Raw genomic sequence first — 144,179 nt, 5'->3', positions numbered from 1 at the left:
TTTCCCTCCAAGGACTTTTATTTTTATTTCCTAGGCTAAACAACCCGGGGTTTTTGTTTTTTTTCTCCTAGGGGGTTTTTTACCCCGGGGAGGTAGCCTGCTTGGGCTTAACTTAGCTTCTTCTTCTAGACGTTACATTAGTAATATGCTCGCTCATAATGTCGCGTCATAGCCGCAGCAAATTTGACTGCTTATGCTATTGTGTATTATGTTGTGCTATCTGTCGTTTTTCTGTGCTTTTACTGCTTCTATTAATGTAAAGCTGCTTTGAAACAATTGAGTATTGTGAAAAGCGCTATATAAATAAAATTGAATTGAATTGAATCTTTATCACGCGCAACCTCTGAAGGGCATAACAGCAAACAATAGGCGCTCTTATTGCAGCCTGAGACTTTCTGTTTTCATCCTCCATATACACAGAGCTGCACTGAACTTACTTCATGAAGTGCTGAAATGTCAATCACTTATCCATAAAATGATTCATGTTTATTCTCCTAAATATTACATTTTTTCTCCTCATAATCGGGTCCCTTTGGTGAAAGCACATTTATTTTAAATTACCGAGACCACAAACATTAGACTGGACCTGGCTAAGCTTTTATTGTAAAAGCATTAGAGAAATTAGGTAGATAATTTGCTCAAGATCAGATTTTTTGTGATACACCAAAAGTAATGTCGCTTTCATCATTCGTGATATCACAACGGACACCATTTTAGCACCATTTGAATAGAAAACCTTTTTACGCATATTCACTTGGTCGATAACAAAACCTGGATGGAAACATGTCTATAAATGGACAGATAGTTGTATTGAATGTAATGATGTAACAAACCTCTGAAGGAATCAGTGTTTCCACTTTATCATTATGAAGGAATGGCTGCTTTACTTTATTCCATCCCTTCTTTAATGATTTCAATAATTTATTCTCACATTTTTCTACACCAAAAAAGAAAAACAAAAACAAATGATAAACTATTAGAACATTCATTATGACAAAAGAGAATGACAAAGAACCGGGGTCAGTAATGATACTTAATAAACACATTTAACAAACTGTCCACCCAGATACTCTTTGATTAAATATGTATATGTAATTGAGTATCTAATTCTTTATAACAAATTCCTAAAAATACAGCAATGATTATTGCATTAATAATGCTGTTAAAATAAGAGTTTAAAACACACTAGAAAAATGGTCTAAACTTAATATCTTATTGTAAGATGCTTTATTTTACTGACTTTAATGTAGTAAGATATCAGTATCTGCAAGGGCCAACAAAACTATTGAGGAACAAACATGGTACAGATTTAAAGATTGTCAGGAACACAAAATTTCCATCTGACCTGTGGGGCTGTTCGCCTCCTCAAATGCAGGAGTAAACTCCTTTACTCCTCCTCGTGGATGTGAACTCCCGGCGCGTCTGTCTAACAAATGTCCGTTGTTCGGGACAATGTCAGGGACCGCACTTGGTAGGACAAAATCCATTCCACCATCATCACATCTCCATCCCAACACTGCAATTCAATAAATAATGTTATGAAATGAATGCTTTAACTGAAGTGATCAATATGTGTTTAAAACTTGTCACTTATTTTAATGTATTATTTATTCAACTGTACAAAATAATTCAATAAAGTAATGCCTTCATTTGAAATTATAATTTTTCTTTTTGTCTAAATTGTATTGAAGCCAAGAGAGAACGTGCATTAATATTATTTTTGCTTTTCTCGTGATCATGACTTTATTTTCTGGGGATCTCGAGATAACAAAAAGTTGTTATCCTGACAATCCAAATGTCATAATGTAATTTCCTGTCCATAATATTTAGTGTATTTTAAAGTGAACTGCTGATGCATACGTGTAGCTAATAATTACATAAAGACTTATAAGATATATAAATAAGAGCTGTCCAAACTGAAAGGAACTTGCACTGACATATCTTAAAATACATCAGTGCCCTTTGTTTTGCCTCAAAATGCACACAAGTAATGTTTTTAGTAAGGCATGTTTGTTAAAACTAGTTATATTTCCTAAATAAATTAAGGCCTAGTCCTGGTTTAAGATATCTCTTCCCGGGAAACCACCCCATAATGTGTGTGAATTTAGGGACCATCTTCAAAGTAATAATGTACACGATTCTATCTTTAATAGTAATTAACAATTATATTAATAACTATATAAGTAAAAGTGTACATTATAGCCGACAACCATATGAACACAGTTGGGTTTGTGACTGTTTGTTGACTAAAAGTTATTCCATTTAAATGCTGTATAAAGTAGAAACGTGTATATTAAGGAGTAACTTTAGAGACGGTCCCTAAATTCACCACTATCAAATTGTCAACCATAGACATTATATACGTAGACACCTCATGGCGTGCTGGAAGGCATCAAGCGCCGGCGCCATATTGGATGGGTCTCCTCACTGTACGCTAGCACCAGAGTCAATGGGAGTACACGGAAAGAAAGCCATACTATGGCTGTATTTTGTGCAGTTTACGGTTGCAACAACCGGCGCAGTATTGATTCCAGATCACATGAGATTACATTTCACAAGTAAGATTGAACAATCATTTTGGTTATTTTACGTTATAATTTATAATATTATGTCAATGTTCAGCAGGAACTGGTACTCTCTCTCATGATCTCTCGCTGTTTTTTCTTCACATTTGAAGGTTTCCCAGTGATACAGGCATGAGGAGGCAATGGAAGTTGCTATAAAACGGGAGGGTTTTGTTGTGACAGAGTCGTCAAAGCTCTGTAGCACGACCGCCATTTAGGAATGAAAATTCTCACAGCCAATTCATTCTAAATTCATTCATATTAAAATTAATTTAATACCTAATTACATAAAATACCCAAATACGTAAAAATTACATAAAAATGTTGTACTAAAGTACTTTTACTTAAGTAAAAGTAAAAAAGTAGATGTTTAATGTACTTAAATATTAAATATAAACCAAAAACTTGAAATTATGAAATGTATGGAGTAAAAATTATGATAATATGCGTTGGAATATAAGTTTTCCAAAATAAACACTGATAAAATACAGATACTTGAAAATTTACTTTTGTGTAGAAAGTAAAACACCTAAGTAGTGTCTGCCTCTGTCAATATGACATACTTAAAGAGCATAATACAAAGTATTTTAGGATGAAAGCAGTATTTTTCAATGTGTGGCAGCGTCCTGTATCATAACTAAATCTCTGCCGCTTATAACAAACACAAACCGTGTGCAAATCCGGCAAAAATTAGGGGAGTTATAATTCCTCATTAGAAATGAATGCAAGGGAGCGCACTGGAGACCCATCCAAGATGGCGGCCGCCCGATACGTCAGCTCCAATAGGCAGCTCAGTCAACGAGGTGTCTACGTATATAATGTCTATGTTGTCAACTACTTACTGACGAATCGATTTCCTCTTAAACGAATCCCTGATCTAAGTAAAACCTATTTTGTTCATCCCCTAATTTACCAAAATATACCTCTGCTGTCTTCAAACAATACAACCCGTTCATGTACATACATATTAAGAACCCAAGAGCTTTCATCACATCACAAAAAATACAACTTTTGTTAACTTGAGATAACGAGAAATTAAGTTGTGATCATGAGAAAACAAGCAAGCAAAAATAAAAATAGTACACAACATTGGCTTCAGTAAATGAACAAAACAGTCTGGATAACAACAGTATGCACTGCTAACTATTTATTATGTTATACATCCATTATGAAAGTGAAACATTTACATCCAACAAATGGTTAACGGTACTTTATTAAAACCATTGTTACCACAAAATAACCATGGCTTTGCTAATAGTACTCAATACACCAATAAACATGGTTACTACACTTTTACCTCATAAAAACCATAGTTAATTTTCGTGAGGGATAATAAAAAACAAGACCTCATACGGCGTAATTCTTATCTTAAATTGTGAGGATGTTTTATTAATTTTGGTCGCTTTTTTTGCGTATTCTGCCGGTCAAGAAAAACGGCGGGTAAAATATCAAGTACACGAGCACCACCTGGTGTGTCTACATGTACATGTGCATTAACAACACAATAACTTTATGTACACAACGTAAACTTATCAGCATGAAAGTCAGACTTTTTGCTTTAACTCGCATCTTACCTTTTTGGCGTTTCGCCTCATGTGTTGGATAAACATCCACCATCTCCTCCTCCTCCTCTCCTCCTTCAAATGGATTTAAGGAACCGGCAGCGCGCCCGACTTGTGACGATAGTCCGAAATCAGGGACATAGTCAAAGTTCGGCACAGCATTCGGCAGAATAAAATCCATATTTTCAACATCAGCTCCTTCCATGTCCTTGTCGGACAATGGTGTTACAGGACGAAACATGATGTGAAAAGATAACTGCAGACTTAACTGTGCTTAGACTCGGTTCACAGACGGTTGAAATCTAAGTAAACTGTCCTCCGTACACAGTGCGTCAAGCAGTTTAAAGTTGCGAACTATTTGAAAGTCTGCAAATTCACTTGAAAATCTGTACAGTAGCGTTCGGAGTCAACCAAAGGCAAGCGTTCAGATCAGTCAAATGATACCAGTTTCATCTGGCTGAGCGTTTTATAGGCACCGATTGTGATGTCATAATGTCTCTATGACAACGATAAGTTCTACAGTATGGTTGTCATGGAGTTTAATGACTTTGTTCTGTTTACGGTTCAACTGTGATGAGTTATATATATATTTATGTCCCCTGTGTTGTTTAATTAAAACTATTTACAACGTTTGGACTTTTTATTGTAGATATATATATATATGAATAAAATCTCTTTAATATGTCTTAATGCTTATTACTACTTTTTAAAATGTATTTTACAGTATGTATAGATGCTATTTTGTATTAATATATTTAGACCTATTGTGTTATTCATTTACAACCATTAGATGGCGCTATGTTAATTACCAGTAATGTTAAAAGAAAAGACTATTAGTCGAGAGTAAAACACAGACATGCTCAGATTGTATGGAGATTTTATTTAAATCATCAAAAAGCATCAAAGGTCATATATTTTAATGCATGATACATACGAAAGGTTTTTCATTGCTCAAAATCCTTCACACATATCAAATAGTTAAATACTGGCAAAAACAGACATTAAGTTAGCTAATAATCCCTCATCCCTTACAGCAGTTAAAGCATCAACAGAGTTACATATTGCTGGGTTTACTGCAGGGTTAAATTCACTAAACACTACTTAATATTGATTCCCAAACACATTAAAGGACATTTGACATGTTGACTGATGAAGAACCACCACAGAGACTAAAGGGTCATGGTGATGGACAAAATATGAGATGAGAGGAAAAGATCTAAAAAATGTTTCCACTACCAAAATTATTTTTTCTGCCCAAACCAATTTTATGCAACAATCTCCTATCATTGGTCAGATAACATGAAGCCTAAATTAACCTCCTGAACCCGAGCTTTGGTTTGACTTTTTTTTTTCAGATTTTTACCAGCTATTTTGGGGAACCGATAAATATAATAACCAAATATTTTTCTTAGAACATGAAGCAGTGTATTTGTCCATGTTTGTGTATAACAGGTTCCAGTTACACAGAATTAAGTATTATGGTGCAAACAACAAAAACATTGATGTCCACATATGTGACATCCAGGTCTTAGGAGGTTAAATGTGGCATAATACAACTGTAAATAGAGATAGACCTTATTTAAAAATGTTACCTTATTAAAGATATCAAGATTATATTTTTAACATTATAGATTTTATGTAGAAATCTCTCAAACTTGCTTCACTGATACTCTGAACTTTATTGAACAACATCTAAACACAGTTTAAAAATTATCTTCATTCACTGTTAAATTTACCTTTAAGCTAAAGTAGACTGTACCATATACCATTAATCTATATAAAGCACTGTACCATACCACCAAAAACATGTTGAAGTCATACTTTCTGTTAATGCTATTCATTTTTATCACCACTAGGTGGCGACTGTAGATCAAACATGCAGTCACTGTTTCATTTCTCTGAAAAGGTTTGAGTGGAGACGAGCACGTGGACCTGTGTGATAATAATAAGAGATTATTCAAAGACATATCACAATGAGGATAACTTTAGTATAGGGATAAACATTGCCTACTGAAAAACAGCTAAAACCAACCTAACCTAGTTGATCTGGTCTCCCAGTTTGGTTTTAGCTGGTGTAGCAGGCTGGTTTTAGAGAGGTTTTTAGAGTCCACTTTTAGCTGTTCAGATTGAAAAACCAGCTTTACCAGGCTGAAAGCTTAGACGAGTGGTCTTAGCTGGTTTACGCTGGTGCTGCACGCCTGGCAAAGCTGCATACATCTGGTTTTAGTTTCTGTGAGCTTTTTTCCAAACAAAAAATGTGCACCTAGAGAATCCAAATAGACACATGATAACAAAATAAGAAAGAGCACTACATATTACATGACTATCAATTCAAAACTTATCTGCACACAACAGCACAAAACTATTTCAGAAACAAAATTGTACATTATAACAAATTACTTGTTATGTTGAATGTGGTCACTCGGGAGTCGGGAATGGACTCCAGTGATTATCTGTTTCAGTTGAAGGCCTATTTTACATCGCAAGGAGAAAACACACACACACACACACACACACACACACACACACACACACACACACACACACACACACACACACACACACACACACACACACACACACACACACACACACACACACACACACACACACACACACACACACACGCGGGTGCAAACGCTTTATAATTACAAATGCCTTATGTTTGCCAAATAACTTAATGCTCAACATTGCTGGTAATACTCATATTTTCCCCCACATATCTTATTTTCTTGTTTTTATATATTTTATGCATCAGATTCATAAAAGGGGTGTTGCAGGTTAAACACCACTATCGAGTACATGAATCACTCAAGATATATATCATTTTTTTAATGTCTCAAAAATGGTCTTAAAGACCACTATTTTTTTACGTTTTTACGTTTTGGGGAGAAGTGGAGAAAGCCTCAGCCAGAGCCATAGAGATAGATGAGACATTTATTGCCGTTTAATACTTGCATATATCATTTGGAAATCATATATACATCGTAGTGTAGGGCAGATGGACAAGAGTGTGTTTTTGGAGCTGGACAATAAAACAATAAAACCACATTCTATGTTCCCGAGAGAGGGTGTTGTCTCTCTCCACAGGGGTCACTGATACCCAGGAACTGACCTGTATTTCTTCCCCTCTCAAAGATCTTGTTGCTGGAAATATACTAAACACATGTAATATTGAGTATATCATATGTTGTGATGATGGAAATACTGTTACAAGATGTTTGATATCTTTTTAAAGGTCATGGTGTGATGGGTAAAAAGAGGTCTAATTTCTTTAAGTCTAAGATAAGAGTATATTGGAGATTTAAACATATTGTTTGTCCTCTAAGAGGCGTGTCTTATAATCTTAAGTACAGACGGAGGGCGATCCCATTTGGTGACCTTTAGGGCCACGAGAAACTAAATGAAAAAACCATATTGACCATAACTCTCATTTCACTGGTGTATATAAGGAACATTGGCAAAGGACTCGGGGGAAGCATCTGTATGTGTGTCTTTGATTGCAAGGTATGAATTTTACTTTGTGACTTTTCTTTATATGCTGATCTTTTTAATGAATGTTTGACTAGATGAATTTGAACAACTAAATGATTGATTTAAGTGTAACCTGCCTGGCATAATAAATTGTTAACTTTTATTCATTTTAAAACTTGTCGAGTCTTTTCTTGTATTTTAAGTATTTAAGAGAATATACAGAAGGGGGCCTAGATTAGGAAAATTACCTCTATTGAAAATATGATGTGTATAATTGCCTCACTTTATAGGTTGGATGGAGAAATGCCTCAACCTAAACTATAGATGGATCCTCTTATTTTCAATGTGTTTTGGAGAAACCTCTGATTTTAATTTAAGTTAGAAGGAGAATGCCTCTACGCCCAGCTGTACCTTAGCACCTTCAGGATTATAACTTATTCTCTATGTATATTTAAATAATTAAGAGAATGAAAACATAATAATAATGATACATATAAATTACGATCAGCATCAGAATAATATTGATAATTTATAAATTGGAGTCAGATTATAATTTAAGTACCGAGGTAAAATAAATAAATTGAAACCTAATAAATGGAATTATTATTGTAGAAGCGATGAGGAAGGAACGAACACGAGCACCCACTCTACTTGCATCCGTCGTTGGGCTGGTGGGTGGTACTTTACAGTAGGAAATATATAATGGGGTATACTGCAAAGTTACCATGCTAATTATTGTTTATGATATATGTGGAGATAAATAAAACTTCGCAAATCTGCTGATTTGATCCATTCATGTCCTGACCACTAGAGGCTAGAGATTAGAGGTCGACTGATATGGCTTTTTCTCTGGCCGATGCCGATATTTAGAAATCAGGGCAGCTGATGGCCCATATGTTTGGCCGATTTTCTATATGTACATAATAATCAAAATGTTCGCATCATTAAGCAGATATTCTAAATGTAAAAATGTCACTATTTAAGTCAAAGTATTTAAAAAAATGATGACTGGTCTTTCTGAAGAGTTTTACAACCTCTTCTGCAGCATGCATTTATCAGACACAGATATTACCTGACACTCTGCTGTCATCATCTTTCATCATTTTTTATCATGGCTTTTATTGCTTTGTAGGATAAAATCCTTATTTGGTAGACCTGATAAATGATTTATTCATCATAAAGTTAACACAGTAAATGTCTATGTTTTTTAGTTGAGACTGTTATTTAGGGCAAATCTTTCTAAACAGATTTACATTCTCCTTTCTGAGGCGCTATAAGTGACTGACAGTGACGCCTTGTGAGTTTAGTGTTGGGACAGATCTGTTGTTCCAACCGTTCATTCAAACGAATCAGTTCGCGAATCGGACGCGTGGTGTTTGTAATCCAGGCTGAGCAGCGCAAAACTGTAAACAAAGTGTTACTGTAACAACACGAAAAACATTTCCTCGGTGGATATGATTTGGTCTTCCGACCTTTCGCCATCGACTCAGTTGTTTTGTTTTTTTCACTTGGGGCTGTTGCCATTTAAAGGGACACTTCAACCATTTGCATTAAGCTTTGTAAAGTTAGAACCCCAGTCATGTTTTTGAATGGTCGTGCATCATTTCCTCAGTTGCCGCTGAGACAGGAGAAATACAGATTTCAGTGTTGCACTTCCTTCTTTATTTTGCATCATTGAAAGAAGGAAGTGCTAAATCTTTGTTGAGGGAGTGAGACTACAAACACCCCTTCTCTTGGTCAAATAGGCACCAAATTTGAAATGTATGTTACATTTCGACTACAAATATGACGCACTTTCAATAAAGATTAATGTTTCTATGGGTGAAATGCTCCTTTAATGTTACACACACAATCTGGTAGAGAGTAACAACAGCTTCCCGAAATCTGTGACCTCTCTCTGTTTCATTCAGAATTGCAATAATGTTACTCAAATTCACTCTGGTGATGTCTAATCTCATCTGTAATATATCATCAAATGCATTTTGACCTGATGTTAACACTTAGGCCTAGTCCACACGGACACTGGTATTTTTATAACCGTGAGTTTTTTCACGCGGTTCAGCCGTTCGTCCACACGAAACCGCAGTATCAGGGCACTGAAACCGAGCATATTTGAAAACCCCGGCCAGGGTGAGCTTTTTAAGAAACCCCGGTTACAGTGGTGTCGTGTAGAGAGTAAAACCGGGGGTTTTGCCTTGCGACGTCCCAACTCTCCCGATTGCCACTCCGCTACTGGCTGGAAGTGAGTGCGTTTTGGTCACCGGTCGAGAAGCTTTCCCCGCAAACAGATGTGACGTGCCTCACTCAGCTTCCAGGATTTGAGCAGTGGCGAAGCCAGAAATGTTTAAGTGGGTGGGCCTTTATAAAACAGGGTGGGCAAAGCATAGAATGTACATAAACTGGGGGCGTGCACAACAAAGTACTCTACACGTCGACACTCTGTGTATCTAGTGAAAAAAGCCCTACATGTGGCCAAATCATTCCAATTTAAAAAAAAAGTTGGAGTCCCACTATGCAGTCCAGGCCGAAGACTCTGCATTTGCAAGAAACATTAAGGAGAAAATCTGGACTGACCTTTCTGCACGTTACCAGGTTTCTTTACAGATACTCATTAATTTCCAGTCTTCATGTGAATGAATGACTCATCATTGTTCTTTCTTACTTTTTTTATTAAGATGAAAATGTCCGGAACTTCCTGGAAGAAGCAACGGTGATGGACCCAAGGTTCAAGTTGAAAATAGACAGTGATGCCATTTGGGACAGGCTGAGGTCTGCAGTAATTGTAGCAGCCACACCCAGAGAGACAGAAAAGGTTTTTGATTTACAGTTTGTTGCTTATTTCTGTTGTGATGCTCAACTCTGGTTCCATTCATAGGGCTGACATGTTCTATTTTTCTTTTAAGCAGTCAGAGCAGGAAGACAACGTACCGAGTCTAGGACAATCTCAGGAGGTGGAAGAGAAGCAACAGGAGGAGGTAGAAAACTATATAAGTCCTTTTACTCATAGTAAATGTGGCATGACGATACAATAAACTAATCAAATCATTGAACAACTAAACATTTTGGTGGTAACGTAACAGTTCCCTTACCAGTAGCACTAGCTTTAATAATAGAATTAGTACATAAGTATATTTGTTTTTTGGACATCAGATTTACTTGGTAAACCTTTCAGACACCACATATAAAACACCCCAGGAAGACAGCCTTGGAGAAGCTTTTTGCGGAGGAGGAGCATGATTTACAAACAGCCCCACAACAGACTCTGACATTTTGTGAACGACTGGACCGAGAAATACTGATGTACAGAGCCATACCTTCCATCTCTGTATCAGCGGATGCTACTCTTTGGTGGTGGCAGAAGAGGGACACGATGCCTCTTTTGGCTGATCTTGCCCAAACATATCTGTGTGTTCAGGCATCTTCTACCCCTTCTGAGAGGGTGTTCTCCACTGCTGGAGACACTATTAATCGAGAGAGAGCTAGGATTCTCCCAGAAAAAGCAGATATGCTTATTTTTCTTCATAAGAATTGTTAAATGAATCAAATTTGGTTCAGACATATTTCATTGCAAGCCAGTTTTTCACTGTTAGGCTTCCATCCCTGTTTTTATAGAGAACTGTTCATTCTATATTAGGAGGAAGAGTTTATGACTTGTAAGATTGTTATGTTTACAGAATATTTTATTTTGTAAATCTTATTTATTTTTCAGTTTTCTTACTCAAGTGTAAAATTTAAAACAAATAAAACCACTTGTTTTGCACAAAAAGCAATTGACTACTTTTTTCCAAAACCTATTAGGAATTGTTAAGAGAATCGTTAAAGAATGGTATCGGTAAGAAGAATCGTCAGTGGCATTGACATTGATAAAATCTTATCAATTCCCATCGACCATGTCCCCAATATACCCTCCTTGACCAGTGGCGTTTCTAGACAAATTTCACTAGGGGGGCCAAGGAGGGGCCAGTGTTTTACCAGAGGGGCACATAAAAAAATGGCAAGAAATTATATTTAAATATTATAGGGGTGGTTACAGGAACTAGTTTAAGACAGGGCTAGGCCTTAGTTTAATTAGGAAATATAACTAGTTTTATCAAACATGCCTTACTAAATACATTACTTGTGTGCATTTTGAAGCAAAACATAGGGCACTGATATATTTTAAGATGGCATTGCAAGTTGTTTTCAGTTTGGACAGCTCTTACATTTATATTAGTCTAGGACTAGTCTAACGGGAAACCACCCCTTAAACTTTATTTTACTTTACAATCATAAAAATATTTATTTAATACAAGAGTGCAGGTGCAAAAGAGGAGCTGGGCTCTTTTCTAAAGCCCTCCAACCGAAAAATATGCGAGTCTACTCAATAAACTTTATGAAATGCAACCTTTTATAAAGACAAACGTTTGTTTTAGTTTACATATAAACACACATTGCTAGACAGTTAGGAACCACAATCTAATCAATATTTAAAATAATATTTATTTTAAATTGTAAACATTTTTATATGTAACATTTAATATTCCTCCAATTTTATGCACGTATATGTAAGAGCATAATTAATTAATTATTGTTTAAAAAAGTCAGCGAGATGTTGGTTTTGCCGGTTGTTGATGAGTAATAGCTGTGAGTGATCACAACGCGCTTAAGCAGCCACGTCACAGAAGAACAAGTGAACAGTGTCCCAATGTGAAATGAGCCTTGTTTGACTCTGTGGACCCTGTACCGGGTCCAGAATTATCTTATTTTGACTTAATATAAAATATTCCTTTAATTTTTAATGGTCTGTCATGGACCCAGTACCACATATGAGATACTGTTTGAAAGCTTAGACTCTCTACTTTCTGCAGATATGCATCACTTTGAGATATGTTTCACTGTAAGAAAGTTAGTTACACTTAATTTACACTATCACCCCCCCCCCCCCCATAATTTTTAATATCATTTAATATTCACATATTTCATATTTTTCAAGTATGACAAACATGGGCAAGTCTTATATCATATGAAAGCTCTCACTCTCAGGAATAAGGCTGCAGTGTTATTTTTGTCCTATTTTCATCACATATCCAACAATCGTCGAATGAATAATGATGTAAAAAATCGTCTTTTGTAAACATATGGGATAATTGAGTGTGGACTGCCTCAGATAGCACAGATAGCCACAAATGATACACCATCTTTTCTCTTAGGTCCTACACTCTTAAAAAAAATGGTTCTATATCGAACCAGAAATGGTTCTATCACCCGCTTCATATATGGAACCCCCAAATGGTTCAATATAGAACCACTTAAATGGGTTCATTAAAAAGAACCCCAAATGGTTCTTTGAATCAAAGTTAGATGGTTCTATTTAGAACCATTAAAGGTTCTTTATTATTATGAGTAATTTATTATTGATAAGAAATTATAACCAATCTAGAAAATTATAAAAGTTTACTATTTATTAATTGTATTATACAGAAATATAAATCTATAAAAATTACTTAAAATCACATCTCTTTATTCTGTATTAGACAGCAAAACTTTAGTTTACATTTAAAATGTCTCATTACATTCAACCATTTAGTTATTTAATTATTTCCATTAAGCATTTTCACTTTTTAATAAACATACATATACATATATATATATATATATATATATATATATATATATATATTGCATCTCTGTATTAAACAGCTAAACTATTAATTACACTATACATAAAAATTTTTGTTCAAGTTATTTCCCCTACGCATAGATACTGTACAGTATATGCAGTACTAATTTTAGTAACTTTTACATGTGTCTGAAATGATGAAAAGAAATCACGGTAACACCCCACAACAAGGTTCATTAGTTAACACTAGTTAGCTACACTAGTCAACATGAACTAATAATGAACTGCACTTATACAGCCTTTATTAATCTTTGTTAATGTTAATTTCAACAATTACTTATACTTTATTAAAATCTTGTTAACATTAGTTAATGCACTCTGAACTAACATGAACAAGCAATTAAAGCTTGAATTTTTATTAACTAACATTAACAAAGATGAATAAATACTGTAACAAATGTATTGCTCGTGGTTTGTTCAAGTTAGTTAATACATTAACTAATGTTAACTAATGAACCTTATTGTAAAGTGTTACCGAAATCACAATGCATTTAAAGACAATTCATGAACAATCTATTAAATAAAATGGCAATTTACACAAGTTGATTGTACATTTGTTTTGTACAGGTATTAAAACTTAAGCATAAATTTTATAAATTAATGTCACTGTGTGCTTAATGGCAAAAGGGTATTGAACATTGAGGAGAAAAAAAAAACGCAAACAGTTGTCACGGAGTGACTATGCGGGGCGGAACCAAAAGGAGAGTGAAGAGGTTCCGCCCGGACCGGTTTGTACAGACACCGGCACTTCCGGGTTCCCCGGGAATCCCCGGACTTACTGAAACAAGGCACAGCTGTGTGAGTGACATGGCGAGCGATGGTTGGGCGAGCCACGCCATGGAGGAGGATATAAAGAGAGAAGGTAGAAGTTACTGTAAGGGTCGCAGAGTCCGAAGAGTCCGCAGGCTCTGCTGATCCGGCGACCGCTAGGTAGCGGGCGGAAAGAGTGCGGGGCTGGTCCGGGCGAAAGGACGGCGTGGTTGTGTATAGCAAGTTACTTGTCAGAGTGAAGTTTGATCGCGTTGGATATATGCTGCAGATGCCGGCTGGGTTGTTAGTCGTTCGGGTGCTGAAATACGTAGTTCTGCTACGGCTGGGAGCTGTGGAGGGAGAAGAAACACTGTTCAACAGTCAAGTAAGAACCTCTTGAAACGGAAATACACAAAGCTTTCTTGAAGTGTTGTTCTGTGTCCTTGTCGTCCGTACTCACCTTAGGAGGGTCTTGGACCTTTGTGGATGCCATCAGGGGCCGCCGCGACGGTGTGTGCCCAACCCACCCAGATACGCTCTCTAGCGGTGTTCCAGCTGGAGTCACGTGGAAACCCCTCCAACGTCCCTGGCCCCGTAATACTCCCCCTGAGGGCGAGAAGCGAGATTTTTAGATTCCCATTCCCCACTTTAGTTTTAAATAATTTAAATAAAGTTTCTATTTTTATATTTTACTTATCTCTGGTTTGTCTGGTCATTGGGGTGCTTTGGGACCTCCTCGAGGTGGAACTAGGAGGAGCGTGATCCGCGACAGGGGCGGTCCGCTTCTCCGACCTGTGACACAGTCATTCCACAGCCTGTGATGTCAATGTCTTCCACATATTAAGTTCACATTGTCCATTATAAAGTTGATACTTTCAGATTTGAGAAGATCAGGAGAGCCGTTGAACACTATGGTTGGTGTGGGACCTTTGGGTTCCTGTAAAACAAACATTTCACCTTTTAAGTGCTTCTTACCAATTAACAGAAGCCATCAAATAGACTTAAAATTATCCCATAATAACACAAATAAAGTATGACAACTAGGCAAGCGACACTCACGAAAAAACAAGACTCATAATAAATGATGTGGAGCTGTATGCTATTTAAGGGTAAACAGAGTAATATTTTTATATTTGCATTGAATGTTACTTTAAATAAAGTGCCTCAAATGCTAACTAAATTACAGAAGACTATACCTACACCATTTACACAGTCAATGAAGCTGGGATTTTCTTGAAATAATGCTGGCAATAACATAAGTGCAGCATTCCTCACCAGACCTACAAAGATACAAATTATTGTACAGTACAGAAATCAATTACAGGGACATTTTACTCAAAAAAGAAAACTCATTCACTCACTCGTTATTTCAAATGTTCACAGCTTTCTTTCTTCAGCAGAACACTAACACAAAAAAGATTTTGAAGAATGTCTGTAACCGAACAACTCTGCTAGCAATTTAATGGACACAAAACCAATGCAGGTCAATGGGCACCATTGTTGTTCGATTACCATACTTTTTCAAAATATCTTCTGTTGTGTTCTGCTGAAGAAAGTGACGACAATTTTAATTTGTGGGTAAACTTTAACTCTTTCTCAGCCAGCGTCTCTTAATTAACAAGTTTACTCTTCAATGGCAAGGAAAAAGTTTATACTAACATTATTTTCATATTTTCACTTATACAATTTATAGGTGCTAGAACCTTTACATTGACAATGCAAATAAAGCTACTTTACACTGGACAAAGAACAAGCACCTTCTGTGGTTTCCTCTCCAATGAGATTGGCGTAGAGATGGTTTTTACTTCCTTCTTTTGCACTCCTGATGATGTTTGGGGCCATTTTATTAAGAGATGTTTCCATGTTCTTCACCAAGTCTGTTCCAAACCTCATTGTCATTCCATGCAGCATCTTAAAACACAAAATCTTTATATATCCACTTTCAGACAAACAAGTTCCTTAAAGTCTACATTAACTTGAGGTTGCAATTGACTAGTGATGTATTTTTCAAAACACAATGTTCAATAAAAAAATAGTGTGAAATATACAGAATTTAAATTAAGTCCTCAAACACTTTACAGTCTTTAATGCTAAATTCTAAATGAAATACAAACAGTAAGAATTATCATTAAAGCTACAAAACACAGATTTCTTTAATTTTGCTCTTTGATGAACATTAGTGACAGTCAGGTTTACGAGGTCTTTTAAGCACCTTACCTTTTTGGATCAATGGGGTTTATATTTTAAAGCCAGTGACGTGTCTGATCATTTATTAACCATGGTTATCTGTGGGGGAGAGGAAAAAAGCATAAATTACACTTCACAAACCAAATACACATAAAAACCTGAACACGTTTGGTTTTTAAAACATTTGAATGTTAAATGTAAGTGTCTTAACAGCTACCATCACATTAATTATTTGTGTGCATCACAGAAAACATGCATATCTAACGTACTTGTTGCGGATACGAACGCTGCACTGCAATCGTGCATTTATAATACAGACCGGCGGAATGTTCTCAACTTTGGCCAGCAGTTTCCACTTTCCTTCCGAGTTTAGCTCCAACCCTGATAAAACACTCGTGAACAAGCGAACAATACTCACGGAATATGTGTAAAACTGCGACAAACATTTAACTACATATAATTTCCCTTCTACCGTCTTCCACCCGGTTCCTTTCACCACGCGCTTCACTGAAATGACTGTCTCGAATTTCGTCTCCTTACAACACAGCTGTCTTATTGTGCTTGGCAATTTAATTTAAAATGACAAAGAAATAAAGCAGGACTGTAACGTAATTCATTAAAACCCAGAACAAAATGTATTAACAGAGCTTTTATAACTGACGGTTGACGAAGCCCGTCAAGTGCTTCAACGTTACCAGCAGTATTTTTTACCTGAGGTAAATATTATAAATGTAGCTTCTAGTATCACTATTTAGCACAACACATACTCTAACAAAATAAATATTAATTAATTATACTAAATGTTTCAGTAATATCGTTTCAAAAATGTAAAGTTTACTTACCTCAGGGTACAAACAAATGCCGGTCTGGAGTCCGAACTCCTCACCTCAGTTTGAAAAAAAACTGTCACGTCACGAGGCTCATCTTCGCTTATGGTGCAACGCATATATACGCCACCAGAGGGCACTTTTGCGATTATTTGTTTTTAATGCCCCTTCAGGTTAAATTAAACAAACATTGACAATTTAGAATGTACAAAATAAAGAAAACACCTGGTAATTCACCAAAAACGCAAACTGCACTGTAAGTTTCATGCTAATGTACAAACTTGCATAGAAAAGCTCACAGGAAATAAATCATACACTAAATATTAATAGCCTATTTGTTGACTCTCTCTTTATTTGACCACAGCCTATTGACACAAAAAGGTTTGTGAATGAGTTGTGTAGGTTTGTAAATTAGTTGTGTAGGTCTGCAATTATTGTGTAATCTTTAGTTTACATTTCAGTCACAAAACGTGAATTATAGAACCATTTTAATAAAAATGGTTCTTTGCCTTCCAAGGGTTCTATATGGAACCCTTTTTTTGGTAAAAGGTTCTATTGGCCAAGTATAGAACCCCATGGTTCTATATAGAACCTCAAGGAACCTTTTTTTTTTAGAGTGTACTCTAAAAAATGAGTCCATTCACAGCATTTTCTTTGGTTGTGTGCATGAATAATCCCTTGCTTTTTATTATATGTGCAAAACAAAAAATTTATATTTATATGAAAAATGTATTTTCGCACACTTCAGTAAAATGAGAATAACTTTTGAATGCGACATGCTAAAAGGTTCATTCTTTTTTTGGGTGTTTACTGTCTGCTGCTGGTAACAACCAGAACTGTCTGCAGTCTGCTAGAGCACCCAGAACCAGAGTTATACACTATAAAAGACAGTATTTACAACATAAAAAAAGAAAATTTGGTGTTTTATCATATGAAAAAACACATAAATAACAATATTTGTCACAAACAGCAGCTTTTTATGTAACTTCAAAGGGTTTTCTGCAAAATGATATAAAGCAATTGCATTTATTCCACTGTATGTGGTTATGGGAGCACTTCAAATGTTTTTTGGCAGAAATTGTACTCCATAAGCGTATTATTCCTCCCATCAGTTGGAGTAAAATAACTTTTGCAATTATTATGATAGAGAAAAAAGTCCTTTTTCCTCTGTAAGCTGGCAATTGCTGGAATCAAATAAAACTGTCTGCAGGTTTCGTTCCCGCTCAGGGCCAGAGTTATACACTTTTAAATACAGACTTTAGAAAAAAAAACATCAAAAAGCGCCTATTTATTTTTGTGTTTATTAGAGGACTGACAACACATACAACCATGTTGAGCACTTTTAACAGTGTTTTATGTAATTTCAGAGGGTTTCCTGTAAAATGATACCAAACTTTTGTATGTGCACCTCTGCTTGTGGGTATGCAACCCTATCTCACGGCGAATTCGTAATAATTCAAACGATTTAACCAAGTGGCTAAATCGTATGAAATCATATGAGCTGGCTCGTACGAAATCGTACGATTAGTTCATCGCATTTAACACAGCCCTGTGTTGCAGGGATTTCGTGCTAATTAATACGAATAGATTAAATCGTACTATACCATACGATTTTGTTCATCGCATTCAAGAAGCGTGACCCGTAGCCAGAAAAAAAACTCTGGGTGTGCATCTGAAAATCTGCGTGTCACTGGCCTGCAAGATAAACGCTGGGGAATTCAGGTGCTGTAAATCCGGTGGACAGGACTCATCTCGTTATAGATCAAGGTAATTTATAAAGATCTTTAAACGAAGGATTGCAATATCAGATAGTTGACATGGTAAGCAAGTTAGTTAATATTTTTAATTAAAAAAAAAAGGAAAACCGAAATAAAACTAATAGACTTGTTCGACTTCATGCGGCGCCGCAAGAATCGACAGCCGGATGACGTCACAGTATCGCGAGAGCAAGACGAAATATGATTTCTTGACTCATTCTCGCGGTACTTTGACGTCATCCGGCTGTCAGTTCTTGCGGCGCCGCATGAAGTCGAACAAGCCTAATAGCATACATTATTAGGTGTGTTCGACATCGGCTGTGGCTGGATGTAACCGATCGGCGAGATTAGCCGCGTGCAGGCGGGGAGGAGCTGAAAACGGAGACGTGAAGTCGGACGCGCTGTGGTTCCCGTAGCTTACTGCATTTACGTCAGGCATGGCTGATCACGTGCCGTTTGCTTGCTTAATCGCATTAAACATGATTTGTAAGATGTAAACTACATAAAAAGTGAATTATACTGTTTTATACAACAGTTCTTTCTGGTTCTCGAATCTGATTGGCTAAGAGCCATACGATATTGTGCTGATAACAGCACTGTAGCCGCTTCACCTTTAGTATTATTCCGCCACCTAGTGAATGGAGGTCCTAAGCAGGCTCATCTCTGAATGGAAAAACACAGACGCGCTGTTTGAATCACTCTCCGTGTATCTCATTAGTTTACTAGCTCATAAATCAGTCTGAATCCCCAATCTGAAGTTATTAGTCAAAGATCAGCGCTCTTGGATGTTACGTTACAGTTAATGGGAGAAATGTCTTGTCACATCGTGTGGATTATTAACACTTGGAAAGAGGAATATAAACACTCGGTTTTTTTCTGGAGCTATATTTCTTTTCAGAACGCGAAAACACCGTGGAACTGCAGGTAAGCACCGCAGCTTTTAAATGTGGACATTGATCATTTACTTTATCGTGACCTGACTATTAAAACATGTTATGAGATATCGCCACTGGTATATTTATAAGCAGCATGCAAAAACATATCTCTGACACTTATAAAAAACAGTTTTATATAGTACTGACAAGAACAAAGTTTAATAATAATAATCGAGTGCTTGTATCACGTTAAGAATAAATGAGAAAGCAATAGTAACGTTATACAAATAGTTTTATTAACTTTTACCTCGCGCCAAAACAATAACAACACAAAAGACACTAAATATGAATTAAAAAACAAGTAATAGTTTGATCATGACACCAAATACTGCTGATTTGATCTCATTTTGACGATCATAAACAAACAAGGCCAACATGAGAGCCGGGGTATCTCTGTCAGAAATGTAGCCCAGAGAGGGCGGTGGTCAGCGGGCGAGTGAACACTGATGTCCGCTCATGCTTTGGTTCTCATTCGTACCGAATCTCACTAAGCAAACGTTCAAACAGGCGCTATCTTTACTAATCGACTGCAGATTTAAATATAATACATATACATTCTCGACTGAACTAATCTTAAAACTACACTTTGTGACCAAGAAACGGTAATATAAAGTAGCGGCTTTTCCGTCCATTGAGTTGTTATGAGCTTCAAAGCAGCCGAAAGTTTTACCTGTCATTCTGGCCGCCCTCAAATCCGTGGCGGAAGAAGTAGTTCTCAAACAAAGAGGCTTTTAAAATAACTCCGTTGTTGTTTTCTAGTTTTCGTTTTTCAAACGTGTGCCGTCGAACTGTTGTATAAAAGCGGTATCGCTCCCGGAGTCGTGTGATATAGCTCTATATCATCACGGCTGTGATTGCCTCCGGCACTCGGCCTGCGGCCTCGTGCCTCTGGCCTAATCGCAGCCGTGATGATATAGAGCTATATCGCACTCCTACTCGAGCGATATTGCTTAATTGAATGTCCGTGTATGAGCATGAGTGGAACTGAAGAGGCTTACAGCATCTGTTTTTACAAGAATAAAGTGTTCAACATAAGCATATATTATTTAAATACCAATGTAGTGGGGTCTACGTTTTTTATCCATTTTATTTTGATGAAGATGACACAATATAACATCGCGACTACATGAAAAGAGCTTTAACTGTTATAAAAATACAGATTTGTGAGCATTTGTGGAACTGAGGGCGTGAAAATACACACGAAACACACGTGATTGTTGTCATGTGGTGAATCCGACCAATACTAGGTGTGTTCGACTTCATGCGGCGCTGCGCAGACCGATCGGCGGCTGACTTGAAGCAGTGCATTCCGGTTAGTATTTTTGTCCGACTTCAGCTGGCGCTGCAGGCACGTGACTGTGTCATATGGCTTTTAAGTACCGCGAGAGCGGTTCGAGATCAGCCGCCTGAGTAAGCCAGCGCAGTTCGCGAAGAGGAGCTGCACGGGCTGTAATGACGACACAGCTGTTTCACGATTGGTCGGATTCACCACATGACAACAATCACGTGTGTTTCGTGCTTATTTTCACGCCCTCAGTTCCACAAATGCTCACAAATCTGTATTTTTATAACAGTTAAAGCTCTTTTCGTGTAGTCGCGATGTTATATTGTGTCATGTTCATCAAAATAAAATGGATAAAAAACGTAGACCCCACAACATTGGTATTTAAATCATATCTGCTTATCTTGAACTTTATTCTTGTAAAAACAGATGCTGTAGCCTCTACAGTTCCACTCATGCTCATACACGGACATTCAAAACAGTATAATTCACTTTTTATGAAGTTTACATCTTACAAATCATGTTTAATGCGATTAAGCAAGCAAACGGCACGTGATCAGCCATGCCTGACGTAAATGCTGCAAACTACGGGAAGCACAGCGCGTCCGACTTCACGTCTCCGTTTTCAGCTCCTCCCCGCCTGCACGCGGCTAATCTCGCCGATCGGTTACATCCAGCCACAGCCGATGTCGAACACACCTCTTGAAACAGCTGTGTCGTCATTACAGCCCGTGCAGCTCCTCTTCGCGAACTGCGCTGGCTTACTCAGGCGGCTGATCTCGAACCGCTCTCGCGGTACTTAAAAACCATATGACACAATCACGTGCCTGCAGCGCCAGCTGAAGTCGGACAAAAATACTAACCGGAATGCACTGCTTCAAGTCAGCCACCGATCGGTCTGCGCAGCGCCGCATGAAGTCGAACACACCTATGCTGCGTCCGAAACCGCCTACTACATACTATATAGTACGCGAAAAGCAGTAGGCGAGGCGAGTAGTATGTCCGAATACGTAGTATTCGAAAAACAGTATGCGAAAAGTACCCGGATGACCTACTACTTCCGGTTAGATTTTGCAGTGTGCATACGATGCACGCTTCACTATCCCATGATGCCCCGGACAAGGAGTTATCCAACGAAGAAGAAGAGGCACGCCGCTGTTTTCGCGCTGAAATGACACGACGTGATGACGACGTATGTCACGTGATGTAACAACATGGCGGATGTAGTACGTCCGAATCTCATTCATACTACCAGGATTCATACTATACAGTACCTACTGTTTTAACGCCAAGTAAGTAGGTACTTCATCTAATTCAGTACCTACTATACAGTATGCGGTTTCGGACACAGCCCTATTGTTGTTGCGGTGTGTCACGTGACAATCATGACCCGTCGCCATGGACACAAGGGGTCAGATAAAATATTTTTAATTTACGCGTGAAAGGCTTGATTTTAAAAATATATATATATTCTAAGTAAACAACAACAGCCCTAGTTTAGTAAAAAAAAAATATTGAAACTATAAATAAATATTCTGCATCCATTTTAGGTGTGCTACTGTGGTTGGCTCCCGCACACCCGTGGCTACGCCCCTGCAGTGACCCAAATCTCGTTCGTACATCATCGCGATATTTATCATCTGTTTACAAACGTCGCCACATCTCGGTGAGTATACCATAAAGTGTCTGTTTGTTCGATATTAAATTCATTATATGTTCTTTTTTAATCCAGATCGGCTTCTAAATGTTCTCTGAGATGTATTGGTCATCGGCCCGTGTACAATCAGGGTATCTTCCGTCCATTCCATATCCGTTTTAAAATCAAAAACGGAAAACGAAATAAACAAATCGTATTTACATTTATCGTTTCCTTTAATAAAATGAAAAATATTGAAAGCTGCTTTAAAAAGAATGAATTGATACATTTTTCTATATTTAGTTTTTCAGTCTTACTTCTTAAAACTAAATTGTAAAAAAATGAAATAAAGAAAATATTAAAATGCTTCATTTTCCAATTTTCAACCAAGGAGCTACCTTTTCTCCCCAGCATTTACAAACGTTACCGCTGGGGGGAGCAAATACACGAAAGTTGCACCTTTAGCAGGGCACGCAGATGTAATCATTAAAAATTTTAATGATCATATGAATTATAATTGTTTGCACACCTTTTAATGGGCGTACAAAAATGCTCTGCAATGAATGTTTGTAGGTTTTGCAGAGAACACAGCATGAAAAGTCACTGCCACATAAATTATGACATCCAATGTGCCAGTGGCTTGGAATTCATGATCACTATAAAAGAACCCACCTCATCACCCCCCAAGATCCAGCCATGGACACAATCATCATCAGTAATAACAATTTGCTTTTGCCGGTTGAATGAGTTTCTATGTACTGCATTCATAATAAATCTCACCAAACATAACATGAACAAACAATAATGAGCTTAAAAAATAGTCCACAAACTTATCTAATTTATAGATATCTATGATTGGAGTGGCAGCAACGTTTCACGTTTCAACTTTTCACAAAATCTCCAAGACATTGCAGAGCATTTTTGTACGCCCATGTGGGAAAGGTGTGCAGAAAAAATATAATTCCCAGTTGGTCCCAAATTGCTCATGTTAAAGCATTGCTTGGTGGAGCATTGCAAATGTCATGAGTCATGAACCCAGGGAACACAAATATTGATAAAATGCCTTATAATGCACTTTGAGGCGTCTACCAAATGCATAATTGTAAAAGTTTATTAGTCATAGGATTATTAATCATGTTAATGATTGAATCTGCGTGCCATGCTAATAGTCATTGGAAGTCTTCGCTTCCCTCGTCTCAATAAAGGGCCATTCACATTATAACTATAAAAATATTGTTTAAAAAATATTTTATATTAAAGAGAATAGCAGAGTTCACACCACAACGACAAAGTTACAATGAACGATATCGTTGGGATCACTTTCTGAGCGATTTTCCTCCAACTGATTAAACGATAAACCATTGACAGCTGTTGGACTTTAAGGCGTCCATCTGCATGTTCATAATTGGAGGAAAGACACAAATATCTAAATTGAATATTTATTGATCAGATATGAAAAAGTTTACAGCGCCGGGTTGTCTCAAGTCTTTACAGCAAGATTCGACCAACAACCACCAGCTCAGGACAAAAACATGGGTATTTATCGTCGTTCTTTCTTCAACATTCTCCTCCCCCAAATGGCTGTTTTCCTTATCAGATTCCATCACCACATACCTGTGGGGGGTTGCATAGCAAACAGACAGAAAGACATACACAGACCATTCTGTTCCCTGGGGCATTATGTCCTTATTTGGACATCTTTGTAACTTTGTAAAACATAATTATTCAACAACACAACAATACTCCATTGTTCATAAATTGGTTAAATGCATTCATTAGTTAAACACACTAATTTTCACTTTCTCTAAATGTAACACAATTATAAACAGTGTTGGGGCTAGTTACCCAAAAAAGTAATATATTACTTATTACATATTACTCTCAAAAATAGTAATGCCTTACTTTACTTTATTACTCCCTGGAGCAAGTAACTAGTTATATTACTAGTTATATTACTAGTTACATTTTTTTCTGGACAAGAATGTTTATTTGGGCAAGCCACGGCCAAGAAAACATCCAACACAAAACTCCCAAATCAATAAAAAGTTACAATTTTATTAGATTAAATTTGACAACAATTGACTCATTCAAAATACAGGGATGACAACAGGTTGCAATTCATTTAAGATGGACACCTTTAAATGGACAGCTGATGAAATAATGACGGTTCACAATAAATTATTTCCTGATTAAGACTTCCAAGAGTTCTGTATTCTTAGCAGAGGGATACCATGATGTTAGTGCACATTATTTACCCACCCACTATACACAGCAATGCACAGCAAATTCATCCAACACCCAAACATATAAATATATCAATTTAACACCGCAAAGTAATAAATACACAATCAATTCAATAAATATCATTAATATCATTCAAGCTAAAGACACAGCCTTCGTCAATTACGGTAAAATTGATATACAAAATTGATGGGATAAACAACCTGCACGCAACCCCTGTTTACATACAAACAAACAATGAAATGAGCGTCGGGGGACCGTGGCATAACCTTACATTCATCAAGGTCTCCACGGCGAGAAAACCCCACATAAATACACCACCTTTTAATACAACATAAAAATTACTGCTGGCTTCCTTACCCGCTACCGGACGTGGGGCACAGTGTTCGGAAAAACATTAAAGAGTGTGCCCTTCACCGTCAAGTTATTTTCCTTCCGTTGAACATATACAAAATAATGACTGAATCTCCACCCGTCGAAACTAGCTTTCTGTTGCTGGGAACCTTCCTCTGAAAAAGAGCTTGCCGTTGTTGACGCTTCCATTTTCCCGATCTGTCTTTGAGTGTGCCGCTCTGTGCTGCTGGCTGCCGGGTGTCGACCAATCGGTGATGGTAAATGATACCTCGTGCCAAACTTAGACCAATCACTGTTCCATTCACGCCCTCCTCCACTTCCCTTTTGTTCTCTGTGTTGTGTGCCTTGTGTGATGAAGGTGCTACTGGCGAATGTAACGCAAGTAACTAGCTCGGGAACACTGTAATAATATTACCATTTTCAGACGGGTAATGCGTTACACTACTAGTTACTGAAAAAGTAATATTATTACAGTAACGCGTTACTTTGTAACGCGTTACACCCAACACTGGTTATAAAGCAAGCAACTTGTTTATTGAAACCATCTGTTCTGGGTGTTTTCCCTCCAGGGCTTTTTACAGCCCCCCGGCTCCCACACACACACACACACACACACACACACACACACACACACACACACACACACACATCAGCCACTTTGTGCCCTCGAGCATTTCATCCCTACATGTCAATGTCTTATTACAGGGCAATCTTCTACATTAGTCATGGGCACAAAGGCATAATCATTTATATATTTTAACACATTAATATTCATAGCAACATGTAATTTTATAAATCCAAACACCTCTACATGTAACAATCTGGAAATGAATGATTGCCAGTGAACTAATATCAAAAGCATGCACTTCTTTGTCTGTGTGTTTTCTCCTTAAAGCTTTGCTCTTATCTCGGCCATCACCAGCTGGAAATTCCTTCACTCAAGCTACCTCCCCCCAATAACCCTCCACACACAGACAGCTCTCTTGTACTCAGCACAGAAATCATTGTTTTAAAAATACACATGAATTAAGATTATAAACAGCACGATTAATAAAACAAAATCAAATCCCACAATTCCCTCTCTTGACCTCTGAAAGAGGTCACACATTTTCTTCTCCCTCCTCAGCCAGGTTCTGTAAGCCTAATAGGGGCATGCTACATGGGGGTGGATTGTTCTCTTTTTTCTCTATTGCAGATATTATTAATCTGTTGCACAGGGATCTAAGACAGGGAATGCAACAACATCCACAGGTCATCAGGATGGCCACAAATAGACCAATGGACACTACTATAGAGGTTACTATTGCCCTCCACAGTCTATCATACTGCATAACTCAAAGGTGTATGACGTACTTGAATTTTTGTGTAATTCAATTCAATTCCCCCGTATCCCTGTACACACTAATCTTGTGATGTAGTTTTGGACCTTTTGTCAATTTTCAGATAACCTCCATTGTTTATGCTAAATATTATGGTGATTATAATTGCAGTTATAACCCCTAGGGCCCACAGAACCTTTCAATTGCCATATAGCTTCATCTCTGTGGAAAAAATACACTTATGCCTATTGGCTTAATTCAAAAAACACTCTTAAATTGAAACTTAATAACAGGTAAGAGTATAGTAAAAGAAGTAAAACGATGGGGAAAAAAAATAAACTTATATGACGTTTACAATGAATAAACTGTAATTGTGATGTTCAGGTCCCTGAACACTTCTGTCAGGATCTCCACCACCTTAAGGAAATCCAATTTATCTAACCCACCCCCATCCGGGGAGTGGATACACTGGTTATGTTTTCTTTCTCACACCAATCTCTCATACATCTGAGGCTGTGGGTAAAATTCTCATATGTTGGTAAATCAGTACAATTTTGTTTTGTTATTAAATGAAAAATCAGTCTGCCGTTGTCCTCATGAGTAACTGCACATTCACCTGTGTGTTTGTTCTGTCTTACAACCTTTTGTGTACCGTACTTCACTTTGAATTGTACGGCTATACCTGCTCCGTAGGCACAATCTGTGCAGTGTGCTAAAAGTTCTGTTGCTGGGCTGGAAAAAATGTCAGCTTTATTATGCACAATTTTACAGAGTGTTTGTTGACTTTATTGTTGGTGTTGTGTGAGTGTTACCCCTGATGTTTCACTTCCTGTTTGTTCTCTCTGTATTCCAGCTGATTCACTTTCACTTTCACTTTCAACACTCTCCCTCTCTTGGACCTGAGTCCTCAGGTCCACACCGATTTCTGTGAGAGACCTGCTGGGAGAATCACATGGAACACAAGAAGAGATGGAACCAGGTGTCGCCTTTAACCTGTAGCTGGACACAATGTTAGGTTTTTGCTTTTACTCTGGGTAGCCTGGACCGTCTCGGTTCGGCCCAGCACCGTCTGAACACCTTCACTTTTATTCAATCATCATTTGTAACAGCTTGGTCTTTGTCCCGGTGTCGTGTAGCCTGGCAGGAAAAATGTTTAATCATAGCAGTTAGTTTGTAGAAATAAACATCATTAGTTAGTGTCAGGATTGGATCCTACACCACGGCGTTCCGTGGGCCTGGAGACTGTCGACCTGTAAGCAATTCAAAGGGTGTGAAACCAGAAATCCTGTTAACAGAAGAGCGAATAGACATTAATGCAATTGGCAATGCGTCAAGCCATGTTATTTTTGTCTGTGCACAGATTTTGTCAAGTCAAGTTTTAATGTCAAAGTCAGGTTCATTATTTCAGCTTTGCTCTGGCATTGGGGTGATAAGCAGCCCCAAAACTATATGTCAATTCCAGTGCATGTTTGTCAATTTTGTCAGATCTAACTTTGTCTTGGGAAACCATGGTTGGGGATATAAGTGGTTTATTAGGCAGTTGACAACAGCCACTTCATTAGGTACCTTCACAGCCTGTATTATGTGTCAGGCTTCGCTAGCATTTATTATAGGCCGGCCTTTCCTGGTTTCTAACCCACCTATCTGCCATATGGCAGTTCCATATATACTGCACCAATCACATATTCATAGTCACTATAAATAATCACCCTCTCTTCACCAGTGTAGTGCAAGGCTTTGATAACAGCTATCATTTCAGCTGTCTGTGCTGACTGCTTACCCTCCAATTTACCACTCACTCTAGTCACAAAATCACCCTCAACCTGGTCAACCACAGCAAACCCTGCCTTTAGCGTACCATCTGATGCTCTGAAACAACAACCATCTGTAAACAGTGTGACTACTGGTGGGGGAGTTGTCAGTGGTACCGCGAACAAACCATCTCTCAATTTGTTTGCTTTTTCAGTCAATGGTATGCCATCATGTGGCTCACCCTCAGTGATTAGATCAGTCATGTTTACACCCTCATGGACATAATTTCAGGTTTGGCTGGCCAGGATTTTTTGATAAACTTAATCTAAGACACCGTTTTATATATTGGTACGTACCTTATTATCTATTGGTTGTTGTTCATAAGGCCCAAAAAAATAAAAAAAAATAAAAAATAACATAAGTCTCTGGTCCTGGGTCAGACATAAGGCTCTATCTCTCCATAGTTTAATTAGCCATTCATTTGTGCCCCATCCGTCCGGGGGCACATTACAACATTGACAGGTCATTGTAATTTCTAGGTCCCTTTCTATTATTAACAAGTGTGTTGGAGGAATACAGAAATGTGTGCAAACTAGACTGGTTTGCTACCTTGTAGGGTAGTGATTTGTTGATAGTCACTTTTAAATTTTACCAGAAACCCATTATACCCACCGTTTTTTAAAATTTTTTTTTTTTTTTTTTTACGGTGGACTATTTAGGCCCATTATCCACTAGGGCTCTTAATGGTCCATGAGAGGTCCAGCCATTCCTTTCATGGTGGGTTCCTGTGTGCCCCCTTATTCATCCGCATTACTCCCTTTGGCCCTATGTTGGGTGCATAGGCGCCATTAAATCTGGTTGTGATGGGTTGTGCGATCTCGGTGGCCCCCTGCCATAGCCACCTGCTCCACGCCCGGCACCACCTCCTCGGGGACCCCATCCCCCCGCAGGTGGTCCGTTAAGTGGGCTTGCACCTGAATTTTGGGGCTGTGACCAATACATGGGACACTCTCGTCCCCAATGACCCTCCTGTCCACACACATAACATGTATTCCTGCCAAAACCTCCAAAACCTCCCTGTTTTGGTCTACTACTCCTTCTTGGCCCTCCCCTTCTCTGTTGGTTATATCCCTCCCACGGGTTTCCTGTATAGGGTGGGCCTGTATATGAATCTATGGGCTGATTGAGATATTGTACGTTGTCCGGGACACTAGTTGTCATAGCTACTGGTGTTGGTTGGGCCTGCTGGGGCATTTGTTTCTTTTTTGTGTTTGCCTGTTTAGTCTGTTCTAGCTGCAGTTTCAAAAGCTTATTCTTAATCTTATCTACCTCTACAAGTTCTGTTTGTGTGATTTGTTTATGGCCCTGTCTGTGTAATACACAAGATCTCTTTCCCATGTTGTTATCATTTGTATTTCTATGTAATCTTAATAGAGTTGTGATTATCTCTCCCTGTGTCATAATTGTTTGTTGTAATCTTTCCATTTTTATTTTCAGGGCCTTTATTTCATCAAATTCAGCATCTAGTTCACCGCTGTTTACTGTTAACACCAGCTGTTGCTTTGAGATCGAAACAGACTTTTCCTCATAAGGAGGAGGTGTGTGCAGTGAGGGGTATAGTGACTTCACTTGAGGAGGAGCCATGGGTGGGGCTGAGGGTACTGGCTCAGTGTTTCCTTGTTTCTACTTCCTTTTGCTTGCTCACAGCACAACTGTCAACTTCCCCTTTTTCTTTGATATAATAGCCTGCATGGCAGCAGCAACCAGAGCTAATCTCGTCCAAATTCTCAAATCTGTTTCTAAGTCTTTTACAGTTGGTCCCTTTCCAAACTACTTGCCCTTTTTCCATTGCACATACACTGTTAGGCAACCATACTCATCACATTTTTTTTTTTTATTTAGCCATTTTCACACAATTTACAAGCATTCAAAATTTCAAAAAAGCACAAAACGTCACTCTTATCTAACAAAAGGATATATACACCAGTAGTTTTCAGGAGTTTCACCCACGTGACTACTGACCCGAGTATTAGCAAAACTTAAAACAATTTAAAAAAAAATATCCGGACACACCAATTCACTATTTACGGAACTTTCATCCGAGGGACTTTAACCCAAAAAAATAATAAATTTACGAGACTCTAACTCGATGGCCTTTAACCAAACTTATTACTTTATAATGTCTAATACATTAAGGGCCTTTAACCCAAACTAATACATTTATAATGTCTAATACATTAAGGGCCTCTAACCCAAACTAATAAATTTATAATGTCTAGTACATTAATGGACTCCAACCACAATTTTACCTTTATGGGATTTTCACCCAAGGGACCATTCAACCCTATTCTCTCTTTCTATTAACCTTATTATTATTATTTTTTTTTTTTTAAAGTTTTTCAATCTGATCTTTTATTCAATTATTTATTACTTTCAGTTTGGATCTCCTTATCAACACAATTAATTTGGTATATGTCCAATAGCAGAATTTGATAAAACAGGCTTCTGCTTACCTTTGTTTTAGAAGACCGGTCTTTTGTGTTGAAATGGAGCCCTCCCTTACTCAATCTTAAGCAATTCGAAACTTCTCTTAATCTTCTTTTCCCTCCAACAACGTCGGGGATCACCAATTGTTGGACTTTAAGGCGTCCATCTGCATGTTCATAATTGGAGGAAAGACACAAATATCTAAATTGAATATTTATTGATCAGATATGAAAAAGTTTACAGCGCCGGGTTGTCTCAAGTCTTAACAGCAAGATTCGACCAACAACAACCAGCTCAGGACAAAAACATGGGTATTTATCGTCGTTCTTTCTTCAACATTCTCCTCCCCCAGATGGCTGTTTTCCTTATCAGATTCCATCACCACATACCTGTGGGGGGTTGCATAGCAAACAGACAGAAAGACATACACAGACCATTCTGTTCCCTGGGGCATTATGTCCTTATTTGGACATCTTTGTAACTTTGTAAAACATAATTATTCAACAACACAACAATACTCCATTGTTCATAAATTGGTTAAATGCATTCATTAGTTAAACACACTAATTTTCACTTTCTCTAAATGTAACACAGTTATAAAGCAAGCAACTTGTTTATTGAAACCATCTGTTCTGGGTGTTTTCCCTCCAGGGCTTTTTACAGCCCCCCGGCTCCCACACACACACACACACACACACACACACACACACACACACACACACACACACACACACACACACACACACACACACACACACACACACACACACACACACACACACACACACACACACACACACACACACACACACACACATCAGCCACTTTGTGCCCTCGAGCATTTCATCCCTACATGTCAATGTCTTATTACAGGGCAATCTTCTATATTTGTCATGGGCACAAAGGCATAATCATTTATATATTTTAACACATTAATATTCATAGCAACATGTAATTTTATAAATCCAAACACCTCTACATGTAACAATCTGGAAATGAATGATTGCCAGTGAACTAATATCAAAAGCATGCACTTCTTTGTCTGTGTGTTTTCTCCTTAAAGCTTTGCTCTTATCTCGGCCATCACCAGCTGGAAATTCCTTCACTCAAGCTACCTCCCCCCAATAACCCTCCACACACAGACAGCTCTCTTGTACTCAGCACAGAAATCATTGTTTTAAAAATACACATGAATTAAGATTATAAACAGCACGATTAATAAAACAAAATCAAATCCCACACAGCCAATTATATCTATTTAAACTTCAAGTGCACGCGCATTTGAATGACAGATGCCACTATGAAGAAGCTAAGGTCCATTACATAAAATTATATCAGGTATCCAGCACTGATGCAGTTACTGTGAAATTGACTACCTAATGCTTTTTACTTTACTACATTGACTACGCCAAAATGTAAGATATTAGATTAAACAAACTACTACTGTTACGTAAAACGCAGCGTGTGGAGGGCATCTGCTGGTTACTCGATGTGTAAACGCAACAAGAACAGTAGCTATACACATTCAATAACATGTAAACAATTGCAAAAGTTTTTATTACACTAAATATGCAATATGCCTTTGAAGGTTAGTGATTTGCATTAATTTGTCGTTATCGTCCGGTGGTGGACGCTAATATATTTATTGTTAAAATTAACGTCTGTTACAATGTTAATATAATTAACGTTATAGTCAACACAGTCTCAAGGCAAGTCGTGTTATAGTAACGACATTTTTTATTAATTTATTCGTGAGAACGGCCCTCAAGAATTTTCTTAGTAAAACTGAGAAGCCAACTAGAAAACTGTATCAATTCCTATTTTTCTTTTTTCATTTTATAAATGGAAACGATAAATGAAAATTCAATTTGTTTTTTTCGTTTTTCGTTTTTGATTGTAAAACGGATATGGAATGGACGGAAGATACCCTGATTGATGGCCTACTGCATTAGGACATTTCTGATGTTTGTTTGATCTGAGCTGCTAAGAAGCTGATGCAGTGTTAGAATCAGGTTAAAACAGAAGGGCATGCAGGTTTAACTCTGGGCTGGGGGTGAATGACGATAATGATAACTAGTTGCAAATAAAATCGAAAATGAAATCAAAATGAACAACAATAAATACATCTGTATCAGTAATTTACCAAAGACACAATACAGTCAGTCGTTTAAATACTGCCACCTGCTGGTAGAAAGGGGGAACAGTTTGGTGGAAACCACATTAAATATTAATTTAATTATATAATATAGCGCTAACAGTAACAACTCTGCGCTAACAGTAACCACTAAGCCTATTTATTTATTGATTTTTTTCTTCCAACGTTACTCTGGTGTTACGCCAGTGCTGCATATTATTATGACCGGCTTTTATTTTGATAGGCCGCACCCACTATAACCTCCGCGCCACGTGGCCAACCCGTCCCTCCTCCAATGCAGATCCTCAAACGGAGAAATGAAAAAAGGAGTTTCCAAAAACCAAAATTGGACCGTTATTTGAATTTGGTTTAGTCGTTTTTCGTTTTTAGATTCAGAAACCAAAAACGGAAGAACTGCTCTTATTTTAGCGGTTTTTGTTTTTTTGTTTGAAACGACAAACGAAAAACGTGTGGTTTCTCGTTATTTTGTTGTTTGGTTTAAACGAAAAAACAAACTATCAAAACGTACACGGACCGTCATCTATATTACATTCTTTCTAAAAGCTAGTCACGTTATGTTAGTCACAATTATCATAACGTGACAGATCCTCGATCGTTTTATTATATTCATATTTTTGGAATTAACAGTTAACTACCAATGTACTTCTATTGTGGTATTTTATGTGTATTTAGTACACAAATCATACCTTGTTTCTACCGCAGAGTTAGTTTACTTCTACTGTGGTATTTTGTAGTACAGTAACAGCAAACCTTATGCACAGTAGTTCAGCCCTTTCATACATAGTAAAAAACAGTAACAACAACACCATGCTTTTAATACTTTTGATGTACAATTCAGAAATGTTTAGACATTCAGATCTTTCTTTTTTTGGTCAGTTTTATTATATTGCCATTTTATTTATTTATTTATCTTATTATATAGTCTTATGATAGTGGGCGGATCTTGAGGTTTGTTGTAAATAGTTATACACATACAATCTTTAGTAAATAAAGAATTTAAAAATATCTCCCACTCACGCACTCACTCTCTAACTCACTCACTTACACACTGACACACACAAGGCACCTTGATCCAAAACACGCCAGTGTAGTGCTTGCTACAAAGAAATTGGCGGTGCCTTCAAAACCTGCAAATACTGTGAAGTAAAGATTATACAAAAGAAAAACTTGAAAGCCCCAAAAGTCAAATTTGATGATCAGTGGGCAGCCAAATAAAAAAAACATGCCAATTCTAACAAAATTATGAACTGTGTGGACTTGCTTGTAAGTTTCATTTATAAAATATATATTTTTTTATTTATTATAATTATTACAACTACAATTCAGTTCAGTAAAAAAAAACCAAATATTTATTTGAGTAGATAGTGGATAAGAGCATAGGTTTTCATTTGACTGTGTACTCTTGTTTAAAACATTTTGTTCTCTCTTCTCAGCTTCGTAAGATGGAATTACTGGGCTTCTCTCCAATGCTCTTTATTACAACGCAGAGAGGCCAGCATCGCTCCACAAAAAACGTCAACGTTCAGAGGCATCATTCAGTACCAGTCATGCAGAGACTTTATGAGGCTGTTGTAAGAGGCATTTATGTGTACACATGCATTTACCAATTGAAAAACTTTTTGTATTATAATGGTCTTTTTTCACAGATTGTGATGATGCATTTCCACAGTTATTAACATGGTAAATCTAACAAAGTTTATGTTTATATATATATGGGCTGGGCATAGATCAATTTAGATTTGAGTATTTAGGTATTGAATGTGATGCTGGAGATTGTATAATTATTTTTCACTTGTATAAAGTGTTTTATCATTCACATTTTTGTGTTGAAATAGATTAGCCTATCCCCTGTATGTCACTGATGCACTACTTCAAAGATTTGAGGACAAGAACATACACCTGCGAGTAGTCTTAGACATTGCCTGTGTTATTGCCTCACATTTGCAGGTAAGTACCCTTTTTTTCTGTGTAAAACTGAATTATTGTTTTGAGAAAAGACCTCATTGTCTATGCACTGCAAAGCTGAAATTAGCCAGAAATGCCTAAAAATAATCTTTAATCTAACATTTTTCCAACCTGACGTTTGTCTAAACTTGTTTCAGAGATGCAATGTGTAAGACAATCCAGTGGAAACCGTTTATCTCAAATCTGTCTGGGTCATACTAAACACTAGAAGCAGAGGATTGTTATAACCAAATTGGTTTCCTTTGTTTCTTTTTATGCAGATTACCTAATTTGTTTAATAATTACATAAATATAAAGTAATAAAAAGAACAGCTTTGCTATTTTTACAAATTAAAAGATAAAATACCATAAGATCACTATAAGCAGTAGGGTCATGCTTTGTGTACAGTATGTGATATTTTACCACTTTGCTTTAATCATAGATCAAGTACAGAACCAGATGGCTTGATGGGTTTGGGCTCACAGACGGGGAAGGAATGGAAAGGCTGTGGTCTTTCCTCCAAAGATTTGCCAGAGTCACAAAGGAGATGACTCCATCTCATCGCCTTGACCTACTGACTGATGCCCTTTTGCATTATGGACGGAGGAAATCAACTGACCTAGGTGTGTCTATATACTGCTGTATAACCTTTCAAAATTCTGTGCTGGTGGTTCACTGTTTATACATTTTATATTTTCTGGAGTGAAGCCGATCACACACAAAATGGTAAGCATACTATAAGTAGATTAAACTGTCTTTTCAGAGGTGCAGCTCCTGCAAAGCAGAGAAAATATTGATTCTTGCTCAAGAAGATATCTCATGTCATCAGAGAGGCATCAGGTAAACAATGCACATAAGAAGCAGGTAACAATTAGTTGTAGATGAGAGAATATTACATTCCATTTATAAGTGCATTTTGCACAAGAGTATTTAGGATTGATGTGTGTCTTGTTTTGTGTTATTGTTGTTGTATAGTGTTGATTTCTGAAGGAGACATGGAGAGATGGAAAAAGCTAGCCCAACAGAAACCAATAAGTAAGGAACTGAAGTTAAAGTCTTAAATACTGTAAGAATGTCATGAATACTATTAACAAAGAATATTGCAAATGTAATTCTTACCTTTCCGTGTACAGTAATAAAATATAATCATGTTAAGAAGTAACATGAAATTACTGACTTTATTAGAGTGGTAGTAATGTCGTCTTTTCTTCAGACACTGTCTGTAGATGGAAAAGTGACTACATCATCAGACTGATTCAGTTCTACAAGTTCAAGTAAGAGTTTAATGTTTTTATGTAAGACTTTGGTAATTACAGACGTAAAACACCACCGTTTTTCAATATTTTACTATGTTCTTAGCTCAACTTAGATGAATTAATACATACCTGTCTTTATTCAATGCATGCACTTTTAGTCTTTGTTAAGCACTTCGTGAATGTGTTGGCATTTAGCCTAGCCCCATTCATTTCTATGGCTCCAAACAAAAGTTTTATTTTGTGCCACTATACTTACTCGTGTAAATACCTGGAAGTGTTTGGTGGCTTCTAAATTCATCCCTGTTTGGAGCCATATGAATGGGGCTAGGCTAAACGCTAATACATTCACAAAGCGCTGTACAAAGATTAAAAGTGCACGCATTGAAAAAGATAGGTATGTATCAATTCGTTTAAGTTGAGGTAAGAACATAGTAAAACAGGGCTATTCAAATCTTACCCTGGAGGGCTGGAGCACTACAGAGTTTATGTACCATTAAACACCTGTGATTTTCTAGTGATCATGAAGACCTTGATTAGCTTGCTCAGGTGTGTTTGATCACGGTTGGAGCTTAACTATGCAGTGCTCTGGCCCTCCAGGGTAAGATCTGAATAGCCCTGTAGTAAAATATTGAAAAACTGGTGTTTTCCTTTAAGTGCCTTGCTGATGTGCTTCAACGTGTGATTATAGAAATGGCATAGTTTTGAAGGAAACTGTCACCAGTGGTTATAAATTAAAATATTGCAGCATTATTGCAAATCTTCATGTGGTGTAATTAGTAATCTATTACCACCAAGACCTTACTTGTAACATATGTTTGGTCAGGTGTACCACGGAAATGCTTTCTGCTTGCTAGCTACTGAACTTTTGTGCTGTACTTTTTGTAATGTGTAGATATTAGAATTGAGGACTCTGCTGAACATTGAGAAAAACTACCGTATTGGGAGAAGATGGCAAGAGTCTGATTCAAACTTCCAGTCTACCCTTAAAGATGTGGACCGTGAGCTCAGAGTCCAACTGCAAGGCTAGAACTGAATCAAGGGAGAGAGCAGTCGTCCTCCACCTGAGAAGAATATATCCAGGTATAGTGCTATAAGTGGATAAGTAGATACAATATGACATTATAGGTTTGAACTTAAAAAGGACTATAATACAAACTAATACATTCATTTTTCTGCATGCTTGTATCCTAGCTTTGCTTCAGATGGGCAGGGCATTGCCATTAGACTCTCCAAGCAGGTAGCCAGCTCCAACAATAGACTGAGACAGCATTCAATAGTCACCGCAGATGAGCTTCTTACCTGCGACAATTGATTTTCAGGAATCATGTGATCCCTCTTGGCATGTTTACTTCTGCTTTAATGACACTGTAAGTATAGTTAACCACACAGCAGTCACTCTAGTAACCATCTGACAAACTTACTACCTGCAAATCATATTAGAAACCACCTGGTTACATAACATAGCATTTTGTTTTCTTTTGTCTTCTAGGTTGAAGAAGATGATGTTTCGAGGAGTCTAAAAAAGCGAGGGATTGATGCCTTACATATGAAGACTCATGCAAAAGCTGCGCTCATTCAACGCTTCCAACAGCTGGAAAGAAAACTACATCAAGCCATTGTGATGTTTCACCCACATCTATCGGACATTGTTCCTGCAGACAACCCCCACTTGTGTCAGGCCCTCCCCATGCCAAGCATACAGACACTGGTATACAATGATAAGAGTGATAATGATGACAATGTGGATAAATATGATAACTAGCACTACAGATTTTTTTTTTATTTCTAGTCTGATATTGTATTCTGTAAAAAGAAAGATGTAAAATGGTTAGTATATGTTGCAGCATATCATAGAAACCTTTATGGTGGTGTAATATAATGTTCGCCTTACTTGTGCAAACATGATGTTTTACTAGGTCTGATTTATTTTAAAGCGTAGGTACTGTTTTTAAGCACACATATTCACACTAGTCTGTGTGAGGACAAAATTATGTGTTTACCATGTTACTTATTTACTGTAATGTACAAATGTGGTCAATGTGTGTAATGTGTTTTGTTTTTGTGAGCTAAGTTGAAATGACAAAGTATTGAATCTTGAATCCTTTGAAACAAATACTGTAAAAGTTTGTAAAAAATAAAATGTTTTCCACAATGAGTTATAGTCATGATTTCAGCTATTGTCACAGCACACTTTAGAGATGAATGAATAGTGATGAACTTAATAAATGACTTGATTTATTTTACAGTCATAATCCACAAGACAGACTGCCACATACAGTATGTTCTTACATAACCATTATTGGCTTAAAATTCTCCCGAACTAAGTTGATGTGGATTAATACTTTTTTCTTCCCATTATATTTAGTATAATATAGTTAGTTCGTTGCTATGGTGGTTGCTATGAGGGTGCCATCACTGAAACCACGAAGCTTGCATGTGTTTTCTTTTTAAATGACATTCAACATTTTCCTACAAAAACAAAAACTTGATAAATCAACAATATAATCATTTTGAACAATTTCTAATTCGATTTTGAGAAATTAGTTTTTTGGTAGCAGAAGTTTACAGAAGTGCATTGTGTTGAAGGCGGGGTTTGCGTGTTCTGCTGTTTCCGGCGTTGTGGCTAGAAGGGATACAGCAACAGCAAAATCTCGCGTATGAGCGCTGTTATTATCCTAATCGATCCAAACGCAAACAAACAGAAGTCATTTTTTATTTGTTTTTTCCAAAACCTGAAATTCTGAAACAACAAACTAAACACGTATAATTGCAAATTAAGACAATTATACTTTTGTGAACAATTGAAAATGATACATTTTGATACATTTTGATGGTGCAAATTGAAAAAAAAGAACTGCAAAGCGTTAAACGGGCCCGTCATGCACAATAGTTTGCACTAGTCATAATGACGTTTGAGATATCTTTAACTTTCATTCTGCCTAGGCAAAACTGAATTACAGATATCTGCAATTGTCATTTAAGATGTGTGACAAGTTGAATGTCGTTTTCAATGACGTCATTGCAGATATCTGTAATTCAGTTTTGCCTAGGCAGAACTGCATTACAGATATCTATATCTCTCGTTTCGACTAGTCACAATTACGTTACAGATATCTTGAATGACAATTCCAACTATCCAAAATGTAATTACAACTAGTCAGAAAGACGTTGTTGATATCTACAATGTTAATTCCCAGAGGTGGAAAGTAACGAATTACATTTACTCACGTTACTGTAATTGAGTAGTTTTTTTGTGTATTTTTACTTTTTTGAGTAGTTTTTAAAATCTGTACTTTTACTTTTACTTAAGTATGTTTTATTTAAAGTATTGTACTTCGCTACATTTTAAATCATATTCGTTACTGAGTAAAAAAATATTTTAAAAAGCAAGGTGATAAAGACGCGCAACGGATGTAAATGGGCGGGGCTCGGGGGAACGCGCAAAAAGAACCATGGAGACGGACGAGACAGGCGCGCGCTAATGCAGACCCGCCTCAGTTCAAATCTTATGAAAGAAACCCCTGGTCATATAAGCGACCACTTTCCACTGACGCGAAGCGAGTGTTTTATTTCTATGAAATTTTTAATACCATGCGCATTATCTTCTGAGGTCTAGCAGCTTCGCGTCAAGTCAAACACAACTTCAAAACGTCCTCGAGAATGCGCAGGTCATGAGAGAGAGAGAGAGAGAGAGAGAGAGAGAGAGAGAGAGAGAGAGAGAGAGAGAGAAGAATAAAGGTCATCAGGTACCCAGGTCAGGGAAGTAATAAGATAATAAACGTGTCAAATGTATATAGACATGGCACTCATCTCATTATATGCTCATTTAAACTAGATATATAGTTTAATAAAATAATGTATGTTACCAGCATTACATAAATTACAACCTTACTATAGTGATTGTATTTACAAGCTGCTGACCACCTTCAAAAGTGCATAACTCACATGTAAAAATCATTAAACAATTCCATAAATGTTTCTTACTTTAAAAAAGCTTTTTATTTTATTAACTTTTTGTTATTGCACTTTCATTGTAAAGATGTTCCTACAATTAAACTAGTTTGAGATGTATATTCCCTTGTCGTTTGTGAACTATAGAATCCTCCACCTCTTCCCGCTGTAAAAAAAGTAACTTTTACTCTGAGTAAAGTTAAAATGACTTACTTTTTACTTTTACTTGAGTAGATTTTTAGACAAGTAACTTTACTTTTACTTAAGTAAAATATTATTAAAGTAACTTTACTTTTACTTGAGTACAATATTTTATTACTTTTTCCACCTCTGTTAATTCCAGATAGTCAAACTTAACTTTTAAATGTTAAAATGGCTTGCGATAGACCATGCACCTAACGGCGCATTCACACGGGGCGTCAGCGTTAACGCTTAACGGAAGGCTTGTCTGAAGCGTGGCCAACAGCCAATCACAGTGGCCGCTACACATGCTCCGTTCTTCCATAAACGTAATTGGCTGGCTCTGTCTAGGTAATTTGCATAAGGCGATCTGATTGGCTGACGCACGCGTTGCCGCTTGAAATGTTGAGAAATGTTCAACTTCTGCCGCGAGCAACGGCACTGACGCAGCGCCGACGGATCCACAATTCAGTTCGGCAACGCATGACGTCACCCATTAAAAGTGAATGGGAAGCGTTAACGCTGACGCCCCGTGTGAATGCGCCGTAACATTTGACGAGTAGGGAGTGAGACTGTTGCGTGCAGAGACCATCCACAATTGGTGCCCATATAAGGGCATAGCCGCCCACCTTGCAGCTCAAAACCTATGGCTAAAATCAGTTTTGCTGGTTAATAAATAAAATAAAATAAATTAATTTATTAATAACTTGTCAAATGTATACTTACATAGTTAAGAGATTAGTAATCATTTAAAGTGATGATGTTATTTCCCATCAGATGTTTGGTTAACAACATAAAGAAAACTACACTAAGCCAGAAATATTATTATAATTTATAATAAATTAAACAAAGTGCTTTGTAAGTCTTTTTTAATGTTGTGCTTTGTATATTTATAAATTAAACCAGTGTGAGTTACATTCACAGCACATTCACTTTAACAAGCATAACATTATAAACTTATATTAGTACAGTGTGATGCATTTTAAAGTGGCTAAAGGCAGCGTAAAACATGTTAACAAGCCACATACCAGCAGATGACCATACAAATCTTCCTATATTGGTGGATTTCATTTGTCAAAAAACATTGTTTTTATAACTACATAACAATACTACCTTCACATTTTGATGTGATATATAAATACTGTAAAAACATGCGTTTCTTGACTATAAATTAAAGGGATAGTTCACTTTAAAATGAAAATTCTGTCATCATTTACTCATCCTCATGTTGTTCTAAACCTGTATGAATTTCTTTTTTCTGATGAACACAAAAGAATATATTTTGATAAATGATGGTAAACACACAGCAATAAGTGACCATAGACTTCCATAGTAGGAAAAAAATATTTTGGAAGTATTGTGATAAATGACTAAGAAGATATTTTGATAAATGATGTTAAGCACACAGTTGACGGTACCCATTAAATTTCATCATTTTTTTTATTCCTACTATGGAAGTCTTCGGCCGCTCCCCTTACATCAGGGGTCTCCAACCTTTTTATGAGCAAGGGCTACCACAATGGTTAAAACAATCTGGAGGGCTACTTTTTGATATAGTCTACTTAAAACTTTTTTTGTTTTACTTGTTTATTTTATTTAATTTGACTTGTTTATATGTTTTAGTATTGTTTAAAATTGTAACATACGTAAACCAAGCCAAGCTAATATAAAAAAATATGTAATGAATAAATATTACAGTTGAGACTATTAATAGAATGTGCTTTGGCGGGCACCTCACAGACTCTGTGCGGGCTACCTGCGGGCACCACGTTGGTGACCCCTGCCTTACATGATTAGACCCCCACCCTGGCGTCTGCCTTGTAATTTAACGCACTTCGGCCAGTGCTAGCATGAACAGACCCCCTTCTGGGCCAGTCGTGCAGACAGCTCCTTTAATAAGACCTTCACCTGCGTCATGGCCGTCTATCACACTGGTATGGATGTAACATTAAGGTTATTTCCTTGGGCTGGCCTAGCATAACATATGCTCACCTGAAGGCGGTGAGCCGATGTGGATGTAAACTTTTATGATTTATGTCTCCAACTATACCAACAGAGGATTACTATCGTGCCTTACACATCCGTGCAGTGTTCAGGCAGTATCTCACTACAAACACAGATATCTGACTCCCTGCGTGCACGTGGCGAGCTGTTACTAAGCTGTTCATTCTTAAGGAAATGTCTCTCTTTCTCTCTCAGGTTCTACATCCGACCCTGCACAAAGCAGCGAACCGCTGCAGACCCAGGCTTGGTTTTTATATGGCTCTGTGTGCGGCTAGTGAGCCGGTGCCCTTCAGCGGATCACTCCGCTAGATGATTCACACATGTCTGCGTTGTGCACTGTGTGGTACAGTTCAGGAGTTTGCAACATCACTGTACAGCCGTTGACAACCTCCATTAAATGGCAACCTTGCTTCAAAGCACACAGTATGTAACTGGCACCCGACACGCATAGACAAGCGGTTACTACCTGTTCCAGCGTATAAGGAGTGTATCTCCTCGCTCTGTGCTATTGCAGAACCAAGCTCTGTTCTTCCATGGCTCTGTGTAACACACCATTGCTTTATGCCACACAATATGTAACTGGAATCCTGTGCGCTGCCATCCATTACAGTAATATCCCAGGTGCGTGGAGTCGAATCTGCACTCGTATCCAGCCATCCAAGCGGTGAGCTGTGACAGGTTTGACTGGTCGGCCATCAGTGCGTGTCTGAACACACAACCCGTGTGGCCCTACAGCAGCCTCTCAGGCACATATGTCTCGCTTGGCCCTATTATGATTTGTCTTGGGTTTGTAACATCTCCATATGATCGGTGGTGCACACACCTATGTTTAGCAGCAGGCTTGTTCCACAGCTGACAACATATACTGTATAGGCACCCACATGTGTGATCGGAGCCATTGCAAACATGTCAATATTCTCGGCAATGTTTAGCTCATTACCTTACCCTGTGCAGCACTCATTCCTCCCTTGGCTAACGCCGCTGTGATACAGAAGGGAGAGAGTTATGAACACCCGCTTTATAGGTTATTTGTATATACTATTACTCAGAGCGGCTGCCAATTTGATTCGACCCAGACCACCCCAGCTGTGCAGTCCTGTCACATAATCGGCGCAGCGCGCCGGTACTGAGTCTGGAGTTTTACGAACGGGTAATATAGTTTGTGCCTGACAAGAGAGGTAGAACAGCTTGTGCAGCTGCTATCCTCTCCTCCTAGAGGATGACCCCTGTTGCGATAGGAGACTACTAGGCGCGCCGGTGGTGCTTATAGCGGGGTTTGTGTAGACCCGCACACACTCACAGGGTGTAACGCTGTTCCCTCTTAGCTGAGCAAATGCGCATCCTGCTATCTTATTGCCCGTTTGGGAATGTACCAACCAGCCACAGACACACTCCTTTGATTAGAGTGATTTCTGCATGCGTGCGTGTGAGCATATAGCACGGTCTGCATGCCAGCATTACGTTTATGTGCTTGGTTGGGCATACGGACACAGGCTTCATGCGAGCCCGTCCCTCTCAGGAGCATTCTGGATATGAGTCTGCTCTGAGATATTCCACCCGAGACACTACAGTGTTGGTGACGAACGCCTCTCTGGTAGACCGACTGGCATACAAGTTCACAGCGCATCACTTAATGTACCACACAGCAATTTGCGCCTGCTCTTCATTAAGCAGCTCATGTCTCGGCTGCCGCAAATGGGACACAGACTTAAGGGCTGTTAAGGACTTTAGACTGTTTGAGATTGGTTTGGACGTAATGAATCGGTACATGATGGTGGAAAGTGTAAGCTTTGTCCTTATCCCAGTTGCACTTTGTATGTAACACGTTGTGCTCGGCCAAGTGCCAGCGGTTACTTGTTGCCCCAATTGGGTTTTGCTGCTTATACATGCAAAATCAGTAAGGAGAGCGAGCCTTCCTACTAGACGCCCCTCTTTACGCAGCGCCTGTAATGGTGTTAAGCAATTACTATGACCCAGTGCACTGTCACGTGTTGAACATTCTGTCAATGAGCAGATGAAGGAGAAGCGGGCTGTCTACCCCAAGGGTTTTTCATGCAGTTATCGCTGCGTTTTCATGCTGGTGCCTTGGGCGCACAGTGGCCAGGCACAATTAATTCTCTTAAGTGAGAGAACCGGCCAATCACTTGCCTATTTTAGTACCGTCATGGACTATATATGCCCTAAAGGGACTATGGGCCTTAAACCACCCTCAGCGCAGTTAGAGCATAGACGGTTCATAGACTGTAAAAAAGATGGATGACACCTGTTCGCTCTCTTCCATTGGTGAAAAGTGAAGCCGCCAGTGTCCCGATATGGCGCTGACATCTTGGGTCTTGAGTCTGCGCAATAGCGATTTCGGGACCAGTCATGCGCAGTAGTGAGCAGGAAGGGAAGGGGCGAAGCAAAACCCCGCCCTCGCTCTCGTAGAATGCGCATATCACACGATATCACAGCTATCAATCCTGACGTGACACCACCGTTTTTATATCATTAAATAACTAACTAAACACAAACCTATTTTAAAAACAAACATTTGAATTTACATCAGTGTGATAAAAACTACAGTAAATGACACAAACCAGCTTCAGAAAAAAGGCTTTATGACCTATACTGGGACCAGTCACTTGGGGGCGATAGAGAAGTTTTGGCTTCACTTTTCAGGGCTTGTGCGGCACGCTTGAGACGGTTGCATTCTACCTTCCCATCTAGCTAATGTGAGCTGTGCCCAGTATGAGTGTTATACATTTATCTAAGCACTCCGCTTTGACATTGCTGTTAAAGCAACTCTTTATGCTTCAGAGATGGGCTGTGGCATTCGTATACGATTGCTGTGACCTGCCCTGCTCATTCTCAGAAATTTCCCTGCTTCACCTAAGCAGTCAGCTGCTGGGATCCAGCTGGGTTCACTGGATCATTAGGTGCTAATTGAGGGCAGCACATTACTGCCACACTGGCATAGCGGTGTTATTCTAATTTGGCAGTCGCACTATCCGACCCCTATTCACAGTTTGCACTGGATTGCCAACTGTATTACTGCTGATTTATTAGTATGGAGCTGCGTTTTCGCTTCATCCTTGTATTTTCACACTAGCTATCTTGGCCATCGTGCATCATAGGTTAATACCAGCAAAAACTCTGCACAGATATGCTTGCTCTGCCCACGTTGGGCTTAGCCTAGCCTTTGCTGTTGTACTGTTACAGGTTGCTTATCTGCTGTAGGGCTACAATAAGACCTACATGCAGCCTGTGACTGTATGCATTCTGTTCTGAATGAGCTTCTGGTTTAGTCTCTGGAGATTCAGGCATCCAATCTACTTTGCGTTGGTTTACACAGACTGGGTGGGGATTGTGCACCGACTCAGCTAAGCATTGTGGCGCATGGACTTGAGTAAGCTTCACTGGAGCTGCTCTCCGCTGTTCTCACGGCGTGTTTGAATACATCTCCCATAGCGTCAATGGACGCAATGTCGAGTGACCGCTCTCGAAAGGGAACGTCTCGGTTACTATCGTAACCTCGGTTCCCTGAGAGAAGGGAACGAGACATTGCGTAAGCCGCCGTGTCACTGCTCAGATCAGCTCTACTGTTCGTTCAGTCGAAAGAATCTGAGTATTTTACCGCCTAAACAGGCTATATAGCAGCGGAAGTCCCGCCCCTATATGCTGTCATGGACGGCATTGGCCAGAACACTGGCGTTGTTCAATAAAAGCTTCAGAGAAACCGGAAGAGGGAGGAGTTTCCCATAGCATCAGCGGACGCAATGTCTCGTTCCCGTCTCTCAGGGAACCGAGGTTACGATAGTAACCGAGACGTTTTGTTGGATAAAACAAGAAGACAATAAAAGCGATTGGGATTATATATGGTGCATCTGTGTGTTTGATTTTGCAATCCGAAGCCACGTCAGCTCACATATGGTTATTTAAAACACTCGACTTCTGTCAGTTTGTAGCAAAACAAAATTGTTTTAATCCCACCAGTTCTCCTGTTTTGATGGTGTGCTAAGCTAATACCTGCTAAGCTAACGTGCACCTGCTACCATTTAGATATGTAAAATAGGGTTTAGGAATGATTTCAAATGGTAAAGCTCATTGAAATGTATCTTTTTGTAAGAAAAGGCATTGGGCACAAAGTCAGAGAGGTGAAGACATTTAATCAAAGAAAAGTGGGATAAAAACACTGTTAATAGACAGTTGTCAGTAATTATTATAATAACAAAGAATGATAATTAGACGCCAAATCCAGTCTGAAGACTTCATTTTTGTGATAACTGTTTTGAAAATCCACTAGGGGGAGTTGATCACAAATGAGCAGTGTCTAATATGGTTTAGGTCAGTGGTTCCCAAATGTTTTAAGCATGTGGCCCCCCTTGTGTACGGTGCATTCCTTCGCGGCCCACCAAAGAAAATTTGTGACAAAAAACTGTTCTAAAACTCAAAATTTTAATAAAAAGACATTAAATTATACAAAAAAGTAGTGCTTTTGGTTAGTAGCCTTATTTTTGTAGTTTTAATTACACAGAATTCTTGATAAATCAATTTAAATCAATTGTATAAAAGCAATATCGCTCTCGGAGTCGTGTGATATAGCTCTATATCATCACGGCTGTGATTGCCTCTGGCCTAATCACAGCTGTGATGATATAGAGCTATATCACACTCCTACTCGAGCGATATTGCTTAAGTATTTCATAAAATGTCATAAAAATGTCAATATTATGCGAGATGGTTATAAAATGTCATAAAACCATCTCGCGGCCCCCCAGTTTGAAAACTACTGTTTTAGGTGAACTTGGGTCGGTTTTATTGTGCAAGTACACAAAACACCATTTTGCCTAGTTTTTATTTATAGACAGATTTAATGACAAACATGTGCATAATTAAAAGAGGGTAAAAGTCATAATAATGATCTGTTTGCCATAAAAAAAAACAGAATACACTTTGACTTAATGGCTTTAAGTTAAATCATTTATTTTTCCTAAAAACTTTTTTTTTAAATCTTACAATTATTGTGTAAAAAGTGCAAAATGTTTGGAGTGAGATCTTGTTGCTTTTATGTTTTCCCCAGCAGGTGTTTCAAGCACTTCAATCATTTCTGTGGCTTTAGCTTAAGTTCATTCTAGATTAATTTAAGGCTAATTGCAATTATATTATCATAAATATATATTACATGTATTTCGTAAAGTAATGTACTTTTAATCAGCTCTTAACTTTACAACAAATATAGTAGCCAACAATGATAACAGAAATCGTAGCACTTTAATTTATGCATGATTGGTGAAATGTTCAAATCCACAGATTTAAATAAAATAAGTTAATCAAAATATCTTGATGATTGAGAGAAATCATGCAAATTAAACTAGAACACAGAGTAATGAAGGGTATATTTTAAGGTTTAGGTCAAGTGTACTTATTTATTTGGGTTAAAACAGCATCAGGTTTAACATTGTGTCTGATTGGATTTACTACGTTAACTCCCAGTATTTTATACCAAGGTCAAGGGTTTGATATTGCATATGAAAAACATGTACATAAGTAACCAAGTTAATCAGTTTGATCAAATAAAAAAGCAAATGAAAACATCTGCTAAAGAAAAGTCTTCCATATTCAATTAAATTTTATACTGTAGCACTTTTCACAATTGTTTAATTATTTCAAAGCAGCTTTACATTAATAAACCTGACTCCCTAAACTCCTAGGAGAAAAAAAACCCGAGAGAGAGCCAGACATCGCTGATTCTATAGAGAACTTACTATATATTAGATACTTTATTTTACAACTTTAAAATATAAAAACATTAAGAATTAAAACATTTTTTTAATGTGTTCAAGGATGAGACAGGATCTGCATCAGAAGTCAGCCAGCGGTCTGTGTTCATGAAGTCTGAAACACAACCTGAAGATGAGAAAGAAAGAAAATGTCAACATTTAATTTTTAGTCATCATATTTATAGTATATCTAGAACCTCAAAGCCACAATATCAGTGGCGGCTCGTGACTGCTCATCCGAGGGACGCTAATTCAAAATAAGTGTTCGGATTGTCATGTGTGCTGCTTACGTTTTTAAAATATTTGTTTGTTGCGTCATGTGATCCATGTGCATCACGTGTTTTGTCAAAATAAGTGCCTGCTGCACACGCGTCAAAACCATTTAAGATAAAAGAGACGCTCACGTTCACAAAATACACGCAAGACACTCCCTTAACAGTAAACTTTGATTATGCGATTATAGTTAAAAAGCATTCATTCATACCTCCTTCAAACTCCAAACTCCATTCCCCTCTCCTTCAGTCATTCAGCTTCATACTTTTTATAATTGTGTGGATAGTGCCCTGTAGTGATGAAAATTTACATTTAAAACAATCTTACTATACAACTAACTACACAAAATAAAAAGCATGTAATCTGCAAAATGTAGTTTCCTACTTGGTTTGTTACCTCATTTTGTATACGAGTAGCTCTTCTTCGTCAGACTTAGTTTAAACCAGTCATGATGTAAGATCTGCTTGAGCGTCGGACGATCACTTGGATTCAGGGCCAGGCACCATCTTAACAGATCACAGATTTCTGTACAAGATTTAGGAGAGAGCTGGTTAGTCATCATGACACACAAATGGCAATAATGATCACGGCATAAAGATACGCTTTTGTTGTCATTTTTGTTGTCTGTCTATCATCTAAAGGGACCCTGGTCACAGACAGACAGTACCTCAGGTTAAGATGATGGCACAGTGATGTAATACATCGGCGAGCCACTAAATGACTGTTTAGCTAAACACAATAAAGTCTTACATCTTACCAGACAGACCGTATCCTCTGATAATATTTATTGTGGATTTGATCAGAGACTTTGTGTGTGCATGTTGATCAGTCATTTTCACTCACCCTTTGATAAATCCTTCTCATTTGTCTCCAGATTCCCGGAATTAAAGTCGTTTAAAAGACAGGGCAAAGATCCAAGCACCATGAAGTACAGCACAGTACCTAAGTCCCAGACGTTTGCTGGCACGCCGTGGAATTTCTTAGCCGTTTCGATCTCAGGCGGGGTCCAACATGAAGCTCCTGTACACAAAACATCGTGTTGAGTCATTTTGTAAAAGAAACAACAGATTTCAATACTCCGCTATATTAAAAAAATGCAGCTCACCCATAAAGTCATAGGAATCATAGGCATCATCATGCGTCAGATAATGTCCAAGCCCAAAGTCAATTAACTTCAGGCTCATTGTTGATTTTTGTACCAAGAAGTTTCCGGGTTGGATGTCGGTGTGGAAAACTCCATTATCCAGACAGTGTTGCACTGCCAGTACCGCCTGACGCATGAGATGTCTTGCTGTATTTTCACTTAGTTTTTCTTCATGCTGAACAAATTTCAACAAGGACTCGCTGTGCAGTGGGTACTCCAACACGAGCGTGTAAAAGTGTTTAGTCTCGTACCAGTCATACATCTGTATGACATTGGGGCATGAGGGCGCTTCTCCTAACTTAAGCATCAGCGCCACTTCTGTAATAAGTGGTTTGGGGTATCCAGGCTGGACAAAAAATGGTCAACAAATTACAATTAGATAAAACAAATATCTTGTATTGGTGCGTAATCGCTATACTGTCTATTTTCTGTTTAGTTCGCTTCATCAAATTTTATGACAACTTACAATCTGAAGAGTCCTTTCATTCTTTTGTTTGATTATTTGCTTGATGGCAACCTGTAAAGAGAAAAACAACAAAAGTTAATTTCTCTTGAGCTGACTAAAGCGGCTCACCTGACACTGCACACATAACTTTAAGGTTTGAGAATCTACAAACTTTAAAACATGGTTTAGGTCAAGTGGACATACAAATTTCAGCAAACATTGTGTTTAATATAAATACGAGTGCATTACCGGAGTGCCATCAGATATACGGATCCCTTTGTACACTCTGCCACCGCAACCTTCCCCAAGCACTTCATCCTCCAAGAGTTGATATTTAGAATCAAAAGGCTCTGAAAAACACACAGAAAAATGATGAGGTGACAGTACATGTTAACACTCATATACTCACAGATGAAAGGTACAGCATACATTTCCAGGTACAGAAGAATATGATGAAGAAACCATTTCACTTATTGGTGCAACCCACCGTAGGAGTAATGAAGTCAATACACTCACCTTTAGGCACTGACGGATCAGCTGGTTTCTTCTCGCTTGGCGGTTCAGAAGCTTGTTGAACAACATTTATAACTTTTGGCTTGACAACTTTATCATCTTCTGGCAAGGGATTTCTGGGATTTTCAAGAGCTTTTGACCCAGTATTTCCATCTTCTTTTGACTCAGGATTTTTTGCTTTATTTGGGTCAGGATTTCCACCACCTTTTAACCCAATATTCTCTGGAATGGCACCTAACGTCTGTAGCCTGGCATTGGCTGCAGCGATGCCACCAAAACTGGCCAGATCCGCACCATCCATGCCATCAGGAATAGCTGGATCGGCATCTTTTTTCACTTTACTCTTCCCTTTTTTTCTAAAAGGGTTGTGAAATGAGCGGCTCTTTGAAGCCTTTTCTTTTTGTTTCTTTAAGCCAACACTCTTTGATTGAGAATCTGCCAGATCAACAACTTCCCTGGCATCAGGGATAGCTGGATCGGCCTCAATCTGTGAAGTCGGCATCGACTCCACTTTGCCCCTCTGGAAGCATCCAAAGAAGCGTTGCGTCAATGTCATGCGTTTATCCGGACGAATCTTTGGTTTTGATTGGGGGCCGGCCAGAGCAGGAACATCCATGCCAACAGGAATATCTGAAATAGCCTTGGGCTGTTGAGTTGGCACAACAGTCACTTTTTCTCCCTGGAGGTTAGATTTGCGGCTCTTTGAAGCCTTTTCTTTCTGCTTCTTCGGACCAACGTAGGTCTTTGACTGTGATGCAAGATCAACAACTTCCCTAACATCAGGGATAGCTGGATCTGCTTTAAGCAGGGGAGTCGGCACTGACTCCACCTTGCCCCTCCAGAGACAGTCAAAGAATGCCATTCGTTGTTTTTCCGGTTTGATCTTATTGTTTAATTCAGAGCTCGCCAGACCAGCATCATAATTTAGATTAGGATAAGCTGAATCCGCATTAAGCTGTGGAGAAGACCAGAGGTGGGTCAGACAGACAGACAGACAGACAGATAAATTTTTCCATCCAAGGCTTTTTAGCAAAAAAAAATGCTTTAGCGCTTAAACGCAATGTCAATACCTCAAAAAAACATTTTTTTAAATAGCTTTAACGCAAATAAATGTGATGTCACATGATAGATCTTCATCACGCGCAACCTCTGAAGGACATAACAGCAAACAATAGCCGCTCTTATTGCAGCCTGAGACTTTCTGTTTTGATTTGCAGAGTCGATCCTCCATATACACAGAGGGTACACAAGCTGCACTGAACTTACTTCATGAAGTGCTGAAATGTCAATCACTTATCCATAAAATTATTCATGTTTATTCTCCTAAATATTACATTTTTTGTCCTCATAATCGGGTCATTTTGGTGAAAGCACATTTATTTTAAATTACCGAGACCACAAACATCAGACTGGACCTGGCTAAGCTTTTATTGTAAAAGCATTAGAGAAATTAGGTAGATAATTTGCTCAAGATCAGATTTTTTGTGATACACCAAAAGTAATGTCGCTTTCATCATTCGTGATATCACAACGGACACCATTTTAGCACCATTTGAATAGAAAACCTTTAATACGCATATTCACTTGGTCGATAACAAAACCTAGATGGAAACATGTCTATAAATGGACAGATAGTTGTATTAAATGTAATGATGTAACAAACCTCTGAAGGAATCAGTGTTTCCACTTTATCATTATGAAGGAATGGCTGCTTTACTTTATTCCATCCCTTCTTTAATGATTTCAAGACTTTATTCTCGCATTTTTCTACACCAAAAAAGAAAAACAAAAACAAATGATAAACTATTAGAAAATTCATTATGACAAAAGAGAATGACAAAGAACCGTGGTCAGTAATAATACTTAATAAACACATTTAACAAACTGTCCACCCAGATACTATTTGATTAAATATGTATATGTAATTGAGTATCTAATTCTTTATAACAAATTCCTAAAAATACAGCAATGATTATTGCATTAATAATGCTGTTAAAATAAGAGTTTAAAAGACACTAGAAAAATGGTCTAAACTTAAATTCTTATTGTAAGATGCTTTATTTTACAGACTTTAATGTAGTAAGATATCAGTATCTGCAAGGGCCAACAAAACTATTGAGGAACAAACATGGTACAGTTTTAAAGATTGTCAAGAACACAAAATTTCCATCTGACCTGTGGGGCTGTTCGCCTCCTCAAATGCAGGAGTAAACTCCTTTACTCCTCCTCGTGGATGTGAACTCCCGGCGCGTCTGTCTAACAAATGTCCGTTGTTCGGGACAATGTCAGGGACCGCACTTGGTAGGACAAAATCCATTCCACCATCATCACATCTCCATCCCAACACTGCAATTCAATAAATAATGTTATGAAATGAATGCTTTAACTGAAGTGATCAATATGTGTCTAAAACTTGTCACTTATTTTAATCTATTATTTATTCAGCTGTATAAAATAAATATCACATTTGCAATAATAAGAATAACAAGACCCCATACAGTGGCAATTCTTGTTTTTAATTTGGGGACAATTTATCATGTTAATGTCTTGTTATGAAGTTGTTGTCAGAGCATTTTAGATACATGTATTTAAAATCTGTATTTTAGTTTAGTACTTTTGCATTTTCAAAATATAGAAAATCTCTTAGACAGCAGAAATGATAAACATCAGACAGTAACATAAAGGCATGCAAACAATGACATGATGTTGTGTATTGTGTTATTGTAAATCTGATGAGACAATAACATTAATAAAGCTGTTTTAGCATACTAAACATAAGATAAAGATTGAATTTGTTTTTATTTTGGGGCTTTGTCAAAATGTGGCTTTCTGTATTGCTTAAGTGAGAAGTTATGCATTGTGCCAAAGGAAAAGTAAAATGAGGTAAAAAGTACATGAGCACCACCTAGTGTCTATCTGTGCACGTGCATTAAGAATAATGTATGTAAACTTATCAGCATTAAAGCCACATTTTGCTTTCATTTTCTTCTTACTTGTTGGGATTTTCTCCTCTCCTCCTCCATTAGGATTCATACCCCCGGCAGCGCGCCCGATCTGTGACGAAAGTCCGATGTCAGGGACAAAGTCACAGGTCAACACAGCATTCGGTAGGAATGAATCCATCTCTCCTCCAAACACTGCAATTACAATTCATTAAATTAATGCCTTCATTTAAAATTATCATTTTTCTTTTTGTCTAAATTGTATTGAAGCTGAGAGGGACCATGCATTATTATTATTTTTGCTTGCTTGTTTTCTCGTGATCATGACTTTATTTTCTGGTGATCTCGAGATAACAAAAAGTTGTTTTGTATGTAATTTCCTGTCCATAATCAGGGCCGGATTAACCATACGGGCAACTAGGCAATTGCCCAGGGGCCCAAGACCTCCAAAGGGCCCAGGGCAGCAAGGGCTACTTGATGGTCTTGTAAATAATAATAATTAAAGTGACACCATGTAATTTTTCAACCTTCATAATAAATTTTCAAGACCCTTGTGATAGTACATTGACTTTAAATAGGTTGAATGACATGTCTACCATAGCCTGACGGGGTCTGTATCACTTTTACTCGTATTTTAAAACTTAGGGTTTCTGGTAGTAACCAGAGCACAAAAAAAACTACAAAATTCGACTGCTTTACGGCATACGTCACTTCCTCCACACAATTTGTTTTTAACGTGAATTTTGCTGGAGGCTTACTTAAGGAATGTAGAGAGCAGCTTCTATTATGTGACTCTGTGGCACAGTCTTTAGCGTCACGGACCTATGACACGGGGGACCAGGGTTCGATTCCCCTTTAAGGCAATTTTTTATATAAACTCTTGATTCATACATAAATGCGATGTTCTTTATAAATGACGGCGATTATCTTGCATATAGTTCCCTGTATTCACATGCGGTGTTCGCATATTTACCTTTCTTTTACTGTGTCTATGATATTTACATTACAATCCAGGATGCAATAGCAGTCAAACTTGCTCAAACTCACACAGTGTAAAACCAAACCCTATTCATTCACCAATCAGATCCGAGCGTTTCTCTCTTCTCTCTTCCTCATTTGCTGCGTTCCGCTGTCACTCGCATGACGTATTACAAAGCGGCAGACTTTAGGTCTGCTTGGACCACATCGGTTTACTTGGATTTGGAGCGACAATTTTCACACAAAAGAGAGCAAAAACGACCGCCATTGCGGAAAATCCTGGTGGCGAGGGAGAGAGAGAGACGATGCAACAATATTTGTTTGGGAAAGGGCAAGGAAATACGTCTGGTCGTTTCTGAATTGGAAGGCTGCAGCCTCCGGAGGTCAAATATGCAGGCTGCATACGTCATCAAGCCTGGGTTATTAAGGTAAACTGAGCATTACATTCGCAAGTCATAAGCATACTGCAACAATTTAAGATTAACTAAGTATAATAGTCAACTTTGTAATTGTTAATATTGTGAAATAAGACAGTCTTGATGACGTATACAGCTTAGAAATACGACATCTGGAGGCTGCAACCTTCAGATTGAGAAATGGCTTCTGCCACGACGAGTTCCTCATCAAAGGTTGTAACATGACTGCGTTTCTCCCTGTTGTCTCAAAATGTTGATCGTTTAGCGTTTTAAATGTTTAGTTTTTAGTTTAGTTTTAAGGTTGGCCAGTTCCTTTCCTTTGCGACAGTGCTGCGGCGCTTGTGGGCTCTAGGGGCGCTAGAAGTGAAAAATACATGTCTAGCACCCCCTAGTGGCCAAAAAGTTTCATGGTGTGCCTTTAAGTAAAAGGCTATTTTCATTTTTAGACAATGCTTGTATTATATGCAAATAAGCTTTTTATATAACTATGCAAATTAGAGTTAATTAATGGTCATCTTAAATGTGTATTAAATAAAAACATTTACACCATTAAATTACAGATGGTAATGTTATCAATAGTTGTCAGATAATAGCTATTGAAAGAGTGGATTTTTTTCTCCTTCAATGCATGTGTTAGCCACAGTTTGAAGATTGTAAACAGTTTATTTAATTTTAATTAACAGTTGAGTAGCTTTTGGCCCTGAGTTAGATGTTAATTAACACTAAACTAGTCTAAAAGTCAGTCCAGTTTCCCCAGCTGTAAATGCCATTGGCTGTTAAAGTCTTTTTTTCTCTTATAATAAACTGATATGTTGATAATACATTCAGTTTATGTGTTTATTAGTACACTTTCAGAATGCTCTCAGTTACATGAATATCTATACTGTATGCATCTGTAAGTGTGGTGGTGCATATGGGGTGTCACGCTGGGACGAGTGAGCATAAGGGTGAGAGGGAAAACAAAAATCTAGACTACACCACTGCAGCTAAGTCACTGCATTGACATGGCAGAAGGACAGTATGCCCTTTTGTTCTGGGCACTCTTCCTTCACTCTTTCAAGTAGCCATCCGAGTCTTGGCAGTGCCTGCTTCTAGTTCTCCAGTGGAGCGAGTTTTCAGCCATGGTGGCATCATTCTGCGTCCCTATCGTGCACAACTGACTGACAGACTTTTGGCCAACTTGATCTTTTGCAAATGCAATGCAGTATAGGGGCCTCCCTCCACCTGTCCACAGCACACATTTTCTTTCTGTGGTAAGAGGACTTGAAATGACTTGAAACTAAAATGGTAGGACTTTGGACTCGACTTGAGACTTGTTGGCTTTGACTTGTGACTCGACTCGGGACTTGCCTCATCATTGACTCGACTTGACTCGGGACTCGAAAGCAAAGACTTGAGACTTACTTGTGACTTGCATAACAATGACTTTGTCCCACCTCTGCAAAATAATGTATCTGGTAATCTCCCGCTGGCCGCTTTATATTAAACAAACCTTCAACACAGGCTATTGCGCTACAAAGAGAGACGCTGTGTTGCCTATGACTTTGAACGTGAGTTGAGAGCGGTTGAGAATCAGTCTCATGCGGACTGACCAATGAAGAGAAGGCCTCAATTAAGACCCTCTCCTCATTGGTCAGTCTGCATGAGGTGGGTCAAAGGTTCGCAGAGTGTTACGTGACGCAAGGCGTTGCTACAACAGAAAAAACGAGACATGGAGAAGCTAAGTAGGAGCGCCAAGCGGAAATTAAAAAAGGAAAATGACATCAGAAACGCAGAAAATGTAAAGTATAAACAGTGGTGTAGTCTACGTGATACGCAGGCATCTATGCGATCCGATCGGCGTTTGAAATCAAATTACTATAGGGGGCGAAAGTGACTGGGGAGCAGACTGGTGTGGCCCCACAAGAACCCACAGGCGAGTGACAGCAAAGTACCGCGAGAGCGATTGCAGTAATCACATGGAGAAATCTGCTTTGAATCGCTCTCGCGGTACTTTGACATCACCAAGAGGTCTGCTTAGCACCAAATGAAGTCGAACGTGCAGTGTAGCTGCTCACGCGACCCTGAAAATTAACCGACCATGTGGAAAAGTGAACGAGTGGAGCAGTGCACAACATAAAGTCCGGAGAGTTCACAAGACACATGTGAGTAAACAACATTTAAATCATCAATCCAGTTTATTACTTTATCTGGAGGTAAGGCTCCAATAAAATAAAATAAGCCAGTGTTTATGATGGTTTTTAGCTGCCTTTCAGCATGTTTGCTTGTGCACAGTGTTAAACTTCCTGTCATTTGTATATCTACGTTCAAGTAGCCTATATGATCTTAAACTTCTGTGAGGAAATTCATGTCTGCGTTGATGTTCAGTTCAGTTCAGACATGCAAATTAAAGATCATTTTCTTCACTTTGGTTTGGGTGTCTAATATTAAGCTATATGATGGTCTTGTAATAATAATTAAGTAAAAGCCTATTTTCATTTTTAGACAATGGTAGTGCATTTGTATGAGCATTTAAATATTTGTAAATCAAAATACACCTGATGACAGTTAGAATTTGAAGTATTAAGTATATTTACTGTATATCACAGTAATATATTCTGTATATGACCATATTATGGTGATCCTGGGGTCGTGATGATGGGGCCCTTGAATATTGTTGCCCAGGGTATAACAAAATGTTAATCTGGCCCTGTCCATAATAATTAGTGTATTTTAAAGTGAACTGCTGATGCATACGTGTAGCAAATAATTTCATATAGACTACTAAATAAATAACGAATGGGGCGGTTTCCCAGACAGGGATTAGACTAGTCTGAGATTTAAATGAATTTAAGAGCTGTCCAAACTGAAAACAACTTGCACTGACATATCTTAAAATACATCAGGCCCTTTGTTTTGCCTCAAAATGCACACAAGTAATGTTTTTAGTAAGGCATGTTTGTTAAAACTAGTTATATTTCCTAAATAAATTAAGGCCTAGTCCTGGTTTAAGTTAATCTCTTCCTGGGAAACCACCCCATAATGTGTGTGAATTTAGGGACCATCTTTAAAGTAATAATGTACTAATGAAATAATGAAATAATGAAATGTAATAATGAAAATTAAACATATACATCCAACAAAACATGGTTACCGGTACTTTATTAAAACCATTGTTACCACAAAATAACCATGGTTTTGCTAATAGTAATCAATACACCAATAAACATGGTTACTACACTTTTACCACATAAAAAAACATAGTTAATTTTCGTGAGGGATATTTAAAAACAAGGCCTCATAAGAGGTCATTCTTATCTTAAATTGCGGGGATGTTTTATTCATTTGGTCGCTTTTTGTTAAATAAATGGACCAGAATTTGACTGCGTATTATGCCAGTCAAGAAAAACGGCGGGTGAAATATCAAGTACACGAGCACCACCTGGTGTGTCTACATGTACACGTGCATTAACAACACAATAACTTTATGTAAACTTATCAGCATGAAAGTCAGACTTTTTGCTTTAACTCGCATCTTACCTTTTTGGCGTTTCGCCTCATGTGTTGGATAAACATCCTCCATCTCCTCCTCCTCCTCTCCTCCTTCAAATGGATTTAAAGAACCGGCAGCGCGCCCGACTTGTGACGAAAGTCCGAAATCAGGGACATAGTCAAAGTTCGGCACAGCATTCGGCAGATTAAAATCCATATTTTCAACATCTGCTCCTTCCATGTCCTTGTCGGACAATGGTGTTACAGGACGAAACATGATGTGAAAAGAAACTGCAGACTTAACTGTGCTTAGACTCGGTTCACAGACGGTTGAAATCTAAGTAAACTGTCTGTCCGTACACAGTGCGTCAAGCAGTTTAAAGTTGCGAACTATTTGAAAGTCTGCAAATTCACTTGATAATCTGTACAGTAGCGTTCGGAGTCAACCAAAGGCAAGCGTTCAGATCAGTCAAATGATACCGGTCTCATCTGGCTGAGCGTTTTATAGGCACCGATTGTGATGTCATAATGTCTCTATGACAACGATAAGTTCTACAGTATGGTTGTCATGGAGTTTAATGACTTTGTTCTGTTTACGGTTCAACTGTGATGAGATTTATAAATATATATATATTTATGTCCCCTGTGTTGTTTAATTAAAACTATTTACAACTTTTGGACTTTTATTGTAGATATATATATATATATATATATATATATGAATAAAATCTCTTTAATATGTCTTAATGCTTATTACTACTTTTTAAAATGTATTTTACAGTATGTATAGATGCTATTTTGTATTAATATATTTAGACCTATTGTGTTATTCATTTACAACCACTAGATGGCGCTATGTTAATTACCAGTAATGTTAAAAGAAAAGAGTATTAGTCGAGAGTAAAACACAGACATGCTCAGATTGTATTGAGATTTTATTTAAATCATCAAAAAGCATCAAAGGTCATATATTTTAATGCATGATACATACAAAAGTTTTTTTTCATTGCTCAAAATCCTTCACACATATCAAATAGTTAAACACTGGCAAAAACAGACATTAAGTTAGCTAATAATTCCTCATCCCTTACAGCAGTTGAAGCATCAGCAGAGTTATATATTGCTGGGTTTATTGCAGGGTTAAATTCACTAAACACTTAATATTAATTCCCCAACACATTAAAGGGGTCATATGATGAGAATGTTAGCCTTGCCACTTTGTAGGTTTGAGTAAAAATGTGTCGTTTTGGGTGTGTTTTTTAAAATGCAAATGAGCGGATAAAGTGCAAACACTGATCACAATGATGGTGGTTTGTTGTAATTCAAACTCTATTGTGCTGTCAAGTTCTTCTTTTCTCTCTCTTTCTATCTGCACTAAACGGCAGTGCAGTGGTTGGAGAGTTCAGATTAAGGAGGCGGTATTATTCTAATAAGATATCCTTATGACATCATAATGAAAGCCAAATTTCAATGACCTATTTTTGCTCACACCTACAAAGTGGCAATGCTAACATTTACATGATATGACCCCTTTAAAGAACATTTGACATGTTGACTGATGAAGAACCACCACAGAGACTAAAAGGTCTTGGTGGTGGACAAAATACTGTATGAGATGAGAGGAAAAGATCTTAAAAAAGGTTTCCACTACCAAAATTATTTTGTCTGCCCCAAACCAATTTTATGCAACAATCTCCTATCATTGGTCAGATAACATGAAGCCTAAATTAACCTCCTGAACCCGAGCTTTGGTTTGACTTTTTTTTTTCAGATTTTTACCAGCTATTTTGGGGAACCAATAAATATGATAACCAAATATTTTTCTATGAACATGAAGCAGTGTATTTGTCCATGTTTGTGTATAACAAGTTCCTGTTACAAAGAATTAAGTATTATGGTGCAAACAACAAAAACATTGATGTCCACATATGTGACATCCAGGTCTTAGGAGGTTAAATGTGGCATAAAACAACTGTAAATAGAGATAGGCCTTATTTAAAAATTTACCTTGTTAAAGATATCAAGATTATATTGTTTAAATTATAGATTTTATGTAGAAATCTCTCAAACTTGCTTCACTGATACTCTGAACTTTATTGAACTACATCTAAACACAGTTTAAAAATTATCTTCATTCACTGTTATATTTACCTTTAAGCTAAAGAAGACTGTACCATATAACATTAATCTATATAAAGCACTGTACCATACCACCAAAAAGATGTTGAAATCATACTTTCTGTTAATGCTATTCATTTTTATCACCACTAGGTGGCGACTGTAGATCAAACATGCAGTCACTGTTTCATTTCTCTGCAAAGGTTTGAGTGGAGACGAGCACGTGGACCTGTGTGATAATAATAAGAGATTATTCAAAGACATATAACAATGATGATAACTTTAGTATAGGGATAAACATTCCCTACTAAAAAACAGCTAAAACCAACCTAACCTAGTTGACCTGGGGCTAGGGTGACCACCTGCTAATAAGCCCAAGGGGGGACAAGGGGTGTGTTTCTGAGGGACAATGTGGGACACTCCCTGGCCCGGCGGTGCACCCGACCCACGGGCCGACTTATAGTGGTTTACCCATTTCTAGCACATACCACCTTACACTGCAAAAAACGTATTTTCTAGAAAAAAATCTTGAATTTTTGTCTTGTTTTCAGTGGAAATATCTAAAGATTCTTGGATGGAGGTGCTTTTTCTTGATGAGCAGAACGACCCAAGAAAATAAGTCTGGTTTTTGGACAGAAAGATATCAAATTTAAGTGATTTTGTGCACAAAACAAAAAAATCTGCCAATTGGGGTAAGCAAAAAAATCTTAAAAAATTTTTCTAAAACACTAAATTCAAGATTTTTTCCTTGTTTTATGCACAAAATCACTTAAATTTGATGTTTTTGGTCTAGAAACTGGACTTTTCTTGTGTCGTTTTGCTCCTTAGGATGGGGCATCTTAGTTTGGGAATTTTTGGATATTTTTACTGAAAACCAGACAAAAATACCTAGACATTTTTTTCTTGAAAATAATTTTTTGCAGTGTACATGGCATATTAATAATGCCCTATTCCCCTAAACATGATGTATGCTCATGAATAGGCCAACCAATGTGTATTTTTTTAAAATAAAGATTCATAATATTTTGAACATTCAATGATTGACAGATGCACTTTCATTTACGATTTACTTTAGCTATTTAATTTATTTTTCATTATAATTTATTCACTTTAAATAAATTATAATATAAAATTATAGAATTAACAGGAATTGAAGTTGCTCAACAACACAGATACAGTTAAAAAAAAGTCTTAACTCACAACTCCAGGTGTTCACGGAACGAGAAGGGGGAGGAAGGATGGTGAACTTGCATGTTAGTAAAGGCAGGTGCAGGAAAAAAAAACTGTTCAGTGCTTTGGAGACACCTTTAGGACTTTCAGCCACAAATATTTATTTTCCCAGTCTTTCTTGTACCCACACCTTCTCTTTTTAATTGCTGATGGCGGTGCAAAGTCAGTCCATTTTTCGAATTGGAAAGCGCGCATCTAAAAGGGATGCACGTGCGTGGCTGCGTGCGGACTGCGCTGTCATGACAACAACGAAAAGTTGACAACAACCTAGTCAGCAGTTCAAGCTGAGGGGCAACAGTAGCGTGCGAGTGGCGAGCGAACCTGAACTGTCTAGTAATGTTCGTTTGGCTGCCTGGGGCTCAAGGATATAGAGCGACCAACTTTTTTTAAGCAAGCATTGATTATGCGTGACACGGTCTCAATTTGCGGGACGCATGAATTGGGCTTCAAACGCTGTGCGTTCACGCGCTACGCGGGACGGGTGGTCACCCTACCTGGGGCCCGTACCATGAAAATGGTTAAACAAACTCAGGGTTACAGGATTAGATTCAGGTTGACAAAACCAAGCCAATGTGCAGGCCTTGTTGGTAAAAGTTATTTTCATGGTACCCAAAACCCAGGATTTGCACAAACTAATCCTAAACAAAGCTGGCTAACCAACTAAACCAGCTTCATGGTATAGGCCCCTGGTCTCCCAGTTTGGTTTTAGCTGGTGTAGCAGGCTGGTTTTTAGAGAGGTTTTTAGAGTCCACTTTTAGCTAACCAGCTTTACCAGACTGAAAGCTTAGAAGAGTGGTCTTAGCTGGTTTACGCTGGTGCTGCACGCCTGGCAAAGCTGCATACATCTGGTTTTAGTTTCTGTGAGCTTTTTTTCCAAACAAAAAATGTGCACCTAGAGAATCCAAATAGACACATGATAACAAAATAAGAAAGAGCACTACATACTACATGACTATTCAAAACTTATCTGCACACAACAGCACAAAACTATTTCAGAAAAAAAAACATTTGTACATTATAACAATATACTTGTTATGTTGAATGTGGTCGCTCGGGAGTCGGGAATGAACTCCAGTGATTATCTGTTTCAGTTGAAGGCCTATTTTACATCGCAAGGAGAAAACACACACACACACGCGCGCACACACACGCACGCACGCGCAAATGCTTTATAATTACAAATGCCTTACGTTTGCCAAATAACTTATGCTTATAATGCTCAACATTGCTGGTAATACTCACATTTCCCCCACATATCTTATTTTCTGGTGTTTATATATTTTATGCATCAGATTCATAAATATGCATTTACATAACATGTCATAAAAAAATGAACCCACATGAAACTTGTGCCTTAGTCATCTCCACTGTTATTTTTATAATCAAAAACAGCTAATATGAAACAAAAAAACTGTAAATACATGATCAACATAACAAGACAAACTTTTACAACTTACTGTATCTGAGCAGCAGCTTTACTGATCGATGCATCTCTCGTACTCTTAACAACAACAAAAAAATCTGCAGTCGACGATCCACAATTTAGATGTTTATATCTTACGTCTGGAGAAAATCTGATTGTATCTTTAAGCTATGTGAACTAACAAAAGGTTTAACAAAAACAAATAAATGGAAAACATTTTACCTGCCTTATTAAATAAATACATCTAAAGATCCTAAGATGTATTTAAACAAATTATTGGTTTGCTTTTTTTAACCAATATAAAACTATAACAATATAAAACATTGACAAACTCGCAAAAGTAAGGGGGAAAAATGCAACTTGAATCCTATGTATTCTATAAATTCCTATTTGTGGAGCAATCCCTTACGAAACAAAAATATATTGCAGTATATTGGAAAATATCATGTAATATATTAGGCAACATATTCCCATATATGGGATTTAATATTTATATTTTCCAATATATTAAAATATATGCATAAACCATACATGTATTTATGATACATAATATATTGCAATCAAGACCAAGAAGGGCATGATATTTTTTCATGTAATAGTTTGTCTCTATATGCTTTAATATATTGCAATATATGCATAGACCATATATACAGTATTGTTCAAAATAATAGCAGTACAATGTGACTAACCAGAATAATCAAGGTTTTTAGTATATTTTTTATAGCTACGTGGCAAACAAGTTACCAGTAGGTTCAGTAGATTCTCAGAAAACAAACAAGACCCAGCATTCATGATATGCACGCTCTTAAGGCTGTGCAATTGGGCAATTAGTTGAAAGGGGTGTGTTCAAAAAAATAGCAGTGTCTACCTTTGACTGTACAAACTCAAAACTATTTTGTACAGACATTTTTTTTCTGGGATTTAGCAATCCTGTGAATCACTAAACTAATATTTAGTTGTATGTGTCACGACAGGGTTGGAGAGACAGGACGCAAACGCAAGGTTAAAAATAAATAACATTTAATAATAAAAACACGAGGGCAGACATGGTGAAGGCAGGAACACAGGAACATTAACACAGGAACAGACAGGGTATCAATGACAATGATCCAGCAGTGAGCAAACAGAAGACAGAGGTATATATACACACACAGACTAAATGACAAACAGGTGTGATGAGGCAGGTAATTAATCAATGAATGTCCAGGTGATAACAATCGGAACAGAGACAAGACATGACACGGATTAACCGTGACATTACCCTCCCCTCTACGAGTGGCTACCAGACACTCACATAAAACAACAAAAACAAAGTCTGGTAGCGAGAGTCCAAGGGAGGGGTGGAGGGCTTGGGGACCCTGGCGAAGCCGGCAGCCGCCGGGATGAGACCAACAGGACGGTTGGCCGGACTGCGCCAGGAGAACCGGAGCGATCGCTCCGAGAAACGAGGCAGACGAATTACCCCCCTCCTGGGAATCGTCGACGATCAGATGCCCCCAGAAATCATCTCCCATCCCCTCGCGGAAACGGAGACCCTCGGTAGCGACCCCGGGGAAATGATCGGGCGTGGTCCGTTCCGGATCCCCCTGCGAGCAGGATGGTGGTCCTCCGAGGGACCGTCGACGACGACTCAACCGTTGGGGGACCGCCCGGGCCGATCCTCCTCCCACAGGAGCGAGCGATCGCTCACGGTGGTCCCCAAGAGACATCGGGGCTGATGGGGAATGAACCCCGATGTCACTACTCCCCCTCGACGAAACTCCTGGGGGAGCTGCCCTCCGTGAACCTGCTGCGTCCAGTTTGGCTGGATCATTCTGTCACGACAGGGTTGGAGAGACAGGACGCAAACGCAAGGTTCAAAATAAATAACATTTAATAATAAAAACACGAGGGCAGACATGGTGAAGGCAGGAACACAGGAACATTAACACAGGAACAGACAGGGTATCAATGACAATGATCCAGCAGTGAGCAAACAGAAGACAGAGGTATATATACACACACAGACTAAATGACAAACAGGTGTGATGAGGCAGGTAATTAATCAATGAATGTCCAGGTGATAACAATCGGAACAGAGACAAGACATGACACGGATTAACCGTGACAGTATGACCACAGTTTTTTAAAACTGCTTGACATCTGTGTGGCATGGAGTCAACCAACTTGTGGCACCTCTCAGCTGTTATTCCACTCCATGATTCTTTAACAACATTCCACAATTCATTCACATTTCTTGTTTTTGCTTCAGAAACAGCATTTTTGATATCACCCCACAAGTTCTCAGTTGGATTAAGGTCTGGAGATTGGGCTGGCCACTCCATAACATTCATTTTGTTGGTTTGGAACCAAGACTTTGCCCGTTTACTAGTGTGTTTTGGGTCATTGTCTTGTTGAAACAACCATTTCAGGGGCATGTCCTCTTCAGCATAGAGCAACATGACCTCTTCAAGTATTTTAACATATGCAAACTGATCCATGATCCCTGGTATGCGATAAATAGGCCCAACACCATAGTAGGAGAAACATGCCCATATCATGATGCTTGCACCTCCATGCTTCACTGTCTTCACTGTGTACTGTGGCTTGAATACAGAGTTTGGGGGTCGTCTCACAAACTGCCTGTGGCCCTTGGACCCAAAAAGAACAATTTTACTCTCATCAGTCCACAAAATGTTCCTCCATTTCTCTTTAGGCCAGTTGATGTGTTCTTTGGCAAATTGTAATCTCTTCTGCACATGCCTTTTTTTAACAGAGGGACTTTGCGGGGGATTCTTGAAAATAGATTAGCTTCACACAGACGTCTTCTAACTGTCACAGTACTTACAGGTAACTCCAGACTGTCTTTGATCATCCTGGAGGTGATCATTGGCTGAGCCTTTGCCATTCTGGTTATTCTTCTATCCATTTTGATGGTTGTCTTCCGTTTTCTTCCACGTCTCTCTGGTTTTGCTCTCCATTTTAAGGCATTGGAGATCATTTTAGCTGAAACGCCTATCATTTTTTGCACCTCTTTATAGGTTTTCCCCTCTCCAATCAACTTTTTAATCAAAGTACGCTGTTCTTCTGAAAGATAGGTCCTGACCAATGATCCTGACCCACACTCCTAATCAGTAGCTGGCGGTAATGCACCTTAAAGTAAAACTCACCTGCCAGTAAAACTCAAGAAAAAGAAGAAGAAGAATGTTAGAAAATCCATCAACAGTAGAATCTGCGAGGTAAGACACCAGGTGAAGAGCAAAAGCATGGTTATATAAGTCATTTAAATCAGTGAAGAACCTAGATGGACTAACCAGGATAACGGACTGTTCTTTTGGCAATTTATTTCTTTGCTTTTCCACGGTTCCCAATACTTCTTGAAAGTATTTATTTATTCATAATTGTCTGTGCATTTTGTTTTTAGATATTGTCTTTATATTGTATAACTGCACTGCTGAAAGTTTGAAATGGACATTTGAGTTGCTATTTTGTATATTTTTTGATTAATGATACTCTTTTAAAATGTAATTTATGTAAATTCAATGCAACACATTTATGTAATGTAATGTAAAGCCAATCACATTTCCTTTGACTGACCATATGCAAAACCTTTGCATAAGGCCTGTGTAGCTCTGCACCTCAAATTGGGTTTATTATCTGTGCCTGATTAAAAGAAAATAAAGGTGGCTTTTGATACATTACCCATCAGTCTGTGTTAATATGTGGTGTAATTGTTTGTATATTGCATATTTAAGTATTTATATATTTTAGATGTTACATGTACATATACTGTATCCTCATATATGTTCATGCATTGTATGTGCATTTTCTCATATATGTACACATATTGTGCATACATTCACAATAAATATGTACATATTTTCCCATCAAATTTTCCATATGTAAAATGTATTCCACAATATATCGAACACATATCTACGTATATATTTCCGTTCCAATATATTTCTTTTAATATTACCATATTAAAAGAGTGGTCAGGGGTGTTCACTGATATGCTCACACAAAAATCCCAGCAAATTACGCATTCCAACAGGTTTTATCGTAGTTTTTGCCAACTCCATTGACTTGTATTAGATGTGCTGTGAGGTATTACTCCGCGCCGGGAACTTTGCTTCTATTCTTGCAATTGGCAAAGGCGGATTAGCGCCACCACCTGGGCTGGAGTGTCTAATATTCATCCTCTAAGCGGAAGAATATACAGGTGTGTGAGGTGTTTGGAAAAATAGGTCCACAAGTTAACAACGAATGCTAAAACAGCTGTTGGAAAGCATCTTTTGCAGCGATTTTTGTGTGAGCATAATAGTGAACACCCCTGACCACTCACTGAGTTTCACGTCTTGGTAAACGAAAGTTTAATGCATTTTAGGAAGGATTGTTCCAGTGCACCATTAAACCCATTGTAGAGGTGGGAGGTGAAACACAAACACCCGAAAATTCTCGGGGCAGCCGCATATGTCGAAATTTCAGTTAAAACCGTTCTATTTCATCATAAACAATCTGAAAACAGGGCTTTAAGTGTAAAATACAGAACTTGTCCTTTAAGGCAGACTAAAACAGTGGAGTCGGGATGGTCATTCTTATGTTTCACATGGATTTTGTTGTTGACAAAAAGCATTCGGGTGAAAGTCAAGTTCAGGTAAAGTTACACCGGTTGAAACATTCATCCGCAGTGCGGACGCTGCAGATAAACAAAGATAGCAACACTTTACGATACGGGATTGTGGTTACCGCGACAACTCTAAATCATATGGTAAAGCCAGTTGTAGCCATTTGTGATTGACAGCTATTCATCCAGCGCATCTCCCCGCATGGATCATGGGATCGATTACACATCCAGATACAGAAGCCACATTTATGTTGATAAATGTAAACGTGTCCTGATATACTGATGATACGATCTGCGAGCTGTGAAAAATGCAAGATTTTGTATGTTAATGCAAATAAACCTTTTGCCTGAATCTTTTGAGACATTGAATTTTTTTACACTGAATCTTTTGAGACATTGATTTTTTTTTACACTGAATCTTTTGAGATATTGAATTTCTTTTACACTGAATTTAAAAAAAAATGTGATAGGCAAAAAAACAGTGCTAAAAATTTGGTGGCTTTTAAAATTCAAAGTCTGATTTAGATCAAAATAAAATGTTAAAAATTTGATGTAAAAAAATTCAGTGCTAAGAATTAGAATTCAAAATCCAACGGCAGTTTTACTTTCATAATATACCCCTGCCTGTTGTATGTGCACTTGCCGGATGATTGCCATTACTTCCCTGTCTGTTCCTGTTTTACTCGCCGTAGTATGTTACTCATGTTTTGTTTCCTGTTTTATATTAAATGTTATTAATTTAATGTGAACCCTGCGTATAGGCTAGTGACAAATGGTCAAAAAGTGCTTTCGTTTTTGAGATACCCCTACTGGAGGTAGAACTAAACCCAATAATGTTTTTCCTCATCTCTAAGGTCTCCCATATATGAAAAGGATTCTTGTACTGCTAAGATTGTTAAATTAATAGATATTGTTATACACCCCAAAACAAAAAAAGGACGAAAATATAGCCTGTCCGTATGGGAGTTAATATAAACTAGTGCAGATCAATCATACAAGCTCTGAGAGCTTTGAGATTTGGCATGTTTGTAGTCAAGAAGTTGCTTTACTTACGAGAAAAGACTGGATGTTAATATCTTGATGTATGGTAAAAACAGACACATGACATAAACGCATACCGTAAATAAGCAGACTTACACAAATTTAATATCTATGCAGAATGTTTTCATTTACTTTGTGGTTGCTTTGCCAGGGATTATCATAGAAACATATGTCACAAGTCGGGGTGGACCCAGATGAAAATAAGGTCACGCCCCTTTTTCCACCTCGAGGAGATTCCCAAAGCCACCCCAATGACCAGACACACAAGGTAGGCATAAATTAAAATGTACTTTATTTAATTTATTTAAAATTAATAAATAGGGCAGGGAAAAAGGGGAACTTAAAATAACAGCCCCTCTAGGCTCTCTTCACAGTTCGTTATCTCGGCGTTCACGCTGTCTCTCTCTCTCCACAGATGACTGCTGGGACACAAAGGCACAGTGAATCGGTTTCCAATGGTTTCTCTCACCTCGTCGCTGACTACAGCTTTGGGTAGGTATGGCTCTCTTCACAGTTCGTTATCTCAACATTCACGCTGTCTCTCTCTCTCCACAGATGACTCGTCGCTGACTACAGCTTTGGATGGGTATGGCTCTCTGCACAGCCTTCACGACACACTCCTCTTCCCTGTCGATTAAGCCATTTTAACAAGTTATATTTCACTTAACAGGGTGGCGGACTTACGGTGGCTGGCTACGCGATGCGTCAATCTGGACAGTGGTTTCCTAGGTGGCGCCGGGGGCCAAAACCCTCTCGGCGAGCTCGTTGGTCTATAGAGGGGCGAGAACGTCACGCCGGCTCACCGGGTCGAGCGCTGCCCTTTCCTCGAGACCCGTTGGTCGATCGAAAACTGGACCGGGGCGCCCTTTCGTCGAGACCTCGGGCCGGCGGATCTCCTTCGCCTCAAGCTCTGTGATGATCAAAAAGACACAGGTAAGGTAGCAATATCATGGGTAATACTCACACACCGTCGGTAGCACAGGTCTTCACCGCCACTCCTAAACTCAAGTCCGCCGAGCGTTTGGCTGGAAAAATACTTCGAGATACCACTCCGTGATTTTACAACTGAACCACACTCACAGCATATTCATGTACAGGTCTTACTCTAGGACCGTTCTTTCCTCTTCGTCGTCTCAGGAGCGAGTGACTGGAGGCGGGGGTACGTCAGACAAGACAACAGCAATCCCACTGCAATACACAGCATTACACAGCACCACTTCAAGTGAAAATTTCTACATCCAAAAGCTCACCCACCACTCAGTGCACACATTAGACGCCCGTCTTCCTTTACTTTGCTCTGGACGAGAATGTAGCGATGGTGACCAGCCTAGCGTTGGTTTTCGTCACTGGAGTTGTTTTCCTCACAAAGACCCTTCGGCTCACCCACCACACTAGCTCAGGGGTAGGGCCTTCCACTCTCCTTCGGAAGCACTCAGAGAAACATACAGGTCAGGTACATACACAACACTCCCATAAGAAGGTTTCCGTTACTCACAACTGCTGTAATTCCTCCGTCTTAGATTGCCTTCACGCTGCAATAATTCCAGATGCACAGATAGGGCGTTTTCCAGCCACCATCAACACTTTTCCACAGACGTATACTCACAACGGTGCGTCTTGCCTTCGTTTCTTTCATCCAAGATCAGCATTCGTTTAAATCCTTCCACCTACAAGGTCTTCGGTATCTTCCTCAATGTAAGTCTATAGTCCAGACGAGAGAGAGAGAGAGCAATACAACAATCCAGAATAGCGTACCCGGCGAGCCCAACTCAGCGCTCCATACACACCAACAACAGGGATACTAAGCACCGCTTCGGGGTGCTCCTCCTTAAAGATCCCCGCCTGCCTTCCTTCCTTTCGCCTCCTGTGGCTCTGTCCTCTTTCCGGTCGCTTCAGCGATCCCCGGATCAGCAGTAGGGATGGCTCCCGCGAAACTGACGTTTCGACACTGTGTCGAGATCCCGAAGCGTACATGTTTCGAAACACTGCTCCGAAATGTGATTCGAAACACCCATGTCACGTGATGAAGTGATTCGAAACACCAAGCGGTGCATTTCACAAGTATTTCGAAAGGTGGCGTACCTGTCGAATCTGCGTCGAATCTTAAACTGACAGGGTAGGAAACAAATCTGACAATACCTCATAGATGCGTTTTTGGCAAGATCAAATACTATAAATTACTGAAAAGAAGTAATTTTTCATCATATGTATGTAACACTTATAAAAAAATGCATGCCAGCAAAAGTGTCCCTTGTGTGAGAATGTTTTCAAAGGCTGGAGAAATTATATGTAAAAATGAATCTGGTTGAGTTTATCAACACAGAACAATTTATATATTTGAATAAAGATCTTTATATGTAAACAATGTGGCATATTATGGCTTGATATATTTTATGAATCTCTTATTATTTATTTGGTATATCTCTATTCCATTTTTTTTATTAAATAGACCCGAATAGCCTATAGTTATCGACAATTGTGAGACTAAAAGCTCATGTAGTTGTCAAACAGATGTTAAAACAACAACAAAAAGCATTTTTTTATGATGACATAGCGCATGCATTTCCCGGGTTCGATCCTAATATCTACGCATGAGAGTCGAGAGCACTATCCACTCTCCCATCCTATCGCTTGTGTGTCAATCAAACAACATGTGTCATACAATTTGTCAGCGCTCATCTAAAATCTTGTCAAGGCTGCTTCATGTAAAGACATGCAAACGATCGCTAGGTGTCACTGTGGAGGCGGTTTTGGATTGATGTTTCGAAGCCTCGAAACATACGGCACAATTGATTCAACTGTTTCAGTGTTTCACGAAGCCTCGCTCTGCCCACCACTAATCAGCAGAGCCTTCGGGCTCTTCAAAAGGTGCGTGTCTTTGTTTGCCTGTGGCAAAGGAGCTTCCCCCGTGTCAATCGCTCCCCGTGTACATCGCTCTCGTGTCCATTGCTGCCTTACTTGTGTTCCTATGAAGCTATTTATGTGTCTCATCAACCCCCAGCCTCCAATCACCGTTTGCTTCAAAGATGCTTCGCACCTGTGGCTCGTAAAGCCCTGATATCGTTGCCCTGGAAACCAGGAAGTGAGAAGGTCCGTCCTCGTATATGGCCCGGTGGGGAAACCTTCCGGGCGGAACCAAAACTTCCCTAACTTTGGTTCCGCCCTCAAAAAGATCGTCACCTTATGACACATATATGATGACTTGTTGGAAAGGTGGGGTTGTGCTGAATCTGGTAATACTAAATATGTAAATATAGCATGACCAATCAGAGTGTTCTGTCACTCAATTTATGAGGTGTCTATAATGAGAGAAATGGAACACTGACATACTGTAATTTAGTCCAAAGCAGGGGCGTAAGCAGAAATTGTATTTTGGGCGGGCCGGGGCAAAATTGAGTGGGCCAATAGTTTATCCTAGAATAAAATGACTTAAATAATAATTAAACCTAAGAGTAGAAAAAAGAATAGACAATCTGCAAAAACAGTGACATCTTTCCTTTGCAATTTTCGGCGAAGGCAATAATAAAACACTGTCTAAACATGTTCAACCAACACATAGCTCAATAAAGGCTAGACAAACCAGGCCAGGCAGTCTTATTTAGGCTAGTCAGTAGTGCAAAAACAGTTCACCTGAAATAAAGTAGGCTAAAAGTAACAGGAAATTGAAATAATGAAAACTCTCAGCAGAGCACGGTTTGAAATAAATAACAACACACTGCCTTATTTATATTAAATCAACCATATACAGTGCAATCAGCCTGTGGAAATTAAGCTTTTGTGCCAAAAAATAGCAACTCGTTTAAATTAAACAATGTAACTTAACCTATAAGGCATACATCTATACACAACACACCACTTAGTTCAATCACTTCCCGAGCAAAAATTAAGGAAATGAGTTAAACAACCCCAGCGGGCACCTTGATGTCAATTTGACTTCAAATATTAGGCAAGATTTGATCAAGATGCTGCAAAGCATCATTTCAAAGTTAGATTATACATTAAGTCCTTCTGGTGGTTAATTTGTGAAAATATGAGTTTTATTCCATGCTGAAATTGATTGTGTAAGGATATGGGCCAACATGTTTGACATTGAGTTGACGTCAAATCAACGTCATGTTATAGGCGTTCAGTTGATGTCAAATTGACATCAAATTGATATCAATGTAAATTTAAAATAATAAAAAAATTAACTGGGGCCTCAAAATGCATCCATTTGGCACATATGTTTTGAATCATATGTTGTTGGATTTCTGCATAAAAGGGGACTTCTGCAACTTCTGTGGGTAAAACAAATAAACAAAAAAAAACTATTTATGTAAATTACTGATAATTAAATAATTAAGTGAACAGTAATTATTATATTTGACCAACAAAATATACTGATTTGCTTAATTACAACAAAAAATTAAAAAGTGCAGCATTTTTGCTGTAACCCCACATGAAGTCCTTATTAAAAAAAAAATCATATTTTATGTTTAGGGATATTATATACTTTAAAATTAAAATACATTTGCTGTAATTGATAATGTAATTGTAATACCCTATAATGTAAGCATATACAGTATTACAACTACATTGTAATAATTTATGGAAAATTTACATTAGTTAGATTTTTCATAGTGAACATGCTACATATTTTTAAATTATTTAGATTTTCTTGTCTTTAACTGATAGATGCAATGCTAGGGTTCTTAAAAAAATCATATTTATTTTAATTTTTTAAATTTTTAATTATGAAAAATGTAGAGCCTACAATGCCCATTCATATTCTCTATTCCTAATACCATCTGTAGATGGCGCCATAGCTTTTTGACATTCTTCGGTTTCTCTGCAGCTAAAGAATGGACTACAACAATTTATTTATTTTTGTGTGTAAATTGATGCAAACCTAGTATGACAATGTTATACATGTATACACGGGAAAAAAATTGAAACACACGTTCACCACAGTAGGTGGCGGTATGCACCTATGAAGTTGGTTCGCAATCCGCCATGAAATCAAAAGAAGAAGAAACACACGTCATCACGCCCATAGATAATCAAGCATCGATACTTCCCTTACTGTTTCGAACCATGATTCGAAGCCTCAACGAGGGTGTCGAAAACAGCGCCATCTTTTGGTTAATGAAACACATAGCAGTCGCTTCTGGAAGAAGCTCCGTCAGTGAAGCAACAAGCTGATGAAATTCAGATGAATATTAATATTATTTGTACAAATAAAGCTAAGACAACATGTGTGTCTAATGGTCAATATATTAAATGCATTTACTCATTCAAATGTGGCAAAATTTTCAGTATTAATTAATAAGAGCTTATATTCATACGATTCAATACTGTATTTTATTGAATAATGTTCACACTCACAAGTATATGTACATACAATACTATCTATTCAGTATTATGTGGGACTAAAATGTGAATAATGCAAATAACTGCCAGCTCAACCAAACGGTTGAGCACATTTTGAGTCCCTATATTTTATTGAGAGGAGTACCTAACTTAACTCAAGCTGATTGAGCCATCTCTACTATTTGTGTAAGATATGTTTTGCCAAAAAAAATCCACTAGATATCAATGTATCAATCAACAGCACTTGTCACAACACATCTTGTTATGTGGATTTTAGAAAGAAAAAAATCACTTCTGTTATATGAACTGTTCTTGTTGAAATTTTGCAAGGAAACCATATTTTTTTGACATATTACACTGTAAGAGCCCTAACTTTACAAAATTATGTAACTTGGTGCCATGAAAAAACTTTTATATGCTTTGAATAATTTTTCGGTTGATTTGTCACTTAATGGTAAAAGTAGAAAAGCTAGGGTAATGTTTTCAGATCATCCATTTCTGCAGTCAGAGTGTACTATTTGCTATGAAATATACATTTCTGATCATTCACATCTATGAAAATGACACAGCTATTGTTATTTCTTATTTAATATATTAAGATCATTTCTTAAGTATGTATTTTTGCCACTTCTGGATATTTTTTTGAAATAACTATAATTAATTAATATAATTAATGTATGGAAATCATAATTACTGATTAATTAATCAATAATTACTTCTTAAATGATGTTTTAAATTGTTTGAAGGATTGTTTGCAATGTTGGCTTACTCTACACAGCATTGCTGGTTTACAAAGAAATGTTAAAGGGGCCATGTCACCAGACTTTTTTAAGATGTCAAATAAATCTTTGGTGTCCCCAGAGCACATATGTGATGTTTTAGCTCAAAATATCATATAAATAATTTATTATAGCATGTTAAAATTGCCACTTTGCAGGTGTGAGCAAAAATGTGCAGTTTTGGGTGTGTCCTTTAAAATGCAAATGAGCGGATGAAATGGAAACACCGATCACAATGATGGTGGTTTGTTGAAATTGAAACTTAGTTGTGCTGTGAATTATTTTCTCTGTCTCTCCCTCTCTGGATTAAAACACTGGAAATGGCAGTGCTGTGGTTGGAAAGTGCAAATTAAGGGGTGGTATTATATAATAAGGGCTCCTTCTGACATCACAAGGGGAGCCACATTTCAATTACCTGTTTTTTCACATGCTTACAGAGAATGGTTTACCAAAACTAAGTTACTGGGTTGATCTTTCTCACATTTGCTAGGTTGATAGAAGCACTGGGGACCCAATCATAGCACTTAAACATGGAAAATCTCAGATTTTCATGCCGTGACCCCTTTAATTTATCTAAAAAAAAGACAAAAAAATTATTTTGCACTACCAAACTTGACAGTGTGTTTCTTAAATCATAAAAAACTAATATGCCATTGTATTACTATCTTTGGCATTCTTTTATTTTAGGTTTTAAATGCAGAATATCCTTATTTTTGTTAATTTTGGTCATTTTTATTGCAAAAAACATGAAAACATGTCATGTCCTGCGTTAAAATGAAAACCTGAAATATTTTAATATGTTATACTTCAATAAATAAAGAAGATTTAATATACAAAACCATTTTATTTGGATTATGTTTGTAAAAAATTAGTATTATAGTTCATATTTTCTAATTTCCATAGTATGTGTTTGAATTCCTTTAAGTGACATATCAACCGTTTGGTAGAGGCCGATTTTTAAAAAATTATGGGATGTGTTGAAAAAAAATACATTGATTGTGTTAAGTGGTGACATAAGGAGATAAGAAATGCAAACAAAAATTTTTTCAAATGCCTTTTTCTTGGTGTGGCAGTTAAAGGGTTAAAACCTCTGGGGTTCGAACGTTCTGACACACAAAGCGAAGCGCCCACGTGACTGAGCAGAAAGTGAAGCTTCGTTTGTCATAGGTCACGTGATTTCTACGTTAACAACAGGTGTGTTCGACATCGGCTGTGGCTGGATGTAACCGATCGGCGAGATTAGCCGCGTTCAGGCGGGGAGGAGCTGAAAACGGAGACGTGAAGTCGGACGCGCTGTGGTTCCCGTAGCTTGCTGCATTTACGTCAGGCATGGCTGATCACGTGCCGTTTGCTTGCTTAATCGGATTAAACATGATTTGTAAGATGTAAACTACATAAAAAGTGAATTATACTGTTTTGAATGTCCATGTATGAGTGGAACTGAAGAGGCTTACAGCATCTGTTTTTACAAGAATAAAGAGTTCAACATAAGCATATATTATTTAAATACCAATGTAGTGGGGTCTACGTTTTTTCATTTCTATTTCCATTTTATTTTGATGAAGATGACACAATATAACATCGCGACTACATGAAAAGAGCTTTAACTGTTATAAAAAATACCGATTTGTGACCATTTGTGGAACTGGGGGCGTGAAAATAAGCACGAAACACACGTGATTGTTGTCATGTGGTGAATCCGACCAATCGTGAAACAGCTGTGTCGTCATTACAGCCCGTGCAGCCCCTCTTCGCGAACTGCGCTGGCTAACTCAGGCGGCTGATCTCGAATCGCTCTCGCGGTACTTAAAAACCATATGACACAATCACGTGCCTGCAGCGCCAGCTTAAGTCGGACAAAAATACTAACCGGAATGCACTGCTTCAAGTCAGCCACCGATCGGTCTGCGCAGCGCCGCATGAAGTCGAACACACCTAACACAAGCTTCGAATCGATGCTTCATCTGGCACGCCCCCTTTTGCTCGACACAAGCTCCGAAGCCCCGCTTCAAATGTAACATCACTAGTAACCACGGTTTGTGTGTATCGATTATTTGCAAAATGGTTTTACTAAACCAAACATGGTTTAACTTTTTTTCAAATCCATGGTTATTTCTTAACTGTAGTAAAACAATGTTTAATTTTCGCAAGGGAAGTCTAACGTTTCGTGTTAGAGAATTAAAGTCCCATTAAGAAGCTAACGTTAACCTAGTTTAAGTTCCCTGCTGAAAAAAACAGCAAGACCAGCATATGTTGTGTTTTGGTGCTGATTTGCAAGTGAACACCAGCTAAACCAGCATTAGCACCAGCTAAACCAGCATTAGCACCAACATCCCATGCTGGTCATACCAGCATATGTTGTGTTTTGGTGCTGGTATGTTGGTGACCACCAGCTAAACCAGCATAGACCAGCATAATTCCCATGCTGGTTTGATGCTGTTTTTTTCAGCAGGGTTATCAACATTAGGGTAACTTAAAGTGGTCATTGCTTTATTGTGTGAGCTTAATATAGTCTAAAGTTTTAATATTTGTCTTATAATATTTGTAAGAAAATAGGAATCCCCACTATTGGGGTACACTATTTAAGCCTTATATTAGAGCTAATTTACATTACATAATAAACATTTTCTGTTCTCCCTGCAGATCCTGTCAATCGAATCACCTGTTACAACTTAGATTTAACGTTGCTTATTTTATAAACCCAAAGGCACTTTTAAGAGCCATTGTTTGCTACACAAAGCCATAGTTCACTGACAAGCTGGGCCATATCACAGGCGATAATTAATGCGGGATTGCCCCGGTTGTCAGGTAACTATGGCTTTGTGTAGTAAATGCTGCTCCATCTCAAAGCAGGTGATGTTGGTGTACTACTAATCAAAGAACCGGCTTTACTGACGAGATGCGCATGACAATCATGTGCGATTTATCGTGCAGCCCTAGTAAGTAGAATTTCTTACATATTCTTGTATATCTCTTTTAATATATATATTTTTTTTGTGGCAATTCTCTTCAGTAAACACATTTTCACTTTAACACATCACAGTCCTAAATTATCTACCACAACAAAATATAAGTGACACTTGGGAATTCTCTGAATGACAATTATCAAATAGACTGCATTCATACTACTATTGCAGATTCTGTAGTTCATCCAAAGCAACCTATTTAATGATTAAAGTTTGGCCTTTATTTTGAATAAATTTATACAGTAGATTGTCACTGTCCAATTGCACAATAGTTACCATAGTACCAGCCAAACCTACTAATGTTACAGAAAGTTCTATTGTAACCTTATGATGTGATTTATGTTTTTGCTGTTTTCTTTTAATGTATTTCTCTTTCCTGTTTTCACATACTTGGTTATACAAAAGCTAAACTCACCATGAAGTAAAAAATATCCTGAATGACATTAACCAATATTCCATTCAGTAAATACACAATGTTGTCATTGCAGCTTGACAAACTCCATGCTACTGGATACAAAGCCAGTTCTGCTTCGTGAAAAGGAGACCAAGAAGCAAAATATTAAGTGTGAGAGATTATCGCCTATGCCCAGGACTACCTTCAGAAGATCGGTTCCTTTTATGAATACCTTTGTGAAGGTGAGATGCATGCACTGTATTTTTAAAGTCACAGTTCACAGCTTGTGTTGAGTAGGCAAAAGATTTGATCAATATTAAAATCTTAAAGGATACATATCATGAAAATCTGACTTTTTCCATGTATAAGTGCTATAATTGGGTCCCCCGTGCTTCTATCAACCTAGAAAATGTAAAAAAAAAAAAAAAACGGTTACGGAAACCATTTTCTGCAAGCATGTGGAAAAAAATAGGTCATTGGCTCCCCTTGTGATGTCAAACGATTCCACTCCTACAAAGTGGCTATTTTAACATGTTATAATAAATTATCTATATGGTATTTTAAGCTAAAACTTTACATACATACTGTGGGGACGCCAAGTCTTATGAAATGTTCCCTTTGAAAGGATAGCTCACTCCATAAAACTGAAATTCAGTCATCAACACCTAAACTCATTGACAGTAAAACGTTGGGAGAGGTTTTTGTTTTTAAATAACCACAAAGTTTGTTAGCACAACACTGGATCTTTTCGAAACATGTGAAGTATTTCAATATTTCTCTAACCTTATACACAGTCAAATAGCACTCCATCAAACCATTCTGTAAGATTTGGCAAACAACAACTTATAAGACAACTGACTCAAACAATTTCTACAGTCCACTGCTTTTACCTGCATAGTATTGTGAGGTTTGAAAGCATTTGCACAAAAAATTTGGGGATGAAGAATTATGGCGTTTATTTTGATAGCAAACTACTATGATTATGTGATTGATCGATATATCATGAATATTAATTAAGACATGGATAGTTGTGCATGGGGTACTTTTAAGGCCATTTCTATTTATAGCTTGCAGCACACTGGCCTACAATCCACTTGGTAATTTGTGACGTAAGGAATACCGTTTCCAGGTCCACGCCTTCACTGATTTTGAGTGAAATCTAAACAGACATTTACAACATGGTAGTTTATTGATTTCATGCATTTAAGCTAAGCTTTTATAAACTCACACTGTGCACTACATTCTCCAGGCTCACGGCACTACCCTTGTACTGTAATGACTGAACGATCATCTGGGATGTCCACATAGAGAGAGAGAGGTTAGAATTGTGATTGTATATCAGTATTTTTGTTTGTTTCCTCAGCATCTGATAGAGCTTTTGGACCCGGAAGGGGTGCTGTGTGATGTCAGACAAACAAGCGGATGGGATTTGGTACAAGCATATACCTGAATAAATACTATGTTAACTTAGGAATTATTATGTTTGGAATGTTTTTTTTGTAGAAGCCATATTTTATTTGTTTTCAGCCCACATACAACATAATTTTTAATGTTTAGGCACACTGACTTAAACAATTGTTTGTAGGGACACACATCAATTGAAATTTGTAAAGTCCTTTTGTAGGTCACTCAGTTACTGAATCAAATGAAAATGAATCTCATTATACTCTTGTATATGAAATGTAGAGCTTACAATGCAGATGGACCATTAGCAGAAATAACACAAAAAAGGAAACCATCAAATGTTGGCTTGAGACATCATACACTTGCGCTGCTGCTAACTTGAAAGCATACATTTTTCTTTAAACAAACATCACACTTGGTGTTATTCTTTGAATTGATAATATATAAGCACTCTGTTTTTTCCTGATCAAAAGATATATTGTATTTGTTATAGTCCTATAGAATCAATCAAATATAGATTTGCACATATCTAATATATCCAATAGTCTATCGTTACCTCAGCTCTAATCTAAAGTGGCAATAAATCTGGTTTGGAAAAATTAGACCATATGATTCAAACACTAAAGAGGTACAGCCCAATCCCATGGTTAAAGGGATTATTTTTTCTAATGAACACAAAGTGTGTTTAACAGAAGAAATACAATTCATAAAGGTTTAGAACAACATGAGGATCAAAAATTATAACAGAATTTTCATTTTTTTGTCAACTATCCCTTTAAAGTCTTATGTTTTAAAACATCCATTATGATTTAACCTGCACAGGTTGGACCCAGGATTCCAGTGGCATTATGATCAGCTGGTTACACTGCACCTCACACCCTGTGACCCACTGGAGAATGCAAACAACTGGAAGAGATGACAAACATGGTGGAGCAGGCGACCACTACAGAGGGACATGTGGAGGCAGCGAACACTATGGAAGGGCAGCTGGAGCAGGCGAGCACTACGAAGGGCCAAGGTAATTAAGACAGATTTTAAGAGTTGCCATTTATATCTGGGTTTCAAGTATTTAACATATGGGTTACCTTAACGCTACCTGTTGTCCAGTGTTTTTCCCATAGAGCTTTATTCAGGTTAAAGGGAAATTCCGCCTTGAAATGATCCTAGGGTTAATAACAAACGTGTACCGAGTTCGACCGTTCACTGGAGTTTGTTTTCATGCTAGTCTAACGTGACCAGTGTTATTGCTAAACGCAAATTAGCATGTTATGGTAGCCTTCGGGGCATCAGTGCATTAAAAACGAAATCGCTATGTCTATACTACTAATAATGCTCAAAATAACCCCACACTTACACTGTAGCACAATGAGGGTCTCTATATGTAAACCGAAGCATTGAGAACTTTGCAAGTGTACAGGCAGTTTATTAAAAAGAAACATTTACCGTTCACGTCTGGATCACATATCCATGCGGGCGCCATCTTGGGAAAACTGAACTCTCGCGTGAAAGCACAACACCTGTTCAGGGCAACAACGTTTCACGCGAGAGTTTAGTTTTCCCAAGATGGCGCCCGCATGGATATGTGATCCAGACGTGAACGGTAAGTGTTTATTTTTAATAAACTGCCTGTACACTTGCAAAGTTCTCAATGCTTCGGTTTACATATAGAGACCCTCATTGTGCTACAGTGTAAGTGTGGGGTTATTTTGAGCATTATTAGTAGTATAGACATAGCGATTTCGTTTTTAATGCACTGATGCCCCGAAGGCTACCATAACATGCTAATTTGCGTTTAGCAATAACACTGGTCACGTTAGACTAGCATGAAAACAAACTCCAGTGAACGGTCGAACTCGGTACACGTTTGTTATTAACCCTAGGATCATTTCAAGGCGGAATTTCCCTTTAAGGCTGATATATTTTCAGCATCAACATTGCAGTGTGTGCATGTGAAATGGTCACATTGCAGGATGCATGAAATCAAGTTGCGAAAATGAACTCAAACATGTCATGTTATAGGGTTTTCTGACATTAAAATAGGTGTCTTTGTCATGTGTCATCAAGACATCAAAAAACACACAATGTGGATTGTCATTTGTTAGTGCAAAAAAATTTAAGAAAAGTTTAAAGCCTCATACATATTACGTGTGACTTTGTTACTGTGCCGCTCGTCTCTTTCAAATAGGTCGTTAGGGGAGTGTCTAAATCTAGTTGTCATAAACAAATGATTAACGTCCACTCCAGTAACTGACTACAGATGGATGACAGGAACTCAACTGCTTTGCTCTTATTGGTATGCACTTCAGAAAGTAGCTCATCATTTGTATAAAGTTAAACTTTTCTCAACCTTGTCTCAAATTTGACACACCTATTCAGAAGCCAACGGTCATTGTCAGTCGGGTCGCCAGAAGTCACCAAGCTTCCATTAAAATAAATGAAATCGCGTCGCACTGCTACTGCTAGTCTGAATGCAGCTTAACTTTGTGCAAATGATGAGCGATTTTCTGGAGCAACTACCAGTGAGAGCCAAGCAGTGGAGTTCATGTCATCCGTCTCTTATCAGTTACTGGAGTGGACGTTACTCATTTGTTTATGACAACCAGATTTAGAAACACCCTCAAACGACCTCTTGAAGAGACGAGCGACAAAATCGCTTATGTGAATGTACCTTTAGTCTTTTCACTTGTCAGGGCACCGTCAATCAAGTCTATTCCACTAGAGCAGTGTTCTTCAACCCTTCTCCTGGAGGATAGTGATGGGTCGTTCGCGAACGAGCGGCTCTTAGAGCTGATTCTTTGTAGCGAACGAGCAGAGCCGAATCTTCAGACGCATGCAGGGGAGCCGGCTCTTCTAAGGGAGCCGAGCCAGAAGAGCCGAATCTATGAAAAGAGCCGGACTGCCATCACTAAAATGTAGAGCCAGCGCTTGAGCCGAAAGAGCCGAATCAATGGAAAGAGCCGGACTGCCCATCACTACTGGAGGACCCCCTTCCAGAAAGTTTTAGATGTCTCCTTATTTAAAACACCTGAACCAACTCATCAGCCTCCTTCCAGAATGTCTTCCTAACAAGCTGATACATTAAAACAGGTGTGTTGATTAAGGAGACATGTAAAACATTCTGGAAGGAGGTCCTCCAGGACCAGGGTTGAAGAACACTGCACTAGAGTAATGCCTTAATAAATTCAACTCCGTTCCACATTTTAGTTGCTGCTTCCTCAAATCCGTTTCGCTTGTCTAATTTAGAGTCCCTATAAATTAAACTCCATTTTGTTTTTGTTTTTACTACTTTGCATGATGCACTTCCACAACACGCCAAACAAAGCTTTTAGGTTATAAAAGCATTTTTTTAATATTAAAATGCACCAGAATACAAGAAAATGGTATCTACCCCAGTAAATATTTTAGACCCACCCACATTTTTTTGTTTCTGATGCCCATGTTTAGTACCAGACACACATTACAACTAAGCATTTTGTCTTTTTTTTTATTAATGGATATATGACTGGACTGTAATCTTCTATCCTACAGGTGGACCAAAGCTTATGCCTGATAAGAAAAAGCTTAAAAGGAGTAAGTGTACGTAAACATGGATGCTTTTATCAGTGTGTTGACATTGGTATTTTACCCCTGGTTATTTGTTATAGTTCTATTGCTTATTTCTCTAACTACTTACAACAGTCACAAAGGTTAGACAGTCATAAAAGAAATGTATAGTGTAGACCATATGCAGAGTCTAATATAGGATTCAAATACTTCCTTGTGGGTAATAAATAACATTGACATCATAATTGTTAGGTAGATACTTTCTGTGTTTAGTCTTTTTGAATTGCAGGCTAAGAAGGAACAGAAAAATCCATGATCAGATGCTGTAAATATCAACAGTGACCCACTGTGTTACTTAAACTTAATGCATATAGCCAAACATAATCTAAACATCATGCTAAAAATGAAATTCATGTGTTTGCTTTTTTGTTTTGTTGTTTCCTTAATAGAGCAAAGCAGACATTTTGGTGGACTGGGAGCCCTGTCCAGTATGGTATGTAATCTTCTGTTTGCTTGCTTTATCAATTAATGCATGCATTATTTATTTATTTTTATTTATTTATTCACTTTAACTTTGTTTGTTTTTTTATTTGGCTACAATAACTTTCTTATCTGAACTGTTTCACAAATGACAAAAATAGAAACTTATATTTATAAAAGACATGTTATAATTTGTGCTCCACACTTTCTCTTCTGTTTTAGTGATGAGATTTGGACCCATCCCTGGCAGCCAAAGGATTCTCTCCAAATTAATTAAAATAATTAAATAAAAATTGTGTTACACTAAAATTCCATTTTGGTTTCTGACTATTTATTAAATTTTTCTGTGCTGCATTTGAAGTCGTATTGTGCTTCTGTAGTGGTAAAAGGTGGAAATGTTCAAGAAATTCAAGAAATGTGATGCATGGAGTTTCTTTATTCTTTACGCCATTCCAGCATCTATGGCTATTTTCATGGTGAGAGGGACAATTTGACATTTCCAATTTGCCTAACTAGCATGTTTTTGGCCTTTGGGAGGAAACCGGAGTAAATTCATGCTGACACAGGGAGAACATGTAAACTCCACACAGAAAGGCCACCTCACCTGAGCACTGCATAGTTTAGCTCCAACCCTAATCAAACTTAACCACCTGTGATTGTCTAGTGATCATGAAGACCTTGATAAGCTTGCTCAGGTGTGTTTGATCAGGGTTGGAGCTAAAATCTGCAGTGCTCTGGCCCTCCTGGTTCTTCATCAGTCAACATGTCAAATGTTCTTTAATGTTTTGGGGAATTAATATTAAGTAGTGTTTAGTAAATTTAACCCTGCAGTAAACCCAGCAATATGTAACACTGCTGATGCTTCAACTGCTGGAAGGGATGAGGGATTATTAGTTAACTTGATGGGGCGGTTTCCCGGGCAGGGATTAGACTAGTCCTAGACTAAAACATTTTTAAGAGCTGTCCAAACTGAAAACAACTTGCACTGACATATCTTAAAATACATCAGGGCCCTTTGTTTTGCTCCAAAATGCACACAGGTAATGTTTTTAGTTAGGTATGTTTGTTCAAACTAGTTATATTTCCTAATTAAACTAAGGCCTAGTCCTGGATTAAGCTAATCTCGGTCCGGGAAACCACCCCAATGTCTGTTTTTGCCAGTGTTTAACTATTTGATATGTGTGAAGGATTTTGAGCAATGAAAAAAACTTTCGTATGTATCATGCATTAAAATATATGACCTTTGATGCCTTTTGATGATTTAAATAAAATCTCCATACAATCTGAGCATGTCTGTGTTTTACTCTCGACTAATACTCTCTTCTTTTAACATTACTGGTAATTAACATAGCGCCATCTAATGGTTGTAAATGAATAACACAATAGGTCTAAATATATTAATACAAAATAGCATCTATACATACTGTAAAATACATTTTAAAAAGTAGTAATAAGCATAAAGACATATTAAAGAGATTTTATTCATATATATATATATATATATCTACAATAAAAGTCCAAAAGTTGTAAATAGTTTTAATTAAACAACACAAGGGACATAAATATATATATATTTATAAAACTCATCACAGTTGAACCGTAAACAGAACAAAGTCATTAAACTCCATGACAACCATACTGTAGAACTTATCGTTGTCATAGAGACATTATGACATCACAATCGGTGCCTATAAAACGCTCAGCCAGATGAAACCGGTATCATTTGACTGATCTGAACGCTTGCCTTTGGTTGACTCCAAACGCTACTGTACAGATTATCAAGTGAATTTGCAGACTTTCCAAAAGTTCGCAACTTTAAACTGCTTGACGCACTGTGTACGGACAGACAGTTTACTTAGATTTCAACCCTCTGTGAACCGAGTCTAAGCACAGTTAAGTCTGCAGTTATCTTTTCACATCATGTTTCGTCCTGTAACACCATTGTCCGACAAGGACATGGAAGGAGCAGATGTTGAAAATATGGATCTGCCGAATGCTGTGCCGAACTTTGACTATGTCCCTGATTTCGGACTTTCGTCACAAGTCGGGCGCGCTGCCGGTTCTTTAAATCCATTTGAAGGAGGAGAGGAGGAGGAGGAGATGATGGATGTTTATCCAACACATGAGGCGAAACGCCAAAAAGGTAAGATGCGAGTTAAAGCAAAAAGTCTGACTTTCATGCTGATAAGTTTACATAAAGTTATTGTGTTGTTAATGTACGCGTACATTTAGACACACCAGGTGGTGCTCGTGTACTTGATATTTTACCCGCCGTTTTTCTTGACCGGCAGAATACGCAAACAAATTTTGATTCCATTAATTTAACAAAAAGCGACCAGAATTAATAATCCTCACAATTTAAGATAAGAATTACGCCGTATGAGGTCTTGTTTTTTATTATCCTTCACGAAAATTAACTGGTTTTTATGAGGTAAAAGTGTAGTAACCATGTTTATTGGTGTATTGAGTACTATTAGCAAAGCCATGGTTATTTTGTGGTAACAATGGTTTTAATAAAGTACCGTTAACCATGTTTTGTTGGATGTATGTTTCACTTTCATAATGGATGTATAACATAATAAATAGTTAGCAGTGCATACTGTTGTTATCCAGACTGTTTTGTTCATTTACTGAAGCCAATGTTGTGTACTATTTTTATTTTTGCTTGCTTGTTTTCTCATGATCACAACTTAATTTCTCGTTATCTCAAGTTAACAAAAGTTGTATTTTTTGTGATGTGATGAAAGCTCTTGGGTTCTTAATATGTATGTACATGAACGGGTTGTATTGTTTGAAGACAGCAGAGGTATATTTTGGTAAATTAGGGGATGAACAAATTAGGTTTTACTTAGATCAGGGATTCGTTTAAGATGAAATCGATCCGTCAGTATGTAGTTGACAAATTGATAGTGGTGAATTTAGGGACCGTCTCTAAAGTTACTCCTTAATATACACGTTTCTACTTTATACAGCATTTAAATGGAATAACTTTTAGTCAACAAACAGTCACAAACCCAACTGTTTTCATATGGTTGTCGGCTCTTATGTACACGTTTACTTATATAGTTATTAATATAATTGTTAATTACTATTAAAGATAGAATCGTAAATTATTACTTTAAAGATGATCCCTAAATTCACACACATTATGGGGTGGTTTCCCGGGAAGAGATATCTTAAACCAGGACTAGGCCTTAATTTATTTAGGAAATATAACTAGTTTTAACAAACATGCCTTACTAAAAACATTACTTGTGTGCATTTTGAGGCAAAACAAAGGGCACTGATGTATTTTAAGATATGTCAGTGCAAGTTCCTTTCAGTTTGGACAGCTCTTATTTATATATCTTATACGTTTTTATGTAATTATTAGCTACACGTATGCATCAGCAGTTCACTTTAAAATACACTAAATATTATGGACAGGAAATTACATTATGACATTTGGATTGTCAGGATAACAACTTTTTGTTGTCTCGAGATCCCCAGAAGATGGGGTCGTGATCACGAGAAAGGCAAAAATAATATTAATGCACATTCTCTCTTGCTTCAATACAATTTAGACAATAAGAAAAATTATAATTTCAAATGAAGGCATTACTTTATTGAATTATTTTATACAGTTGAATAAATAATAGATTAAAAGAAGTGACACGTTTTAGACACATATTGATCATTTCAGTTAAAGCATTCATTTCATAACATTATTTATTGAATTGCAGTGTTGGGATGGAGATGTGATGATGGTGGAATGGATTTTGTCCTACCAAGTGCGGTCCCTGACATTGTCCCGAACAACGGACATTTGTTAGACAGACGCGCCGGGAGTTCACATCCACGAGGAGGAGTAAAGGAGTTTACTCCTGCATTTGAGGAGGCGAACAGCCCCACAGGTCAGATGGAAATTTTGTGTTCCTGACAATCTTTAAATCTGTACCATGTTTGTTCCTCAATAGTTTTGTTGGCCCTTGCAGATTCTGATATCTTACTACATTAATGTCAGTAAAATAAAGCATCTTACAATAAGATATTAAGTTTAGACCATTTTTCTAGTGTGTTTTAAACTCTTATTTTAACAGCATTATTAATGCAATAATCATTGCTGTATTTTTAGGAATTTGTTATAAAGAATTAGATACTCAATTACATATACATATTTAATCAAATAGTATCTGGGTGGACAGTTTGTTAAATGTGTTTATTAAGTATTATTACTGACCACGGTTCTTTGTCATTCTCTTTTGTCATAATGAATTTTCTAATAGTTTATCATTTGTTTTTGTTTTTCTTTTTTGGTGTAGAAAAATGCGAGAATAAAGTCTTGAAATCATTAAAGAAGGGATGGAATAAAGTAAAGCAGCCATTCCTTCATAATGATAAAGTGGAAACACTGATTCCTTCAGAGGTTTGTTACATCATTACATTTAATACAACTATCTGTCCATTTATAGACATGTTTCCATCTAGGTTTTGTTATCGACCAAGTGAATATACGTATTAAAGGTTTTCTATTTAAATGGTGCTAAAATGGTGTCCGTTGTGATATCACGAATGATGAAAGCGACATTACTTTTGGTCTATCACAAAAAATCTGATCTTGAGCAAATTATCTACCTAATTTCTCTAATGCTTTTACAATAAAAGCTTAGCCAGGTCCAGTCTGATGTTTGTGGTCTCGGTAATTTAAAATAAATGTGCTTTCACCAAAATGACCCGATTATGAGGACAAAAAATGTAATATTTAGGAGAATAAACATGAATAATTTTATGGATAAGTGATTGACATTTCAGCACTTCATGAAGTAAGTTCAGTGCAGCTCTGTGTATATGGAGGATCGACTCTGCAAATCAAAACAGAAAGTCTCAGGCTGCAATAAGAGCGTCTATTGTTTGCTGTTATGCCCTTCAGAGGTTGCGCGTGATGAAGATCTATCATGTGACATCACATTTATTTGCGTTAAAGCTATTTTTTTATATATATTTTTTTTTTGAGGTATTGACATTGCGTTTATGCGCTAAAGCATTTTTTTGCTAAAAAGCCTTGGATGGAAACATGGCTTCTAAACATGTCTGGAAACATTTATCTGTCTGTCCGTCTGTCTGACCCACCTCTGGTCTTCTCCACAGCTTAATGCACATTCAGCTAATCCTAATGTAAAGGATGGTGCTGGTCTGGCCAGCTCTGAATTAAACAATAAGATCAAACCGGAAAAACAACGAATGGCATTCTTTGACTGTCTCCGGAGGGGCAAGGTGGAGTCAGTGCCGACTCCCCTGCTTAAAGCGGATCCAGCTATTCCTGATGTTAGGGAAGTTGTTGATCCTGCATCACAGTCAAAGACCTACGTTGGTCCGAAGAAACAGAAACAAAAGGCTTCAAAGAGCCGCAAATCTAACCTCCAGGGAGAAAAAGTGACTGTTGTGCCAACTCAACAGCCCAAGGCTATTTCAGATATTCCTGTTGGCATGGATGTTCCTGCTCTGGCCGGCCCCCAATCAAAACCAAAGATTCGTCCGGATAAACGCATGACATTGACGCAACGCTTCTTTGGATGCTTCCGGAGGGGCAAAGTGGAGTCGATGCCGACTTCACAGATTGAGGCCGATCCAGCTATCCCTGATGCCAGGGAAGTTGTTGATCTGGCAGATTCTCAATCGAAGAGTGTTGGCTTAAAGAAACAAAAACAAAAGGCTTCAAAGAGCCGCTCATTTCACAACCCTTGGAGTAAAAAAGGGAAGAGTAAAGTGAAAAAAGATGCCAATCCAGCTTTTCCTGATGCCATGGATGATGTGGATCTGGCCAGTTCTGGTGGCATCGCTGCAGCCAATGCCAGGCTACAGACATTAGGTGCCATTCCAGAGAATATTGGGTTAAAAGGTGGTGGAAATCCTGACCCAAATAAAGCAAAAAATCCTGGGTCAAAAGATGTTGGAAGTCCTGAGGCAAAAGGTTGTAAAAATCCCAGGCCAAAAGCTCTTAAAGCTCTTGAAAATCCCAGACGTTTTTGGGGTCCTAACCCAGGTAGATTTGTAATTCCCACACCAAAAGCTTTGGAAAATACCAGACGTTTTTGGGATCCTAACCCAGCGAGATTTAAAACTCGCAGACGAAAATTTGTTGGAAAACCCGCAATAGGTTGGATTCGTAACCCAACTAAATTTAAAATTACCCCACCAAAAGCCCTTGAAAATCCCAGAGATCCCTCGCCAGAAGATGATAAAGTTGTCAGGCCAAAAGTTATAGATGTTGTTCAAGAAGCTTTTGAACCGCCAAGCGAGAAGAAACGAGCTAAACGCTCTGTGCTTAGAGGTGAGTGTACTGACTTCATTACTCCTACTTTGCATCAATAAGTGAAATGGTTTCTTCATCATATTCTTCTGTACCTGGAAATGTATGCTGTACCTTTCATCTGTGAGTATATGAGTGTTAACATGTACTGTCACCTCATCATTTTTCTGTGTGTTTTTCAGAGCCTTTTGATTCTGAATATCAACTCTTGTATGAAGTGCTTGGGGAAGGTTGCGGTGGCAGAGTGTACAAAGGGATCCGTATATCGGATGACACTCCGGTAATGCACTCGTATTTATATCAAACACAATGTTTGCTGAAATTTGTATGTTCACTTGATCTAAACCATGTTTTAAAGTTTGTAGATTCTCAAACCTTAAAGTTATGTGTGAGGTGTCAGGTGAGCCGCTTTAGTCAGCTCAAGAGAAATTAACTTTTGTTGTTTTTCTCTTTACAGGTTGCCATCAAGCAAATAAACAAACAAAAGTGTGAACGCACGATTCAGATTGTAAGTTGTCATAAAATTTGATGAAGTGAACTAAACAGAAAATAGACAGTATAGCGATTACGCACCAATACAAGATATTTGTTTTATCTAATTGTAATTTGTTGACCATTTTTTTCTCCAGCCTGGATACCCCAAACCACTTATTCCAGAAGTGGCGCTGCTGCTTAAGTTAGGAGAAGCGCCCTCATGCCCCAATGTCATACAGATGTATGACTGGTACGAGACTAAACACTTTTACACGCTCATGTTGGAGTACCCACTGCACAGCGAGTCCTTGTGGGATTTTGTTACAAGTCATAGAGGACTAAGTGAAAATACAGCAAGACATCTCATGCGTCAGGCGGTACTGGCAGTGCAACACTGTCTGGATAAAGGAGTTTTCCACACCGACATCCATCCCGGAAACTTCTTGGTGCAGCAATCAACAATGACCCTGAAGTTAATTGACTTTGGGGATGGACATTATCTGACGCATGATGATGTCTGTGATTCCGATGACTTAACGGGTGAGCTGCATTTTTTAATAAAGCGTATAAACCTGTTGTTTCTTTTACAAAATGACTCAACATGATGTTTTGTGTACAGGAGCTCTATGTGGCACCCCGCCTGAGCTCTACAAGAAATTCCGCGCTGTGCCAGCAAACGTCTGGGCCTTAGGTTCTGTGCTGTACTTCATGGTGCATGGAGATTTATCAAGGAATTTATCAAAGGGTGAGTGAAAATGACTGATCAACATGCACACACAAAGTCTCTGATCAAATCCACAATAAATATGATCAGATGATACGGTCTGTCTGGCAAGATGTTAGATTTTATTGTGTTTAGCTAAACAGTCATTTAGTGGCTCGCCGATGTATTACATCACTGTGCCATCATCTTAACCTGAGGTACTGTCTGTCTGTGACCAGGGTAGGGCTGGGTATCGTTCAAAATCTTTCGATCCGGTGCCAATTTCAATACCTCAGTTTCGATACCGGTTCCTAACGATACTTTTTCCCGATACCATATGTTTTAAAATCCATTTAAACATTAACAAAAATACATTAAACACAAAACTTTTATTTTTCACCTTAATCAAAACAAATTCTGGTAACATTTCTCACTCAGGGTAACATTATTAATACAACTGGTTGTGCTTTTGGATAGGGGTGCGCCAGCAGACACACTCATCGGTTTTTGTTTTATGAAAATAAGGAAACAAAAATAAAGAAATTAAGAATATAACTAGCACTGCTTTATTTTATGAAATGTAAAATGGTCTTTAGCTTGGACTAGCGGAATTGAAATAAGTGAGTTCATTATGCTGCAACTTTGACAAAAAGTTAAAATATTTAAATGGGTGACTGAGTTTCACTGGGAAGATTTGTATGCATGTTTGTTTGTTTTTGTAAACAAAGAACTGTAATACTCAACTTCATAATTATCAAAATATTAAATAGCCTACATTTGGGATTTTTAAAATGAGTAGCAAATGCGTTAAATTGAATTTTAGTTTGTTTAAAATAATAAGCCAGGCTTGTAAGCAGTGTTGGGCTGCTTAACTTTAAACCATAGACTGTAAAAAATAGGTTTAAACGCATCGTCCATTTTGGGAGACGAGGGCATGAAGTCTTGCGATGCTGCGGAACCAGGCACGAGTAACAAGCATTGAGAGACACAGGCTGCGCGCGTGCTTTAAATTGAAACCCCTCGTCACTTTAGGAGAAGCGCCGTTTTGGTTGACTTTCACGGAGACAGCACGGCAATACTTGCGCTCACTCAATTGGTTACACTGTCACAAAGCCTTTCTGTACATTTCTCATATTGTATCCTTTTTACACGTGTGTTGGGTGACTGTGAGTATCTTCCGAAATCTTCTCCGTCACGTGGTGGTGGACAGCCAATCGCCGGCGCTTTAGGTCCTTACATGCAAGTACAGGCTCACACAGACACAGCCGCTTGGCTTTTGGAACCGAAATTTGGCACCGAAAGATAAACCATTTTTCGATACTCAAAGTATCAAAGGTTTTCGTTCGATACCATAAAAGTATCGACGTGTGATACCCAGCCCTAGACCAGGGTCCCTTTAGATGATAGACAGACAGGCAGACTTTTTTGCAGTATTATTAAATGACAACAAAAGCGTCTCTTTATGCCGTCATCATTATTGTCATTTGTGTGTCATGATGACTAACCAGCTCTCTCATAAATCATGTACAGAAATCTGTGATCTGTTAAGATGGTGCCTGGCCAAGAATCGAAGTGATCGTCCGACGCTCAAGCAGATCTTAGATCATGACTGGTTTAAAACTGAGTCTGACGAAGAAGAGCTACTCGTATACAAAATGAGGTAACAGACCTTTTCAAGAAGGAAACTGCATTTTGCAGATTACATGCTTTTTATTTTGTGTAGTTAGTTGTATAGTAAGATTGTTTTAAATATACATTTTCATCACTACAGGGCACTATCCACACAAAAATGAAAAGGATGAAGCTGAATGACTGAAGGAGAGGGAAATGATTGGAGATGCTGTTTTCATCATCCTGAGACGTATGGAGTTTGAAGGAGGTATGAATGAATGCTTTTTTAACTATAATCGCATAATCTCGTGCATAATCAAAGTTTACTGTTAAGGGAGTGTCTTGCGTGTATTTTGTGAACGTGAGCGTCTCTTTTATCATAAATGGTTTTGACGCGTGTGCAGCAGGAACTTATTTTGACAAAACACGTGATGCACATGGTTCACATGACGCAACAAACAAATATTTTAAAAACGCAAGCAACACACATGACACTCCGAACACTTATTTTTAATTAGCATCCCTCGGATGAGCAGTCACGAGCCGCCACTGATATTGTGGCTTTAAGGTTCTAGATATACTATAAATATGATGACTAAAAATTAAATGTTGACATTTTCTTTCTTTCTCATCTTCAGGTTGTATTTCAGACTTCATGAACACAGACCGCTGGCTGAACGTCTGATGCAGATCCTGTCTCATCCTTGAACACATTTAAAAAAAAAATTTAATTCTTAATGTTTTTATATTTTAAAGTTGTAAAATAAAGTATCTAATATATAGTAAGTTCTCTATAGAATCAGCGATGTCTGGCTCTCTCTCTAGGGTTTTTTTTCTCCTAGGAGTTTAGGGAGTCAGGTTTATTAATGTAAAGCTGCTTTGAATGTGAAAAGTGCTACAGTTTATAAATAAAATTGAATTGATATGGAAGACCTTTTTTATGTTTCATGTTTTAATCTGCTTTTTTATTTGATCAAACTGATTAACTTGGGTTACTTATGTACATGTTTTTCATATGCAATATCAAACCCTTGACCTTGGTATAAAATACTGCGACTTAACGTAGTAAATTCAATCAGACACAATGTTAAACCTGATGCTGTTTGACTTGAAGCAGTGCATTCCGGTTAGTATTTTTGTCCGACTTCAGCTGGCACTGCAGGCACGTGACTGTGTCATATGGTTTCTAAGTACCGCGAGAGCATTTCGAGAGTAGCCGGCTAGCTCAGCCGGTGCAGCTTCTCCAGAGCGGCTGCCCGGAGTTGTGATGACGTAACAGCTTTACGTGATTGATCAAATTCAGCATCTAATTCACTTCATTTGCGATTAAAAACAAGGAAACACGGCGCACACGTCACTACGGCAAGCAGCAGGTGTCCGGCTTGACGGCTCCGTCTTCAGTTCCTCCCTCGACTGCAAGTGGCAAACCTCGCCGATCGGTCTGCGCAGCGCTGGATGAACTCGAACACACCTATATAGTAGGTGAACAGCACTACTTCTCGTACTCTTTGCGTACTGTATGTCAGGAATTTGAAACGAAGAAGAACCCAAATGCGGACGTGATGAAACACAGGACTTTATTAAAACAAACAGGGTAAAAAAAGGAAAACAAAAACCCACGAGGGGGCAAACAGAACAGGGCAAACACAAATCAAACAAAATTACACTGAACACTATTGCTTAAAACACGAACTGGAACATAAGATAAATATACTGCAAGACTTACTGTAGACACTTATTACCAACAACATGACACAGACGAACCCGCACTGGACAACAAACACAAGGACTCTTAAAAAGGGAGAAAGTAAATGACATACACCTGGAAATAATCTTAAGTAAGGGATCGGGGAAAAAGTGACGAGACCCGGGAAATGCATGGTCAGAATAAACCAATACTAAAACCACGCATCTCCCACATAAAACATTGTACTGTCAGAACCCTGCCATGCTGACTAGATCTAAATACAAACAAGGATCTGGCAGGATTCTGACACTATATAGTATGGAAGTAGTAGGTTTGAGACGCAGTCAGTTTCGGATGCCTGCATTGCCCAGAATCCTCTGCCCCTGCAGAAATAACCAGCATACCAGCAAGACCAGCATATGTTGTGTTTTGGTGCTCGTTTGCTAGTGAACACCAGCTAAACCAGCATCAAACCAGCATCAGCAACAGCATTAGCACCAGCTAAACCAGCACCAAACCAGCATCCCATGCTGGTCATACCAGCATATGTTGTGTTTTGGTGCTGGTATGCTGTGACCACCAGCTAAACCAGCATAGACCAGCAAAATTCCCATGCTGGTCCATGCTGGTTTGATGCTGGTTTTTTCAGCAGGGGCCTCCGTTGCTATGGAGTCTGAGCCAGTCCTCTTTGCAATTGAATGCTTCGTTCTTCAATACTCGTAATTGACAAGGATTCTTTCATTGCGTGCAAATCACTGTCTAGGTAATTTACGATGGTTTAACCCTCAAACGGTCCTTGGGGTCGTCTATACCCCAGCCAACATTGCAAGGTGGGGCCCACATATGGGCTTCCAATGTGGGCCCTATATGGGTTTGTCCATGGGTTCCACTATGGCCCCACGTGGGTTGCCCGCATGAATTTGATATAGAAACAAAGTGGGGCTAATGTGGGGCCCAGCTGGGCAACACACCTGGGGCCCATATTGGCCCCACCTAATGAAGCCCACATTATTTACCAGGGCCCAGTATGGATTTTTAATGGGTACTGGACTGGTCCCTTATTATGTAATAATTACACTTTTAATGCTTAATTGTAATTTACTTAAATAATATATTTGTTTTAAATTGAAAACCGATAAAAGCAAAATAATTTCAGTTCTGTAAATATCAGATTTCAGCATAAATATTCAACAGTTTATTCATCTGTAACATCACAAAACATGAAGGAGGTGCAATATGAAAAATCAAATAAAAACTGTAAAGGTTCAATAAATCAAAATACTTTGTCAATTTATAACACTTTCAATGCTAAAATAATGCAAAACTGCTAATGCAGGTAATGACTGACAATTTAACATAACACTTAAAATAAGCATTGAAAGAAGTCAAACTCTTAAAATACTCGAGACTCAAAAACAACACAAATATTGCTCACTCTTCTGGAGATGGTCTTAATTCTGGTCATCAATTAATCTTTGCTCAAACGTTTTATGAAGAACTTCCAAAGCATCCACAGCCAAACTCATTAAATGTCCTTGCACGTTTGCTTTGATTCATCCCTGTGCAGTCCGTGAACTTGTACCGTAGTATTACATTTTCTAAAAACACAACTCAGGATAAATTACAAGTGTAACAGTTGTTAGAGACTCCTGCTGCTCCAGTAGAAACCATAGACTGGTAGAAACTGTATCCTTGCACCTGCCCTGAGTGTGAATTCTTGTAGTTTAAATGTTTATCATCTTTATAGTTGTAATTTTAAAAGTCTGCCTATTTTAGCAAATATTATTTCAAATATGATATTATATTATGTGAAAAAAATCACAATTAAAAACATTTGAAGCAGGACTACTTTGTCAAGCGTAATGTGTCGTAGCAGTGAGCAGATCATAATGAGGTCTCCTTATATGAAACACCTGACTCCACTAATCAGACTCCTTTCAGAATGTTTAAAACATTTCTTTAATTAACACACTTATCAAACTGATGAACTTTCTGACATTTCTTATTTTCACTCATGCTCAGCTGTGCAAATTAAAAATAATAATTGGCAGCTAAACATTACAAATATCACAATTAAATGTAAACAATAATGCATTTTTATTTAAAATGTTTTATACTGATGATATCCTATCTGTGATATTATTTGCTCCATGTATAAAAGTGACTATCAACCAAAAGTAATAATTTTAAGAGTTAAAATGTATATAAAATGTATTTTAAGCATGAAATTATTTTGCCCACATAGGTTCCATATGGGTCCCATATTATCATCCAACATGGGCATACCTATATGGGACCCTCATAGCCAACCCCACATGGGATCCATATATATTGCCCATGTTAAGCCCATGGCCACATGAAACCCATGTTGCCCATACGGGACCTACGTGGGGCCCACATATCAAGGTTAATTGAATGTAAAAAAGAATGAACTTTTATTTAAAATGTTTTATACTGATCAAATCATATCTGTTATATTATTTGCTATTTGTTTAAAAGTGACAATCAACCAAAAGTTATTATTTTAAGATTGTAAATGTATAAAGTTGTATTTCAAGCATAAAAATGTTTTGCCCACATAGGTGCCATGAGGGGCCCACATTATAATCCCACATGGGCAAACCTATATGGGGCCCACATAAGGAAACCCACATGGGACCCACATATTGCCCATGTGAAGCCCATGCCCACATGTAACCCATGCTGCCCAGATGGGACCCAAGTGGGGCCCACATATCAATGTTGGCTGGGAATCTTACGGAACTGTTCGTCTTACTGAAGTCCGTCTAGGCAGTGGCGGTTCTACACGGAGGCCAAGGGTGGCCCGTGCCTCTGTAGACATGTCCCAGGCCACCCCTGTGGCCACCCCGTGTTGACCAAATAAAAACCTATAAATTTATTTTGATTTTACACGCGAGCGCCAAAAGCGGAACTAATGCGACGCAACGTTCTTCACGGGCAAATTAGAGCGGCACACCCAACCACTGTAGATCCCTGCGAGTGCTGCTCGGCGAGTGTCTCAATTCATTCCCAATCTCCCGATGTTGAGAATGTGTATGCAGGTTTGGGCACTGGTAAGGACTCTAGCTCACTTCACATTGGGACACTGTTCACTTGTTCTCCTGTGACGTGGCTGCGTTAGCGTGTTGTGATCATTTACAGCTGTTACTCATCAAAAACCGGCAAAACCAACATCTCGCTAATTTTTTGAAGTTTACACATTGTAAAAAGCGCTGTAATTATGCTCTTACATATACGTGCATAAAATTGGAGGAATATAATTAAATGTTACATATAAAAAATGTTACAATTTAAAATAAATATTATTTTAAATGTTGGTTAGATTGTGGTCCCTAACTGTCTAGCAAGTTTATTAAGTAGGCTTGCATGCTTTTCGGTTGGGGGCTTAAGAAAAGAGCCCAGCTCCCCTTTTGCACCTGCACTCACTCTTGTATTAAATAAAAAAGTATATGATTGTAAAGTAAAATAAAGTTTATGGGGTAGTTTCCCGGAAGGTACTAGTCCTAGACTAAAATAAATGTAAGAGCTGTCTGTCCAAACTGAAAACAACTTGCAATGCCATATCTTAAAATACAGCTTTGTTTTGCTTCAAAATGCACACAAGTAATGTATAATGTATGTTAAAACTAGTTATATTTCCTAATTAAACAAAGGCCTAGTCTTATCTTAAACTAATTCCTGTAACCACCCCTATAATCTTTAAATATCATTTCTTGCCATTTTTTATGTGCCCCTCTGGTAAAACACTGGCCCCTCCTTGGCCCCCCCTAGTGAAATTTGTCTAGAACCGCCACTGCGTCTAGGTAAGAGTGTGCAACTGAGCTATGTTCATGTTTATTTGTCCATAGTCCAGTTTCAAAACAAATGAGGATAAACAATACCCAGATAACGTTAAATGACTGGAATGATTAAAAGCAAGACTTCGCGCTAGCGGTGCAAGTGGGCACACAAAATGCATGCAAATCTCAAGCTACGTATGGGTCATCCAAAATGTAGATTTGTCGCTATGTGATTTTTTTTTAAACTGTAGCTAAAGGTGTCTAAAAAAATTCACTAAATCTAGCGACAAACACTGCGGAGAGCTCGGCTCATGGTTGCTTAGCAACGGAAGACGCCACGTGTGCGCAACCTCCCGAGCGCTTTGGAAAAGAAGCAGCAGCGTTTATATGGTTTTTCAGACGCGACATATGCCCCTTAAATGTTTAAATTATAAAACAAATATAAAACTAAGTTATAAGAGGGGGAGGGCGGACCAGCAGTATGAGACCGCTGTTTTGTTCAATAAACTTGTGAATGTGCTTTAAACCTGTGTGTGTTTACGTGACCGGGTGTTTTGGGACCTGGAGTCAGAAGTGCTTTCTCTCTCTTCACATTAATGTTTCATTACTCTTTATACACCTTAGACTAGTTCGTAACAGTAGGCTACTGTTAAATGACGATAACAGGAAACTTGACTTAACTTGTTTGTCCATTTTAAAAAGTGATTTATTTATTTTCAATATTATGATTTCATTATTAAATTAATGAATGAATTCATTTTAAGCGGCACATACTGCTGTGTGTCAAAGCAGACATTACATGAACTTTACATTATGTGAGCATCCTATATTTATCATTTATTCATAATTAATATAAAAGTTAGTCATGAAAAAAACAATAACAAACAATATATTAACATTTGTAATAGTGTTTTGAGGATGTCGTCTTTCATACAAATTTTTTGTTTTTCACACTAGGAAATGTCACGTGTAAATAACAGATGTCAGTCACAGCAATCAGATAAATGTGCATTTACATTTATTCATTTAGCAGCTTTAATGTAAATAATAAGGGAGCATTTAACATTTAGTCAGTAAACTAACAATAAGAGCAAAGCCATGTTTACAAGCAAGATTACACTCGAAATTAGGAAAGATGGACAACATGATAGAAAAACATGAAAGGTTTTTATTTTAAAAAGGTATTTTACATTTAGTGTAAAAGTTAAGAGTTATATGTTAGTCTGGTGAATATGTGTTGTTTTTTAAAAGTTGTGGGGGACTTGGGTGAAGGCTGGAGGTTCAGTTTACCAGAGAGAAACAGTATGGATAAATGTTTTTATCAGTAGATTTGGTGTCTGGTTGTGAAGAAACAAATCGCATTATCTGCTGATGTTGTAAACGCATGAAATGCAAAGGGCAGAGTTGTGTTTGTAATAATAAGCAGATTTATTATAATAAAATATGTCATGTACAAAAGATAGTAATGAGCAGAGCTCTATGAGTCTTGAGATTCTCCTATTCACCTTATTCCGCCACGCCCCTTTTTAATTCTTCGCTCTTCCGCATTTTGTCAACCGACTTCCGCTGCTAATATGGCACAGTGCATTCGGTGGTTAGTTTGGTGGTTAGAAGATTGTTTGTAGTTCACTATAACTTTAGTGAAATGACAAATATCGCTACTGCTGTAAATGTTTTAAATTAGGAGCACGGGTAAAACTTCATACGACGCTCGGATAGTCTTATATTGTCCCATCAATCGTCTCGTGGTTAGACAATACGAAGCGGCCGCGGCAAGTAACGCCTGGCATATTTAATTACCTCGTCCCGTCAGGAGCTGATGGAGCAGCATTGAAAATTATTAAAAGTATGTCTACCAATATTTACACAGTGATTTCGTCTTTTTTTAAAGCAAATGTGCACCTTAGCCAGTCCAATAACTATTTCGTTTTATGTGGTACCATGATAGAATTCATTTGCAAACTTGCCAACACTTATTCCTTCAAATCAGGAGACGAATCTACAAAGCTCACATATGGTTTAAGAAATTACTTACAGATAATATCTGATCACACTGTAAAGGTTTATATAACTGCATGGCAGGTTACATCTGATCACATAGTAAATGTTTAATATAACTGCATGACAGGTAACAGCTGATCACATAGTAAAGGTTTAATATAACTGCACAACATCTGATCACATTGTAAAGGTTTAATATAAATGCACAACATCTGATCACATTGTAAAGGTTTAATATAAATGCACAACATCTGATCACACTGTAAATGTTTAATATCACTGCATGACATCTGATCACATATGAAGGTTTAATGTAACTTTACAACAGGTAAAGCAAGACCACCCTGCAATAAATTAAGACACAGCTTTATCAGAGTCATCAGGAGCTGATCCCAAATGTTTATCTGGAAGCTGTTGGTGTATGTACTGGTAAAGTGCTTGGTGACTGTGTAATGGATGCAATATCAACCCTCTGTACAGCTGACACAAAGATGGTTGTTTCTCAGCAGAGATATGTACATTTGTGCCAGCTCAACACATTGGAGCAGTTTCTCGGACAGGGTTTTACAGGACTAGGATTTAATTATATTAGGACATTTTAGGTTTTACAAACAAACCCTACAAAAAAAACAAGACTGGTGCGCATCTTGTGACAAAACAATGGCACTATGTTGAGGTATGTCAGTAAAAGGTGTTTTTAAATTATTGTAGCTCAAATATGCATTTTAGCCTGGGACCAGCATAGCCCTGTCAGGGAAACTGCACCATTGTTTTCCCATATCAGATGTAGGTTGCTTCAGGTTGAGTTGTGATTTTAAAGTGTAGTTGTGGTCAGAGACGGATGGATCCTCCCATTGTGTTTCTGCATCACAGTTTAGGAACATGTTGATTGTATCATCCTCACAGTTGTCCACTGCATCACTACACATCAATGCATCTGTGAAAACAATATAACCACAAACATTTTTATGTTAGTATTTAAAATAAACTTGCATCATGAGAATTAATATATAACGTTAACGTTAAATGGCACCCATACTTAAACAGAACAGAGTGTAAGAGAGAGATGCATTAAAAAGAGACAGTAACATTACACAGACAACCTTTAACTTCAGTGTTAAATAACGTTGTTTAATAGGTCATTATCAATATCTGAATGAGAAATGAACTGACATTCTAGCATCTGAAATCTCAGTAACTTGTAGGAATCACGTGAGCTACTGTAAGAATGTAATGTACTATAATATCTCGTTGTACTATCGTAAATATAAAAATATAGGTGGACAATTAAAACCATTCAAATAGTTGCATTTTATAAACTAACGTTACTGATCTTAAGTGTATTTGTAGAACGGACTTCACAAATCTAACTTTAGGCGAACGAGTACAAAGTTAGCTAAGATAGCTTACCTGAAACTGGCCACCTTTTCAACACCCGGCGTGGTTTAAAGTTACCGGAACATCGTAGTCGAACCATTACTTGGAATAAGGGTGTTCCTCAGTTGGCTTAAAATTGGTAAGAAAGAAACATTAAGGCGCTCGAGTGAGCTTTTTAAGCTTAACGTGTCGCCTTCAGTCACTGCCTCAGCTGCTCATCGTCTATGCGGCCGGAAGAACGTTGACAAAATGAGCGAAATGGCGCCGCCCTTGTTGTCGTGAAAAATAAGGTGAATAGAGATGCTCTGTTTCTCACTGAGACTCTTCACTACAGTCGCTGCTGGAGACTGAAGAACTTTACGTGATAATCTCATCCTGCCATCTGTGGGGTCTCGGCCAAAATACTTCACCTGTACACACACACACACACACACACACACCCATAAAGAGTTTGACACAGTTAACAATGTTTAACTAATTAAAAGACAAATAATCAATCAAAAAACTTTCGGTCAGATAACACAGACCCTGATGAGACTATTTTCTGACAAGAGTCTTAGTAAAATAAAGACTTTGTGAAGGATTCACGTCCCAAACCAGTGCTCTCCAAAGAGGAGACACACAACTGGCTACATTTCCACCTCTCTATTCACACAAACAACAGGAACCTGTGTTGACTTAACCTAGTCAAGTAAGTTGTGATGTCATTTACTGTGGGGAGCAACTGGAGGAAAGATGCCTTGATCAAGGACATTAAGGGCACTTTAGTCGGTTCCTGATGGTCATAAGAATCGAACCGGCAACTCTCTAACTGCTAGACTACGAGCGCACGTCTCTAATCTTTCTGTAGTTGTCTGGCTCTCCGAAGTCACGACTGTGGTGGACATTTGGGCGAACATTTGATGTATAACGTACACAAAATTGAAAACCCTTTAAGAGTGCAGATGTTGTCATCTGATTGAAATTATTTTGCAAGATTTCTATAACAGTCCGCCTGAAAACACAAGCGTTATGAGACTGACCAATGCAAGCTGCTCTGAAGTACAGATTTTCTACAGTGAGTCTACATGAGACTTATTTTACTGTGATGTTTTCATGACTCACTGGACATGTGTTCATGTGTTTGTCCAATCACAGGCTGTAGCACCTCTCAACTACAAAATACTTAAGAGTAGGAGCTCAACAGATTGCTCACAATGGTGAAAACAAATGTCAGTTTCTTATGTGTGAATATATGAACACAGTTGTGTTCCTCAGCTAGTTTCAGCAGACAACTCCTATAACTGACGCTTTAGAGTAGAGCCATGCGAATTGAAAAAGTGTAAACAAGGCTTCAACTGCACAAAGCTAAAAAGAAATCAGCAACTGTGTGCTGATTCCACCACTTGCTGCGTCACGTGTGAAAGGGCCTTTAAAGGAAAACACCACAGTTTTTCCAATATTTCACTATGTTCTTACCTCAACTTAGATGAATGAATACATGCCTATCTTTTTTCAATATGTGCACTTCATCTTTGCACAGCGTGTCATGAATGTGTTAGCATTTAGCCTAGTCCCATTATTCCTTAGGATCTAAACAGGGAAGAATTTAGAAGCCACCAAACACTTCCATGTTTTCCCCATTCAAAGCCTGTTACATGAGTAGTTAAATGAGTAAGTATTGTGGCACAAAATAAAATGTGATTTTTAAGTGAATAAAAAATGAGAACTATATTGTATGGCGGAAGGGCACTTAGTTTGCAGCACTTCGACCTCTGGCGCAGTAACTTCATCACTCCTGTGAAAATGTTACTGTGCGCTGAGGTCGAAATGCTGCAAACTACCTCCATGCATTGAAAATAGATAGTTATGTATTAATTTGTCTAAGTTGAGGTAAGAACATAGTGAAAAATTAAAAAATTGTGGTTTTCCTTTAAGTCACTCTGTCTCAGTCGTGCAAAGTGCAACTGCCTGCCAATGTGCAAGTGTGAATTTGAATTTCCTTTCGCGACAGTAATAATAACACAAATCACATCACACCCAATAATTCAATCGCCTTTGCTTTTTTTCCCACTCCAACATTTCAATTATTGCCCACTAAAAGCTGTACAGATATATTTGCTTACCTGAACTCTGGTGTCTGGTCTGAACTAGCTGATGCATGAAAACAGCACCCTGACGGGTTGACTGGCTCAAAGTATTTTGAGTATTTTAAAAATACAAAAATACTCATCTTAAATGTATTTAAATACAAATTACATTTCATTTTTTTCAAAGGCTTTAAAATACAAAATACTATTTTGTATTTCAAATACGTATTTTAAATACATGCATTTGAAATACTGCCCATCCCTGTAAAACGACAATAAAATGCCATCGAGTCATTTCTTAAGACATTTTCATACAGAAGCACATTTATATTACAGCTCTGTTTCTATAACAGACCGGCTAAAAAAATATTTGGAGCAAAAAACAGCCGGTTGCATCCCTTACAAAAGTTAAAAAACAGTTTTTACTACACTTTAAACAAAAAAAGCATTGTCTGTTACAGAAACCATGGTTTAAGCAATATGGCAATCAATACGCCATGAAACTAACTTTATACTACTAAAAAAAGACATGATTCATTTTCATTAGGGATCATGCTGTTGGTGCTGCTTAGTATTCAAATAACTTGCGATGTTTTTCTACGTTTATGATGGCATAAAAACGCGTGTTGGCATCGGTAACAGTTAATTAATGGAACACGTGTAACGGACAAAAACGAGACAACAGCGTTTTTGTACAAGTATTTGTAGAAAACGTGGCTGATAGTTTACTGTGTGTAGAGCTTAAAGACACTTTGTAGCAAATAAAACATTACACAGAGATATATATTTTAAAACGTACCTCTCGTCTGTCCGCACTCAGCAGTGGCACCTGTTGACCATTGAAATTCAAATTGCGTGACGTGAGCCCGATTTTAACCCATCTGTCTGGGTTGTTATAGAAATAACCCAATAAAAGCTAGGAATAACCCAACAGAACAACCCAATATGTTTAACCCACCTATTGGGTAAAACAAATAACCCAACGGTTTTTAGAGGGTAATTTGCGATATTTTTAAATTCATGCAATATTTAACTGGTAACCAGTGTAAAGATGCCAAAATTGGGCTTATGTGGTCATACTTTTTAGATCGAGTGAACACTCTTGCGGCGGCGGTTCGAACCAGCTGAAACAAGTAACGAGTTACAATAATCTAATCTTGAGGTAATAAAAGCGTGGATAGCAGATAGCATATGGGTATTTTCAAGATATTTCTAAGATGGAAGAATGCTATAAGGCAGACATTGGAGATAGGACAATCCAGGGGCGGAGCCAGACATTGTAGACATTGGGGGCTTAGCCCAAATCTAGGGGTTTCAAAGCTTGGTCCCCTGTTGATATTTTTTCTCCATTTACGGCAGCTTTATAAACAATTTTTTAATCTAAGTGTTCTCTGTATTGTCCAGTGTTGGGTGTAACTAGTTACTAAGTAATTTGTTACTGTAATTTAATTACTTGAAAAAGTAATGTAAGGGATTACTCTTATTTTTCTTGTAATCGAATTACAGTTACTTCTGATGTAACTAAATACTGTCTATGGACTGTAGAACAATTATGTATACTATAATAAATAGTGGATTTAACATGGTTTTAGTTTACAATTCTCACTATTAACTGGTTGATTATTAGCATTAATATTACTGAGATGTTGACTGTTTATTAGTAGGCCTACTTAAATAGCACATATTAATGCCTGATTCTGCAAAACCTTATTCTACACCCTTAACCCTCCCCATTTCTACAAATACTTAAAATAAACCACTACTTTAGTATTAATAAGCAGTAGTTGGAGTATATTGAGGCAAAAGTAGTTAATAGTTAATTAATAGAGAGAAATGGACACTAAAGTGGGACCAGAATAATTGATGTACTTTTATATATTGTTTCTTCAAGCCATTTCAAGCCTATCCTTGTATCATGTACTAAATAGGATTTAGAAAGTAATTAGTAATAATTAAATACTTTTTGGAGTAATTTGTAAAGTAATTTAATTACATGATTGAAGATTAATTACTCATGTAACTAGTAATTAATTACTTTTTTGAGTAACTTACCCAACACTGGTATTGTCATTTTGAAACTGCAACATAACAAATTTTGACAATGATACTTTAACTTCTCTTATCCAAAAATAGGCAAACATGTTTGCTGAAGGCTAATCCAGTAACTATAAAGCTACATAAGAATAACAATTTTTGACTTCATTGACAGAACAATTTCTCACCTGCTTATGGAAGCGTTTCTCTCTCTTTCTGTCTATCTGTGATCTCTCTCTGTAGCATCCTGGTTAATAAAGCGGTCGACTCTTTTACTGATGATTCACAGCATTTTATTGTGGCCATTCAACAACACATATGAACCACCGTAAGAGCAAGAAAATAAAGAAAAACATTTACTGAAAGACTAAACACACAACTAACGTTAGAATTAAATCAAACAAACCAACAAAATAAACAAACAAACTTACACATACAGCAAAAGTGTGATTTGGACAATTACCTTGTTCCCCCTTAAACCAGGATCTAAACTAAAGATTCACAGGATCCATAAACCTTGCCTTGGTTACTGTGCTTCACATTGCGTTAGTGTTTGTGTCTGCCACCATAACAGGTGTACAACATTAAATCCATTACACCAAGCGGAGGCGCTACCAAAATAAAAGTCCTTTTATTGAACAATTAAATCATATAAATGTAAATAAACAAAATAATGTCTTAAAATACACACATAAATATGATGCATATGGTTCTTTACACTCCCACCAAATCTTACCATGTACTTAAACATGAATGATTTCTAGATTTGAACATTTTAATTCAGATTCAACATGGAAAGAAAAAGACATTTTATCTTACATTTTAACTACCCTTCTTTTCAAACACACTTTCCATCAACACCTTCCTCTCTTCCTATTTGCACTGACAGTTATCACACATAAGGATATTTTAATGTAAGAGATTGGGGATTCACATTTTATAACTGTCTATCAATGTATTTCTGAGGTAAAATCATTGCGAATTTCAATTGCATATGGACAAAACATAAGCTACCTAACTAACTATATACTTTTTCACCGTCTTACTTCTGACGTCTTTAAAAATATAAATCGTATATCCATGTATAAAAAAGTATATATGCAACAATGAGCAAGTTTTTTCAGAGTTTTAATTCACTGCTATTAAATGTACTTTAAATACTACCAATGACCAATGGGGCAGACTAGACCAGAGCACCACAGTAAGTTAGACGTTAGCCATGCAGATAATATATCAGTTGACGCTATTTAACAGTATTTACATCACATAACTATAAATATACACTTACAGTAATAACGAAGGCACTGTAATAATAAAGACACTTTGAAAAGGCGTTTACTGTGGGGAGATTCAGAATGTTATTTTGCATTCAACACGCATCTCTTATTCATTTTCAGTTCAGTGGGGGACCGGAGAGTTAAAGCTGCGTGCCGCCACCTAGCGTCCTGGATGAATTCATTTTACAGATCTGAAAAGATTCGGGGCTTTTGACAAAACATTCGGGGCTCGAGCCCCAAAAGCACCCCCCCCCCCCCGCTCCGCCCCTGGGACATTCGAACGATAGATTGCTGTCCAACATCACACCTAGATTCTTGACTGTGGAAGACGGCACCAGTGCAGCCATCTATGAGTAACTTGTAATCTGACATATTTTGTTCGGAGCAATTTGGTTCAATATTAATAATCTCTGTCTTATTGGAGTTTAGCAAAAGGAAGTTATTTGCCATCCAGTCACTAATATCGCTAATACAGTCTGTTAGCTTAGAAAACCGGTGGGTTTCGCTAGGATGTGAGGAAATGTAAAGCTGGGTATCATCTGCATAGCAGTGAAAACTTATGTTGTGTTTCCTGATGATGTCTCCTAGAGGTAACATATATAACGAGAACAGAATAGGACCTAAAACTGATCCCTGCGGTATGCTCTATCTAACCAAGGCGTGATACGACTCTTCCTCGTTTAAATAAACAAAGTAATAGCGGTTGGTTTGATACGATTTAAACCATGCTAACGCCTGACCACTGATGCCAACATAGTTTTCTAGTTGATCAAGTAAGATTGAGTGATCTATTGTGTCAAATGCTGCGCTAAGGTCTAGTAAAATAAGAATAGAGATTTCACCACGATCAGATGTTAAAAGGAGGTCATTTGTGACTCTAAGCAATGCAGTCTCTGTGCTATGGTGGGTTCATATGTATTTTTATTCACTAAGAATGTGCATAGCTGGCTTGCCACCACTACTTTTTCTAACATTTTAGAAAAAAAAGAGAAATTTGAGATTGTTCTAAAATTATTAAGATCTCCTTGGTCGGGGTGCGTTTTTTTGATTAGTGGACAAATAACTGCCAGTTTAAAAGCTGTTAGAACGTATCCTAGTTCTAGCATAGCCATCATTTGAACTTGTGGTAAAACTATGCAACAAATACATTTACCCTGTTTATGCACAGTATAGAAGGAATATCAACCTAAGTTGCACTGTCTGTATGTATTTTGAAAGTAATCATTGTTGGTCAATTGATATGTATTGTACACTGTCATGTTACATGGAATTAAAATTACATATATTTAACCGTGACATGGGAAAAACTTTACTCCTGTTGGTGATTATGTTCATCTTAAAGCTAATGTTATAGCTTGTAAACAACGCGGTTTTCACGTACATTGATAGAGTAACCGCTAACTTACCTGTTCAGGAGAAAGCAAGCAACTTCGGCATCACTTTTAAAACATTTGTCCTGTATTAGCGCCGTCTATCTGGGCGTCATCTGAACATGATCATCTTTTTTCTTCTGACAGGGAGAGGCGATCTGTCTTGTATAACACAATACACGGGGTACTCCATTCGATCCAATTTCACTTCTCTTCTTCTAATAAGTTCACTTAAATATAGTGCTTTTGCTTTTTCTCCTTCGTGGGTTTTCAGCGCGACAATGGGAGATGTGGCAGCCGCCTCCAGCCCAGAATAACCTGTCCTTGAATTTAATAAAATTTTGTTTTTGCCAAAATAACTTGCAAGATGTATGATATTTCATCAGGCATGCAAAGACACCAGTGAATTCCAGATGTTTGGTTTTATTTATCTTATCTGAATCTGCTGTCACGCATAACATTCATTATTGATAAACAAAATCCAGTTACAACTCCGAACCGCTAGATGGCAGCTGCAGTACACAGAACACGAGGCCAAATCTCGCGAGAAAGATTTCCGCTGTTTGAAAATCAACAACACCAGCAAGCAGCCAGGAGGGGCTAGATACAGATCTGGCGCTCAGTCCGTATCCAGACCAACTCAATCGATATCGCAGTGACGCACGTCCTCGACACGAGTGGACTGGTTGGTCGATGATAGTAGCATTTGAACGTTCTAAGGAGTGTGAAGGAAAAGCAAGAATATTACTGGTGTGGAAAAAGAAAGTTTCAACTGAGGTGGACAGAGATACTAAGCTAAGTCGGATTGTTTGCCAAACTCAGACGCCAGCCCATGTCAGGTGGGAGTGGGGGGGAGGGTAGTAAAGACCAAGGGGAATGGGAACGGATAAAAAGTAGTAAGGGGAAGAGAATTCGTAAAATAAATCAAGAAACGGACAGTGATATGGATAGAAACGTTAAGAGTAGGAAAGTGGACTATCAACAAAATGAAGAAGAGTTTAAAGTGTTGTTTAAAGTGAGAGATGACAGTGGGGGTTTTGGAACTATTAATCCACTGAAAATTTCAAGTGCTTTGAAACGGGAGTTTGGAGATATCAAGCAAGCTAAGACTTTAGCGAATGGTATGTTGATGATAATGTGTAAGACAGCTGAACAACAAACTAAAGCCTGTAAAGTGAAGCAGATAGAGGGCTTTATCCCTGGATCAAATGGAACAAAAGGAGTTATTTATAATGTGTCTTACGAAGTGTCAGAGGAAGAATTGAAAAGCAATTTGAAAGGAGGAAAGGTGATTAAAGCTACCCGCATGGGAAAGAATCAAAGAGAAGGTAGAGAAAGTTCTGCTGTATTATTGACATTCATGGGAAAAGACTTACCAGAGAAAGTCATGTTAGGCTATTTGTGTTTTAGAGTTAGGAAGTATGAAAGACCTCCTCTGAGATGCTACAAATGTCAGAGGTTTGGACACATAGCAGCAATATGTAGAGGTAAACGCAGATGTGGAAAATGTAGTGAAGATCATGACATTAAAGATTGTACAAATCCGATTAAATGCTGTAACTGTGAGGGAAATCACGTGGCTGCATTTAAAGGGTGCCCCTCTCATGAAAAAGCTATGAAAGTGCAGAAAATAAGAGATGAGAACAAGGTGTCATACTGTATGCAGAAGCAGTGAGAAGGATTGAGGGTGCAAGGGATAGTGGGCAAGCTACAGGACCGGTAAAGCCACAAGAAGGGTGTTCAAAAGTCCCAGAAGATTATATAATGATTAAAAAGAAAGCATTTTTGGCATTCTTTTCAGAAGCAGTGTGGAGAATTAAAGAGTCAGCAAGGAATAAATCAGATGTTGCAAGAGAAGTGATTGCAGTAGCAGATAAATTTCTTAAGATTAAGGATATTCAAAATAGATTCATGCATGAAGGACTATCAGGGAGTCAGCAGGATTATATAAAACAGGGGACAGACAAGGGAGATGAGGAATATGTGACTACTGAGGATGAGATGGATAGTTAAGTATATATTGATTTGTATAGTCTGGTATCTTATGTTTTATGTCCTGCAATGGAATGCTAGAAGTCTAGTAGCCAATGGACAAGAATTCAAAAGATTTATTGATGCATTTGCTGAAAAACCTGATGTAATTTGTGTCCAGGAGTCATGGCTTAAACCTTGTTTAGATTTTGTTATTCCAGGGTATGTGAGTTGTAGAGCAGATCGAATAAATAGGGTAGGAGGCGGATGTGTAACTTTCATTAAAAATAACTTGCAATATAGAAGAGTAGAGATAAGCATAGAGATTGAATGTGTAGTTGTTATAGTATGGACAGAGCAGGGAAAGATTTCTATAGTTAATTATTATAACCCAGAATTGCAGTTAGAGGAAGAAATAATGGAAGGAATAATGACTAAAGTTGAGGGGCCAGTGATCTGGACTGGAGATTTTAATGCACACAATGGAATATGGGGGAGTAGAACACGAGATAGAAATGGAATATTCCTGGAAGATTTTATTGATAAATTTGGGTTGGTAGTGTTGAATGATGGCAGACCAACGTGGTTTCGAACAAGTAGCGATTCAAATTCATGTATAGATTTAACCTTTGCTTCCCCTGAACTTGCCATAGTGGGAGAATGGGATATAATGGATCGGTATACTATTGGAAGTGATCATGTTCCAATTCTAAGTAGGATTGGGAGAAAATTAATTAAGGAACAAGGATACAGTCCAAAGAAGTATAATTATTCAAAAGCAAGGTGGGATGAATTCAAAGAAAGGACTCAGGAAATCGTACATAACGTGTCTCGAGAAGATTTAGATACGTGGAATAGGTCATTTTGTGACAATATTATAATGGCTGCAGACGAGTTTATTCCAAGAGCTGAACTACCAAAAGAACGTCAGATTGTGCCCTGGTGGAATGAAGCATGTACTATTGCTGTTCGAGATAGAAATAAGGCATATCGAAGACTGAGGAAAAATCCAATAGAAAAACAAGCAATTTTATATAAGAAATTAAGGGCAAAAGCTAGAAAAATCATAAAAGAGGCAAAGAGGGAGAGTTGGTGCACATTTTGTAGTTCTTTGGGAATGGAAACAAATATTAGGAAAATATGGTCGCTAATACACAGGATGTCAGGAATATACAGGTCAATAAAAGTGCCAGTTTTACAGTGTGAGGGGAAGGAAGCAATTAATAGCAAGGATAAAGGAGAGATGTTGGTTAAGATATTTAAGGAAATACATAGCTCAAAGAATTTGAGTCCGGATAGTAAAAAGAAAAGAGAGGAGAAATTGAAGAATGAGAAATTTAAATTAGAGTATAACATAGATAATACAAATGCAGGGAATGCTTTATTTTCTATTGAAGAACTTAAACAAGCTATCCAAAGGGGAAAAGACACAGCACCTGGGAGAGATGGGATAGGATGTCAGATTTTGCGTAACTTGGATGAGTCAGCATTAGAAGAAATGTTAAAGTTAATGAATAGTATATGGGAGTATGGAATATTGCCAAGGGAATGGAAGCATGCAATAATTATACCGATATTGAAACCTGGTAAAAATGCAGGAGAACCAAGTTCTTACCGACCAATTGCTCTTACATCGGTGTTATGTAAGACGATGGAACGAATGGTTACTGATAGATTGGTATATATATTGGAAAAGCAGGAGTATTTCACTACTTATCAAAGCGGCTTTAGAATTGGTAGATCCACAATGGATTCTGTGTTATTGTTGGATATGGATATTAAAAGAGCTATAGCAAATAAGGAATCGGTTGTGGGAGTTTTTTTGGATATTGAAAAAGCGTATGACATGGTATGGAAGGAGGGCTTAGTGATTAAGTTGCATGATGCAGGGATTAGAGGTAGGATGCTAAATTGGATAAATAATTTTATGAGGGATCGTACTATTCAAGTAAAAGTCAATGGAACGGTGTCCAGTGAGGAAAAGGTGATCAATGGAACTCCGCAGGGTAGTGTAATTAGCCCAGTATTATTTAATGTGATGATTAATGACATTTTTTGTAAGTTGGAAGGGAGCTTTGGATTGTCGTTATTTGCAGATGATGGGGCAATATGGAAGAGAGGGAGAAATATTAGGTATATATATAAACAAATACAGTAGGCAATTAATACAGTAGAGACTTGGGCAGAGGAATGGGGTTTTAAAATATCAGTGTTAAAATCTAAATATGTAGTATTCGGTTTTAAAAGAGAAACATTAGAACAGGTATTGAAGATATATAATACACCTATTGAAAGGGTCAAATCATTTAAATTTTTGGGAGTATGGTTTGAGGAGAGAATGACATGGAGGGTGTATATAGAGCAAATAGTCAAAAGATGTGAGAAGGTTATTAATATTTTAAGATGCTTAGTAGGAAGAGATTGGGGTGGGGATAGAGATACATTAATGATGATTTATCGGGGAATAATTAGGTCAAATATTGATTATGGAGGCATGATATACGGGGCAGCAGCGCCATCAGTTTTAAAGAAATTGGAGGTGGTCCAAGCTAAGGCTCTAAGAATTTGTAGTGGGGCAATGAGAACAACGCCAATTAATGCACTTCTAGTTGAAATGGAGGAGACTAATTTAGAGTTAAGGAGAATTAAATTATCTCTGAACTATTGGATTAAGCTTAGAAGTTTTAATTGTAAAAATCCAGCCAAAAGTCTACTAGAGGAACACTGGGAGTTTCAGAGTAGGGGGGAAGAGATAGGAAGGGGAATATGATTCATTTTGTCGATAAGAAAGCTCATGAAATGGGTTTGAAAAACTACATAATAGGACCAGCAGTATGTTGGTCACCAGTCCCATTATGGATTTTACCTGAGGCTACATTTGATTTTACCATGCTGGATCAGGTAAAAGAAGACAGTGGTGATATAGTGGCTACGGTTTATGAACATCTTAAAAGAAACTGGACACAATGTGAGCAAATATATACTGATGGCTCTATGAACCCAATTGATGGAAAAACAGCAATAGGGATAAGTATTCCCCAATTATGTATTAAACAAGGTCTTTGATTACCAGATAACATGTCGGTTTTAACTACAGAATTAGTAACAATTTTGTGGGCCCTTGAATGGATGGAAGGACAAAGGCCTGGGAGAAATGTGGTATCTACTGCAGCTTTAATGACCATTAAGAGCAGGAAAAGTGAGGCTAGACCAGATTTAGTTATTGAAGTTTTGCTAGCAATAAATCAGGTGATAAAAAAGGGAAATACAGTGGGTTTTATGTGGATACCTGCACATGTGGGGATTCAGGGAAATGAAGAAGCTGATGAGATGGCAAAAAAGGCCACATATAAGAGCGCAGTTGATTTGAAAGTAATGTATGGAAGAATAGAGTGTAAAACTATTATACGGGAAAAAATAAAGGAATTATGGCAGAAAGAATGGGAAAAAGGAAATAAAGGCAGACACTATTTCTCAATACAACCCACATTAATGCACACACCAAACACAAGATTAGAGAGGAGGGATCGTGTGGTAATCACTAGATTAAGACTGGGACATTGTGCACTGAATTTTGGGCTGGCAAGAGTAGGCAAACATCCTGATGGTAGATGTGAGTGTGGAGAATTAGAAACTGTGAAACATGTAGTAATGGAATGTGAAAATCTTCATGATGCAAGAACTCGCATGTTTTCTGAGCTGATGGATTCAGGAATATCATCTTTATCTTTAAAAACGATTCTTGGAAATATGGATTATGTAACAGCAAAGGCTTTAATAATTTTTTTACTCCACACCGGTCTTTACTCAAGGATATAAACTGTGAGGCAAAGTTCTTCAGATGAACTGTGGAGGGCAGTAATACACCATAGCAGTGTCTAAACTGCCGCAAATCATACAAGAAGAAGAAGAAGAAGCAGCCAGGAGGAAAGCAATCTTCCACACTCGTTTGGTCTTGTAAGTGTTTTTTATTATTTTATTTTACATGTGTTTAAAATGTATTTACTTTATTTGTTGTTGGAATCGCGACATTCTTGCGGGTAGGTTAACGTTAGAGCAAGTAACCCATGTTTTATAAAACCTAAACAGTACAACCTGCAATGTCATAAAATAGTGGAGGTAAATGAGTCTATGTAACAAACGTTGAACTGAAGATTGACATGGGTGATTTGTGGGCTGCTTTTTGGTGGCAGCGGTAACTTGGCTGAGTTATCACTGTGTTGCTTGCAGTAATGTGGGCGGTTGTGCTTTGCAGTTATGCATACGGAGATTGTGGGGGAAAGCTATTTTTCCATATGGATTTAACTTACAGGCCTTCAGTTTGTTGGAAAAAAGAGTTTTATTGTGTTAGTGAGGGCAAACTTGCAGGTCAGTGGGCATTAACCTTAAAGGTTGGTAAACACTTGTACACTGAAGCATACAATACTGTACAATTACTGACATTGGCATGTGCTATTCAGGTGTCAAAGCTGTGTGAAACTGGAGGGAGAAACTTGAGAGACCGTGCCGGAAGAATGCTGGACAGGTAAATTCTATAAACATGCAATATTAATAAGACATTGTGGTGTCAACGCAGTCTTTCATGTGGTCACAAAAAAAATATGTCAGTCTGCAACTGTTAACAACATTATCTTTTGTATTTTAGAGTTCCCTAAAATTCATTAATTTCAAAGTTCAACATGAATGGTGGTGGTCCACTGCAGAAGCAAGCATTTGAAAAAACATCAGTTCTCAGTTAAAGGTAAGTGTGTTTGTATGTAGTTTTAGGCTGAATGGTGTTTCACAAAAAAATACTTTTAATATGACATTAGGCTATGTGAGGTGTAATTGACGACAGTCCGGTACTGCCTTAATATTTTCTAAATATTAAAAACCCCAGATTAAATTACTCTTTGCCGATACAACAGTTAACTCACCCATACAATATTGTTTAGTTGTTTTATGTCCATAAGATTGTATTGTGAATATTTTATGCTTGGAATAGTCTACCCTTTTGCCATATTAAGCTATGTTATTACCTCAACCTAGACGAATTAATACATACCTATCTTTTTTCAATGCGTGCACTGCACAGTGTGTTGTTAATGTGTTAGCATTTAGCCTAGCCCCATTCATTCCTATGGTACCAAAAAAAGTTTTCTTTTGTGGCACCATACTTACTGGTATAACTCCTCATGTAACATTCTTTAAATAGGGAAAACACGGAAGTGTTTGGTGGCTTCCCTGTTTGGTACCATAGGAATGAATGGGTCTAGGCTAAATGCTAACACATTCACGACGCGCTATACAGTGCACGCATTGAAAAAAGATAGATATGTATTAATTTGTCTAAGTTGAGGTAATAACATAGTTTAATATGGCAAAAGGGTAGACTATTCCTTTAAAGGGCAGGGTATTTGATTTTGAAAAATACTAACTTTAGCCTACACGCACCAACCAGAAGCACACTCCTAAGACTGACAAAGTGAATAACATTACCAAAATAACCAACATAAACAACTGTTTTTAATCCGAATTAAATGCAGCACGTTTAGAAATTTGAAAAGATAAATATCATTGCACTAATTCGTAAAGGAACACAAACTACATAAGCAACACGTTTCATTAAAATACAATCTGAATCCATCAAAATAGAATCACACTGCATACCTACCTTTCCAAAAGAAACACTGCAACGACCCTTTCAGACCTGTGGCTGTTTCCATCTTGCGGAAAAGCAGTGAAGTTACCAATGTTAATTTGGGTTTTTGCTCTTTGCTCATCCAGATGTTTTTTTTTGTTGTTTCAAAATGTTTTTCGTTTTGTAGCTCCTGTGTCAATTCAGCAGGAAAGTTTATTTGATTCTCCCTATTTTTACAGAGCGTGAACAGGGTGTGAAGTGGCATGCAAAACACGTTCACAGAAGAGGGGCAAAAATTTAATGCGTCCAATTAGGCATGGGCCGGAATGAGAATCTGGATGATAACCATAAGCCAAATACCACGGTGTTGCGGTATTGCCATTGTGACACTAAAATGTGTTATTTTCAAATGTCTGCGTATTAAAACATCAACTTTTCAACTGGACACAATACATTTTATTTTTAAACAACAAACAACGTTTATGCCAGTTTAAAATAAAGCCTTTAAATGATAATATTCTTTCAGTTGTAAATGTAGACATGAATTCAATTACATGATTTAATTCACTTTGTGTAAACACAGTTCATACATTGAAAACGGTATCACAGAAATTTTTTGTGGTTTTTAAAACCTTGACTCTGAAAATCTCGGTATACCTTTAAACCGGTAACTGGCCCATGTCCAAATATTGCATTCGGTCGGGGTTCAATGATTTGTTGAACGTTTTTTTGGTCCTACGCCTTTTACAAATGACACAAATATATAAAAATACACATTAGAAAACTTAACATAGTGATTGCTATCAAGACTTGAGGAGACTTTCAACCAGCATAACTAAAATGTTTCTGGATCAAAATCAGATACTCTGCCTTTAAGCCTCTTTTGCTAGTTCCAGAATGTCATTAAACACATGCAGAGAAACATGCACTTGTGTTTGTAGTAATGAGAACGATATGATTACTGTTGTTGACCTGTCAATATTTATATATGACTTTTTCCAAAGAGAATGACTATCACATTTAATATAAAGCAAAAATACTTGTCTCATGCATTCTTTTCGTGTTTGGCGGATGCTGTGTTGAGCAGCTTCCCGGCGGCGGCAGAGCTGGAGGTGAGGGATGCAGTGGGGGCATTTCAAACAGGCCGTGGTGTATGGAAATGGGTACAATTAATAAGTTGAAGTGAACTGAAGATAGTTTGTTAATGTTTAGATGTTATTTCATTTTTAAAATTGTATTTTGTTATTTATGCTTTTATTTTGTTACTGTTTTTATTCTTTTTGTTAAAAGTAGTTTTTCTTCATTTTGTCTTATCTGAATTTCTATTGTATTAATACTATTTTTTGTAATAAATTGCATGATTACATGTTTATGAGAACCTTTTTTAATGGATTAAAAAGAATTCTTTAGCCATTCTTTTGTTGTTTATTAGACACACACATGTAGTCATTTAATAGCCGTCTATTTAACGGCTAGTCTATTCTTGGGCTATGATAGACGTCTACTAGATTTTCACTGACAGCCCAAAATTAGCCTTTTATTAGCCTAGACGTCAGAGGGGTGTTTAGACGGCTACTAGACGTCTATTAGCCGCAAAATTGCTTGCTGGGCTGGGTTTGCCCATGTGGGACCCACTTGGTTCAGCCCAGATGGGCCCCAGATAATATGCCCATTTGGAGCCCATGCCCACTCTGTACCCAGCTAGCCCATGTGTAACCCATATGGGCCCCACATACACGTGTTTGCAGGGAACGAAGAAGAACAACAACATATTTACGAAACGCACTCTGGAGAGCGGTTTGTCTGCTCACGGCTTTTGTAGAAATATGATGGCAACATCTATATAAGGGGACCCGCTGTGTATGTAATTAAAAACGGCTCAATCTAAGGTTATAGAAAGCATATTTGTTTTATATGTAAGATCAATAAACACCACTGAAAACACAGATATGTATGATATATTCATTTTCTGTCAATAGAGGCTCCTAAATCTTACACATGACACCTTTAAGAGCAGAGCTTCTGTTTTCTGTCCTCTTAGTAAAATGGCATCAATCGAGGAGAAACGTTCAGATTTCATACTGACTTCAGATGATAAATGCTCTTAATGCAAAATAAATATCTGGATTCTAGCAATTTGTAAAAGTGTATAAAAGATTATGAGAACGTCAGATGACAACTAAGATAATGGTTTATTGACCTGTGATCAAAATGTTATAAAACAAGAGTTTTAAAATCAAACATTAAGTTAAACATTTGACAAAATCTAATAAAACTCAACAAAGTCAACAAAAATCTTTCAAAGTCTCTCGGTGTTATTGGATCATTTAAAACAAATGTTTGTCTGCCAATTTGCTTGAGCAATGCTGGAAAGTTTGTTTACATATTAATATTTATATATTATCATTTACATACTAGGGCTGTCAAAAGATTAATCGCGATTAATCGCATCCAAAATAAAAGTTTGTGTTTACATAACATATGTGTGTGTACTGTGTGTAAATATTATGTATATATAAATACACACACATTCAGGTATATATTTAAGAAATATTTGCATTTAAATACTGTATATACATTTATATAATTTATATTATATATGAATATAAATATTTTATATATAAATATAATCACTTTTTCTTAAATATATACATAATTGGGTGTGTTTTTATATATAAATAATAATTATACACCGTACACACACATTGGTTATGTTAACACAAACTTTTATTTTGGATGCGATTAATCGCGATTAATCTTTTGACAGCCCTATTACATACATTTATTAAAATCCATCTCTAAGTTAAACATAACAATTGTATGATTGTAAGTTCCTGCATTCATTGGTGAAGCTTGACATTTGAGTCTGGGGTACAGACTGACCTTTCTTTCTTTCTTTCTTTCTTTCTTTCTTTCTTTCTTTCTTTTTTATGCCATTCCAGCCTCTACGGCTATATTCATGTTGAGAATTAGTTAATTCATACACAAGTTAATTCATACACCACGTTGGTGACCCCTGTCATAGTATATACATCAGTACATGTGCTACAAACTAGAAACATTTTGATTGATTACATTAAAATAATATAGCCTGAATGTTAGATATAAACATGATAATGGGTTTCTCTTTCCCTGCCAAATAACGAGTTTTTAGAGCAATATATATTACCACTATCATCCACTAAGTGGCGCTCTTACCCAACTTATAAAACACTAACTTTGTGAAAATCATAAAAAATTAAAAGTTAAAAGTAAAGAATGATGATGACATTATTTTGTAAGTTTTTATTAATAATATGAATACTCTAATCAGTGAAATGACTCCCACTGTATTTAGAAACAGTTTTTATTGTAAAATGGTGATGAAATATTGAAGCAAAATCATTATAAATTACAGTTTATTAACAACAATTATATTAAAGTTAAGATAGCTTACCCGAATATGCATTGCAAAAAAAAAAAAAAAAAAAAATCACAGGGTTAGTTAATTTAAGGACATTTTCTTCACTTCTAAAACATATATTCAATGCCTAATTTAAAATACAAGTAAAAACAAAACGGAAAATGTATATACAGTGAACAGAACATTAGCCCATTAATTTCTATAATCTTTTGATGATAAATAAACTCCACCGAAGCTTCAGACGCCAGTTCTAAAAATGACCGCGTGAGGGCGCTTTGGAGGCGCTTTTGTGCGTTGGTTGCTATTATTCAAACCTCCGCGGAAGTACTGTTTTATAAGTATCAGATTTTGCAGATAATTTGTTTAATCAATGCGTAATTATATTGTGGTAGCACGGACTGTTATATGTTGTAATCGACAAGATATATTAACTTTTATGTTTTTTTCAGTAGTAGAGAAAGGATGTTCCGATTGGTCGATGTACTGTTTGTCCCGCCTCTCCTCCATTGTGATTGGACAAAAGCGATTTACAGCGCGCCACTTTTGATAAATACACATTATTAGCAGGATTAGGATAACAATTGTTTTACAAAGCATCTTAAAAAAAAAAAACTTTTAAAATGTATAATATAAAAATAAATATATTTATGTATATATAAGTATATAAGTATATTTGATCTGGAATATTATTTATTTTATAAAAAATCCTTTTAGCCAATGGGGGGCCTGCTCCACCGCAAGTCGTCATTTTCTATCTCTATAATAAATGTTGCTGATTTTACTTTTTAAAAAAATGCATCTTGCGAATACAAGAAAAAGTTAATCTGTGAAAAATAATTCATTGCAGTTCAGTGATGACTATAATGGCAGTCTCGATCTTATATCTTCTCTCTGTATTGTGCATTTAAATCAGGAATCTTTAATAAAATCCGGTCTGATTTTATAGCATTCAGTGTGGTTTTGCATTTACAGTATACAGCAGGGGTTCTCAAAGTTTACATTCAAAGGTCCAAATATGAATTGCCGCTACATCCAAAAGCCAGGGGGCGCTCTCGGGCAGAAACTTAACATGCGAAGAACCAGACACACGCAGCTCCAGGAAATGTCTTAAGGATATATTTATATTGCTGTTCTTCAAACCTTTTCAGGTATTTTCATGATAATAAAGAATATGTATAAAGATTATGTTTGACGAGTGTTGCTTTTTCAAATGCATGTTTTAAACGACTCAAACCAACAGTGATTTCAGATCGATGAGGACTTACTGATCAAAAGCCGTAGTACATGAAGTAGCTGTGCATAATATCTGGATGTGATGGCAACAGTGTCACACAGGAAATTTTTAAATAACTTGTTTTATTTTCGGACCAGGAATACTCTTAAATCTAAAAAAAAAAAACTAAACGAATTGTTTACAAGTTTAATATGCATTTTAAAGTAGCAAATGCACACATTTATCAGTCACATATAAATGAATGCACTTGTAATATGAAGTGGACGCGGATCCGGACCGGAGTCCGGACTTTGAGAACCCCTACAGTATAAAATACACTGTAATCTGTTAATCATATGCGATGCTGGCAATATTGGAATAAGCAAATTTAAATGTTTGTTATTTATATTTTGAAATTCTCTATTTAAAAAAAAAAAAATCACAGGGTTAGTTAATTTTAGGACATTTTCTTCACTTCAAAAACACAACAAAATTCAATGTCTAATTTAAAGGGGACATATTATGAAAATCTGACTTTTTCCATGTTTAAGTGCTATAATTGTGTCCCCAGTGCTTCTATCAACCTAGAAAATGTTAAAAAGATCAACCCAATAACTTAGTTTTGGTAAACCATTTTCTGCAAGCATGTGAAAAAATAGGTCATTGTAATTTGGCCCTAATTGTGATGTCAGAATAAGGTAATACCGCCCCTTTATCTGCACTATCCAACCACAGCACAACCATTTAGTAGGGAGAGAAAGAGAGAGATAAAATATTTCACAGCACAATTGAGTTTCAATTGCAACAAACCACCACCATTGTGATCAGTGGTTGCACTTCATCCGCTCATTTGCATTTTAAATGACACACCCAAAACGGCACACTTTTTCTCAGACCTATTTTAGACTTAGTTTACATCTTAAAAAAAATCTCATAATATGTCCCCTTTAAAATACAAATGTGGCGTTGCAAAGAGGGAGGGGAGTTTTAAAGAGGACCTACCCCCAAAACACCGACTACGCCACCCTAGGACTTACACCCAGGGAATACTTGGAGTTAGTTCCCAATTTTGATATTCTAGGTACACAAGGACACTCAGGTACGTATACAATTAAGCCAGAGACGAAGTTCAATGTAAAAATAGAAAACACTTTATTTGAATTATAAAACACTAGTTAAAACATTCATACTTGGGGAGGGGGCAAATTTAATGGCTGCTGAGGCTTACCGGTGGAGGAAAAAGCAGTCACAAGGGCTTAAAGAAATCCAAAAAAAACAATAAAGCACCCAGGTGAACACACACACACAGCACAACAGTGAATCTGGCGAAAATGGGGTAATTGCCACGGCACACAGGCAAGGGACACCACCACCCAGGACACCAATACCACCACCTTCAGCTCTCAGCAACTGAAACAAAAGCAAACACACAAAAAAAGGGTTGAATCAACTAGCAAAACTCAATATTAAAGAAGCTAAATAAAGTTAAATCACAAAATAGATAATAAACTGCCAGGGCCAACAATGGCTCCACTAAGGCAGTGCCCATCAAAACCGAATAACACAAATAAACTTATCACTAAACAAAAAAAAAAAAACAATTATAAATCAAATAGAATAACTCAGAAAAGAAACTAATAAAGCAAAAACAATAAATGAAAATACACTTTAAATAAATTAATTTGTACTATAACAAAAAAAAAGAAAAGAACAGAATCCAAATGAAGACAACTTTTAACAAACAGGAAAACAAAAACAAACAAAACACTTAATTAACCAAATAATAACAGGAAGCCAATCCCTTCAGCAGTATGCAGCAGTTAAAATACTAATAACAGGAGGCTTGCCCATAACGTAAGAGCAGTAAAGTGGCTGACACAATATTCAAAATACGGTTATCGCTAACAGCAGCAGTCAAACTGGTATGTCATGCTCGAATAAAATATCTGAGATGAATATGATATTTGAGATTACAGCAAGACAGGCACGTCTCCCCCAGTACTCAAACAGGCGTTTTACAATTACAGGAACTTAGTATAATGTCCAAAGCATACGCATACATGAACAGCAGTCCAGGACAGGTGTGCAAATGAAATCAAGTGTCTAGTATAATGTTCCCAGCACGCCTGTGCACACGCACAGCAATACAGGACGGAGAGACAGCAAGCTCAAATCGCGGCAGTGGCAGATAGTGGCACTTCCGGCATCAGTATTGGCACTTCCGACATCTGGCTCATTTTGAGGCAGCTAGTGCAACCCAGTCTCACGGCAGTTCGTGACATAGTCACGTAATTTAATCTATTGATTCGTGTTCATGGACACGATTTCCCCCTTTTTTTCGTGCTAGTCAGAACGACTTTCAATCTAATGTATTTCAATAGGAAGTATTTTTCGTGCCTGCACCACGTTTTTTGGTCCTATTATTTTTTCGTGTTTTCCAGCACGAATTTAATCTAATGTATTGCAATAGTATATACCCGGGAGCTGTATTGTTTTACTTTATTTGTCATTAATTTATTACACTTTAAGCGCTACTTTACTCAACATTTAATCAGGAGACGTTTATCCTTTTTTATTTGTTTAATATTGTGCATGATGATCGCCATTGTAAACCATCGTCAGCAGTACTAATTGTTAATTTACGAGACTGCAGAGTTTTGCTACTGCAATCGTTTCCAAATGTTGCCGTTTTTTCTGAGAAATATTGATTTTTTTCGATCGGTTTCGTGTGTCAAATACAAGATTAAATACTACAGTACCCATGAGCCTTATCGACATTTACTATGGTGAAGGCACCAGCTAAAACTACATGTGGGCCCGCTGCAGATTACAATATTTTCTCAACACATGAACACTAACGTGTGCTTGATAGTTCAACAAAACGATGTTATGGCCATCAAATTTGATTGTTTCTACTTTGATTGTAAAAAAAAGTCCGTTTCGGACGCCTGCATTTCCCAGAATCCTCTCTGCCTCTGTTGCTATGGAATCTGAGCCAGTCCTCTTTGCTATTGGGTGATTTCTTCTTCGGTACTTGTAATTGACTGGGATTCTCTCATTACGCGTAAATCACTGTCCAGGTAAGTTTAAAGTTCACTATTTGTTTAAATGTTATAATTGACGCATTTCTTTTGGCATTAGGCTGACATTGCCATACCCGTACGAAAATTAACCATGTTTTTGTGGTAAAAGTGTAGTAACCACGGTTTGTGTGTGTCGATTATTTGCAAAATGGTTTTACTAAACCAAACATGGTTTAACTTTTTTTCAAATCCATGGTTATTTCTTAACTGTAGTAAAACAATGTTTAATTTTCGCAAGGGAAGTCTAACGTTTCGTGTTAGAGAATTAAAGTCCCATTAAGAAGCTAACGTTAACCTAGTTTAAGTTCCCTGCTGAAAAAAACAGCAAGTCCAGCATATGTTGTGTTTTGGTGCTGATTTGCTAGTGAACAGCAGCTAAACCAGCATTAGCACCAGCTAAACCAGCATTAGCACCAGCTAAAATATTATATTTGTCTTATAATATTTGTAAGAAAATAGGAATCCCCACTATTGGGGTACACTATTTAAGCCTTATATTAGAGCTAATTTACATTACATAATAAACATTTTCTGTTCTCCCTGCAGATCCTGTCAATCGAATCACCTGTTACAACTTAGATTTAACTTTGCTTATTTTATAAACCCAAAGGCACTTTTAAGAGCCATTGTTTGCTACACAGGGCCATGGTTCACTGGCAAGCTGGGCCATATCGCATACATATCGCAGGCGATGATTAGTGCGGGATTGCCCCGGTTGTCAGGTAACTATGGCTTTGTGTAGTAAATGCTGCTCCATCTCAAAGCAGGTGATGTTGGTGTACTACTAATCAAAGAACCGGCTTTACTGACGAGATGCGCATGACAATCATGTGCGATTTATCGTGCAGCCCTAGTAAGTAGAATTTCTTACATATTCTTGTATATCTCTTTTAATATATATATTTTTTTTGTGGCAATTCTCTTCAGTAAACACATTTTCACTTTAACACATCACAGTCCTAAATTATCTACCACAACAAAATATAAGTGACACTTGGGAATTCTCTGAATGACAATTATCAAATAGACTGCATTCATACTACTATTGTAGATTCTGTAGTTCATCCAAAGCAACCCATTTAATGATTAACGTTTGGACTTTATTTTGAATAAATCTATACAGTAGATTGTCACTGTCCAATTGCACAATAGTTACCATAGTTACCAGCCAAACCTACTAATGTTACAGAAAGTTCTATTATAACCTTATGATGTGATTTATGTTTTTGCTGTTTTCTTTTAATGTATTTCTCTTTCCTGTTTTCACATACTTGGTTATACAAAAGCTAAACTCTTCATGAAGTAAAAAATATCCTGAATGACATTAACCAATATTCCATTCAGTAAATTCACAATGTTGTCATTGCAGCTTGACAAACTCCATGCTACTGGATACAAAGCCAGTTCTGCTTCGTGAAAAGGAGACCAAGAAGCAAAATATTAAGTGTGAGAGATTATCGCCTATGCCCAGGACTACCTTCAGAAGATTGGTTCCTTTTATGAATACCTTTGTGAAGGTGAGATGCATGCACTGTATTTTTAAAGTCACAGTTCACAGCTTGTGTTGAGTAGGCAAAAGATTTGATCAATATTAAAATCTTAAAGGGGACTTATCATGAAAATCTGACTTTTTCCATGTATAAGTGCTATAATTGGGTCCCCAGTGCTTCTATCAACCTAGAAAATGTTAAAAAAAAAAACGGTAACGGAAACCATTTTCTGCAAGCATGTGTAAAAAAATAGGTCATTGGCTCCCCTTGTGATGTCAAACGATTCCACTCCTACAAAGTGGCTATTTTAACATTTTGTAATAAATTATCTATATGGTATTTTAAGCTAAAACTTTACATACATACTGTGGGGACGCCAAGTCTTATGAAATGTTCCCTTTGAAAGGATAGCTCACTCCATAAAACTGAAATTCAGTCATCAACACCTAAACTCATTGACAGTAAAACGTTGGGAGAGGTTTTTGTTTTTAAATAACCACAAAGTTTGTTAGCACAACACTGGATCTTTTCGAAACATGTGAAGTATTTCAATATTTCTCTAACCTTATACACAGTCAAACAGCACTCCATCAAACCATTCTGTAAGATTTGGCAAACAACAACTTATAAGACAACTGACTCAAACAATTTCTACAGTCCACTGCTTTTACCTGCATAGTATTGTGAGGTTTGAAAGCATTTGCACAAGATTTGGGGATGAAGAATTATGGCGTTTATTTTGATAGCAAACTACTATGATTATGTGATTGATCGATATATCATGAATATTAATTAAGACATGGATAGTTGTGCATGGGGTACTTTTAAGTCCATTTCTATTTATAGCTTGCAGCACACTGGCCTACAATCCACTTGGTAATTTGTGACGTAAGGAATACCGTTTCCAGGTCCACGCCTTCACTGATTTTGAGTGAAATTTAAACAGACATTTACAACATGGTAGTTTATTGATTTCATGCATTTAAGCTAAGCTTTTATAAACTCACACTGTGCACTACCCTTGTAATGACTGAACGATCATCTGGGATGTCCACATAGAGAGAGAGGTTAGAATTGTGATTGTATATCAGTATTTTTGTTTGTTTCCTCAGCATCTGATAGAGCTTTTGGACCCGGAAGGGGTGCTGTGTGATGTCAGACAAACAAGCGGATGGGATTTGGTACCCATAGTTAACTTGGTTCAAGCATATACCTGAATACATACTATGTTAACTTAGGAATTATTATGTTTGGAATGTTTTTTTTTGTAGAAGCCATATTTTATTTGTTTTCAGCCCACATACAACATCATTTTTAATGTTTAGGCACACTGACTTAAACAATTGTTTGTAGGGACACACATCAATTGAAATTTGTAAAGTCCTTTTGTAGGTCACTCAGTTACTGAATCAAATGAAAATGAATCTCATTATACTCTTGTTGTATATGAAATGTAGAGCTTACAATGCAGATGGACCATTAGCAGAAATAACACAAAAAAGGAAACCATCAAATGTTGGCTTGAGACATCATACACTTGCGCTGCTGCTAACTTGAAAGCATAAAGCATACATTTTTCTTTAAACAAACATCACACTTGGTGTTATTCTTTGAATTGATAATATATAAGCACTCTGTTTTTTCCTGATCAAAAGATATATTGTATTTGTTATGGTCCTATAGAATCAATCAAATATAGATTTGCACATATCTAATACATCCAAATACCTCAGCTCTAATCTAAAGTGCCAATAAATCTGGTTTGGAAAAATTAGACCATATGATTCAAACACTTAAGAGGTACAGCCCAATCTCATGGTTAAAGGGATTCTTTTTTCTAATGAACACAAAGTGTGTTTAACAGAAGAAATACAATTCATAAACGTTTAGAACAACATGAGGATCAAAAATTATAACAGAATTTTCATTTTTTGGTCAACTATCCCTTTAAAGTCTTATGTTTTAAAACATCCATATGATTTAACCTGCACAGGTTGGACCCAGGATTCCAGTGGCATTATGATCAGCTGGTTACACTGCACCTCACACCCTGTGACCCACTGGAGAATCCAAACAACTGGAAGAGATGACAAACATGGTGGAGAAGGCGACCACTACAGAGGGACAGGTGGAGGCAGTGAACACTATGGAAGGGCAGCTGGAGCAGGCGAGCACTACGAAGGGCCAACGTAATTAAGACAGATTTTAAGAGCTGCCATTTATATCTGGGTTTCAAGTATTTAACATATGGGTTACCTTAACGCTACCTGTTGTCCAGTGTTTTTCCCATAGAGCTTTATTCAGGTTAAGGCTGATATATTTTCAGCATCAACATTGCAGTGTGTGTGCATGTGAAATGGTCACATTGCAGGACGCATGAAATCAAGTTGCGAAAATGAACTCAAACATGTCATGTTATAGGGTTTTCTGACATTAAAATAGGTGTCTTTGTCATGTGTCATCAAGACATCAAAAAACACACAATGTGGATTGTCATTTGTAAGTGCAAAAAAATCTTAAGTGCAAAATTACTATTCCTATGTTTTTTTACGTTAGGAATAATTGATGACGGGCAGTCGAATATTCAAAAATAATGCACATTCAAGGTGGTAATGTGGCATGATGCAAAGTGAAGTATCACACCGCAGGTGTACATTAATTTCAAATAATTCAAAGGACCGGAGTCAATTATTACACTTATACTTGTAGCTGTAGGTGTTAAATATGGTCATAGTCTAGTCTTTCTTGTTTCATAAAGACACAATTGAATGTTTAGATGTGCTTATTACAGGCCTGTGACTAGGCTACTTTTTAAGATTTCAATATATTGGGATAATTTGAATATTAAAAATACTATGAAATGTACTTTGAATGGGATAACAGAGGAAGATTGACAGCACTAATCTGTACTTACAAGCTGACATGTAACGTTGTATAAATCTGTTCAGCCGCACCAGAATATTTTGCCACTCAGATCAACCATAAAGTAGATTTGATTTTGGTCATGCTTCATTTTTTGTACATGCAATACACTATAGACATTTTTAAAAGTAAAGCAAACTCTTGGCACCAGCTGAAACACAGTGACATTGCTTATAGAGCACCCATAACAAAAGGCTATTTTTTAAAAAAAAACAGTAACAGAAGATGTTAAGTATCATATATACAGTAGATCCTTAATGTCCTTGTTTATAAACACTTAACTAAAAACTTTAAATCACAATAACTATACATGTACTTCACACTTATACATGTACTGCCGCACAGTGATGTTGTGATTGTCCAGTATTTGAAATAAGAAGTTAAAGGTTTATTTGGTTAATGAGTAATTTTTTTTCTTCAAACCCACAGGTGTCTACACATGGTCAGCCACAGTCACAAATCTTGCACTCTGTCGCAAAAAGAAAAAGCCAGGTATGTAAATAATGTTTGTAGAGTAATTATTGGTGGTATTTAAATTGATCTGTTTTACAGATGGATTAACACACTACACTTGTGTTAAATCTGTGCTATATAAATAAACCTTGAGTTGACTTGATCTGTTTTGTCCACTTTCGACCACTTCATCCTAATTACTGTGAGAAACTGAGCTAGACCCTCTGCTTTCGTTTAAAAGTGAGCGGGAGAATTGGCGGGTTTAAATTGACGCAAACTAATTATGTCAAAGTCTGCTGCTTGTGGTGTTAGTAAACATGCTGCACAGTGTTTTGTACATGTTTATGTAAGAGCTTTCTCTGATATTTCAGAGCCATTGATGAAATAAGCTTGCACAACTTTTACATGCTCACAAAATGAAAGCCTACCTCTGAATGTGGTCGAAAGTGGATGAGCCCAAAACGTTTTGAACACTGTTTAAACCTGTGTTTAGTGTAGTCCACTTGTAATCCGATCGACCAGAATGCATCTTAGTGCATATAGCTGCATTCAGACAAGCAGTGACTAGCGCAGAGCGACGCGATCTCATTAATTTCAATGCCAGCTCGATGACACGAGCGACAGTGACCTTTGGCTTGGGGATGTCCAGCCGGACGACAAATTTAAGAAAAGTTTAAAGCCTCATACATATTTCGTGTGACTTTGTTACTGTGCCGCTCGTCTCTTTCAAATAGGTCGTTAGGGGAGTGTCTAAATCTAGTTGTCATAAACAAATGATTAACGTCCACTCCAGTAACTGACTACAGATGGATGACAGGAACTCAACTGCTTTGCTCTTATTGGTATGCACTTCAGAAAGTAGCTCATCATTTGTATAAAGTTAAACTTTTCTCAACCTTGTCTCAAATTTGACACACCTATTCAGAAGCCAACGGTCATTGTCAGTCGGGTCGCCAGAAGTCACCAAGCTTCCATTGAAATAAATGAAATCGCGTCGCACTGCTACTGCTAGTCTGAATGCAGCTTAACTTTGTGCAAATGATGAGCGATTTTCTGGAGCAACTACCAGTGAGAGCCAAGCAGTGGAGTTCATGTCATCCGTCTCTTATCAGTTACTGGAGTGGACGTTACTCATTTGTTTATGACAACCAGATTTAGAAACACCCTCAAACGACCTCTTGAAGAGACGAGCGACAAAATCGCTTATGTGAATGTACCTTTAGTCTTTTCACTTGTCAGGGCACCGGCAATCAAGTCTATTCCACTAGAGCAGTGTTCTTCAACCCTGCTCCTGGAGGACCCCCTTCCAGAAAGTTTTAGATGTCTCCTTATTTAAAACACCTGAACCAACTCATCAGCCTCCTTCCAGAATGTCTTCCTAACAAGCTGATACATTAAAACAGGTGTGTTGATTAAGGAGACATCTAAAACATTCTGGAAGGAGGTCCTCCAGGACCAGGGTTGAAGAACACTGCACTAGAGTAATGCCTTAATAAATTCAACTGCGTTCCACGTTTTAGTTGCTGCTTCCTCAAATCCGTTTCGCTTGTCTAATTTAGAGTCCCTATAAATTAAACTCCATTTTGTTTTTGTTTTTACTACTTTGCATGATGCACTTCCACAACACGCCAAACAAAGCTTTTAGGTTATAAAAGCATTTTTTTAATATTAAAATGCACCAGAATACAAGAAAATGGTATCTACCCCAGTAAATATTTTAGACCCACCCACATTTTTTTGTTTCTGATGCCCATGTTTAGTACCAGACACACATTACAACTAAGCATTTTGTCTTTTTTTTTATTAATGGATATATGACTGGACTGTAATCTTCTATCCTACAGGTGGACCAAAGCTTATGCCTGATAAGAAAAAGCTTAAAAGGAGTAAGTGTACGTAAACATTGATGCTTTTATCAGTGTGTTGACATTGCTATTTTACCCCTGGTTATTTGTTATAGTTTTATTGCTTATTTCTCTAACTACTTACAACAGTCACAAAGGTTAGACAGTCATAAAAGAAATGCATAGTGTAGACCATATGCAGAGTCTAATATAGGATTCAAATACTTCCTTGTGGGTAATAAATAACATTGACATCATAATTGTTATGTAGATACTTTCTGTGTTTAGTCTTTTTGAATTGCAGGCTAAGAAGGAACAGAAAAATCCATGATCAGATGCTGTAAATATCAACAGTGACCCACTGTGTTACTTAAACTTAATGCCTATAGCCAAACATAATCTAAACATCATGCTAAAAATGAAATTCATGTGTTTGCTTTTTTGTTTTGTTGTTTCCTTAATAGGGCAAAGCAGACATTTTGGTGCACTGGGAGCCCTGTCCAGTATGGTATGTAATCTTCTGTTTGCTTGCTTTATCAATTAATCCATGCATTATTTATTTATTTTTATTTATTTATTCACTTTAACTTTGTTTGTTTTTTTATTTGGCTACAATAATTTTCTTATCTGAACTGTTTCACAAATGACAAAAATAGAAACTTATATTTATAAAAGACATGTTATAATTTGTGCTCCACACTTTCTCTTCTGTTTTAGTGATGAGATTTGGACCCATCCCTGGCAGCCAAAGGATTCTCTCCAAATTAATTAAAATAATTAAATAAAAATTGTGTTACACTAAAATTCCATTTTGGTTTCTGACTATTTATTAAATTTTTCTGTGCTGCATTTGAAGTCGTATTGTGCTTCTGTAGTGGTAAAAGGTGGAAATGTTCAAGAAATTCAAGAAATGTGATGCATGGAGTTTCTTTATTCTTTACGCCATTCCAGCATCTATGGCTATTTTCATGGTGAGAGGGACAATTTGACATTTCCAATTTGCCTAACTAGCATGTTTTGGGCCTTTGGGAGGAAACCGGAGTAAATTCATGCTGACACAGGGAGAACATGTAAACTCCACACAGAAAGGCCACCTCACCTGAGCACTGCATAGTTTAGCTCCAACCCTAATCAAACTTAACCACCTGTGATTGTCTAGTGATCATGAAGACCTTGATAAGCTTGCTCAGGTGTGTTTGATCAGGGTTGGAGCTAAAATCTGCAGTGCTCTGGCCCTCCTGGTTCTTCATCAGTCAACATGTCAAATGTTCTTTAATGTTTTGGGGAATTAATATTAAGTAGTGTTTAGTAAATTTAACCCTGCAGTAAACCCAGCAATATGTAACACTGCTGATGCTTCAACTGCTGGAAGGGATGAGGGATTATTAGTTAACTTGATGGGGCGGTTTCCCGGGCAGGGATTAGACTAGTCCTAGACTAAAACATTTTTAAGAGCTGTCCAAACTGAAAACAACTTGCACTGACATATCTTAAAATACACCAGTGCCCTTTGTTTTGCTCCAAAATGCACACAGGTAATGTTTTTAGTTAGGTATGTTTGTTCAAACTAGTTATATTTCCTAATTAAACTAAGGCCTAGTCCTGGATTAAGCTAATCTCGGTCCGGGAAACCACCCCAATGTCTGTTTTTGCCAGTGTTTAACTATTTGATATGTGTGAAGGATTTTGAGCAATGAAAAAAACTTTCGTATGTATCATGCATTAAAATATATGACCTTTGATGCCTTTTGATGATTTAAATAAAATCTCCATACAATCTGAGCATGTCTGTGTTTTACTCTCGACTAATACTCTCTTCTTTTAACATTACTGGTAATTAACATAGCGCCATCTAATGGTTGTAAATGAATAACACAATAGGTCTAAATATATTAATACAAAATAGCATCTATACATACTGTAAAATACATTTTAAAAAGTAGTAATAAGCATAAAGACATATTAAAGAGATTTTATGATATTCATATATATATATATATATATCTACAATAAAAGTCCAAACGTTGTAAATAGTTTTAATTAAACAACACAAGGGACATAAATATATATATATATTTATAAAACTCATCACAGTTGAACCGTAAACAGAACAAAGTCATTAAACTCCATGACAACCATACTGTAGAACTTATCGTTGTCATAGAGACATTATGACATCACAATCGGTGCCTATAAAACGCTCAGCCAGATGAAACCGGTATCATTTGACTGATCTGAACGCTTGCCTTTGGTTGACTCCGAACGCTACTGTACAGATTTTCAAGTGAATTTGCAGACTTTCCAAAAGTTCGCAACTTTAAACTGCTTGACGCACTGTGTACGGACAGACAGTTTACTTAGATTTCAACCCTCTGTGAACCGAGTCTAAGCACAGTTAAGTCTGCAGTTATCTTTTCACATCATGTTTCGTCCTGTAACACCATTGTCCGACAAGGACATGGAAGGAGCAGATGTTGAAAATATGGATCTGCCGAATGCTGTGCCGAACTTTGACTATGTCCCTGATTTCGGACTTTCGTCACAAGTCGGGCGCGCTGCCGGTTCTTTAAATCCATTTGAAGGAGGAGAGGAGGAGGAGGAGATGATGGATGTTTATCCAACACATGAGGCGAAACGCCAAAAAGGTAAGATGCGAGTTAAAGCAAAAAGTCTGACTTTCATGCTGATAAGTTTACATAAAGTTATTGTGTTGTTAATGTACGCGTACATTTAGACACACCAGGTGGTGCTCGTGTACTTGATATTTTACCCGCCGTTTTTCTTGACCGGCAGAATACGCAAACAAATTTTGATTCCATTAATTTAACAAAAAGCGACCAGAATTAATAATCCTCACAATTTAAGATAAGAATTACGCCGTATGAGGTCTTGTTTTTTATTATCCTTCACGAAAATTAACTGGTTTTTATGAGGTAAAAGTGTAGTAACCATGTTTATTGGTGTATTGAGTACTATTAGCAAAGCCATGGTTATTTTGTGGTAACAATGGTTTTAATAAAGTACCGTTAACCATGTTTTGTTGGATGTATGTTTCACTTTCATAATGGATGTATAACATAATAAATAGTTAGCAGTGCATACTGTTGTTATCCAGACTGTTTTGTTCATTTACTGAAGCCAATGTTGTGTACTATTTTTATTTTTGCTTGCTTGTTTTCTCATGATCACAACTTAATTTCTCGTTATCTCAAGTTAACAAAAGTTGTATTTTTTGTGATGTGATGAAAGCTCTTGGGTTCTTAATATGTATGTACATGAACGGGTTGTATTGTTTGAAGACAGCAGAGGTATATTTTGGTAAATTAGGGGATGAACAAATTAGGTTTTACTTAGATCAGGGATTCGTTTAAGATGAAATCGATCCGTCAGTATGTAGTTGACAAATTGATAGTGGTGAATTTAGGGACCGTCTCTAAAGTTACTCCTTAATATACACGTTTCTACTTTATACAGCATTTAAATGGAATAACTTTTAGTCAACAAACAGTCACAAACCCAACTGTTTTCATATGGTTGTCGGCTATTATGTACACTTTTACTTATATAGTTATTAATATAATTGTTAATTACTATTAAAGATAGAATCGTACATTATTACTTTGAAGATGGTCCCTAAATTCACACACATTATGGGGTGGTTTCCCGGGAAGAGATATCTTAAACCAGGACTAGGCCTTAATTTATTTAGGAAATATAACTAGTTTTAACAAACATGCCTTACTAAAAACATTACTTGTGTGCATTTTGAGGCAAAACAAAGGGCACTGATGTATTTTAAGATATGTCAGTGCAAGTTCCTTTCAGTTTGGACAGCTCTTATTTATATATCTTATACGTTTTTATGTAATTATTAGCTACACGTATGCATCAGCAGTTCACTTTAAAATACACTAAATATTATGGACAGGAAATTACATTATGACATTTGGATTGTCAGGATAACAACTTTTTGTTATCTCGAGATCCCCAGAAAATAAAGTCATGATCACGAGAAAAGCAAAAATAATATTAATGCACATTCTCTCTTGCTTCAATACAATTTAGACAATAAGAAAAATTATAATTTCAAATGAAGGCATTACTTTATTGAATTATTTTATACAGTTGAATAAATAATAGATTAAAAGAAGTGACACGTTTTAGACACATATTGATCATTTCAGTTAAAGCATTCATTTCATAACATTATTTATTGAATTGCAGTGTTGGGATGGAGATGTGATGATGGTGGAATGGATTTTGTCCTACCAAGTGCGGTCCCTGACATTGTCCCGAACAACGGGCATTTGTTAGACAGACGCGCCGGGAGTTCACATCCACGAGGAGGAGTAAAGGAGTTTACTCCTGCATTTGAGGAGGCGAACAGCCCCACAGGTCAGATGGAAATTTTGTGTTCCTGACAATCTTTAAATCTGTACCATGTTTGTTCCTCAATAGTTTTGTTGGCCCTTGCAGATTCTGATATCTTACTACATTAATGTCAGTAAAATAAAGCATCTTACAATAAGATATTAAGTTTAGACCATTTTTCTAGTGTGTTTTAAACTCTTATTTTAACAGCATTATTAATGCAATAATCATTGCTGTATTTTTAGGAATTTGTTATAAAGAATTAGATACTCAATTACATATACATATTTAATCAAATAGTATCTGGGTGGACAGTTTGTTAAATGTGTTTATTAAGTATTATTACTGACCACGGTTCTTTGTCATTCTCTTTTGTCATAATGAATTTTCTAATAGTTTATCATTTGTTTTTGTTTTTCTTTTTTGGTGTAGAAAAATGCGAGAATAAAGTCTTGAAATCATTAAAGAAGGGATGGAATAAAGTAAAGCAGCCATTCCTTCATAATGATAAAGTGGAAACACTGATTCCTTCAGAGGTTTGTTACATCATTACATTTAATACAACTATCTGTCCATTTATAGACATGTTTCCATCTAGGTTTTGTTATCGACCAAGTGAATATACGTATTAAAGGTTTTCTATTTAAATGGTGCTAAAATGGTGTCCGTTGTGATATCACGAATGATGAAAGCGACATTACTTTTGGTCTATCACAAAAAATCTGATCTTGAGCAAATTATCTACCTAATTTCTCTAATGCTTTTACAATAAAAGCTTAGCCAGGTCCAGTCTGATGTTTGTGGTCTCGGTAATTTAAAATAAATGTGCTTTCACCAAAATGACCCGATTATGAGGACAAAAAATGTAATATTTAGGAGAATAAACATGAATAATTTTATGGATAAGTGATTGACATTTCAGCACTTCATGAAGTAAGTTCAGTGCAGCTCTGTGTATATGGAGGATCGACTCTGCAAATCAAAACAGAAAGTCTCAGGCTGCAATAAGAGCGCCTATTGTTTGCTGTTATGTCCTTCAGAGGTTGCGCGTGATGAAGATCTATCATGTGACATCACATTTATTTGCGTTAAAGCTATTTTTTTATATATATTTTTTTTTTGAGGTATTGACATTGCGTTTATGCGCTAAAGCATTTTTTTGCTAAAAAGCCTTGGATGGAAACATGGCTTCTAAACATGTCTGGAAACATTTATCTGTCTGTCCGTCTGTCTGACCCACCTCTGGTCTTCTCCACAGCTTAATGCACATTCAGCTAATCCTAATGTAAAGGATGGTGCTGGTCTGGCCAGCTCTGAATTAAACAATAAGATCAAACCGGAAAAACAACGAATGGCATTCTTTGACTGTCTCCGGAGGGGCAAGGTGGAGTCAGTGCCGACTCCCCTGCTTAAAGCGGATCCAGCTATTCCTGATGTTAGGGAAGTTGTTGATCCTGCATCACAGTCAAAGACCTACGTTGGTCCGAAGAAACAGAAACAAAAGGCTTCAAAGAGCCGCAAATCTAACCTCCAGGGAGAAAAAGTGACTGTTGTGCCAACTCAACAGCCCAAGGCTATTTCAGATATTCCTGTTGGCATGGATGTTCCTGCTCTGGCCGGCCCCCAATCAAAACCAAAGATTCGTCCGGATAAACGCATGACATTGACGCAACGCTTCTTTGGATGCTTCCGGAGGGGCAAAGTGGAGTCGATGCCGACTTCACAGATTGAGGCCGATCCAGCTATCCCTGATGCCAGGGAAGTTGTTGATCTGGCAGATTCTCAATCGAAGAGTGTTGGCTTAAAGAAACAAAAACAAAAGGCTTCAAAGAGCCGCTCATTTCACAACCCTTGGAGTAAAAAAGGGAAGAGTAAAGTGAAAAAAGATGCCAATCCAGCTTTTCCTGATGCCATGGATGATGTGGATCTGGCCAGTTCTGGTGGCATCGCTGCAGCCAATGCCAGGCTACAGACATTAGGTGCCATTCCAGAGAATATTGGGTTAAAAGGTGGTGGAAATCCTGACCCAAATAAAGCAAAAAATCCTGGGTCAAAAGATGTTGGAAGTCCTGAGGCAAAAGGTTGTAAAAATCCCAGGCCAAAAGCTCTTAAAGCTCTTGAAAATCCCAGACGTTTTTGGGGTCCTAACCCAGGTAGATTTGTAAGTCCCACACCAAAAGCTTTGGAAAATACCAGACGTTTTTGGGATCCTAACCCAGCGAGATTTAAAACTCGCAGACGAAAATTTGTTGGAAAACCCGCAATAGGTTGGATTCGTAACCCAACTAAATTTAAAATTACCCCACCAAAAGCCCTTGAAAATCCCAGAGATCCCTCGCCAGAAGATGATAAAGTTGTCAGGCCAAAAGTTATAGATGTTGTTCAACAAGCTTTTAAACCGCCAAGTGAGAAGAAACGAGCTAATCGCTCAGTACCAAGAGGTCCCACACCAAAAGCTTTTGAAAATCCCAGAGATCCCTCGCCAGAAGATGATAAAGTTGTCAGGCCAAAAGTTATAAATGTTGTTCAACAAGCTTTTGAACCGCCAAGCAAGAAGAAACGAGCTAATCGCTCAGTGCTTAGAGGTGAGTGTACTGACTTCATTACTCCTACTTTGCATCAATAAGTGAAATGGTTTCTTCATCATATTCTTCTGTACCTGGAAATGTATGCTGTACCTTTCATCTGTGAGTATATGAGTGTTAACATGTACTGTCACCTCATCATTTTTCTGTGTGTTTTTCAGAGCCTTTTGATTCTGAATATCAACTCTTGTATCAAGTGCTTGGGGAAGGTTGCGGTGGCAGAGTGTACAAAGGGATCCGTATATCGGATGACACTCCGGTAATGCACTCGTATTTATATCAAACACAATGTTTGCTGAAATTTGTATGTTCACTTGATCTAAACCATGTTTTAAAGTTTGTAGATTCTCAAACCTTAAAGTTATGTGTGAGGTGTCAGGTGAGCCGCTTTAGTCAGCTCAAGAGAAATTAACTTTTGTTGTTTTTCTCTTTACAGGTTGCCATCAAGCAAATAAACAAACAAAAGTGTGAACGCACGATTCAGATTGTAAGTTGTCATAAAATTTGATGAAGTGAACTAAACAGAAAATAGACAGTATAGCGATTACGCACCAATACAAGATATTTGTTTTATCTAATTGTAATTTGTTGACCATTTTTTTCTCCAGCCTGGATACCCCAAACCACTTATTCCAGAAGTGGCGCTGCTGCTTAAGTTAGGAGAAGCGCCCTCATGCCCCAATGTCATACAGATGTATGACTGGTACGACACTAAACACTTTTACATGCTCATGTTGGAGTACCCACTGCACAGCGAGTCCTTGTGGGATTTTGTTACAAGTCATAGAGGACTAAGTGAAAATACAGCAAGACATCTCATGCGTCAGGCGGTACTGGCAGTGCAATACTGTCTGGATAAAGGAGTTTTCCACACCGACATCCATCCCGGAAACTTCTTGGTGCAGCAATCAACAATGACCCTGAAGTTAATTGACTTTGGGGATGGACATTATCTGACGCATGATGATGTCTGTGATTCCGATGACTTAACGGGTGAGCTGCATTTTTTAATAAAGCGTATAAACCTGTTGTTTCTTTTACAAAATGACTCAACATGATGTTTTGTGTACAGGAGCTCTATGTGGCACCCCGCCTGAGATCTACAAGAAATTCCGCGCTGTGCCAGCAAACGTCTGGGCCTTAGGTACTGTGCTGTACTTCATGGTGCATGGAGATTACTCTAATTTAAAGAACTTTTATTCCGGGAATCTGCAGACAATTGAGAAGGATTTATCAAAGGGTGAGTGAAAATGACTGATCAACATGCACACACAAAGTCTCTGATCAAATCCACAATAAATATGATCAGATGATACGGTCTGTCTGGCAAGATGTTAGATTTTATTGTGTTTAGCTAAACAGTCATTTAGTGGCTCGCCGATGTATTACATCACTGTGCCATCATCTTAACCTGAGGTACTGTCTGTCTGTGACCAGGGTAGGGCTGGGTATCGTTCAAAATCTTTCGATCCGGTGCCAATTTCAATACCTCAGTTTCGATACCGGTTCCTAACGATACTTTTTCCCGATACCATATGTTTTAAAATCCATTTAAACATTAACAAAAATACATTAAACACAAAACTTTTATTTTTCACCTTAATCAAAACAAATTCTGGTAACATTTCTCACTCAGGGTAACATTATTAATAAAACTGGTTGTGCTTTTGGATAGGGGTGCGCCAGCAGACACACTCATCGGTTTTTGTTTTATGAAAATAAGGAAACAAAAATAAAGAAATTAAGAATATAACTAGCACTGCTTTATTTTATGAAATGTAAAATGGTCTTTAGCTTGGACTAGCGGAATTGAAATAAGTGAGTTCATTATGCTGCAACTTTGACAAAAAGTTAAAATATTTAAATGGGTGACTGAGTTTCACTGGGAAGATTTGTATGCATGTTTGTTTGTTTTTGTAAACAAAGAACTGTAATACTCAACTTCATAATTATCAAAATATTAAATAGCCTACATTTGGGATTTTTAAAATGAGTAGCAAATGCGTTAAATTGAATTTTAGTTTGTTTAAAATAATAAGCCAGGCTTGTAAGCAGTGTTGGGCTGCTTAACTTTAAACCATAGACTGTAAAAAATAGGTTTTAAACGCATCGTCCATTTTGGGAGACGAGGGCATGAAGTCTTGCGATGCTGCGGAACCAGGCACGAGTAACAAGCATTGAGAGACACAGGCTGCGCGCGTGCTTTAAATTGAAACCCCTCGTCACTTTAGGAGAAGCGCCGTTTTGGTTGACTTTCACGGAGACAGCACGGTAATACTTGCGCTCACTCAATTGGTTAGACTGTCACAAAGCCTTTCTGTACATTTCTCATATTGTATCCTTTTTACACGTGTGTTGGGTGACTGTGAGTATCTTCCGAAATCTTCTCCGTCACGTGGTGGTGGACAGCCAATCGCCGGCGCTTTAGGTCCTTACATGCAAGTACAGGCTCACACAGACACAGCCGCTTGGCTTTTGGAACCGAAATTTGGCACCGAAAGATAAACCATTTTTCGATACTCAAAGTATCAAAGGTTTTCGTTCGATACCATAAAAGTATCGACGTGTGATACCCAGCCCTAGACCAGGGTCCCTTTAGATGATAGACAGACAGGCAGACTTTTTTGCAGTATTATTAAATGACAACAAAAGCGTCTCTTTATGCCGTCATCATTATTGTCATTTGTGTGTCATGATGACTAACCAGCTCTCTCATAAATCATGTACAGAAATCTGTGATCTGTTAAGTGGTTGCCTGGCCAAGAATCGAAGTGATCGTCCGACGCTCAAGCAGATCTTAGATCATGACTGGTTTAAAACTGAGTCTGACGAAGAAGAGCTACTCGTATACAAAATGAGGTAACAGACCTTTTCAAGAAGGAAACTGCATTTTGCAGATTACATGCTTTTTATTTTGTGTAGTTAGTTGTATAGTAAGATTGTTTTAAATATACATTTTCATCACTACAGGGCACTATCCACACAAAAATGAAAAGGATGAAGCTGAATGACTGAAGGAGAGGGAAATGATTGGAGATGCTGTTTTCATCATCCTGAGACGTATGGAGTTTGAAGGAGGTATGAATGAATGCTTTTTTAACTATAATCGCATAATCTCGTGCATAATCAAAGTTTACTGTTAAGGGAGTGTCTTGCGTGTATTTTGTGAACGTGAGCGTCTCTTTTATCATAAATGGTTTTGACGCGTGTGCAGCAGGAACTTATTTTGACAAAACATGTGATGCACATGGTTCACATGACGCAACAAACAAATATTTTAAAAACGCAAGCAACACACATGACACTCCGAACACTTATTTTTAATTAGCATCCCTCGGATGAGCAGTCACGAGCCGCCACTGATATTGTGGCTTTAAGGTTCTAGATATACTATAAATATGATGACTAAAAATTAAATGTTGACATTTTCTTTCTTTCTCATCTTCAGGTTGTATTTCAGACTTCATGAACACAGACCGCTGGCTGAACGTCTGATGCAGATCCTGTCTCATCCTTGAACACATTTAAAAAAAAAATTTAATTCTTAATGTTTTTATATTTTAAAGTTGTAAAATAAAGTATCTAATATATAGTAAGTTCTCTATAGAATCAGCGATGTCTGGCTCTCTCTAGGGTTTTTTTTCTCCTAGGAGTTTAGGGAGTCAGGTTTATTAATGTAAAGCTGCTTTGAATGTGAAAAGTGCTACAGTTTATAAATAAAATTGAATTGATATGGAAGACCTTTTTTATGTTTCATGTTTTAATCTGCTTTTTTATTTGATCAAACTGATTAACTTGGGTTACTTATGTACATGTTTTTCATATGCAATATCAAACCCTTGACCTTGGTATAAAATACTGCGACTTAACGTAGTAAATTCAATCAGACACAATGTTAAACCTGATGCTGTTTGACTTGAAGCAGTGCATTCCGGTTAGTATTTTTGTCCGACTTCAGCTGGCACTGCAGGCACGTGACTGTGTCATATGGTTTCTAAGTACCGCGAGAGCATTTCGAGAGTAGCCGGCTAGCTCAGCCGGTGCAGCTTCTCCAGAGCGGCTGCCCGGAGTTGTGATGACGTAACAGCTTTACGTGATTGATCAAATTCAGCATCTAATTCACTTAATTTGCGATAACACGGCGCACACGTCACTACGGCATGTAGCAGGTGTCTGGCTTGATGGCTTTGTCTTCAGCTCCTCCCTCGACTGCAAGTGGCAAACCGCACTGATCGGTCTGCGCAGCGCCGCATGAACTCGAACACACCTATATAGTAGGTGAACAGCACTACTTCTCGTACTCTTTGCGTACTGTATGTCAGGAATTTGAAACGAAGAAGAACCCAAATGCGGACGTGATGAAACACAGGACTTTATTAAAACAAACAGGGTAAAAAAAGGAAAACAAAAACCCACGAGGGGGCAAACAGAACAGGGCAAACACAAATCAAACAAAATTACACTGAACACTATTGCTTAAAACACGAACTGGAACATAAGATAAATATACTGCAAGACTTACTGTAGACACTTATTACCAACAACATGACACAGACGAACCCGCACTGGACAACAAACACAAGGACTCTTAAAAAGGGAGAAAGTAAATGACATACACCTGGAAATAATCTTAAGTAAGGGATCGGGGAAAAAGTGACGAGACCCGGGAAATGCATGGTCAGAATAAACCAATACTAAAACCACGCATCTCCCACATAAAACATTGTACTGTCAGAACCCTGCCATGCTGACTAGATCTAAATACAAACAAGGATCTGGCAGGATTCTGACACTATATAGTATGGAAGTAGTAGGTTTGAGACGCAGTCAGTTTCGGATGCCTGCATTGCCCAGAATCCTCTGCCCCTGCAGAAATAACCAGCATACCAGCAAGACCAGCATATGTTGTGTTTTGGTGCTCGTTTGCTAGTGAACACCAGCTAAACCAGCATCAAACCAGCATCAGCAACAGCATTAGCACCAGCTAAACCAGCACCAAACCAGCATCCCATGCTGGTCATACCAGCATATGTTGTGTTTTGGTGCTGGTATGCTGTGACCACCAGCTAAACCAGCATAGACCAGCAAAATTCCCATGCTGGTCCATGCTGGTTTGATGCTGGTTTTTTCAGCAGGGGCCTCCGTTGCTATGGAGTCTGAGCCAGTCCTCTTTGCAATTGAATGCTTCGTTCTTCAATACTCGTAATTGACAAGGATTCTTTCATTGCGTGCAAATCACTGTCTAGGTAATTTACGATGGTTTAACCCTCAAACGGTCCTTGGGGTCGTCTATACCCCAGCCAACATTGCAAGGTGGGGCCCACATATGGGCTTCCAATGTGGGCCCTATATGGGTTTGTCTCCTTTCAGAATGTTTGAAACATTTCTTTAATTAACACACTTATCAAACTGATGAACTTTCTGACATTTCTTATTTTCACTCATGCTCAGCTGTGCAAATTAAAATTAATAATTGGCAGCTAAACATTACAAATATCTCAATTAAATGTAAACAATAATGCATTTTTATTTAAAAAAATTTATACTGATGATATCCTATCTGTGATATTATTTGCTCCATGTATAAAAGTGACTATCAACCAAAAGTAATAATTTTAAGAGTTTAAATGTATATAAAATGTATTTTAAGCATGAAATTATTTTGCCCACATAGGTGCCATATGGGTCCCATATTATCATCCAACATGGGCATACCTATATGGGACCCACATAGCCAACCCCACATGGGATCCATATATATTGCCCATGTTAAGCCCATGGCCACATGAAACCCATGTTGCCCATACGGGACCTACGTGGGGCCCACATATCAAGGTTAGTTGAATGTAAAAAAGAATGAACTTTTATTTAAAATGTTTTATACTGATCAAATCATATCTGTTATATTATTTGCTATTTGTTTAAAAGTGACAATCACCCAAAAGTTATTATTTTAAGATTGTAAATGTATAAAGTTGTATTTCAAGCATAAAAAATGTTTTGCCCACATTATTATCCCACATGGGCAAACCTATATGGGGCCCACATAGGGAAACCCACATATATTGCCCATGTGAAGCTAGGGTTGCCACCCATGTCTGATAAAAAACCTGGACATATCGATGACCCGGCCAATTGGTTTGCTCACAAGACCCCCCCCCCCCCCCCCATAGCATAAAATTTCTATAGGCCTATGCAATTATTGGCAATTCTCAAAAACTTTACAATTCTCTTTTTTTCAATTCTTATTTGTTAACATTAGTTAATGTATTAACTAACATGAACTAACCGAGAGCAGTACATTTGTTACTGTATTTGTTAATCTTTGATAACGTTAGTAAATAAAAATACAGCTGTTCATGGTTCATTCATGTTAGTTCACAGTGCATTAACTAATGTTAAGAAGATTTAAATAAATGTATTATTAACATTAACAAAGATAAAAAAAATTGCTTTATGCTATAAGTGCAGTTTATTATTAGTTCATGTGTTAACTAATGAACCTTATTGTAAAGTGTTACCCAATTATTTGTTCATTATGTTAAAATATGTAAATCAGGTTTACAATTTATTAAAGCTGCTTATATTATTTATGTAAACTGTTTTTATTTATATTCCATTGCAACTTTAAACAGGTCTAAATAGCAACTAGCAAATATGCACATGAAATTAAACTTGTTGAACTCACCTCAACATGTATTTTACAATCATTTAACCCGCCATGGGAAAAGCTGAAGTCACTGTTACAAACTCTACACCATGCAAGATTTTAACTCTTTTAAGACAGGGATACACTTTCGTGTAGTCTGGTGTAAAATGTGTCTTATATTTTCGCTTTTGGGGCACTCTCCCTCTGTCATGGCGCTCCTGTTTCTAGATACACTGATTAGTTTGGTTTGGGAGAAGAGATAAAAGCCCGCCCACACTGACAATTGATTGGTTGATGTCCTGAAACAGGCCAATCAGGATGCTCTCTGT

The 144,179-nt window shown here is 37.5% G+C and overlaps 5 protein-coding genes and 3 long non-coding RNA genes across 27 annotated transcripts; 3 read left to right on the top strand and 5 right to left on the bottom strand.

Annotated features, from left to right (window-relative positions):
- Positions 1 to 48,264: 48,264 nt before the first annotated feature.
- On the bottom strand, positions 48,265 to 49,796 carry LOC129416392 (serine/threonine-protein kinase pim-3-like). Its single transcript, XM_073873650.1, has 4 exons — positions 49,418 to 49,796; positions 49,156 to 49,332; positions 48,709 to 48,837; positions 48,265 to 48,602 (listed from the first exon to the last, which is right to left on the bottom strand). The coding sequence occupies exons 1-3, from the start codon at positions 49,761 to 49,763 to the stop codon at positions 48,710 to 48,712; spliced, it is 651 nt and encodes a 216-aa protein (XP_073729751.1). The 5' UTR covers positions 49,764 to 49,796; the 3' UTR covers positions 48,265 to 48,602; position 48,709.
- Positions 49,797 to 49,835: 39 nt separating this feature from the next.
- Positions 49,836 to 51,408, bottom strand: LOC141368857 (uncharacterized). The gene is made up of 3 exons (XM_073873649.1): positions 50,418 to 51,408; positions 50,151 to 50,251; positions 49,836 to 49,973 (listed from the first exon to the last, which is right to left on the bottom strand). The coding sequence occupies exons 1-3, from the start codon at positions 51,274 to 51,276 to the stop codon at positions 49,902 to 49,904; spliced, it is 1,032 nt and encodes a 343-aa protein (XP_073729750.1). The 5' UTR covers positions 51,277 to 51,408; the 3' UTR covers positions 49,836 to 49,901.
- A 573-nt stretch (positions 51,409 to 51,981) lies between these two features.
- On the bottom strand, positions 51,982 to 58,726 carry LOC129415599 (uncharacterized). The gene is made up of 4 exons (XM_055169637.2): positions 58,270 to 58,726; positions 53,408 to 53,551; positions 52,590 to 52,760; positions 51,982 to 52,181 (listed from the first exon to the last, which is right to left on the bottom strand). Exons 1-4 carry the CDS (start codon positions 58,496 to 58,498, stop codon positions 51,982 to 51,984), a joined length of 744 nt encoding a protein of 247 aa, XP_055025612.2. The 5' UTR covers positions 58,499 to 58,726.
- A 10,188-nt stretch (positions 58,727 to 68,914) lies between these two features.
- On the bottom strand, positions 68,915 to 71,823 carry LOC129445038 (uncharacterized). Its single transcript, XR_012372016.1, has 2 exons — positions 70,135 to 71,823; positions 68,915 to 70,059 (listed from the first exon to the last, which is right to left on the bottom strand). It is a non-coding gene; the product is annotated as an uncharacterized lncRNA (long non-coding RNA).
- Positions 71,824 to 76,157: 4,334 nt separating this feature from the next.
- Positions 76,158 to 140,933, top strand: LOC129416379 (uncharacterized). Of its 19 annotated transcripts, none has more exons than XM_073872900.1 (17): positions 76,158 to 77,706; positions 78,222 to 78,369; positions 79,491 to 79,559; positions 80,354 to 80,549; positions 128,378 to 128,440; positions 130,246 to 130,287; positions 130,550 to 130,753; positions 130,963 to 134,640; positions 135,049 to 135,152; positions 135,875 to 137,201; positions 137,363 to 137,460; positions 137,638 to 137,688; positions 137,810 to 138,194; positions 138,274 to 138,441; positions 139,931 to 140,060; positions 140,172 to 140,279; positions 140,650 to 140,933. In XM_073872900.1, the coding sequence occupies exons 8-16, from the start codon at positions 134,499 to 134,501 to the stop codon at positions 140,191 to 140,193; spliced, it is 2,427 nt and encodes an 808-aa protein (XP_073729001.1). In that variant the 5' UTR covers positions 76,158 to 77,706; positions 78,222 to 78,369; positions 79,491 to 79,559; positions 80,354 to 80,549; positions 128,378 to 128,440; positions 130,246 to 130,287; positions 130,550 to 130,753; positions 130,963 to 134,498; the 3' UTR covers positions 140,194 to 140,279; positions 140,650 to 140,933. The 19 variants fall into 19 exon arrangements, with proteins under 19 accessions (XP_073729001.1, XP_073728997.1, XP_073728992.1 ...); XM_073872899.1 differs by lacking the exons at positions 76,158 to 77,706; positions 78,222 to 78,369; positions 79,491 to 79,559; positions 80,354 to 80,549 and adding exons at positions 123,540 to 124,389; positions 124,906 to 125,053; positions 126,139 to 127,215 and having other exon boundaries at positions 130,550 to 130,585; positions 130,710 to 130,753; XM_073872898.1 differs by lacking the exons at positions 76,158 to 77,706; positions 78,222 to 78,369; positions 79,491 to 79,559; positions 80,354 to 80,549 and adding exons at positions 123,540 to 124,389; positions 124,906 to 125,053; positions 126,139 to 127,215 and having other exon boundaries at positions 130,534 to 130,585; positions 130,710 to 130,753.
- Positions 86,696 to 93,561, top strand: LOC141368768 (uncharacterized). The gene is made up of 10 exons (XM_073872901.1): positions 86,696 to 87,447; positions 87,856 to 87,959; positions 88,682 to 89,864; positions 90,026 to 90,123; positions 90,301 to 90,351; positions 90,473 to 90,857; positions 90,937 to 91,062; positions 92,551 to 92,680; positions 92,792 to 92,899; positions 93,270 to 93,561. The coding sequence occupies exons 1-9, from the start codon at positions 87,306 to 87,308 to the stop codon at positions 92,811 to 92,813; spliced, it is 2,241 nt and encodes a 746-aa protein (XP_073729002.1). The 5' UTR covers positions 86,696 to 87,305; the 3' UTR covers positions 92,814 to 92,899; positions 93,270 to 93,561.
- LOC129416414 (uncharacterized) lies at positions 99,273 to 106,112 on the bottom strand. 2 transcript variants are annotated; one of them, XR_012372014.1, is made up of 3 exons: positions 104,365 to 106,112; positions 101,530 to 101,906; positions 99,273 to 101,056 (listed from the first exon to the last, which is right to left on the bottom strand). It is a non-coding gene; the product is annotated as an uncharacterized lncRNA (long non-coding RNA). The 2 variants fall into 2 exon arrangements; XR_012372015.1 differs by having other exon boundaries at positions 105,788 to 106,107.
- On the top strand, positions 111,160 to 115,046 carry LOC141368767 (uncharacterized). The gene is made up of 3 exons (XR_012372013.1): positions 111,160 to 114,174; positions 114,678 to 114,742; positions 114,863 to 115,046. It is a non-coding gene; the product is annotated as an uncharacterized lncRNA (long non-coding RNA).
- Positions 140,934 to 144,179: the final 3,246 nt, after the last annotated feature.

This window comes from Misgurnus anguillicaudatus, chromosome 11 (assembly GCF_027580225.2).
Source record: "Misgurnus anguillicaudatus chromosome 11, ASM2758022v2, whole genome shotgun sequence".
In the NCBI taxonomy this organism is placed as follows: domain Eukaryota; kingdom Metazoa; phylum Chordata; class Actinopteri; order Cypriniformes; family Cobitidae; genus Misgurnus; species Misgurnus anguillicaudatus.
Note: the sequence above shows the minus strand (reverse complement) of the source record. Positions and strands in the feature narration are given on the sequence as shown.

What these genes read in the sequence shown, in the direction of transcription:
- LOC129416379 (XM_073872900.1), top strand. Translation starts at nt 134,499, where the DNA reads ATGGATTTTGTCCTACCAAGTGCGGTCCCTGACATTGTCCCGAACAAC. An exon ending in GGAGGCGAACAGCCCCACAG is followed by an intron (nt 134,641 to 135,048) that starts GTCAGATGGAAA and finishes TTTTTGGTGTAG; the next exon opens with AAAAATGCGAGAATAAAGTC. An exon ending in TGAGAAGGATTTATCAAAGG is followed by an intron (nt 138,442 to 139,930) that starts GTGAGTGAAAAT and finishes AATCATGTACAG; the next exon opens with AAATCTGTGATCTGTTAAGT.
- LOC129416392 (XM_073873650.1), bottom strand. Translation starts at nt 49,763, where the DNA reads ATGCTTAAGTTAGGAGAAGCGCCCTCATGCCCCAATGTCATACAGATG. An exon ending in TGATTCCTATGACTTTATGG is followed by an intron (nt 49,333 to 49,417) that starts GTGAGCTGCATT and finishes TTTTGTGTACAG; the next exon opens with GAGCTTCATGTTGGACCCCG. An exon ending in TGAGAAGGATTTATCAAAGG is followed by an intron (nt 48,838 to 49,155) that starts GTGAGTGAAAAT and finishes AATCTTGTACAG; the next exon opens with AAATCTGTGATCTGTTAAGA.
- LOC141368768 (XM_073872901.1), top strand. Translation starts at nt 87,306, where the DNA reads ATGGATTTTGTCCTACCAAGTGCGGTCCCTGACATTGTCCCGAACAAC. An exon ending in TAAACGCTCTGTGCTTAGAG is followed by an intron (nt 89,865 to 90,025) that starts GTGAGTGTACTG and finishes TGTGTTTTTCAG; the next exon opens with AGCCTTTTGATTCTGAATAT. An exon ending in GTGAACGCACGATTCAGATT is followed by an intron (nt 90,352 to 90,472) that starts GTAAGTTGTCAT and finishes TTTTTTCTCCAG; the next exon opens with CCTGGATACCCCAAACCACT.
- LOC141368857 (XM_073873649.1), bottom strand. Translation starts at nt 51,276, where the DNA reads ATGGCATTCTTTGACTGTCTCTGGAGGGGCAAGGTGGAGTCAGTGCCG. An exon ending in TGATCCGTCAGTGCCTAAAG is followed by an intron (nt 50,252 to 50,417) that starts GTGAGTGTATTG and finishes TGTGTTTTTCAG; the next exon opens with AGCCTTTTGATTCTAAATAT. An exon ending in GTATATCTGATGGCACTCCG is followed by an intron (nt 49,974 to 50,150) that starts GTAATGCACTCG and finishes TTCTCTTTACAG; the next exon opens with GTTGCCATCAAGCAAATAAT.
- LOC129415599 (XM_055169637.2), bottom strand. Translation starts at nt 58,498, where the DNA reads ATGTTTCGTCCTGTAACACCATTGTCCGACAAGGACATGGAAGGAGCA. An exon ending in AGAGGAGAAAATCCCAACAA is followed by an intron (nt 52,761 to 53,407) that starts GTAAGAAGAAAA and finishes ATTGAATTGCAG; the next exon opens with TGTTGGGATGGAGATGTGAT. An exon ending in GGAGGCGAACAGCCCCACAG is followed by an intron (nt 52,182 to 52,589) that starts GTCAGATGGAAA and finishes TTTTTGGTGTAG; the next exon opens with AAAAATGCGAGAATAAAGTC.